This window comes from Tyto alba, unplaced genomic scaffold, assembly GCF_018691265.1.
Source record: "Tyto alba isolate M040663 unplaced genomic scaffold, T.alba_DEE_v4.0 Super-Scaffold_9, whole genome shotgun sequence".
Lineage (NCBI taxonomy): Eukaryota > Metazoa > Chordata > Aves > Strigiformes > Tytonidae > Tyto > Tyto alba.
In genome coordinates, this window is record NW_024881330.1 from 10755231 (window position 1) to 10899409 (window position 144179).

The following is a 144179-nucleotide window of genomic DNA, read 5'->3' on the forward strand; positions in this document are numbered from 1 at the left end:
CAGGGAGGCTGGTGGGCTGCTCAGTGGGAGCCACAGTGCTGCTGGCACCATGGTCCATTATATCTGTTGGCTGCTAAGGACTCTCTGGGGTTGCTGGCTCTGGCCTTCTGTTTGGGGGGTCTCCCAGCAGGGAATGTGGGGGCTCCCTGTGTTCCACCATGACCCCAACAGCCTCCCCAGCACCTTATGGGAAGGGAAGGGAGGCTGGGGTGCCCCCTGCCCCTACAGGGAGCTGTTGAGTGCTATGGTTGCAAATGCCTTTGGCTAGAAGCCTTGGTCAGCTCCCAGAGCTGTGACACCACTGGTGTTAGTGAGACTTGGTGGAGTAAGTCCCATAACCAGGATGCTGGGATGGAGGGACAGGCAGGGCAGGTGGAGGTGTCACACTCTCTATAAGGGAAGGTTTGATTGTATGGTCCTTACAGTTAGCAATGGTGTGTTTTAGAGCCTCCCGATAAGGGGTGGAAAACAAAGGAGACTTATTAGTGGATGTCTACTACCCGTTTCCCAGCCAGCACTGAGGAGTTATTCTGTAGGCAATTAGAAGGAGTCTCTGGATCAGTAACCCTTATCGTATGAGAGATTTCAACTTCCCAGACATCAACTGGGAATATCATACTGCTGTGACACGCAGGTTGGGGAAATACTTCAAGTCCATGGAAGATAACATCTTGTCACAAGTGCTCAGTGAGCCAACAAGGAAAGATGCTCTCCTAGACTTGCTATGTTTTTCATGGTTCTGCACAATATTCTTCTGTCTAAATTGGAGAGGTATGGATTTGATTGATGCGCTATTTGGTGGATAAGGAATTGCCTGGATGTTTGCATCCAGAGAGTAGTGGTTAATGACTCTATCCAGATGGAGATCAGTGATAAGTGGTGTCCCTCACAGGTCTGTACTGAGACCAGTACTGTTCCATATCTTCAGTGACAGGGGGATTGAGTGTACCCTCAGCAGATTTGCAGACAACACCAAGCAGAGTGGTGCAGTTGACACACCTGAGGGACAGGATGCCATTCAGAGGGACCTGGACAAGCTTGAGCAGTGGGCCCATATGAACTTCATGAGGTTCAACAAGGCCAAGTGCAAGGTCCTGCATCTGGGCCAGGACAACCCCCAGTATCGATACAGGCTGGGGGATGAAGGGATTGAGATCAGTGCTGTGGAGAGGGACTTGGGGGTAATGGTGGATGAAAAGCTGGACATGAGCTGGCAGTGTGCTCTCACAGACCTGAAAGCCAACCACATTCTGGGCTGCATCAAAAGAAGTGTGGCCAGCAGGTCGAGGGAGGGGATTCAGCCCCTTTGCTCCACTCTCATGAGACCCTACCTGGAGTTCTGTGTCAAGCTCTGGAGTCCTCAGTGCAGGAAAGACATGGACCAGTTGGAACTGGTCCAGAGGAGGCCATGAAAATGATCAGAGGGTTGGAGCACCTCCCCTGTGAGAACAGGCTGAGAGAGTTGGGGTTGTTCAGGCTGGAGAAGGGGCGCTCAGCTCAGGGGAGACCTTATAGCAGCCTTCCAGTAACTAAAGGCGGCTACAGGAAAGATGGGGAGGGACTTTCTACAAGGCTGTGTAGTGACAAGACAAGGGATAATGGTTTTAAACTAAAAGAGGGTAGATTTAGACTCGATATAGTGAAGAAATATTTTACGATGGGAGAGGTAGGACTGGAACAGCTTGTCCAGAGAGGTGGTACATCCCCCCCACTCCCTGGAAATGTTCAAGGTCAGGTTGGACAGGACTCTGAGCAACCTGATGTAGTTGAAGATGTCCCTGCTTGTTGCAGGGGGGTTGGTCTAGATGAGCTTTAAAGGTCCCTTCCAGCCCAAACCATGCTATGATTCTCAGCAATAAGTGATGTGTTGGGAAAACCTATTTTCAGGTGCTTCTCTCATCTGGTGATTTGTGTTGTCTTTTCATTAGGTATTCATGGTCTGAATTGCATGTTTTCATGTCGTTCTGTTAAGGATGAGTAGTTTGTTAGAATTAGAGGAACAACTTACTAACAGGTTAATTTTTGGACTTGAGTGTTTTAATCACACAGCTTTTAGCCTCCTTTAGTGTCAGTAAAGAGGGAAAGTTTCACAAACACATAGTTGAACCTGCTCATACAACAAAATTGAAATGAACTTTTTTCCTGTCTAAAACTTATGAACAGTTTGTCCTAATCTGAGGGTCATCAAAACGCAGTCAGTAACATGCTGTTGAGGAAAGCTAGAATTTAACTCACCCTCTGATAGTAATTATGCTTGTAATTTTCTTGTGACACTGCTGCTAGAGAAAGTAGCCTGGGAAACTGTAGGCCTATGTAGTGCTGGTAATTAGTGGATTATCCTAAAGATCCAACATTTTACTGATTTATATTTCATGTTGAACATGGGCCCTACTAAGAAGTTAAACAGCACACTTTTTCACGTTCAGATTTGTTTCAAACTGACGTTGCTCTTCAGAAATCTGTTCCAAATGTGACTTGTCTCTGCACTGTGGTCATTTATTTAAGACCTTGTTTTACTAGTCTGTTGTCTCAAAGATAACTTCAGATAAGTACTAGCCTCCCCATGTAGTTCTGACAAACTGTTTTGTTTAAAGATAATTGGGAGGCTTATCTTGGTTGTGGCTTCATATTCATGAAGAAACTCAAACCAAAACTCTAATCTGTATCTTAGTATAAAACTGACATAAATTGTGTATGTAACTGAAATGGTAATTTGGCAAGAGAAGTATTTCTTAATGACTTTTTTTACAACTTAAAAGAATTTTGCTTGCTGAGCAGCAGCTTTTTGTGTATGTGTGTACAGATGAGCAGGAAATGATTGCTGTTCCAACTGTACAGCAGATTATTGTGCTAGCTACTGTTAAAATAACTGGCATAGTGCTATAAATGATGTCTGGGGAAATGAAAAAAAATTTACATACTCTAGCAAATTCTTTTTGCTGTTAATTCTCTTGTACACAAAGTCTTTTTTTTTTTTTTTTTTTTTTTTTTATCTCAGTATTCATTAAGCAGCATTTGGTTAGATATTACTTTAGATGGCTACATTTAAAACTATCTCATGAGAGTGGACAGTGTTTTTCTTCCCATGATATAGCTGGAAGCTTTGTCAGGTAGAAGGACTAGGCTCAGCTGTATGAAAGATAGGGTGGAAAGTTTTGGGGGAAAAAAAAGAGGGGGGAGGGAAGATGAAAAAAACTTAACAAGCCAGAACTCACTGATAATAAATCTCTGATCTCTAAACTCAGAAAATAAGATTGTCTCAGTGCTTAAGCATAGTGTTCATGGTGGCAGAACTGACTTTTCCAGGGAACTTCTGAGTACTGTACAATTTCAGTGCCGTTGCAGCCTTTAAAGAATAAGGCAAATGGGAGAGAGATCTTTATTTATTCTTAGGAATTGGGAGGAATGGTGTTGAGTAAGCATGCAAAGTAAAACTGAAATCTCTTTGAGTACATAACAGTAATGTGTTGACTGACTTATGCATTTTGTGTTGAGGGCTGTGTGTGTATTCTTGGGGTTGGAGTTACTCTGGAGCATGGTTATTTGTATGAATGGTAAAGCCTTTTATTCTAAAGGAGGTTGATGAAAAAAAAAATCTCAGTTGACTCTATCCTCTCAAGAAAGTTGAGATTGTTTTTAATGGCTAGATTGAGGGAAGCTGTACACGTATACAGATATTAAATCCTGCAAGTGCTTGACAGGCAGAACTCCTCTGTTTTAACACAGAAGTTGATGAAAGTTGGACTCCACTAAACAGACAGGCTGCTACATAACCCATAACTACAGCTGCTTTATTGGAACCAGTTACAGTTCTCATTTATAGCATGGTTCTAACTGTTCCTGGTATGACAGCCTTCCCCCTTCACAATTTTTATGATGTTGTGTTTTTGTTTTTTTTTTTTAATTTCTTGCTCTTTCTTGCAGCTAACCTTTTTGTGTTGTACAGCAATAAAAGATATGTCTTCCTGTCTCCCCCTGGGAGATAATGGGGACAGGTGATAAAGTGGTTAATATTACATCCTACCACTACCTCTATCTAGTAGCTCCTTCTAAGCTTAAATAAATCTGTAGAAGCTCTTGTCAACATCAGTAATTCATTATGTTCAGTTTCAGGTTTTTAAGCCTGTGTATCTCAAAGCTTTTCTTCTGACAGTATCAGGCTTGTAAAGAAGTGGCAATAATTCTTAGTAATCCAACTTCAATAAACTGTTGTCCCTGACAAGTTACTTATGGGGGACCTGAGGGGGTTAAGTCTGTAACAGTCTTATGAAATTCCAGCATCCTTCCTGCATTTAGATAGTTTCTAAGGAAAAGAAGCTGGTAATTCAGGCCAACTGATCTTTCTTTTTCGGGGAGGATAAATGGGCATTTTCAGGTCTGATAACAGAACAGATCTTTAAGTTAGGAACCATTTACTGTCTTGCCGATACCTTTTAAAGGATTTTCTCTCATCAGATTTGTGAAGGCAAATGCTTTAAATAAAAGTTTGGAGATAAATATAATCCTGTGATCTTTGTCACAAGCAGTCTCCACTGCCAGTGTGAATTCAGAAGCAACATGAGATTGATTGCCTTGTTACTTGCCTTAGAATTCTGTACATTTGTGCCAGATTATTTAATATTAGTTTTGTATGTATTTTAGAATATAATGGGAGACTCCCTTCACCTTAAAGGAGGTATTTCATTCACCCTTTTTCTCTGCAGATACTTGTTCATATATGTACAACAAAATTGCTTTTACAGTTTTGTATGCTATCTCAACATTGAAAGCATCTAGGAATGGCAGTCCTTGATTTTTATATCCTTTCTGCCATGGAAAGTAACAAACTGCCAAGACTTCTCTGCCAATAAAGAATACTTTTCTGCATTTCTTTGTGAGTATAGCCATATAGAGACAAGTGTAAATTACAGACTGTTTTAAAATCAGAAGTACATTACTCGAGACTGACAGAGCAGATACTAGGTCTTGCTTAACTTCCCCTTTTAGTCAAGTAACAATGGTAGGCTGAAAGCCTAGCTGCACTTAACCTTAATACAGCTGTATACATTAATCTTTTAAATAGTCCTGAGTTAAGATATTATAAGAACAAGGCTGGAGGCTGCAGATACTTCTTCATTCTCCCTAGCACCTTAGGTAAGTTCAAAGTTGACCTCATATTTGGATAATTTGCCCGTGGACTGACTTCCATGTGCAGAGATTTCTCCCAGAATTGTGTTACTTTGGCCTGATCTCTTTTCCTCAAATAATTGTAGGACAGGTTTTTGTGTCTTCCCTAAGTTGAGCATCTGGAACTGTTTGCTGTTTGCCTTCAGAAATGGAGAAAAATATCTATGTATATGGACAGGTTTTGGTTTCTCTAACTTAACATAGTGTCTAATTTAGTCTCTGAGTTTCCATTTTGTAAATAGAGAAATGTAGACTTGGTTAGAAGTTTTGAAAGCAAAAACGATGTCTTAAAGGTCAGTCACTTCAGAAGTGCTCATATTTCCTTAAAAATCTAGTTAGGCATTTTTAAAGAGTGAGCAGGCCAGAAGTAAGTTTTTATTCTTTGATAAGGGGCTACAGGCTAAGGAAAAGGTTGAAAGCTATGAATTTGCATGCTGAGATTGAGTTTTGTAGTGACTTTGAACTGTGGTGCAATACTTCTAAGTGCTTTACTGATTTGAATATTTCTGATAACCATGCTTGCACATCAGAGAAGCCTGTTGAGGGTGAGTAAGCATGTAGCTTGATGGCAGCTGAGATTTGCTGTTTACAGATTCAAAATCATGAACAATGACACAAATAATATAACTTATTAAAAGCATTGTTAATTCTTAAGCTTTCAAAACATTTTATTGTTAAAAAAACTTTGGAGGAGCTCTGATTTTTTTTGGTGAAATGCAGTGATAAATTCAGATTAAAACACTAAGTTGTTTTCTTGTAGAACATGTTTCTCACTGTCAGCTCATGAAAGGTACTAATGTGGCTGAGTGAAATTTAGAGTAATTTCTGTTTAAAGAGAAAATTGTTTACAGTTCTTTGCTTCACTCCTTTTTTTTCATTGGAAATATCCAAAATGCATATCCCATATTTAAGCATTTTATTTACTTACTAGGACACACAACTGAACTTCAATATACATAAAATTGACAGCATGAAATATTTCAATTTAAACCAGGAATTTTAGAGCTGCTGCTCTTTTGTGTGTGTGAGCATCCTTGTGGAAGCCCAGGGTACTCTAGAATACAGTGACTATATTGAAAACCTTTTCGTCAACAAGCACTCAGACGAGTAGAATAGATCAGGTATATACATCAATGGGCTGGTCTCTCCTTTTTTTTTTTTTAATGTCCCTGTCTGGATTTAAGTACATTTCTCTCTTTTACCTTGTGTGTTTTTTGAACTTGTATGTCATTCTGCGTAAGCATGGCTTAAATCTATTTTGAGTTTGGGTGCTAGGCGATGATTCCTTTTGCCATTCACCTGCTCTTACCAGTGGCACAGACGTCTCTAAGTATTCTGCCTTTGGCCTTATGGAGTACGGGCTTATGACAAAAGGTAGAAAGAGCTACAGTTGGAAGGAGGTTAAGAGTCACTGCCTTTAGGTAGTAGCTTTTATTAACTAGTAGAAAAGTTATAGCTATGTTTTCTGAAATAAATTTTTTCAGTGGTTTGGCACTACCCCAGCATACCCTTTTGGAACAGTGATCCTTGACATAAGGGAATGCTGAGGCTCTTTCCTGTTAAGGCCGAGTGCTCAATGGCAGAAACTAAATATCTGTAAAATACTGTTTGGTAATTCCTCATGATAACCAAAAGTTTGTTATTGTGCATACAGGAGTTTATGGTAATGAAGAAATTGCTTCCTTGTAGTTTAATTTCCTACCACGCATTGCTTTTGTAGGGCTGTGTATGTGTGCAAAGGCAGTGAATGAGGCCCAGGAAACTGCCTTACAAATATGAGGGTTCTCACATCTAGCATGAATTAGTTCTCATCACTGTCCTTCATGTTTGCTACTGTTTTCCAGTATCAGTAATGTGATACCACCTAGGGAAAGTTCTGTATGCCTAAAGTTACAGGTTTTGAAGTCACTTCTTGTGGGAATGGTTTATTTTATTTGCAGGTTTCAGAGTTGTCAAAGTACATGCAACTGCTAATGCCCTCTGCTATCTATTAAGGTATGTGATGTGAAACCCAGAGTTAGAGAGATACCTACTTTTCTGAACTAGCCTTGTGTTGGGTTTGCATGGCAGGGGTTTGGTAGTGGTGGGGCTACAGGGGGGGCTTCTGTGAGAAGCTGCCAGAAGCTTTTCCCATGTCCGACAGAGCCAATACCAGCCGGCTCCAGGACAGACCTGCCGCTGGCCAAGGCCGAGCCCATCAGTGATAGTGGTAACGCCTCTGGGATAGTAACGTATTTACGAAGGAGGGGGGAAAAACTGCTGCAAAACAGCAGCCACTAAAGAGTAGTGGGAATATGTAAGAGAAACAACTCTTCACATGCCCAGGTCAGTGAAGGAGAGGGAGGAGGTGCTCCGTATGCCAGAGCAGAGATTCCCCTGTAGCCTGTGATGAAGCCCATGGAGAGGCAGGCTGTGCCCCTGCAGCACATGGAGGTTCATGATGGAGCAGATCTCCACCTGCAGCTTGTGGAGGACCCTGCACTGGAGCAGGTGGCTGCCCAAAGCAGGCTGTGACCCTGTGGAGAGCCTGCACTGGTAGGACCTGTGGAGAGAGAGTGGAGTCCATGCTAGAGCAGGTTTGCTGGCAGGACTTGTGACCCTGTGGGGGATCCAAACTGGAGCAGTCTGTTCCTGAAGGACTGTACCCCGTGGAAGGGACCCACGCTGGAGCAGGGGAAGAGTTTGAGGAGTCCTCCCTGTAAGGAGGAAGGAGCAGCAGAGAACATGTGATGAACTGACCACTACCCCCGTTCACTATCCGCCTGTGCTGCTGGAGGGGAGGAGGTGGAGAAATCAGGAATCAAGTTAAGCCCGGGAAGAAGAGAGGGGTGAAGGGAAGGTGTGTTAAGATTTGTTTTTTATTTCTCTTAATCATATTCTGATTGGTAATAAATTAAGCTGATTTCCCCAATCTAAGTCTGTTTTGACCGTTGTGATAATTGGTGAATGTCCTTATCTCATCCCATAAAGCTTTTAGTGTATTTTTTTCTCTCCTACTGTGTTGAGGAGGGGGATGATAGAGCAGCTTTAGTGGGTACCTGATGTCCAGCCAAGGTCAACCAACCACATATCCCTGCCTACTTTCTTGAGAAAACTCTTCTTCCATGTTCTCATGAACTGCTGAATAACTTCTCTGTTACTGTAGGAGTTCTCTGTTGTGTCATAAGCATGGTGTTCGTGATCTTGGAGAATACTCTGGCTGACCAACAAACCAAGAAGCTGGTTGTACTTTGCCAGGAGTGGTTTATTCTTCTGACTCTTGGTATAAGAGATAGGCTAGAATTGTTTGAGTCTAGCTCTGCATCATCAGGACCACAAATTTATCTTTGAATCTAAGGCTTCCCCATGGGAACAGTTTTTTTCTATAAATGTTATTTAAGTACACTTAGTAGAATGTAAATTGTACTCTTACATTCGTTTTTCATCTTAGAAAGTTGTCCTAATGTAAGTTCAGTGTTGTTTTTTCAACAAGTACATTGTAACTACAGGATGTCTTATGACACTCCTCTGTAATAATCCAACAATAACTAGATTTGCAGTTGGTTGACTTGGATGAAACTTTTTTTTTTCCTCAAGCATGTTGTGTTCAACGTGCATCTTTTCTTTTTGCTATGTTTATTTGTAATCTCTGTGAAAGGATTACTTGATCAGCAATTTGGAACACTTGCATAATTATTCTTTTTATTCAAAGTAATCTTAATAAAAGATTTTGTGGGCAGAACTATAATCCACATGTTGAGGTGAAGTTACTGTTTGTTATGTCTAAGATTAGACTGGACTGTGTCAAATGATTAGTTAAGTTCTTACTATCTGTAAGGCCTAAGAAGCTTAAGTTTTCAGCAGTAAAACAATCATTTCCATTATTTTTCAGGTTTACATGTGAGAGTTTAACATGAGTATCTTTGCCAGATAGGAATGCAGCATCTGATTTTTGGAGTCTGAACTGCTTGAGCAGTTTCTGTTCGTGATGTGAAGTAGTACAGAGATTTCAGAGGTACTATCTGTGTGTGCTTCACCCAGTGTGTCTGCTCTGATTGCCTTGAGGGTCACTAAATGGCCTCTTCTATACTTAGCCCCTTCACGATTCACCCAATTCTACCTTTACTGACTCTTGCGGAAGCAGAATTCAAAGACTACATACCTGGCTAAAGTCCTGCTATGTTTAGTGTTGTATGTTTTGGCTCATTACAGATAAGAAACTGGGGTACAGCAATGTTAATTACCTGAAAGCAAATAGGAAGTTAAAAACAGAGATCAAGTGCATGTTTCTCTAGTAACTGCAACATTAGACTGAGTTTCTGTGGTTGAATAACTCCCAATAAAACATGTTTATAGGATAGAAGCAAAGTTAATAATTCCCTGTGAAACTCATTTAGTTTCTCTGCAATGGTATATTGACTGAAAGTATATCCAAGGGAAAACTTTTCATTCTTTCAGATCTGGTAGATCTCAGTCATTGTTGTCGGGGTTTTTTTATACTGTTTTTGCTGATATTTGTATTTTTAAGCAAATAACTGAATTTCCACAAAAAATATGGGAGATGGAGGCCAAGAGGGCCAACATCCATTTCTAGATTTGGGTGATAAGACATTGAATAAGTTGTTATTAAATATTTAAAAGCCAGATTAACTTCTACTGAAACACCAAAAAGCTACTGGAAGCCTCTTGATCAGCCAAATGGGTTTTGCGTTGCCCCTTACGAAGTTGGCTTGCCTGGTTCAGCATGCTTTCTGTGATGCTCATGACAGTGCCATAAGGCAAAAGTAATTTTCTACTTTAGCCATAGTGACAAGCATATCTTTATTAATGAGATTTATTGTTATGTAAGTCTTCTCACTTCCTCTGTCTTGCTTTTGCTGTATTCCAGTATTCAGAGATTTGGCAAATGTCTTTGCTAGAAAGCTCCTGCTATAGAAGGTTCTGCTATAAGAACACCCATAAATCATCCAGTTCTTTGGCAGTGTCTTTGCCACATGAGATGTCCCTGATAAATTGCCTAAGTTAATGAATGGCAATGCAAATAATTCCATAGTAGGTAATGTTTGTTCTAGCCCATGCTAGTCATGACACGCCTTGAACTAAACCCTGTCTATCATGAAAGTTAACTAGCTTCACTTATTCTGAGGCTCTTTATAATAGAGATGATACAGAAGATTTCTGTAGTTGCACTGAGTGAATCTGAAGCCAAGAAGGCTTTAATCAATCCTGTTATAGTGGATGGTTTGACTTCTCTGAGTGCTCTTAAGTGTGTGTGTGTGTGTGTGTGTGTGTGTATGTGTAGCCTTTTCCTGTCAGCAGCCAGACACGTATGTGCTATGCAATTAATCTGTGCATCTGTACTAAATCCAACATGCCCTATAGGCACTGAATCATAGTCCTTTACAGCTCTGTAGGCACTGAATCATGGTCCTTGAGTAGATGAGTACGACAGCACCACATGATAGATCCAGTTTCTTCCTAGAAGGCATGCATCTACGGTGCATGTGCATGCACTTTTGTTTATACCTCTTGCCAAGCTGGAACTTGCTTCTGGGCTTCTGCTGCAGAATTCATCTAACACTTTAACAAATCCTGTGTTTTGGGAGAACTCATGAGACTGTCTTTCATTTTGTTCAACATAAACCTTGTATGTGGCACTGCCTGTGCTCTGGTTCCACAATGTGGTAAGGGCCCCATGGGTTTCTCATGAAGGAGCCACTTAAAGCACGCTCCACCTGTAGAGCAACTCTCTTGTCACATGGTTTGAAAGTACTTTGGAGATGGAGTCCTTGATTTAAGTTTGGAGATTGCAGAAGGCAGGCACCTTAGTTTCAAGTCTAGTTACACTTACTAGTACCATTTTTCCCTCTTATTCTGTTACTTCTGAAATTCATGGCCCCAGGACTGTGTCTCAGTGCCTGCAGGTATGTGCAGTGCTTTTGTCATGATACTTTTGTTGCATGTGCTTGCATCTGCTTGCAAACTTAATGGTAAGTGGATAAGGGAGGCTGCTATGTACATGTCTCTTGTTGGAGTATTACCCACATAGAGCAATTTTGTGTCTACCAGAATTATACTGGTCATGACTTCACAATATGAATTTTGTTACATTAATTTTATGTAATACAGTGGCTTTATTTCATGTGTGTATTTAGCTTCATTTCTTCATGAAAAACTGTATCTCAGAATCTGTTAGTCTTCAAGCAAGTCTTTGCAGCCTTATAGAAGCAAAAAAAAAGCTTTGCAGTGTGATCACTCTCTAAATAAAAGTAGGCTTCTTTTCTACTTGACTGCTATTCCAGGGTATAAAGTTTGATTTGAAAAAGATGAACTGACCTCCTTATTGCAGTCTCTATAACATGTATGTGATTATTTGAATGTTGGTGTTTGTTATTTCACTTCAGCAGAAAAATATAAGACTTGTTCTTAAATGCTTCCTTTGTTATTCCAAATACAGGGCAATATAGAAAAACTGTTGCATTCCTATTTTGACTGAGGTTGTAACATGCATGCTAAATGTAGGAAAAATGCCTCTGGAGATGATGGCATGTACAAGTACACTTTGAACAAAGATCTTGTGCTCTCTTAATACAGACCTAAATGGGAGGATGTGGGAGTGTAAGAATGGCTTAAAGATCATCAGATTTCCTGTGCAGAAATAGGAGTCCAGTTGCCTTTAATGTCTCTAGTGAGAAGAGGATGTAAAAGCTGAGATAGTGTGAGGACAACCTTCTGAGAATAAGACTTCCTACTCAAGGTCTCAAACATAAGCTCTGCAGTATCTTTTTTTTTTTTTTTTTTTAATTAAGTAAATATCAGATCCTAAAAAGACCATTCAGATGGTTTAAGATAAGAGCTTAAACTATTTACACATTAGATAAAGTTAGGTAATGTAAACATGGCAAAGAGCTGAAAGTAATGCTTGCCTCTCTGGACTAGATAACAAGCTTGTCTAAATCCAGATGATGAGGAAACAGGAAAGAAAGGATATCTTGACCAACTGTCCAGATACAGGACTTCATAGCATCTGTCCTTCCCCTTCAGGGTTTCTAAATGGCAGACTCTTTCGCATAATAACCTGCAATGGTAGCATAAGGGGAACCTAACTAATCTTTGAGGAGTCTTGAATTCAGCATCTACTTGTGAGCCAGGCTGGTGCCTTGCTCAGCTGAAGCTGGGACACTTTGAAAATAGGAGTTTAAGGGGTGGATTCAGGCACAGCAGAACCTGGTGAGAAGGAATTTTTATGGGATGGGAAGGTCCTTGAGTTTAGTCTTTGTTTACAGTAGTAAATGTTCTTTCAGTTGGGGGATATGCAACTTCTGTCATTTCATTACAAGCCTTAACTTATCAAATAGTTCATATAGGTTGCTCGTAGCTTTAACTGTTAAAGCAGGCTCTTTGATAGCATTGCTACTGGTTCTGGTCACACACAGACCTTTGGTTGTGTGTCTGCAGACAGCAGGAAAATAAGAGCTGTTCCGATGTCCATTCCATTAGTTAATTCATGGTTTCTACAATGTAATTCAATCCCTCGGTCAGGTGTTGCGTATCCAACTAAGACCTAGAGTCAAAAGATATGTGGCATCTGTACTTCAGAATGAAGAAATCTTCCAAGTTGTGCCTGTTTCTCTATATAGCTAAAAGCTTAAAAGTCAAAGTGTACATATCAGTAACTTGCTTCTGACATTTGATTGCTAGAACTATCAGAGTTTTTGCAAGGATTGTACATTTCTGACCAACTTTTTCTAAGTTAGGTCACCTAAACTTAATTGTCCTCCTCTTTTGTATTGTATCAAGAACATCCTCTCACCAGGAGTAGGAAAAGATTGCTTCTGTTTCAGTCTGCATGTAACTGTATGTGCCTGCCCTTTTTCACCCTGCTATTGAAAACTGTTCCATAACTAATTTGAAGAATATGACATTTGTGACCTGCCTCCTCATCTCTGAGTTGAGTCACCCTAAGGCCTTGAGTCGCTCTCTAAGGAGTTGCTATTGAGATAGTAAGAAGTTATTGGTTATACTTTTTCTAAGTCCTGCTTCAAATATATTCTGACTGCCCATAATTAAACAGTCTGCCTTAGAGTATTCAAATGATTGGTATCATTACAGTTCCACATTTATGTTTGAAACAGAGGAATATGCTTGTTGTATGGATAAATGGTATAGGTATTTAGCAGTTTCAGTTTTTTTGTTTTACACAAGAGCTACATTCTTCCTACTGCTGCATTTACAGTAAATGTAGGCATAGGTTTCTGAGCTCCAAGAAACTGGGTTAATGAGGGCTTGGAGGTAAGAAATGGTCTGATGATAGTCAGAACTTCTGCAGTGTGAGCAAACTCTCCTGGATCTGGAGCACACGCTATTCCCAATTGTAATTAATCAATTAAAAAAACCAAAAAACAACAACAACAACAACAAAAAACAAACAAACAAACAAAAAAACTAAAAGCCAAATTGATAAGGGTAGTCATCTTCTAAGATTCAGTCCTTTTGTAATACTTGTTTTTTAAAAGCCTGTGCTTTTAAAGGAAGTTACTCTAAACCAGGTAATACTACTGAGCTCAAAATATCAAGTCCACTGTTTGAAAGCAGAGATATGGAATTGACAGGAGAAAGTGTTCACTGTTGAAAATCCTTTCTATGACTTAGGGGTAATAACAGAGGAGAAGCTGGCCAGTGTTCTGTTTGGTAAATTACACCTCTGTTAGTGTTGTGTTGGACTGATAATACTTTAAACCTGTGCCGAGTGTTTGGTGTGAGGACAAGGGAAGGTTATGTGTGAGCCTTTTTCCATCTCTGTCTTTGCAACTCTTAACTGGACAATCTTAATTTACAAACAAAATTAACTTCTAGTACATGAATATGTGTTGATGTTTTCCAGCTCAAACCTGTAAGAAATATCATATTTAAGTCCTGTAACTGATGTTATTCTAGTGAATGAAGAAAAGTAGTAATTTGATGTTGAAAATGGTTGGGGTATCTCTTGGGTGCTGTGGTGTTACATGGAAAGCAGAGCTCGGCAGTCGTCTGGAAGCAAATAGTTTTAGCTTTGTAATGTGTTGCATCATTGTTGCTAACTGTATGATATACAGTTAAAGCTCAAACTACTGAGTTTTAGTATCATTATTTAGATCTTAAACACTCCATTTAATTGCGGTACTGAAAATTGAAGGAATGAGAACTTTTTCAGCTGTGTAGAAGTAAACTACTTGGTTTTTCTTTTAATACTTCTCTGACCATCAATTCCTCAAATCACAGGAGAATTTCCTCTTTCAACTGAAAATTAAAATTTTGGCAATATATGCTGCTAAGGGGAAAAAAAGTAGTCTGTATCATTTCAGTGAGGGATAAAATTCTCAAGTTTTGTTTGCCATGAAGCTATCTGAATTCTAGTATTTATAAGTTTTCCTATTTTTGTAGGACACTGGATGTCTTGTGTTCTGCCTCTGTTTTTTTCATAGCTGCCTTATTATGAAGAGTAGCCTGTCAGGAGCTCCGCAGGTGTTGACTGCTCAATTTGTGTGCTGTCTTATATGTGGCAGCAGAACTCTTTACAAGCTACCGTACATCTTCTGACAGTTATGTTTCTTGAAATGTATGATTTTTTTGTTTTACTTGTTTTGCATACTCTGCTTTTCAAATATGTCTTAACCTATTGATGGGCTGTTGTTGCTAGCAGTCTGATGTGATCAAGTGTGTTGGGGAGGATACATCACCTTAAATCTCCATTGCTTTGTCTTCTGTGTTTTCTGTGTGTTGGGCTAAGCAGAGTTAAGCACAGGCAAAGATAATCTAACAGTGTTATGTATAAAGGTTAGGTGGAGTTACTCCTAAAGGTACTTCATACAAAGTTTTTGAGTTGAAAATAACCTGCATATTAAGTTGTGAAATCTACATTTCTCTGGGCTTTTGAAGATGCTGTGTAAGTTACCAATCACAGAGGAAGTGAAATGGCATCTCACACCACCCCATATGGTCACCTCGGTAGTGTCCATCAGAGGCGAGTGTCTGAGTGGAGTAAGGCAGGGAGCTGGAGAGAGGATTATCAGGTTGGCAGTTGAGGGTTTGTGCAGTATTTTGGGAAATGATTTGACCTCTGTTTCTCTCTGCATCTCAGCCCTGAGTCATCCCTGTTACCTGCTGGTGGAGGCTTGGAGCCAGCTCTGACACAGGGCTTACCTGGACTATGAATGGCAGTCTTGCTTTAATGGTGTCAAAAGCTGGAAAATTATATACTGTAGCTTGAAACCCCTATCTAGAAACTGCTATATCTGGCAAAAACTAGGTGTTTTGCCACAGTATTTCAGCAAACTGTCTTTCATGAGTACACTGAATCTCTCAGTAAAACCTTTTAACGCCTTTGTTACTGGCTTTACCATTCCCTCCTGAGAAAGTAGCCATTAATAAATTTTTCAGAAGTGTTCTTCCTTGTAGCTCAAAGGAGTGCAAAGCTTGCAGGCTTGGGAAGCAGTGGCTGTGATTCCGCCTGTTGAAACACGTACACCAGAGAAAAACTAACACCAGGCAATTCACAGAAGTCTCTTTGCATCTTTATGGTTAATAGTTTTCTTGAGCATGAATTTTGTATGGAGAACAAGATGTAATCAGGTGCTGTACTTCAGAGTTTAATTCCACCTTCCCCTTAAGTGACAAAACTAATGAAGTAAGGGATGGTCGCTTAAATGAATAGGTGAAGTCTCCCTTATTTACCAGGAACAAGTAGGTTTATTGTCTGCTTCCTTCTTTTGAAGTCGTCATCCCATAAAGCTATGCCAACACAGTGTGTGGAGGGCAAGGAAGGGTATCTCCTGAGAATGAGCTTACTCTTTTGTTCTTCACCTGCTGTTCTCATTTGCCTGTCAAATAAACAGTGTTAATTTACTCCACAAAGGTCTATCGAACTAAAGAAAATTAATTTTTGAACAAATATTGGCTGAAAACTAAGAAGGCAGATAACCTAGTTTTTTTCAGCTCTGTTATTTATACCATAGGTTGCAGTTTGGGGATACATTACTTAAAAAGAAAAAAAAAAAACCTCTCTTGACAGTTCTATCAGCTGACCAGATTAATCTAGATCACGTATAAGGAATTATTGCCTTGAAAGCTGGGGAGTTCTTCTGAAGGCACCACAGGTCTGCAGCTTTCTGCACCCCTGTCCTTTTGACGTACAGTGCTCCCCAGTTGCTCCTGGCCAGCATGCCTGTGCAGCAGTCTCTTTCCTCTCCAGTTCCTCCTGTGGCTCCAGATTTTATTTTTCGCCTGGCACTGGCAGATTACATAGTTCCCCTGCCTGCAGATGTTTCCTTGATCCCTCCAGTCCACTGAACCTGCTGCTGTTCTGCCTGATTGACTTTTCCCATCCAGAATGGCAATGCAGCTGTAGCTGCTGGCGCTTGCTTCCCTTTCTCACCTGAATGCTGGGAAAGGGTTGTCTGGGAGGAACTACAGCACAGGAGATGGAGCAGCCAGGAGAGGGGGCAATGCAGAGCCGTGTGGGACTGGAGGAGCAGAAGGGTCTCCAGCAGGCTCAGATACTGCTTTCAGTAAACCAAAATCCTGCGTACTACTTTAGGTAGTTATGAGGAAATTTAAACATCAGAATTTGGCAACATGATGATATGTGCGTTTGTCCAGGGGAAGTGCAATTCAACTTTTCTGTTTAATGAAGTGATCAGTCATGCCTGGAAAAAAAAAAAAAAATTATCCATTCTCTGGTACTGAATAGGAAGCTTTTCATACTGTCGTGTACCAGGGGAGAAGGAAATATTTTTGTTGAGTGTGCTGAAGGAAATCGCACATGTTGCAATTGCATAAATGGTCACTCAGCCAGCAGAACTTTCAAATCCTGTTACCAGGCTGTAGACAGTGACAGTGCTGCTCTGCTCAGCAACTTACTAAGCAGTCTGTGAGTGTAAGACCTTATGGCTTCCATTCAGAGGTTTTCAACTGAATTGTGAACTTCGTACAGTTGCTTCACAAGAGGACCATGAATGAAAGGGACTGAAATAGGGTAGTGAAGCAATTGTTAAAACAAAGTCTCTGCTTTAACAAAGTGAATAAGATGTCTTGGATGTCTTTTAAATTTCCTGTTCTGCAAGAGACAGAAGCAGTGCTTCATACAACATTTGCAGGAACAAACCCAAACAACAGCAACAACAATAAAAAAAGGAACCAAAAAGCATCAAACCAACCAACCCCAAGCAAAACTATAAAACAAAACCACCACATTACTTCGCCAGGCACCTCTTTATCTTAGATGCTGCCTTGACACAAACTGGCAGAAGTTATAATTGGCTAACACTACTCTCTTCTTGTTCTTACTTTTGAACTGTCTGTTGCAACTATTTGTTTCAGTTTAGCTGTGAATAGGATCCCTTGATTTTATTTGGCAATTAAATTTTTCATAGTAACTCAAACTCCTTACCTTCTCCTTCTAGTTGTGCTGTTCAGGTCACCAGTTTTTCTTTTGCAGGGAGAGGAGAAGAGAATGGATGGTATCTTTTCATGTTAGTTTTCACTGTGACTAAAACCATTCCCCAGCCTCAATAATGCCTAGCTCTTCCCCTCCACTCCACCCTTCCCAAGCTGGGATAAATCATTAATACTGTGTCCTCTGTGATTAGAAATTTCACTGCAAAGCAGTATATTTTTTGTTAGGTGTTTGTTAATCAGGATTATCTGATGTAAGAGGAGCTGCTGATAGCTGATTATATACAAATTAATGCTGAATACTTCATGCCTCTTCAGCAGGATCTGCAATGACATGACAGGGATTTTATATTCCTAAAACAAATTTATGCTAAAAACAGATGCATTGCAGAATGTGCTTGACTTTGCTGTAGAAGCAGAAAGAGAATTGTAGCACAAAATGGAAAGATCACTCTTTAAAAAAAATCTTGAGATGCTACATATTGACAGGGTAGATTCTGGCACCAGGAACAATACCTGCTGTAGGTGCAACAGTGGTTTTACAGGAGACAGGTTAAGTGATGACACTCAAGTATTTAAATTAGCCAGAATCCCTGAAACAGATGCAGCCTACAAAACCCCAAATAAAAAAGGCTTACGGCCTTTTACCACAACAGAAAGATGGCAGTTTTGGCCAGTTCATCATCCAGTTACTAATAAAAGGTAGACTGCTAGATAAACCTATTCCAAATGAACTTAAACACCCTTCAAATGATTTTAATAGATCTCAGTGCCGCATTTCCATAGGAAATGCTGTTCTGTCTGACCATACAAATACACTAATTTTTTAAACCAGAAACTTAGTTTCGAAGCATAAAATTTGAGTAATCCTAGATTAAATTCAGAAAGGTAAGAACTGCCATTGGCTGAATTTGTCTCTAACTGATGAAAACTGTAGCAATGAAGCATTTTTCCCTGTGCACAATATATATGACACTAAATAAAACTTGAACCGAGACCTACTTTTTTCTGCTGCAACTATGTGTAACTTGGCTCAGTAGTGCAGAGATGTAATGCTCTATTTTTTTTCTGCTGTAACTGTGTGTAACTTAACTCAGTAATGCTGAGATGCAGTGGTCTATTTCTGATGTCCGTGACCATGGATAGCTTTATTGACTTACAGAAGAGTTTCTAAGGATGTGTCTCCATTTGCTTGTAATGTCACTTCCAGAAAATCACAAGTGTGTTTTGGAATCGGCATGTTTTATTTGCATTCTTAAAGAATTATGTAGGTTCCTTGGCACTGCAGGATTAACTTTGATTTATCCCTGGTGCTGGTTTGTGTAGTTGAAATACTGTGTGTTGTTTATGTTTAATGGGATTCTTCTATTTGTTCAGATTCTGAAGACGAGCTGCTGCATCGATAATCTGAGGGAGTTCTCTGTTAAGACTGCAAGAAGATACTACCAACTGGTAAACACTTCCCTTAGGTATCTTTGCTTGTAGAATGTTTCTTTGTTTTACATAATATTTTAGGCCAATGAGTACAAAGCATTTTGAAATACTGAAAGCAATAAGTAGTTTATTCAATTTTTTAATATATATATATATATATATATGTAATTAACCATAGTTTACCAGACAAAAGGCTTAGCAGCAGTGGATAACGTGGGTATTTAAATTGGAATACAAAGTGATTACATAACTCCTCTCTCAGTAGGAGAAAGGACTAACCTTTTTTCTGTAGTGGGATGTTAAACATTATCTGTCTGCCTTTTCCACTGAGACTAATATAACGTGTCTGTACCTCTTACCATATAAAGACTACTCGAAGTGTGATAGCGCAAACACTGAAACTTCAAATCTGATGCTTCAGAACCTGGAGAGAGAGAAAAAAGGAAACTAACAAAATCTGGTTTAGAAGATGAACATGGCTACACATGTTAATTTGAGCATCCAGGTGCTTTGGAAGATGCCATTAATGTACTTGTAATTATTCTATGGGTGTTTGAGGCATAATTTTAACTGAAAATACTATATGATAATAAAACTAAGGTTGTATCATAATTCACAGGCCTTTAAAGTCATCTGTAGGTTCAAAATGGTAAAAAGATTATCAGTGAAGAGCTATGAGCACTTACCAGCCCATAAGTTAAGACCTTGAGCTACACTATGACAAGGCAATCGCAAGGAAACATGAGAATTTAGGATATCTGAGTATGCCTTGACATAGCTAGATCATTGATAGTAGGTACCAGATTTACAGCTCACTTCTCAAATACTTAATGCTGTAAATGCAGTAGCAGTCTTCAGTATGGGGAAAGACATCCACAAAGTTGTAAACTACATATGCATTCTGGTTTCCTCTGTGGTTGTACCTTACTGTATGCTGTCTGTCTGTAAAGCCTGAATCTCCTACCCTTCTGTTTAATGCTGCGATTTGAGCTATAGGGTTAAGCAAACTCATGGCAGGAGAGTTCTTAGCCCAGAATGGGGTGATGCACTTGAGTCTAAAGATGAATGTAGAAGGAAGCAGCATACTAGCCAGAAAGGAAACATAAAGCTTTTATGACCCAGATATTTACAGATGCTTTATTAATCTTCACATGCCAGTAAATTTGCCTAAATTTTAGAAGCAATCAAGAATAATTTTATGAAATTGTGTTTTGTAACTCTTGCTAATAACCAGGTTTCACAGAGAATATAAAAATACTTTGTTCTGTTACTCTGCCTCTCTGCCAAACCTAGATTAATAATAGGCAAGTTTTGAAGGCTTATAGTGGTCAATAATGTGCATCTGTCAGAAATGACATAGTGAAAACAATGTTTGACTTTATGTAGTCTTTTTTCAATATAAAGATGACTTGTAAAGTACAACTATTTGTGAGCAATAATTTCAAGAACTTCGTTGCCAGGATCTGTAAAATAGCAGCTCCTGAAACTAAAACGTGTATGAGTGTCCTTCCCAAATACCCATTTTGAAAATGCATGTTCCTCAATTTACAGAAGAAAGACCCTGTGGCATGTAGTATGTCACAATTTGAGGTACCAAAGCACTGTATTACCAACACAAGTTTTCAACCACATTGTAATTATCTGATAGCAATTTTTAGGCTAATCCTTTGGATTATTCTGATCATATATGATGTGAATAAATAATGTATGTCTGTCAATAAATTTGAGTGCATAGCTTGCCCTATACAGAAAATTGATAATTCTCATTAGCCTAGCAGTGAGAGGTTCTCTGTTCATTTCCCTGCTTCAACTTCCCTTCCCATGTCATCAGCTGCACATCTCAGAGAATTTTAACAGGATGGCCATGCTGAGTGAAACTGAGTAATTGTAGAAGGTAGCTCTTTGTCTGCAACAATGGTAAAGTATGTCTTAATTCAGCATTTGCTTTAGGACCAAGAAGTGCTTTTTAGCTCAGGAGTAGTGCTGTACAAACTTGATTTCACTGTTTCCAGCATTAACGGTGGTCTGGGAAGACGTGAGCTGAGAGCCTGCTGAGCTCTACCACATTTAAAACTTGATCGAGGTCTCAGCTCAAGCCTCCAACTCTGGGAATATGCTGAAAAGAGAATGTGATACACGGGCACCACATCCCTTGGGGCACAGTATGTCTGGGTCTTACATGACTGGTGCCAAGACAAAAATATTAAGCCAGCTGGACCTTGGTGTGGCGCAGACTAGCCCAAATGGTTGTGTAAGGCATGCATGACTATTTTATCCAGGTAATATTTATTCTGGTTGTGATGTTTCATAATCTGTAATGTCTCATTATCATAGACACTGAAGGACATACAACTACTTAGCGTTTGACCTATTTTTCTTGTATTAGCTTTTCTTTTTCATTACATTAATTCACTTGTATAGGATTATTTTCCCAGAGTATCAGTCATTCAGAAAATATCTTGATCATTATCTCCTGCTTTTGCATATAAGCTCTTATAATTATTCATTCTTATTTTATAGCTTTATCTTTCATATGCAGCTTGAAGCTGTGTGCATGCTTGAGATTTAAAAATCTTTCCATGCAACTTAGAATTGTTCCCCTGTAATTATGATGGGGAGGTGTTTCGAGCAAACTGATTAACATGTTGTGGAATCCCTATTCCAGCACTGATATTGCAGTGTTTGTGGATTAACAGGTTTTGCATTTCATGCTAATTTTAATAAATATGAAAACACCTTCAGTATTATGTTTGCAAAGTGGAAGCAAATGCATACCTGTCATTTTCCTATTAATTCTGAGAACTCTTTGTTGTGGCTTGTATAACTCTTAAAGAGTAGCATTTGTCTGACTGACACATCTTTAAACGTTCTGCTTCCTTGTGGGGAGAATCTTTAAAATCTCTTCAGTAACAATTTCAGTTTTTTAGTGCAAATCCTGTAATGTGTGTTAAACTTAAAAACACCAGGAAAGTTCATTTCTAGTTGTCCCCATACCTGTGCGCATACAAAAGGTTAGAAGTGAAGGACCTCAGTCAGAAGAGATACTGTATTGAATAAGGCTATATTGCATGTGTTAGACTTCTGTATGGCTTTGACTGTCTGAGAAGTTTAAATAAAGTCTAAGGTGCTGTGAGAAATATAAAGCAAGGTTCTGTTTTGTTTTGCTCCGTGCTTAATGTTTCCTCTCTTATGAAAAAAATGCGCAGCTTTTAAAGTGTGCTTTCAGAAGGATTTTTTCATTTGGGGAAACCTATGTAACCAGTGTAGAAAGTGGTGAAGTTACAAATGCTTCTGAGCATCTTGAAAAGCTTCTCCACAGAACCTACCAGATACTAACAGTAGGTTCATGTGGGAACTGTCAGGGGTAAAAGAATATGTCACAATGAGGTTATATTCTGTAAATACAAGAGGAAAAATGAACATCTTTGACAACTGAAACCACTTTTACTTCCTATTTGTGCCACAAGTTAAAAACAATCTCCTTTGGCAGTGTTGCTCTAAATATATTGCTGTAGGTTTCCCTATAAATTCTATTTGCAATTCAGCAGAGCTGCTTGAATTGATCTGTTGTCCATGTGAAAGTGGGTTTGTTGAAACGGTTCTTGGTATATGAAGGTTAAATACTACTTATGGTTTTGACACTCACTATAAAATATTTTGGTAGGAATTCTGATCATGTTACTGATGTTCTTCCAGCGTGCATTTATTTTGTATTAATGCTGGTGTCTCAGGCAAGAAAGAGGAATAGCTGACAGTTTTTTAGGCCAAACTGATCTGTCTCCTATTTATTTGTTGTATTTTATCTTGAGGCTTATTTAATGTGGCTGGCTGTGATAGCACAGGAATAGATTGAGGGGCTAAAAGCTTTTCTGCAGTCCTGCGTTTTTTAAAGTCTAATAGTACATATTAGCAATGGATGTAAATAATCTGCCTGTGCTGACACAATGTAATATGGTATCTCTTTTCCCACAGTGGACATAAAATTACTTAAAACCTTGAATGAAGATGGTAGTAATCTGCATATGATCAGTGCCAGGTCTTTTTTACTTTAATCAAGCTGAATTCAGTGTAGAGGTCTCCCAAAACATTCTTCATCTACAAGCAGTAGTCCTACTGCAACAGTCAGTAGAGTAAGTTTAAAAAATGAGTTTTGAATTTGGTTTAATTGGCTCATTTAGTAAACTGCGTTCTGCTTGAGACATCAGCCATGCCGATTTGTTTATGAAGGTAAAGCTGCTATTTTTTTCCACCTGTAAATAATTGCTCAGGATAACATGAACTGTTTAATTATGTTTGTCCAGTGAGCCTTCAAATCAAAGACATTAATTTAATGGTTGTTTTGACTTTTTGAAAAGTCACTTTTAAACAGACCAGTAAAATATGTAAACTTTTCTCATCAGAAAGACATTTGACCTGAATAGCTGTGCATGTTGAAACAGGTGACTGGACTTTTAGGTTTTATGTGGTCTGTTCTATTAGGTTAATGTCAGATGTTTCTTCACTTCCTGACTTACAGAAGGACTCTTGAATGCTTGTTAAAGGACGTTTCTAGATTTTTGGCGGGGTTGGGAAGGGAGGTGTGTGTTTGACTTTTTTTTTTTTAAACTCTGTGGGGACTTGGACTATTAACATATTATCCTTCAGATCTGGGTAATATTCAGCTTACTGCTTGACTATATAACTGCAGTTTTATGATTTAGAATCACAAAATATCTCAGGTTGGGAAGGACCCATCAAGACCAATTCCCTGCTCCTCACGGGACTGCCTAACACTAAACCATATGACCAAGAGCATCGTCCAGACATTTCTTGAACTCTGACAGGCTTGGTGCTGTGACCAGTTCCCTGAGGAGCCTGTTCCAGTCACTGATCATCCTCTCGGTGAAGAACTTTTTCCTAATGTCCCATCTGAACTTCCCCTGATGTGGCTTGCCTCCTTTTAGCTCATCGTAGAACCAACTTTGGAAATTACTGAGCAGAAAGTGTGCAGCTGTTGAGACTCAATATTAAATGGCAGTGCAGGTATTAAGACCTTGTTGTATGGCTCTTGTTTTTTGGTGTTTTTTTCCTGACTGTTGGATAAAGCTGTTGAATATACACAATGATCCCTAGGAGCAGGACCCAGACATTGATTCCAATATTATGTTTCTTACATTTGCTATTCTGTTTTCCATAATTTTTGTGTATGCTTCCATCTTAAATGCTACCCAGTAAACGTTTGAGGTCACAGGTTAACATAACATGGTTAGATTCTTATTTCTGGACAGCTAGTGGTTGATAATTGTTTTGAGTATTCTCGTTTATCATTTTTTTCTGCCATCTAATTACCTGTGTTTTTCTTTGTATTCAAACAATCTCAAACTTCTCTTAGTCAAGTGTTACTGTTTAGCTGATCTGAAAAGCTTCAACTTTTTTTCTTCACATTCTCCTAACCCCCCTTCCTTTTTTAATTTTAGCTGAAACAGTTGTTACAAAGCTTTCCACACAAGTGTGCAGGTGGAGCTCAAGGCACTCCTGGGCAAGCTGGAGGCACTTTCAAGAGGCGGTTGCTATCTGACAGTTACCCTGGCTGGAGCAGAGCTCCCTTATCCTTCTCAGCAGAAATTACTGCTTGTTCCAAGGCTCCATCATGGAGTCACTCTTGCACAGTGTTGTCTCCTGGCTTGTGCATGAGTTAAGACTCTGGAGGACCTACCTCTGCTGAGACTTGCTTAGTGGGGCAGTATGAGGGACCTTGGGGGAGAAAGAGTTAAAGCAAACTGCTTGGGTATCCCCTGTACCCTCAAGTCTTAGAAGCATGTGGCAAAACTTAGTGCTGTTGATTTCCATAGGAAGGGCTTTTCAGGCTTTTTAAAAGCTAATCTGTGTTCTTTGAAATATGGAATAATAAAATCCATTGCCTCTGAGCAGCAGAGATGCCGTTTGTGACACTTCTGTAGCTGTAGTTTAATCAGCTTAGGTCTAAATTCATCTTACAGTTTTACCTATTAGGGAATTAACTACAGTTTCAGCTCAATTTCTGATACTGTTGAGGAACCAGTTTATGGTTAGAACTCACTAAGACCAGTAAAAAGATGTTTTAGGTGGTGTGTTACTTCTCTGGTTGGTTTCCTTTCATGACAGAAGTTCCTTTCTGTTCATATGACCCAGTATAGTCCTGAGGAAAGTTGTTTACCCTGAGCGTAGAAATCTAGATTATAAGAAATAAGGACTCCTCTGTTTAAGTGCTACTGAATAGGGCTATGGGTCTTGGGGTTGCTCAGAGCTGGTAATGCACTGCTAATAATGTTGAATGGGAAAGCCCTTTTGACCTTTTCTTGTCTTACTGTTTTTATTACGCAAGTGGATGAGTATTGCTGCAAACTTCCTGGGACAGGGTATGGTTTCATTTCTGTTATGGTGATATTGAGTCAGAACTCTGTCTTAAACTCTGCCATATTCCTAAGAAATTATATAATTTGTATTGCTTAGATTAAAAAAGCTGTTTAATCACTCAGTTGGTATTCAGGAACACTTCACAACTGGATGTTAACAGCATAACATCAAAGGAAGCATCAGCTGCAGAAAAATAGCAATGCTAGGTAGTCATAGGGAAGTTAAATATGCAACAGATAGGAAACGGCAATATCATTTAATGTTGTAAAGGTATGCAATATCTCTTCCTAGCTTAAGAATAATTTAGTACTTTTTTGAGGAGTTGAAAGCCTGAATGCTGGAGAGTTCTTCAAAATTCTGCTCATACAATATACCCAGTTCTAAATCACTTAAAGATTTAGATTTATGAAGGTTCAAAAGAAATACCAGAGATAATGTGCTGCCAGAAATAGCAAGTTCAGTTGTTTGAATAATTGACTATTAGACACAGGATTTAACTTCAAGAACTCTTGCAGGCTGCTTTTTTTTAAAAAATTATTTTATTTTATTGAAGTAAAACAGGAAGTTGTGTAGCCTGGACTAAAATATCACAGTTCTATCCCCCCACCCTACTGCCAAAAAAACAACAACCAGAAATTAAACAACCCAAAGTAGTCCCATTTCTGTTTTTCTAAAAGTCTTAATTTGTCTTCTGGTTACCCAACATTTAATATTCTCACTTTCTTTGAGAAGTGGAAATGTTTAAGCTAACTTTCTGATTTGGTTGAAAAAACCCAGCCCTGTACTTGCAGCCTTTTTGGTCTGTGTAAAGCTTTGACAAGATGAAAAAATTAGGATTATATCATAATTTAATTTTTTTGTTTCTACTAAACTAAGGTGATGGTGTGTTGTGGAAAACATATCTGTAGGGGGATGAAATATAAATTTTCATGCTGAGTGTTAGTCTTGTATATGTCTGTGTATCTTCTTATGCCATATAATCTTCTCAATTGTCTGTGGCTTTTCCCTTTTTTTTTTTTTTTAATTGATAAAATGGGTTTAAGTATATAATCTTGTCCCCTTTTTGTTAATCTAAGTGCAGTATCTAAACTTTCTTTAAATATCTTCTTCAAGGCAAACCTCATGGCTCTTTGCTACAATCCTTTTGAAGCCAAATCCTCAGACTAAGTTTTAGAGAATCTGAAACAGTGCTTTGTGGACCTCACTTGGAGTATATAGAGTAATTAGCTGTGCAGGAGCTCCTAACTTAGCACATGAAACTGAGTGTACCACTCAACATTTGCCAATGTAGCTGTAAAGAATGAGTTATATTGGCATAAATTCATTTTAATTCATGAATAAAGGACAGAAAGCATAACGAGCTGTTTGGCAGGTGTCTAACACAGGTCAAGAACTGCTAAGAAAGCTTTCTTGTCAGATCACCCTATTACTAAATTCTAAAGCTCAAGCACAGGTTTGAGTGTAACAAGTAATATGAGATACTACAAGGCAGCATTGAGAAATTATATATGATAGGGAATGTCTTAATATAACTCACAAACTTTAAAGATACAATTTAGCTTCAGAAGGATAAATAAAAAATAAATGGAGAAAAAAGATGTGGGTGGAAGCTTTCTGCAGCCAGAAATGAAAAAGGTAATTTTATAGGAGGTGACCAGTAGAGTTGCTTTCTTATAAAGAACTCAGGTCACTTTGCAGTAGTGATAGACTACCTTTGCATAAACTTTAGATTAAGTTTGATTGCCACACAGATAAAGCAGAATCTGCTTTCAGAACCACTGATGTCAACATCAGAGTTCACATCCATTTAGCACTGAACCATGGGCTCATCTGTAGATGCTCTGAAACTTCCTTTGAAACATGATCTTAGCTATGGTTTAATTTTTATAGCTTAGCCATGTGTTACTGTTACTAAAGTAAAAATCAAGTTTAACTGCTAAACATTTCTTAGCATTCTCTTTTTATTACTCACAAGATGTGGAATGTATTTGACTTGTGGTTCTGTTTTGGACAAGACTTGTTTTTTGTTTTAATGTGCGCTTCTAAGAGTAACCAATTTTTGGAGTATTTTCCTCAAACTTAATTTCTGGTCTGTAGCTGAAGCAACAGAGCAAGAGTGTCTAAGAATTGCCAGAGCAGTGTCGTCTTTGAGCTGGGTGCTGTTCTGTTCAGCAGTGTGCAAAGGGCAGTTGAGATTCATGGACTGAGAACATCTGTGCTGTAGTCCACCTCTGGCTCACACAGAGTTCCAGTTTAGTTTGTGATGCTTACCAAGGGGAACCCTAGTGCAAGCCTGAACTTCAAACAAGCAATTTCAACATTTGCTCTGTGAAAGTAACAGAGTGGATTTTTTTTTTTTGAAGACAGCTATTAATGCCTGGTGCCTAATACCTCACATGGAGTACACAAATCCTGTGTAAGCTTTCTTCAAGTGCTGTAAGCTTTATGAAGCAATTCTTTCCTAAGTTCCGTGACAGGCTGAGGTACCAGTTGAGTACACAGAAAGTAATTTAGGTTCTTATTGCAGCATTGTTGTCAATTCGTTCTTACTACTCAGTGTTTTCAGTTCTTAATAGGCAGGAAAACCTGAGTGTTGGAAGGCCTACAAAATCACCATTCTTGTAGCAAATCTTGACTGACAGTTGTTAACAAGTCTGTCCTTGTGTGTAGTGTCTTCTTGATTAGTTCAGTCAGAGTTGGGCAGAGGACACTGGTTTTATCTGGAAGTTAATGGTTAGCTTTTCTCTTCTGAAATCTGTTTTCATGTACAGCTGAGTTAAGCAGCATGGGTTTAATATGAGGTGGAAGCCCCAAACACAGGGCTTATTCACTGGTTAGCCAGTTACTACTTTTTTTTTTTTTTTCCTCAAGTTTTATTATCCACAATGATGCCAAGTTTACTTAGTGCATTTGTTATATTTGGGTACCATTTGACTTGTGTCAACTACAGGCTTTCCTCTGACAAACTGAATGATTAGTGGTTTTGTTTTCTTCTGAAAATGAATAGCTGCAGTTTATATGTTTTGCTGCCCCTCTCTAATGGCTGTAGACATTTTTCCACATTTGTTCTCCAACTGTTGTGACAATTCTTTGAATTCCTGTTGTAGTTGGCCTGAGATGTTAGCATATGCTTTGGCCTTTTTCTGCTGTGGTGAAGTTAGGCTGAAAGTCAAGGGAGGGTGTATGTGTAATAGAGATTCCTAGGATGGGATGCATTAATCTTTCTGCTGTTTGACTCCATAAAATTATATTAAAAAAACAAAACAAAACAAACAAACAAACAAAACAACTAAACCAAATCTGTGAGCTGTTAACCCATTGAATAAAAGGTAATTTTCCTGCCAAGAGCTCCTTCTCTCTGTAATATAGTGTTAAACACTTGGCTGCCTCCAAATCACAAGTAATTGAGAAAATGCTTGGTTCTATATTCAATTTTCACTACCTATTAGATTATGTAGTATAGATGTCTCATCTTGTGCCTGTTGGTATTCTTTCTATATTAATCTGCAGATCTAAACCTTGAGAATCAGTCAGAAGGAAGCTTGGATGTTTTACAGATCCTCTATACTGACTGGAAGAACCCAAGTAACACACTCTGAACCTGTCAGTAAACAATTGTTCATTTAGATACTCCTGTGTCTGAATTAAGGTGCATCTGGAAGTGCAAAAATTAATTGTGAAACTAACGGTGTGATGAATTCTTTACACATCTGGCCATTTTTAATGGTTGTTCAATGATTATTCCCCACTGACTGCTAGAGATCTGCAGATCAATTTCTTAACCATTTAGACAGAGCTGTATTGTATTGCATAGTTCTAACCTCTAAATTTAAAATATTACGTGATGTGAAGTCATACTGTGCAAAAATCAAGTATCTATCAGCTTGCCAGTATAAACCAAGTTGATAGCATCAAATGTGCTCAGTCTGATCTGTTTTGAATGAAGGCTTCCTCATGGATGCTAAAAGATGTGCTAACATCTCTTTGGCTGTTATTGATGACAGTCCAATTGACATATAAATCTCAGCTTTCCTGGTTTCTTCCCTTTTGCCTAATGGCTATACTAGGCCTCTTCTCTCCTCATGCCTTCAATTGTCATAGGAGTCCTGGAAGACTTTGTTAAATTAACTTTCACTCATTCACTGAAGCCTTCAAGACAAGCTCCCTGAGCATCAGCACACTTTTCTTTCAGGTGGTCAGTGCTTGTGATTTTTAAGTGCAGTATTCTGTCTAGAAAGATGTAAAGAGTAGAACAATTCTAGATATTTTTCTATAATGATTTTATCAGTTGGAAATTTAGACATTTCTGTTTAGTAATGAACTAATACTGTTAGGAAACATTTTTTATAAAGTCCCTAGCCTTGCTGCTGTAGTGGGTTTTTTCCCTCTCTTTGATACTGATTTTTATAGTCTGGTCATTCTAATGAATTTGGACTTTTTGTTTATATCTCAATGAATTAAGTTGGACTCTCACCCCAAATCATCTTAACCAGAGCTCTTGTCTGTCCCTCAAAAAAAAAAAAAAAAAAATCTGTCTTCACATAGAATTTTTTAATGTTCTTAAATGTTTCATCCTATTTGATTTTTTTCTTTCACTTTTTTCAGGAAATAAGATTTTTGAAGGAATGTTGGATCTAACTTTGGTTTCCATTTCTCTATTCACAGTATCAGTTGTGTTCATCCCTGACCTGCAGGGAACCAATGTTTTTCCAGTCAGTGTTTGATTTTTGTTGCTTTGTCTCAAAGCATGAATTGAGCAGTCTGCAATCATGAGAAGGGAAAAAAAAAACCAAAACCAACCACCCAAACAAAAAAAACACACAAAAAACACCCAACAAAACAAACAAACAAACAAAAAAAACACACACCAAAAAAAAAAACAAACCAAAAACAAAACCAAACCTCTTTAAAATATCCCTAGTGAGAGTGAGTGAGTTTTAAACAATTTTCAGCAGCTCTTACAAGATAGTGCTGTTAACCATTTTTTTTTCCTATGAAGTAGTTGTTGTTCTGAAGTACTAGCTGTTGCTTACTACTGAGAGAGTAAAGGGAAGTTGAAGCCAACTGGCAAAGGAAAAAGCAGATGCTACTCAAAGTTAAAGAAATCCTAGTCAAGGGGGAAGCCTCTTTGAGAGAGATGCATACACTGGAAGGAATGGAGAAATAAATTTCTACGGTGGTAACAGTGTCTGGCAGTTGTCTTTTTGCTTATGTTCAGTTCTGTGGGCTGTGAAGAGTCGTTCTCACTAGGGTCTCCACTCTGCTTGTTGCTAGTGGTGCTGTAGTTCTCCAAAGCCTGCCCTAGCTAATGTCACACTATTTCCTATGAAGTTTTATGAGATACTGTAGTACTCCATATCTTCTCCTTTAACTGTACTATTAATGTAATTATTTCCTTAGCCTTAAGATGGTGGTTAAGAATGTGTATAGCAGACAGAGGCTGTTGGAGAAAACTAGTGTTCTTTGTTAAGCAGATAGTTTTCAGTGATGACTTGAAAATGCCTTCTGGAGGCCAGCATGAAAGCCATGAATTTTTTCAAGAGCTAATTTGTGTGGTTGAATTAAGAATCTTGTGCTATGCTCTTTTTTTTAAAGCAAAGTGAAATGCAAGTGTAACAATTCGCTACTGGTATATTATGGGAGCTTTGACTCTTTAGTCATTACATTTATTACGGGATTTGTTTTTATGGATTATCTAACATCATTAGCCCTTTTCCCTAGAAACATGTTTGTTGCCAAATAATCGTTCCTTGTTTATTGATACATCTAGAGATAAAATGCAGTTCTACATTCTTTTTTGTAATATACTTTTAAAAAGTCACACTGTGGCATATAGATCCAGAACTATGTTTATGAAGTAGATCGGGAATAATACTCTGGAATAAGTGTGTGTTTGCTTTTACAAGGTCATGTAGCATTACAATTAAGACTTACAGTGCAAAAGAATGAATCTTCATTATCTCTTTTTCTTTTAAAACAGACTGGAGGCCAAGAACAGAGTGCAGCACTGGCTGTAGGTAAGAATTGAAACAATCTGCTTGAAAACTCTCCTGACATGTAAGAAGCAAAAATTAGAATATGTGAAGGGCAGAAAATGGGACTGTGCTGAATGTTAGCAATTTTCTCTTCAAGAACTAGTTTTCCCCCATTTGCTTCTACAACTTTTGAAATTTGTATTGCTCAAGGAAGTCCTGACCTATAACCTAATTTATACCCCTCTGGTTAAAGATGCTAAACCAGGTTACAAGTGTTTGGTTTCTTGCTAGCATGGTACCTCACCACACAGCTTGGTGATGATTTTGAAAACTTGACTGTAGTGATGTGAAGTCCCACTGTTTCAATAAAGCCATTTTTAGTGTGCACAGCGTGTAGTAGTTTGGCCACATTTGAGAACTTGTCCTGGAAGGTTTTACTTAAAATTCTTGGAAGATTTGAATGAAGAGCTAGCCAGTGCTCTTGAATCTGTTTGTCCGATTGGAGAGTTGGCATGTACTCATGTGAAGGTTTTAACTTTTTATAACCTGCTACTTGTCATCTAAGCCACTGCATGGAGTGTGTGTGTGTGTGTGTGTGTGTGTGTGTGTGTGTGTGTGATACTTCATGTTTATCGTGCTGTGCCAGCACAGCTAACTATCTTCTGCCAGAATGGGAAGGTAAAGCTACCAAACGTGCATTAGGATTTCTTTTTCTTCCATTTCTGATTAACCATCAAAAAGCTCTTTGAATTCTGGGGAGCTGATTAAATTGATCTGTCATCAGTTTTGTTGGCAACAGTAGAAAACATTTCCAGGTGCTGCAACCAAAACTATTAAAATACTTCATTCAGGAATTAAGAATATGTGGCATTATAAATGTGTTACTAAAGTAATTGTCCCTTTTTTAGAGCATGATTGATGTATTAAAAGACTTGTTCACAGGATCGGTGGTTGTGATGAGATTTCTATCACATTTTTGTCATTCTTAGAGCTTATGGCAATGCTGGGTCAGACCAACAGTCATCCTAGCCTACTGTCTTGCCCCTCTGGGGTTATGGGATGAGTCTAGGAACTGGGCAAGCATACAGTAATATTCTCCAAACCTGCAATAAACTAATGGAAAAACATCCAATGCCAGCAGTCATAGTACCCTTTGCATTTGTTAGCCTTTACTTCTGAAGTAGCGGATAAGTGTATTAGCAAAGTTGCAATGAGAACTAGTGCAAACTTTTATTCACAGCATAGTGTGCATTTGCAAAAGACACACTGTAAGAGCCACTAAACTGTGTCAGTTATGGGTCCATCTAGCTAAACAGTTTCCAGGAATCACCATCTTAGCTCTACATGCGTGTACTTGGTTTTGCTCATCCTTTCACTCCCTGCCACCTAATTCCTCTGCTGGAACAGTGCTGCTCAGGAAGGTGAGAGTCATCCAGAAAAGCTAGTGAAACTCAAGGGGCATTGCTGGGAATGGTACTGCCTGCAGGAGGAGGAAGGCTGTCCAGCAAACAGCTGCAGCACATGGCAGGAAACTTCTGTTTTCTTCGAAGAATCTGTGAATCAACAGTGTTTTGGGTATGGAAGGGAAAAGATTTGTAAACCAAGGTGGTGTTGTCTACTTCAGCAGCCCTGAAGTTCTGGTGTCTGCTTATGCTTTCAGCTTCTCCAGCTGTGTTGAGACAAGTAGCTGCTGAATGCTTAACAGTGTCTTAAACCAGCCGGAATCACCAGCGTGACGAGTTTGAAGGGACTGGCAGAAGCCCTAGCCAAGCAACACTTTCAGCAGGAGAGCACCAGTAAGATAACAATAGTAAAGGTCTGGAGACTACGGAAAACTTTGGCTAAACTTCAAAGAATAGAGCAAACTTAACTAGATGTCGCTTTCTGAATAAGGTTAAAACTTGTAAAAAGCTTAATATCCAATAAAACCTGAACTTTCAAACATGAGCAGATACTTAAGGAAGAGTGGGAACAGGTAGAACGTTTATCGGTGGTTCTTCTAGTTTGTAAGTATTTTCAGGTCGAGTATTCTTCTGAGCCGGATGTTATTATTAAATGTATTCTGTATTCTTTAACGGCTTCCTGTGCTGCATATGTACCTGTTTTCCCCAAGAACCGCTGCAAACTCCTTGTGAGATGGGATGAGGTGGACTTTTAGAGTTTACAGATGGACTGCTGCGGGAAATCATAACTGATATTCTGCATACTTGCTACGGATTGTAACGAATTGCAGGTTGTATAAGTCACTAGAGAATAGCAAATGTTCTTCTGTATTTCCAAGAGGTGGATGAAAATAAATTGTCTTTTGGTAGCTTACACATATGGGGATGCCTTCAATTTGATTTTAAGATTAGAAGAAAATTTGAGGTATGTTGGGAAGGATGGAAAATGAGATAAAAGATGATCAGATTTAGATCAGCTGGAGGAATCTGGACCAATGTGGTCAGGGTTTTTTTTGTTTGTTGTTTTTTTTACACTTTCCAACAAGAAAAACTGTCCAGATTCAGTAAAAGTAGTTGATACTATGCTTGATGAGGCTATCTGAAGAAGTAACTAAATAACAAAGATGTCTGTAAAACCTTGATCTTGCAAAGAATCTCCTGTGAAACTTTAAAGAAGCGAACATCCATGTAGACAGATTTTTATCCCTTCGACCCGCCCAGTGCCTGTTTTGTTACTGTTTCTGAAAATAGATGGTATGGGAAAGGATTATTATTCTTCTAGTCATTTTCTGTTGTACCATCAGTAACTTGATGTGTTTCATTAGCCTTCTCTATTCAGCAAACATACTTGTCTGACTGGTGTCTCAAAAAGGAAACTCCACAAAATAATCAGGAAGTTATCCTGAAATGCAGCAATCTGCCCTCCAGCTACATGATTTGGAAGGCCATAGGACTTCCCCTCCTCCTTGGTAGTTCAGAGCTGGTGTGTCACTGAACTGAATTCACAAGTGGACAGCCAGTGTCAGGTTCCTATACACAGGGTTTGCGGTTTAGTACTGTGACATTCAAAAAAAATCCCTTGAGATGGAATCTGTCAATGAATATTTATATCCATCAACTTGATAACTAGATAATTTGTCATAATATTGTTAGTGTAGGATTTGCAAACCACGACATTGAAGAGGTGTAACAACTAGGAGCCAAACTAAAATAAAACATTTAATTTGGCTATTAAAGAACAATACAGATGATTGTACTTGTCCTAGTACATTAGATGGCAGTATTACCAAGGCTCTTTGAACCTCAGTGCAACTTCATCCAGCTTGGCTACTGAAATGTATGGGAGTCTTATTCTTACAGATGGGAAATCAGCTATTTTGGAAGAAAACACATTTCCAAATAAAGCTATTCTTGAAGAATAGTGATTTTTTTCACAAGTGAAATACCAACTAAAAGCTGGCTGATCAATTCGTCTAGACACTATAGCGAAGTTAGGGATTGAAAAGATTTTTTTTTTTTTTTTTTTTTTTTGTCCTAGCGATTAGATAAAACTTGCAGGTCTTGGGATTTTTTTTCATTTATTTGGTTTTGTTTGTTTTTTTTTTTTTTAATTTACATTGAGATGAAAAGCTGGCAGGAGAATGACTTACACAAATTATTGGTACTATTGGGTTTGGGGTTTTTGTAGACAGTTGCTTGACAGCTGTTAAATTATAGGCTAAGCATCCATGAAGTATGAAACTTTTGTAGTAATGTGACCATTTTAATAGACATACTGTCTTTCATAGAGTAAGAAGTTTTTCTGTAAAATAATGAAAAAAGCAGTCTGTAAATCTACCACATTCCTTGTTAAATGCTTTTTTGCATCTTTACATACCTGATAAAAATAGAGTGTTCTCAGCTTACCTTGAAAAAAGACAGACTTCAGGATCAGCCACCGTTTCCATGATATTTGGGCTGGAAGAAGATTGCCAGCTCTCAGAGGTGTAAGGCTCTAAGATAGTACGGACGCATTTGTTCCAGGCCTCCCTTTCTCTGGAAGATCAAATTGTAAGGTAGTGACCTCTGTTGGAGGAGTTACATCACTGCAAAAGGCAAGATTTCAGACTCTGAGGGAGAAAGCAAATTGTAGATTGCATTTGAATGTAAATGTCCCTGAACAAAACAAAACAAAACAAATGTAATTTTTTACATTACATTTACGAGCATTATGCAGAATTAAGTTAGAAATTATGTTGAGTTTATATCATTTTGAAAGAGGAAAACATATCTAATTATTTTTTAGCCCTTGGAATAGTGCAGTTACTCATTGAAGGGCAAATGAGAACGGATTTTTGGAGCATAGCCTCTCCCCTTTTCAATACAAGTTCTGTTTTAAAAATAAGAAACCTTCCAGACAAATTGGGGTTTATTCCAGACTTCTGTGGGCAGGCTTAGTTATTTTATTGTAGTTCCTGTCAAATAAGTTATTCAATGTCAGCTGTGCTACTAAAATATTCCCAAATTAACAAGGCTTTAAGACTGCCTCATCTAAAGGATGATCTTTAGTGCCTTTCCCTTGATTTCCTCTTAAGTGGAAAAAAAGGACTGAATAAACACTGAGTTGACCGTACTTTACAATTCTGGTTTTGAAGAATGTGAGCCTTTTTTCACTAGACTATTTTCCCTGGCAGGCCTCCATTTTCCTGATATGACAAGTTTTTAATTCAGTTTTGTTCAGAAAGGAGACTTCATTGATGATGTGTGATCTGAAGAATAAAAAACAACCAAAAAACCTGCAGTTTCAACTAACACAGTTTATTATATCAAAGTCAGTTTAGGCAAAACAACTGAAATCAGAAACAGCTTTAAACAGCTTTTAAGTAGCCTGAATACTTACTTTCCTATACAAAAACATGTTCTATCTGGATGTATAAATTGTTTTTCTGCTAGTCAGCTAAAATACTGATGATTGAAGACCCAGGAATTCAGTGGTTTGGTTTTTTTTTTTCATATCTCCTCCTTCTTCTGGTTGATTTGCAATTAGTGATTTGTGGAAGCACCACTAGGTGTCAGGAATAGAAAGCAGCGCATAGATAGTTGCGTAAGCTTTGACCATGAAGTATGTCATAAAAGTGTATATAAAAATTCATGAAATCTTATGTTTGCTAGAACAGCTTGTCCAGCAATGAATGAAATTGCGTGTTTTATGCACAACTGGTGACTGGTGTGACACTTCGTATATGTGTTAGATTTATCATTTAGATGTCAGTATCTGAACTGATACCTATAATATTAATAATGTTACTGTATATATGATGAGTCCTGAAAATTCAGCTTATTCAAAAATCTAACTTGTTTTAAGCTAATAGCACCAAGCTGCTTCTTCCTGAATCTACAGATGGTAATTTCCATGTATTGGTCTCTTTTCCAGACTATGAGTGATAACTACTATTTTTTGACTATTACCTCAATAATTATTTCTTTGTCTGGTCAATGTATTTTATTACTTTGGGATTTTGTTTTGATGACAGATTTTATTTCTTTAAACGCCGCTAATACCAGTAGCAGGAATTAGATATGTTCAGAGGGCACCTATACTTCTCTAGCATTAATTCAGAAGAGAAATAAATGTGCATTAGACTAGGAAAAACATGTTTGGATCCAAGGAAAATATTACAGTGTCTGAGGAGAGTGATTCCCGCAATGGAGTTTACAAGCCTGTTTCCACCTCTGCAGTACTCTAGCTTTTAGGGTTGAGGGCAGATACATTCTCACTGCTTGTGAAGCTTAACTGCTTCATCGGGAGGAAAAAAAGACACTCGATCCAACAGGCTGTCTGCTTTGTGATGCCATGTGTTGCTAAGGGCTGCCTTGGATTCAGCTGATGGGGGCAGCCACCTATTTGCTCTCTGTTTTGTTTTGGGTTGGGTTTTTTTTTTGTTGTTCCCCCCCACCACCACCCCCCCATTCATGGCTAGATAGTATAGGCAGAAAATGTTCAGTAAGTCTAGAAACAGTTGCCAGGCTGATAGGATTATCATTCTAGAAAAACAGGGTAGAGGCACATTCAGCTAGGTTTTTGTTTATGTAGTAACACTGTAGTGTTATACTATAATGTTAGACTTCTAACACTAAACATGGTTTTCACTTCTTATTATACCAAAATATCTGAATCAGGGGTTTATGCCACATATATGTGACCAACTGAAAATTCAAAGCTCAATCCCTGGAAGAAAATGTTTGCTCTTTCGTTAGATGTGCTTTCCATATAGTGTTGTGCTTAACTTCTGCCTCCAGACTCCAGAGCATGGATATGAGGTTTTCATGGAGTACAGTTTTTATACTCTGGATGTTCCTGTTCAGTCATAAGCTTCATTAAATGTAGTCTTTGGAATAGTTCATACTCTTCCAAAAGGCAAGCTGATGTTTTCTTGAAACAGGCATTCTTCAGTGGTCACAAATGCATTTTTTTCATCTATTTATTTCACTGGATCTTTTAACTAGCTTGAAAGCATGCTGTTTTCCGATAGAAAAAAGCAAAATGAAAAATGCCATTTATGAATGTCTTTGTATTACTTTACCTTTAACAAGAGTAAGTTTTCCAGCTGCCTGCCATTTGCAAGCAAAATCCTTGTTAATGTACAGTTTTTCTTTCAGGTGTGATAGGGGGAAATTTCTTTAGTGCTCAGCTGAATTTAGTTGCATCATGTATTTCTATTAAATTTCCCCTCGGCTTAGCTTAGGAAAAAAAAAAAAAATGTCAGGGATATTTTCAGTATGAAGGGCATGCGTGCAAGACTTGTTTTGAAAATATGCCTTTGCTTTCCGCTTGTCTGATCATGACACTACACGCAACATCATACAACCCCATAAGGCTGTAATGGGCCAAATCATTGTAATCAAATGTGGCATTCCGTATGTCTTCCTCTGCAAGTAGGTCAAGTTTAAACCATGTTCTTGGCTCATGCTCTGATTTCCCATAACCTGCTCCATGTGGCTCGAGTATTGTGTTGGAATACAAAGCATGCTAGGAGGGATTCTGGGCAGCTTCACAGAAATAGTCAGGTTTTGGACAGACTAATGTTTTTTTTTCTGCTTTGATTTTATGATGTTGGAGTTGTGGCAAGAGAAAACTTCGTGATTTAAAGTATGTTTTTACTGAATCTTACACTATCACTTTACCTAATGAGTTACCTTTGGACACTGCACTATGAAATCTTAAAATCAGTAAGACCCCTGGGAGTAAAACCAGTTTGCAAGTTTTGAAGTGTACTGTATTCTGAATGAGAATACCAAATAAAATTGGACAGAGGCTGACAATCTGAAGCTCTGAAAGAACAAACATGCAGTGACCCAAACTGCCGTTAAGCTGGGGCATGTGAATAATTTGATGTTGGTAACTACAATATGCAAAATTCTTCTTGATGAGGATTACCAGTTTCAGTGTCAATTTTGTTCCAGTTGTGCTGGAACAGTTGTGGGTCAAAAGGTGTGTTAGGGCCCACAAAAGTCACCTCGAATCAGTGTTCTGACTCAGCTGTTTGGCTCTGGGACAAAGCCCAGCTGCAGAATATAAAACTCAGTAGTAGTGCTTGCTATTGGCTTTGGTCTTTATACAGGCTCAAATCTGCCTTGAATCAGGGCTGACTGATGCGGCAGTGTGCTCAAGAAGGATGCAGTTAGTGCTGGAAGATGTCCTTGACTAGGGAATGATAGCTCAAGGTCAGGGCTAGTTAACTGGAGCCACATCTGACTTTCTAACACAGTAATTCTACTTACTTCACCTGGAGTTGTGGACTTTAAAGGAAATTGGAAGAGTGCTTGGTAAAGCAGTCTTCATAGGACTACCAAAATCTTCTGTGCTGGTGATGCTTTTACAGGGCATCAAATAGGAGAAGAGGTTCCTGAAGAAAACTGTAACGGCTAGTTCTGTAGACTTTCTTTTACTACATGCAGATTGTCATAATCTTTAATATTGGAGCCAGTAGAACCTTTCATGTGTTTTGTGCTCAGCAGAAATGCAAGTGACAAGCCATCTTGAACAAAACAACAATCTCTAGTAAATCTGGATCTGTCAGGAGCCTAAGGCATCTCTGAGCTAGGTTGTTTTACTCTAGATTGATCTAGGTGTTGTGCTGACACAGCCTCTCAGAAAGGTCAGTTTTCATTTTCCCCTCTATAGGGTTTCACCTGAGTGCAACGGGTCAGCTCTTCTTGCTATTTAGCTATACCTTTTGAAGGAAAATAATGTACAGAAGTATAGTCATCTAACCTGAGCTATGGCATGTTTACCTGCAGCTTCTTCCATGCTTCTGGGAAGTTCTACACTGACACCACCATCTCATTTCTAGAAAGCCATTTCAGAACTCAAGAAGGTAGTGCTTAGACTTGCCAGAAGACTGAACTACTATCTGTTGGATCTTGCATTCATTACTTTGAATGCTAAGGAGCGATAAAGTTGTCCTCCCAAGAAGTGCTAGATCAATTATATCTTAACTTCTTTCTAAATTGAGTTCTCAAGCTCTCTTTCTAGCTTCTTAAAGTCTTTTTGGATTACAACTTGGAGGAATAGTCATTTTCACAGTTACTAAAACACAGCAAATCTTCTGGTATTAAGGAATACTTGAGATCCTCAAGTAATTGTTAAAATTCATCTTGATACAAGAGTCAAAACTATTTTGTCCAGCTTCTGCTAGATTTACATTCACCCCATAAAAACTGAATACATGGTGAATGTTTTACTGCTAAGAAAGCAAATGTGATTGCATATGTTATATGCAAAACTGTCATGTGACGAAAGTTTATCAAGATTTTTTCAATATGCTGAATGCACAAGGGAAGAGGTCTGTTACAAACTTTATTATGAGCAAGTGTTCATGCAGCTTTGTATTCACGTAAATTGAAATGTATTCCTAAATCGCATGTTGTCATCTTGTTGCTGTCCTAGTTGAATTAATCCATGCTCATCATCTTCGATTTCTCTCCTTTTCTCGGAGAGGCTGTTCACTGAACTGCTACCATTGGGTCAGTTGCATCTTCTGCTTGAATTTGTTTCATATCTACTGTCTCACTGTAGTGCCAAACGGTTTATTGTGCTTCTCTATTTGTTAAACTCACTCCCAGAAAAAAAAAAAAAAAAAAAAAAGAAAAACATATATTGGCAAACTTTTGGGAGGGATGAAGGTCTGAATGAAAATACTTATATTGTAAAACTGAGTCCCTGACTCCCTACTCATTTTAGGAAGTGGTAGGGATTCAGTTAAACAATCTTTTCTGCAGTGGCTGTATGCTCTTTTGTAAACTTGTCTTCAAAATACTTCAACCATATAAGCATGCCCCTACTCTGACATTCAGAAGTAATGTTATCCACTATTTAAACCATATGTGTGACCCTGTAAACTCGTAGGAGACTGGTTAATAGCAAAACAAAGGCAAAACCTACATAAAGGCGTTTACTTGATGTATTGAAAATATTTTGATGGAGGGAGGGGATGGTGCAGCTGAAGAGCGGAATCATGGCAGTAACTGTAGGTGGAGTTAGAGCTCTGTAGGCAGTTAACACAGTTCACTACTATGCATTTGCTTCTTGCTTGTTCACATTGGAATTGAAATATGTAATACGCTGTTCTGAGATTGAGGCTTGTTTTTTTTTTTTAAATCTGAATTTAGAGACTCAGTCACTATTAGGTGGCTTGTACTTTTGTCTTTTTATTGCCTCTGTTGAAAATACTTGTTTTAAGAATGCCTTTGTATTTCAGCTTTTGCCAGATTATGAATGTCCTCCTTGTTGGGGAGTAGACTAAGTGGCTTATTCAGTTGTGTGTTACAGAACATGCTTGTGAGATAGGGAAAAATAATTTCTCTGCTTTTTGATGTTGCATGTTTACACAGCGTTGGTGCATGTGTGACATTTGAAGAGTTCGCTAAGCTATGGAACAGAAAGCTCTGGAAAAGCTGCCTCTTTGAAGAAACACATTTTGATGGATTAGTTTTTAAGATAAGAGTCTAAATGGGACACTGTAATTTAAAATTTCCTTAAATAATGGACGTTTCTCACAGGCTCAGAAATCTGATCTGACTTTCCAGAGAACTAAGTTCAAATGCTTGGAAAGGAGGACTTGCATTTTCTTGATCTTCAATGAGAAAGTTGGATGTGCAAAGAAGCAAGTTTACACCTAGTGATGAAGTTCTGTGTGCAGAATCCACTGTGATCAGTTGCATTACACTTAGGTCACTTTTCTAAAAATCTAGATTTTTTAACTGTTTGGTCATTCTGCAGAAGTTGTTGGAACAAAGACTGAGTCATTTTCAGCAATCTGGGATTATTTCCTCTTTCCATCTCTAGCTTTTGTTGATTCTGTGATTTTGATTCTGTGATTCTGAGCTTTTGTTGATTACTGCTGAGTCTTGTGGATCTTGAAAAAAAAAAAATTGTCTGCTGTTCATAGTTTGTTTTTCCTTTACACACCAGTTGCATTTTTCATATGGATCTCAAGAAATCTGTCAGCACAGGTTCTGAAAATTTGTTTTTTTCCAGGCAGTTTGTTTTGACTTTACATTGCTTCAGTTTTCTTGATTCCTAATAAATTAGTGATTCTTATCATCATTCTACCTCCCTCCAAGTAAAGATCAGTCTTCAGTAAAAATAAAAATCAGAAAAAAAAAGAATAAGGGCATACACTGATAGATTGGCATAGTTACACTAATTGGAAACTTGATTTTTAGATCTTATGCTTGCATCCAAATTTCAGACTGTTACTCTTAAATAATATGAGATTTTTGGATAGTGTCTTAGGTTTGTCTTGCATTAGTATTCCAGTGAACTCCTAGTGTTTCAGGGCAATGGTTCTTAAGTATATTTTCAGCCTCTGTAAAGCGTGGGAGGGTGCTAGAAAAGGCTGCCTTGTTATGAAATGCACTTTTCATAGTCTTACTGAATATACTGATTTCTAAAACTTTATGGTAATATTTGAAACGGTTTCATTAATTTGTCTGACCTTGAGAAATCTAACGACTATTTAATTTTTTTTCTACTTTTCATTTCTTTTAGCTGGGATGTGACAGCAAGCATAAGAAGAACCGTTGAAAGTTGATTATCTCCTGTTTTTGGAAAAGTCTAACTTGCATTTAACTCATTACTTCACGTGATTTGATGGGGAAAAAATACTTATTGGCCACAGATGACTACTACTAAGAGGCTTTCTGAAATTTGTTTTGGATTATAACAAGATAGTAAAAAATGATGCTTATGGTGACACCAGTTCCATTTGAGGTTGCTTTTGTTGGCTGTGGGTTGCTGTAGTTATGCAAAACAATTGTTCAGTCATCATACGTAACATTCTTTAAATGTATTAAAGCTGAAAAAGAGCCAGTAACTCAGATCTTTGTTTTTGTCAAAGCTATAACTCTTCACTTTTTCAACAATCACTCCTCCCTGAGAAGAAGGGGAGTGGAAATGCTGTAAAGTGCATGTTTTCTACTTCCCACCAAAAGGTGATAAATCCAGTGTGCAAAACCCAGCGGGAGCCCTGCTTCAGTGAGCCCCAGGAGTGTACTTAAAATAGGAAATGGTTATTGGAACTAAATTATTTTGCCATTTTTATTTTTAGGTTTGCTGGCATGGGTAATCTCATTAAGGTGCTAACCAGGGACATAGACCACAATGCAGCACATTTTTTCTTGGATTTTGAAAGTAAGTCTCTCAGCCCTTCACAGCTGGTGCATTTAAAATGGTAACAGTAGGGTTGCTTATACCTGCTGCAGTGAAGGCTAGGGGACTCGGTTGCAAATCTGCAATTTGGAAGAGTTGCATGTGTTTTTTTCCATTCCTCTTTTTTTTTCATTTTTCTATTTTTTCTCCTTCTAGTATTAGCCAAGCCACCATCATGCTACTATGTAAATTTTCTTTCCTTGTGCTTAGTCATTTTGAGTCTCTGTGGTCAGTGATGTCCATCCATCTGCCTGCAAATCAAGTAATCATAAAGCAACAGATTCTGTCAGTATGCCATTGTAATCTGTGCTGAGCAGTTGTTCACTGTAATACGATTTTGTACAAGAGTGAGTACTAAACCATTCCTGATCTTGGTTTGGCCATTCATGGTGCAATTAATGTGCATTTTTTACATCCAAAAGTCTGAAGTGGAATTGTCTGAGCTTCACAGATGTTTTAGGCACCTTGTGTAAATGATCTGTGGCATACCTGTGTTTTCATTTTCTGCACACTGAAATGGTATATCTTGATGCATTTTTCTGTAATGGCTTTCCGACACAATTGTAAGGGCTGACAAAATTAGAGCTCTTTCCCTCTGTTGTCCCATCATGGAAAAATCTGTAGCATGGCTACCATGTCAGTGCTTGCAAATATGGTACTTGGCCTTCAACATGGTGCTCCTGCTCAGGACACTGGTGCTAGGGTGTACTGGGACAGAATTAGTCACTGGCAAGGCCTTCGGTTGGACTTTTGCCCCTTCCGCAGAGGGGTGGCTGTGAAGATGTTGGTGATGTAGTCACTTCTTACAGGAAAGCTGTATTGCATCTCTGGGATCACCAGCTGTGCGTCCTCGAGGTGGGGACCTCCCTCCACCCATCAGGGCTGCAGCCTGAAGGATGGGTTCATGCCCGATGGAACTCTCTGGTCTTCTTTCCCCCACCACTTCAATCAACTATATTTGAGCTGTTCCTTCTAATAAAAAGAAAATTTTTCTTTTCTCTCATTCTTGTCTTGGCAGGTACCTTAACATGGGGAACCTTCTAAAAGTTTTGACATGCACAGACCTTGAGCAGGGGCCAAATTTTTTCCTTGATTTTGAAAGTGAGAAGATGATTTTATATATCTATTACTCTTTGCCTGCAGTAGACTGCATTTGTCATGTACTAAATGTATATTTTCACTTTGCCATCCTTCTAACAGCTTTGCATGCCTGAGCTATGGATAATTGTTGAGCAAACTTTTGTAGAAAGCAATAATCTGTTTTAAAATAACCTCAATTTCTAAAATGTAAAATCAGGAGGACTTTCAAATTATATTCTACTGTTGGAATCTGATACGGTTCTTGTTTTAAACCAAAATTTTGTCTGCTTTTAATGAAAACTTAAAAAGGAATTTGAATTATTTGAAGACTTACTGGAATTGCAAGGATACATGCACCTTAAATGAAAAAAATTTTGTCTGCTTTTAATGAAAACTTAAAAAGGAATTTGAATTATTTGAAGACTTACTGGAATTGCAAGGATACATGCACCTTAAATGAAGGACTGAATATGAAACCTGATTCTCTTTTCTTCCAGTGTGCCACTGAATAATGCTGCATGTACAGATTGGCTCATAACAGCTATTCATAGCTCTCCAACATCATCATGTTAAAGGTGTGTATGTGAACCTTATTTGATTTGGCATTGAAATTTGACAGTTAACCTCCTCCCTCCTTAAAAGGGGGGCTCAGAGAGTGTAGAGACGTATAGCTTGTCTGATCAATGCCAAGTGTTCTGGAAGGTTCACATACTGTTAGTATTTCTGCTTTTAGTTTTTGTTGCATGCTATAATATAGCCTAAGAATGGCAGGTAAGTGTTGGCTGCTGCTATGCATGTTTAATTACTTTCTTTTGGGATATGCCTTTGCTTTACCCAGCTGTACCTCAGCAAGCATAAAATTAAAAAAAAAAAAAAAAATGTTCAAGTGCATTTTGACCATGTAATAAAATACAATGGAATAACGTAACAGAAAATTGATGAAGTATTGTGCTATGGATAACTTGAGATTCACTGTATTTTCTTTTCTTCCCTCAAATTATTTTTCAGTTGTGTGAAACAGTAGCAATTGGTTATATTAGTTCTGTATATGAAAGTGAATGCTTGGAGAAATGTTTTTGCTTTAATGACATTTAAAGTTTTAACTTCTTGAAATCCTTATCATGTACTGTTGATTTTATCAGTTGTCTCTTCTGAATATATTATTATTGAAAGATGTTAGCCAAAAAAATTATTCATAAAGGGAAGATAATCAAGGGCTGTGGTGAAAAATCAGAAAACAAAACTGTTGTTTTAAACCACTTCAAATCTTGCAAATTATCAGAATAGGTATAATTTACTAAAGTAGGGAGAACTGATACGGGAGAATATTGGAGTTGTGAACCTCCCACTTAATCTGTAAATACTGGCCATTTAATTGGACTAAATTAAATTCAAGTTAGCTGCATACAAGAGGCATGATTCTACAATCAATTGTAATAAAAAATGATATTTTACAAAAAAAATACTGATTCAGTAGCTATCAATTTTGCTTTAAAGTGCATGTTTTGAGCATGAACAAGATTTGGCATGAGAGTAAGCAGGTTGCTGACATGAAATGTTTACATACACAGTCAAATTAAGTGGCTTATATTATGGCTGAATTGTTAGACTGTTCTTTATTCATTTTGGACCCTGTCCTGCGTTTATTTCTGCTGCTATACTGTGTGTCCATGCTTCTTGCTACTCTGTTTCAGATAGCTTGCCTTGACAGGATCTTGGCTTTGACACAGTTAAGATCTTTCTTCAAGACTTGGCACTTAATCTTGTGATACTTACTGTTGTGTTTTTATGTGAAAGAGTGAGTAAGCTCTGTATTAAAAACAAATTTTCCAATTCTGTTACGCCTGGCCCAATAATATACAGTTTGAAGTCTTTTGTTCTTAAATCCATATATATTTTTAGAGTGAGCAGGCTAGTTAAATATTTTTTGCACAGTACCATAAAGAGCTAAAAATCTAATGTTCATAAAGCCTTACAGAGATATAAACTCCAAATTTAGAAAGGTTTTAGACTGGCTTCTAAGGTTTTGATGGTTTTTTTTTTTTTTTTTTCAGATATTTATCTTGGAGCTAGAATCCACTGTTTTTTGTGACTATCAGAATACATACAAAAAAATGTTCTGACCAGTGATATAATGGGCTGTTGGCTTTTCCTTAACACTGGTTAAGCTTATGTTTTCTGTGGTCATTCACCTTACCTACTTGAAACAAATGGTTGTCTTAAGTATTCTACTAAAGTCTCTGCAGTGCCACTTTAACATGAGCAGAGGAAAACACACAGCTTTGAAAGGAGAATATTGTTAATGTAAAATAGCCACCTACAATGTGGGAAACTTACAGCTCAACGTTTACTTTGGTGTCATTACTGTCACAGTGCAAATGCTTTCCAAATATACAGGTTTGAATAGTAGCTAAAATACAGAGTACTTTTGGTTGCAGATGGTGATCTCAAGCTAGCACTGAAAGTATTCTGCCTGGCCTCCAAAGGACTTGGCTAGGTTTCAGAGGAACCGCAAAGATATCATTCTCCATAGATGATGATGATAGAGATGAATAAATTATTTCATCTCCAGCAGTCTGGGATTTTTCTCTTCCTTGCTTGTGAGTTTTGTCCCAGCCAGTTTCAGATGACTTGATGTGTTCTTCCCTGGGAAAAATCTCAGTTTAAATAGTGTTTGCTGTGCAGTATAAACTTTTAACCCCAAATTTCTCTCCCTACTAGTTCTGTAGGCTAGCCAAATATTTTTTTTTTAAATAGTCCCTAAATGTGTGTGTTCCCTGCATGCAATATGTTGTCATACTTCCATAGCATTTAGTTCACGTAACAGCATTTGTATATTGTTTCAAGTCTACTCTTTTGTCTTTAATATGTTATCGTGTGAGCTTTATGAACTCTGAATGTATACTGCATCTAGTGCAGTAGGTTCTGATTAAATTTAAAATTAATTTAAAGATGAACTCCCCATTTACTTGAGGAACCTCAGCCTTCCTTTTCTTACTATTGGATTAAAAATGTAAAAGTTGCTTTGAATACCCAGGGTCAGCTCCTTTAGCAACAATATCAAACCACAGAATGTTTCAGTGAGCTGTGCTGTGCTTACTGCTACTTGTTCTTTCTATGGAAAATGTTGCTGGGTAAAGGCAAAGCCTTGTCATAAAGTTGTAGCAGGAACTTACATCCATGAAAAGGCAAGAGGGAAATTGTACGCCTCCTCCATCCTGCTGTTTTCTTAGTTGTCAAGACTAAGTTCAGAAGTACAGCTCCCTTCCCTGCTCTGTGTGCTCCACATTGAGGAAAACGAGTTCCACAATTAGCGATTCTCAAATGAAAGTCCCATACCTTCTGTCCTTAGGCACATACTGGTATGTGGGAGTGCTACCTCCATCTATTCAAGATTACAGCAGTGCTTAGGAAGAGGAACCTCTCCCTCTTTCTCCACCTCTGATGACCTTTTAGAATACACTGCCCTAACCAGCACTGAGAAGCAAATAAACCAATTGCTCTGAGCCAGCCAGCACCAGGACTTGAAAATTTTCTATATTGTGCCTTTAAATCTATCCTAGTATCATCCTAAATGTATTGTGAAGTGAATAGAAAATAATTTAGATTTATTTTTTAAATTTGAGTTCTTTTCTAGGTGTCTAAAAATTACTGATGGGAGAGGAATTTAGTTGAAATGTATCAGGTTTACAGGTTTCTTCTGTTGGAGAGGACTGGGTGCACCAAAATGAAATACATGCCTAAAGAAATAATCCAGTGCCTAATGGTTTTTAAAACTTACATATTTAGGAGTTTATTATAATAAAAAAATCAAGAAAAAAAAAAAGAAGACCCACCACCTCAACAAATTAAGTATAAACCATTGGGTTAGGTTTCCTGCAGCATTTTAGGGAAGTGAAATACAGTAGTTGGCTGATTACATCCTAAGTGAAACACTCTAACAGAGATGTTCAAGGTGTTGACTTGCATAGCCAGCTGTTCAGTGAAGACCACTTAATTTGTATCTGGAAGATGATTTTCATTTCTAAACTTCCAAGGTCATAGTACTACATCTGTTCTGGTTGTTGGTAGGTTTCGAAATGAGTTCTCATGGGCCCCTCTGCTGTGCCCACCCTCCACGTTGGAAAAGGAACTCTCCTTACTAGGGAGGGTAAAGAGAAAATGGCATAAAAAATTAAATAGGCGAGAGACATACTCAGTGTGAGATGATCCAAGTGGCAAGTCTTGATTGCATTATTTAACAACACAATCTGGAATGCTAGAGCTTCACGTTTTAGTCTGTATTTCACTATAGCATTTCATGTTTGTGCATGAACTGCTGCCAATCAACTGGTGCTTACCTGTCTGCTCTTTTCCCTCATTTTTTTGTCTTCATTTCTTACAGCAGTCTTCAGCAGCTTTCAAAATTATAAATGTGACCTCTGTGATGATCTGAAAAGCACTGGCCACTTTTACTCGATGCCTAATCAGTGTGGTGCTCTTATACTGTTTTTTTTTTTTTTTTTAAAGGGAGTGACCAGCTTTTTTTTTTACCCATGCTAATTCTTGATGGTTCTCAAAATATCACAGTTAAACTGTTGCAAGGTCTATATATAGGTATATTTGCTAATAATGCCCACTCTCTATGTATTAAACCATAAAAATAAGAAGTATTATGAAAAAATAAAGCAAAATCCAGACAGGCAATGCATGTGAAACTTATTTTCTCCTAATACAAACTTTGTTTTCTAATGTTTTTTTTTTTTTTCTAGCGTGTAACACTAGGATACTGGTTTGTGTTTTGTTTTGGTTTTTTTTTTTTCTTTTTTAATGTAAGTCTGTGCCTAACTTCCATCACTGTTAGTGAGAGTTATACATCTGGATCATGGAAAAACCACTTTTTAAAAGACACTTTCCATACTCTTTAAACTGCACAAAATCATGAGGATATATTGTTCATTGATAGCTTTTGTTTGTCCCTATTAAAAAAAAAATAAATGAAAAAATCTACTGTTAATACCCTGACTCTTGACATTGGAAATACTGGATTAAAATATCGTACTTGTAAGATATTTTGCTCATGTAGCAGAGAAGGTAGGGGTTTTTTAAGAGCTTCAGTAGCAGCTTCAGTAACTAAATAGATTTTAGGTTTGGGTTTTTTTAATATCAATCTAGAAGGCACTAACTTTATAGCTTCCATCAGAATTTTAAAAGAAAAATTGATCTCATATCATGTAAACAAGGTCTGAGATATTTGTACTAGGTGATTATTTTTAAAGGTTAAAGCCTTTTGTTCGTTCTTCTCAAAACATACTTCTTATGGAATCACATTTCTTCAAACTTATATGTGTAGCTTTTTGAAATTATGGTCAGATACTTTTGGAAAGTCTTCAGCTAATTGTAGAAAAAGTGGGAGACAACATATATCCTTAAAGAGTGGGAAGGGAAAAAAGCCCCACAAGTTTACAATAGATCTTTTTGTTCTGAGCTCTGATTTTGCAATTAGTGCAATAAAGAATATGTTTTGAGAATTAAATATAAGTAAAAGATACAGCTCCTTTCCCAACCAGTAAAAGGGGAGGCAAATGATACCATGTTTCTAGATAACAATAGATATTAACACCTCCTGCAATACCAGGAGTGAGTTTGTCTTTTGAGTTCATGCCTAAGTCTCTTCTATTGAGCTTGTGCTGCACCCCAAGGTAAGATTGATAGGATAGACATAAAGACAACTTGTCAGGATATGTTCTCCTAACTCAATTTTAAATAAGTCAGGAAAGAGAGATTCCAAGTGGATTTTTAGGATGCCAAGCAAAGCTAAAAGACTACTAAAATGAATACAATTGCTCTTTTGGAGTTCCTCATACGTTGTAGTGGCTCATCAGAGAATGACAATTCTTGGTGAGTTGCTGCATGAAGAATTTGTCCCGTAGGTGATGGTGTGCCTACTGAATTCCATATTGTTGTTAAATATACATATATATTTTTAATATGTTCTACTGTTTAGATGCCCAACCTACAGAATCTGAAAAGGAAATTTATAATCAGGTGAATGTAGTGTTAAAGGATGCAGAAGGGATACTGGAAGACTTGCAGTCATATAGAGGAGCTGGCCATGAAATAAGAGAGGTGAGCTTCAGCGTTAATATTGTGCACAACCTGTGGTTGTTCATTGTCTGATCCTAACCAAATACTGCTGGATTTTAACTTTGCTTCCAGGAGCTGTTGGCAGAGCATGTTGTCTATTAAAATTGCTGTCTTTAATTTCTGCTCTGGAATGTTCCTTTTTAACAGTGAAACAGATGTTGCTTGTTTCAATACTATTAATGCACATATATAATAGCAAATGATGCTTCTCAACTTTTTATGAAATTGTTGCTATCGATTTCTCTTTATATTCCCACATAAGATCTTCTTGAGTTGGTGGTGAATTTAGAAAGAGCGTGGCGTGACTACAATGCAATATTGAGTGGTGTCAACATGGTTTTTGTACGATAATTGGAGAAGTCTGATGTGTGATAATCCTAACACAAAAGGCATCTCATTTTTAATCCCTTTTAATTGGCTTTTATTTACAAAAATAGATGTTAGGAACAGAAGCAAAATTTCTGTACAGCATGTCATTCCATTTTTCCTTTACCTTTAAGGAAGGGTGGAATAAATACTCTTTCAGCCCCTTTCCCTTCATTAGATGCAGCAATGGGAGCTGCTTTGCTTCTAAAGTGAGGAGTTACTCACTGTAACATACTCTTAAGAAATACTGTTAGATAGGAGGAGTCTCTACTGGCTCCAGATGAATTTGAGGTACTCCATAGCTATTCAACTTTAGTTAAAGTACCATGGGTTTTTCTCTCTGTTGAATTCATAAGGTAGGTTTAAGAAGGGTAACTGTCACACAAAACCCTCAGGAGAGGAGGTAGCTTACTTGTTCTTCAAGGATGGAACATGTTCAAGGAGAGGCGGTAAGATCAGATAGGAATGTGTGTCTTGACAAGAAAGCCTGCAGCTCCCATGGAGAAAGAAGAGAGACACTCCTGAGAAGAGGTAGACATCGCAGAAAATAAATTTTCTTGGGAACAGAGGGATGTGCTGCAACTCACAGCCCAGGGTTGACTGAAACAGATTTTGGAATCAAGGACTTGACCATGAAGATGCAGCGGGAGGGTTTACGAGCATTTTTGTTTCTGTTTTCTTAGTAATTTTCAGTTGCTAAGTAGTTTTTTTCTTAAAAACCTGGAGAGGTTGACTCTAAGGCTTTATCTGTCTGGAAAGCTTACTGTAAAGACAGGGTCTATACATACATACCTCAGAGTTCTGGTATACACCATGTCTTGGTGGTGCTTTATGTTGTTGATTATGCTTAAATGTTCCTACTGTAATATTTAGCCTGAATTTCACAGCAAATTTGTTAGATTTTTTTTTTTTCCACAAATTCAGAAATTGATGATAGATACCAACATTAGGATGAGACTTTGATCACTAAACTTTTTTACTTGTAGGTACCCCAATGAAATAGTTTATTTTAATTAACTAGGTCTTGTTATGTAAATTTTCTTACTTAGGTAGCTTTATTTTTTAAAATTTCTTTACACTCTCCAAGTTGTTTTCCTATTCAGGATACTTATTTTCAACACAAGTATTTAGGGGTTTTTGCAGCAGACATGAGGCAGTACAGGCTTGTCTCTCAAGTGGAAACTTCTCAGTAGGTAGAATTTTTAATTACTGGTTCTTCAAAGTTACCCTGCACAGATTTTTTTTTTTTTTTTTTTTTTTTCAGCAGTATATCAGTTAATCTAAGCATACCTTTTTCCTCTTTTTTTTTTTCTAATTTAAGGCAATACAGCATCCCAATGATGAGAAACTGCAAGAGAAGGCATGGGGTGCAGTTGTTCCACTAGTAGGCAAACTAAAGAAATTCTATGAATTTTCTCAGAGACTAGGTAAGTGGCATGGTATTAACTTGGGGTTTTTTGTCTTTAATTAGTACATTTGGCATATTCAGATGTGATCACATATAAGTCAAACCCCTGTTAGCAGATAAAAGCTCATATTGTATAGATTCTTTTCGTATACAGTATTGGATCTTATTTATGTCTGTCTACTACCTTCTTGAATGTGTAAGTAAACTTGCTTCAGTGGTTATCTGAGAGAAGAGAGAGAATGGGAGCATACTTGTCATTCTCTTTCTCCACCCCTTTAGTAACTCTGAAAAGCACTGACCAGCTGATTATTTTCAAAATTATTAGACTAATTCATCATGAATGAAATCTGCTAATGTTTCTGATACTAAGAGTATGTAAAAGTGACTGTATTATTCTCCCACCAAACACCAGAAATAATTTGGTCTGTGGAAATACCTGCTATTGGTTCATGCAGGTGCAATACTTAAGATGGTGCTTCATGCCTCTTACAAAACTGGCTTGACTGATGTTGTGTCTAAGCTGATAAAACCGATTAGACATGATTTGTTTTTTCACAAACTATCTTTAGTTGCCTCAATTTTAGACAGAGTTATTAGCATAGCTCATGAAAAAATTAGCTCAAATAGAAGCTTTTTGCAGGCAAGTTCTGCTTTGTTAAAGAGATGAGGTATTTCTCTCAAGATGATCAGGAAGTTGGATCATAAACTTATCTTAAAAACAAATAAAACATAGCTTCTGCTGATAGGTATGCAACTCTTGAATTCTGTGTTATCTTAAAGGCTGCAGTCTGTTAACACAGGTTATTGAAATATGGTTTACACAAATGTTGCAGACAAAGTTTGAATAAAACTGTTCAAGAAGTTTTTTTGTGTCAGTGCTGATTAGACCTAGTCTTTACATCAGTTTGTAAGTAAGTACAGTAACAGTGGCACATGAGAGCAATTCATTAAGCCCCTTTAGCATTAATTACCATGTGTTTTGGCAGATGTGTATTTTAAGTCTAGCATACAGAATACCAGTCAATAGAGATACGAGAAGCAGGTGCAATTGTATATTGGAAAATATTCTCCTTTCATTTAAGAGGCAGGATTGCGAGGTCTGTTGGGAGCCCTGACAAGCACTCCATATTCACCAACGCAGCACCTGGAGCGAGAGCAGGCTCTTGCTAAGCAGTTTGCAGAAATTCTTCACTTTACACTCCGATTTGATGAGCTCAAGGTAAGAACTTGTTGTAATTTTTGTGAGCGCAAAGGCTAGCAAAAAGAAAGCAAGTCTATTTACTGAAGCAGTCTGGGGTTTCTATTCTACAACAGAGCACGCAGTAGATACTCAGATATCTACTATGCTCAGCTTGTTCGCGTGACCTAGGGTTAAACTGGAAAACAGATGAAATGTCACATTAGCTTTAGGTACTTGTCATATTTCAGTTCATATTAGTCATGTTTCTTCATCTGAGTTTGGCATATCTCTTGGAATAATACTACTGCTGCTTTTAGTAAGAGCGCACCCATAGTCCAGCTATATTCTTGCTGATGTGCAGAGATCTAAGCTGAAGTGATATTAATTTGCTGGTCTGGAGTCAAACTAGCAAAGCCATTTTTTTCCAACCTACTAATTTCAAACTCCTGCTTAGGAGACTACTCCTTGTTTTTGTTAGATATTGTCCAGGAAAATCTGAGAGTTTAATTAGAAAGCTTTATGTTCTACATACCAATTCCCAGCATGTCACAGACCTTTTTAGTTTAGAAGGCTAAATATTTTCTTGTTCTCGGTATTATATTTAATGAAAGTTTGTCCTTATATTTTTATTGAGTTTTTTACAACTCTTCTGCTTTTGTATCTATACAGATGACAAATCCTGCTATACAGAATGACTTCAGCTACTATAGAAGAACTCTGAGCCGTATGAGGATTAACAATGTCCCAGTAGGTAACCTTTGGATGAGATGAAATGTAATCTTATACTACCACCTATCTTTGTCACGTACAGAACAACTAAATTATCTTTTTCTTCTGTTTTATAGGCAGAGGGAGAAAATGAAGTAAATAATGAGTTGGCAAACAGAATGTCTTTATTTTACGCTGAAGCGACGCCAATGTTGAAAACCTTAAGTGATGCTACAACGAAGTTTGTGTCAGAGGTAAGAGTATACATTTATGGCTTGGATAAGCACTGCATGGCCAGAAATCATTTTAGAACACAAAACTCTTCTACCAGTCTTAATCTGTTATCTAGAAATCAAACATGATTTTTGGAGCCTCGAGAAACTTTAAGTATCCTTCCCAGGTGCAGTAGAGGTTAGAGGAAGTTCAGCTAGCCACCTTGTGGATGTGTTGCAAAAAGTTAATGGAGAGCATTACAACTTTGGTAGCGGGAGCTTTCCTCAGGGAGGGAGAGATACGTTGCCTGCATTTTGGTGGTGGTTTAGAGCAGAAGCTTCAGAAAATAAAAAGGGAAACAGCTCGATTGAATTTAATTGAAATGTAGCTTCCTTTTGTCCTTCCCAAGACGCTTGTTTCGCTGTGTGAAGTCAAGTATACTTAGATTATTGCAGAAGAGGGGAAGAACCTGAACTGGAAAAGTATTCCAATATTTTGACACATCCCTATTTATCCTTAACTACCTAAATAAATATTAGTGGTAAAATCCAGTCACTACAAGTATTGTGCTTGTCTTCTGATAACTTTGATGATTTTTGTGTTGCTTGCAGAGAATGCACACTATTTCTTCATACAAAATAATTGTACTTTACATGATTAATACAAAGATACATTTGTCTTTTAATATTTTTTTCCTGTGTTCTGCTTTACACTTGAAATGCCTTGAGAAAAATTATATTACATTTGAGATACTTGTCTGCAACAATTCTAAGTCTTGCAGTTGCAGCAGGTGCATGTATTTGCCTATAGAAATTCCTGCCTTTAAAGAGCAGGTTAGATGATTCCTTTAAAACATCCCAAAAGTCAACAGTATCAGTCATGTATTTCTTCAATTACAAACAAGCATGCAAAACCCATATGGTAGGCTTTGCTCTTTAAGTTGCAAATCTATATTGTAACTTTTTAAAACCAGTGTGAGACTACCTGACTTACCATAGTTGTGCTGATGTTTTAATTCCTCCATCTTGTCACGCCAATAGATCACTGATTTGGTTTAGGTTTTGTAGTATAATATTTCACAATAATTGAACTGGAAACTATTTATTTTCTGCAGAATAAAAATTTACCAATAGAGAATACTACAGATTGCTTAAGCACCATGGCTAGTGTGTGCAGAGTCATGCTGGAAACCCCGTGAGTATAAACAGTGCTTGTATTGTGTCTGAATCATCTCTGCATTTAAGACATAACTTGTGGTGTATAAGGTCAGAGAAATATAATTGAGGTAATTAGGAGCTACAGTGTTTTTTCATTTTACTTACTTAGTTGTTTACCTTGACATAAAACTAACTTGTCTCATTTGGCTAGCTATGCAAATCATGTGGTCTACTTCTCTGAACATATTAATAATTAAAAATAGAATGGCTGTGAAAGCTAGACAACCTCTTGGCACTCCTTACAAATGGTTTCCTCATGTATAATTCAGGAAAATATACTATTTGAGCATGATTGCCTAGGGCCTCCTGAAACAGGGGTTGAGCAATGTGTTGGATGGTACCTCCTTGCAAGTTGGCTTGGGTGGTGGCTGTAACAGAATTACAGCACCCCTGTCTGGGGAATTATGAGATGACTTTTAGGCATGAAGGCAATCTGTTGTGTCTACTGTAAATTTGAGAGGCACTGGGACTATGAACAAAAAGGTTTTCGTTTGTTTTGTATTTCTTCTGAGTTCTACTTTTCCATTGGTAAAATTAGACAGGCATGAGGAATGTCTTATTTAAATACGTTTCTGTCCAAATACCACAGTACATTTGTTTTGGACCACATTAAGAGCTCCAAACATTTATATTGTTACCCTTTTTAGGAATGGTTTGTCCCATTCATGTAGTTAAATGTTGTTCATTAAACTTACTTTTTTTTTTTTTGCCTTATCTTTTTCCTGAGTCAGAAGTTTAGGTTGCCATGTATATTAAAGTGTGGCAGGGGAAAAGGGTAGGAAGCATTGAAAGCAAAGTTAGTATGTATTCTTTTAATATCTTTTTTTTTTTTCCTGAAGAAAAAAATATACACATATCTGAAAAGGTGTAGCAGCAGGGTGCTATTTTAGGTTGGAGAATCATTGTTAATATCCAGGTAACTCTTTCTAAGCAGTGGTCTGGCTTGTAGGCAGGTTATTGAAAGGAAAAAGGAAAATTCTGAAAACTTTGTGGGGTTGATGGGTTTTGGAGTTTTTGTTTGTTTTCCCCTTTGAGGATTTATAGTAGGATTTTTCTCTTTACATACTAGTAATGCCCCAAATAAGATTACTCTTATCTTTTGTTTGGTAGATAATAATATGTGTTTTTTAAATTACAGTGAATATAGAAGCAGGTTTACAAATGAGGAAACAGTATCATTCTGTCTGAGGGTAATGGTGGGTGTCATCATACTCTATGACCACGTGCATCCGGTGGGCGCTTTTGCCAAAACTTCAAAAATTGATGTAAGTTTATTGCTACTAAATAATCTTTTGAGTATCTAAATTGTTTGTAGACTCCTTTTCTGTCCTCCAGATTCTAGTAGCAGGTGTACACTTCAGACTGATGTTAATGGGATAGCGATAGCTGTTAGCAAACCGTATGTGTAAGTAGTGAGAAATACAAACTAGGCCTTCAGACACATAAATGTTGTTGTTAGGTCATGAAAAATCTGTTTTGATGGAATTCAGGTAGTGTCTTGAAATAGCTGTAAACAGTGGTTGTGTTGAAAGACCCAGATCAGGGTGACTGGAAATAATGGCACCTAGCTTGTTCCTCGCTGTCTGATAAGAAGCTAGGTTCACCATCCACCAGTCTTCAAGTCTTGAACTTTCTGCTGTTGTTTGATAGTAAGTCTACAGAATACATGCTGTTACTGTATGCTGCTTTGTGGTTGTTCCAGATGGACTATTGTCCCATTGTATTATCTACAGAATTTGTCATTATTTCACTGGCTGTATGCAATCATTCTTAATGAGCTTATGATAAACAAAGATCTTTGTTTACAGTTCCTTTTTTTTAAGGTCAGTAAAGCAGAATTTGATATCAAAGTTCCATTGTCTAAAGATATGCAGATTTTTAAGTAGCTAAGGCATTGTGTCATAGAAAATTGTAATATTGAAAGCTTACTTGCTTTCTACTATCAAGAAAATGTCACTGCAATTTTTACTTTTTTTCCTCTCTGACAAACTATTCAGTAAAATACTTCTTTAAAGCAATTCTGTAAACTTAGAAGGTATTAACATGAAAAAAACTGTATATTTTTTTTAACTCCTAGATGAAAGGATGCATCAAAGTTCTTAAAGACCAGCCTCCTAACAGTGTAGAAGGCCTTCTAAATGCTCTCAGGTACTCTTATTATTTTATTTGAAATATTTTCATGTGGATTTTCATAAACTGTCCAGGACACATCCTTCAGCAGCAAAGTATTCAGTCAGTGTTACAGGTAAAAGGTGAATGTGGTTATTGCAGGCTCCTTTTCCAACGTGCCTTGAGACAGGTATGGCTGAGGTAGCTGCTGTGTTTTAAAAGCTAGGTCATAAACTTGCAGTTGTTCATTCTAAGATAACTTTTTGCGTACTTCAACTGCACACAGGTTAAGAGCAAGTCTGCAGAGGTAAGCGTGACAGAGTAGATGTTGTACCTGAAATTAAAACTGATGACAAAGTCATACTAAAAGCTACCTATAGGTTAACTGTGTTCACATCTACTGACTGAACCACCAAGGAAGCAAATGAGCAGCCGCAGCATGTGCACTGTGACTTGTGCTGGCTTACCAAAGAAATGGCTGGGTTAGTTTGCATTGGCCATATCCTCAGCTGTGTGTGGTTTGACCATGGCTTAATGATTTTATTTATTATTGGTAGAATATAGGTGTAGTTTCATGTGACTTATGTTTTGCAGATAGCTTCAGACATGTAAAGCAGTTTTTTGGTATGTAACTAGAAATCGTTCCTCTTTCACAAAGTATTTATAGGGAGGCATTTAAGGCAAGAGTCTCAATGTTTTTGCTATATAATAGACAAGACAAGAAGTTGCCACATTAATTGAAAAGGTAAAGAAAAATTAATAATTCTGTATAGAAACCTTAAAAAACGTTAATTAGGGTCATGAAGCTGTAACTGTAGTCAGTAATGTATTCTTCATTTGGGTGTCCAGCATCAGAGCAGTGGCAAGTAGTGCCAAAATGTGATAGGCAGATGAAGGCTTCACTCTTGTCCCTCTTGAAAAAGCATCATATTACTTGGGTAACAGTTAACTGTAAGTGGGTATTGTTATGCATGCATTCACTTTGAAATGTGGAAGCTTTAGTTAGTCTTGCCTGAAAGTATGCAGTTGTACTTTGCTTTTCTTATCTGTAGTGAAGTTCCTTTGATTTCATTTGCGCTTTTTTCTGTGTTAAGATGTGGTAAGAAGTGAAATAATCTGGTATTATAAGTGGTTTCACTTGCAAAGTTTATACATATTATTAGCTACAGGAAAAAAAAAAATCTGGACTCAATTTGAGTCTTCATGTGAGTATTTTGATGCCTAAATCATTTTGTTATTCATCTCTGAACCTCCTGTATGTGATCAGTCTTTGAGAAGGTGATCAGTAAAAGCACAAGCTTTCAAAGGGAAAATGCTATATTAGCATTTATTTTCTGACTAATTTATTGTGATTGCAGCTGCAAATGAACACCGATCTTTACTGGTACCCCATTTTCCCCATCATGGTTGACACTATTAAAATTCATGGAAAGTGGAGTTCAGGTTCTCACTGTTTTGTGTTATTTTATGGTTAGTGTGAATTCAGTCTGTGCTGTCATGCTGACCTTTCACCACACCAACCCATTTCATGCATGCATACTTTAACAGCCCTGGTTTCATACATTGAATTACTTGTTTGGGTAGGATCTTTAAATCTTTTTAAAGTCCAATTTGGAATTGTTGGGAAGAGACACGGAGGTGCGGTGCTCTGTGTGTGTGATGAAAGCAGCTTCTAGATGATGTCATGAGAAATTAAGACTAAATCTAAGTCTTTCATTCTGGAGGAGTGTTAGAAGTTGTTCTGTTTTCTCAAGGGATAGATAATGTGTCTTAAAGGCAAATGGAAAGTGGTATGGATTTTGGAGGGAGATCAGCGGTTCATAATTTGAAATTCATATAAGTATTATAATCTTGTTTAGCATTTTCACATGGGCAGAATACCAAGTACAATAACTTTTCAGGGTTTTAGAAAACCTTAGGCCTCTTGTTTGTGGAAAGTATAAATTTCCAAAAAGTACTGAAATCTATTTATATTAGTTTCTAAAACAAAAAGTCATTGTATATTCAAGTGAACAACTAAAATATCACTGCAGTTGTGGATAACAACAAAAATGCTAATTTAACATACTAAATTTAAATTACAGAATAAGTTTTTACTTGCTTTTAGATTACAGTTAGGGAAGGAAGATCAGGGAAGTAAATCATACAAGGAACTTAGTATTGAGGATATACAGTACTTCATTTTAAAATAAGAGATGATTAATTTTTTGTAGTGATTTAAACATGTGCTGATGTCCTAGAGAATTTTGAAGGGGAAAGGGGATGGAATAAATATATGTGTATACTCTATAGTTTTAGCAGCACAGTTATTTGATTAAACAGGAAATTAGGTTGAAAAGCAATGAAATCCATTCTCATTGAGGGATCTTAGAAAGGTTTGATCACTGGAAGTTTTGAAGAAAAGTTTCTGAAGCTGTTTTATTTGAAGATGTTTCCTATAGACAGAGACTTGGACTTCCTCTTACTGGTAATGGCCTATCACAAGTGGTAATGTGAGTTTACTATGAAATGGCCTATAAATGCAAAAGCCAGCTGAGGCTTATTTTTAACTCCCTTTGGTGCAAGGCTGTTGGGTTATAGTTCTGACTGATAACAACATTTTCTGATCAGAATGTCTGATTTGTGTATTTGGTAACTGTGGGCTGGGTGTTGATTAGTGGCTGAGGGTTTTACTCTGCTATGGTCAGGATGAACCATAAACGAAGAAATTACATATTTGTTAAGCCAAACTAAAATACACTCTTCTCAACTTGATTTCTATTTCTGTGTTTAGGTACACAACAAAGCATTTGAATGATGAGACTACCTCCAAGCAAATTAAATCCATGTTGCAATAACAATTACCTGGAATTCGCACCTGCTGTAGACAGACAGTATTCTGCAATGACTGAGATGCACAGATTTTTTTTTTTAGTGATTGCAACTACTATCTCGTTCATTCTTGCTTTTTATTTTCTCTCTTCCTGTTTACCCTTTTTTTTAATCACTTTCTTGTTCTTAAGTAAGCTCAGACTTCTTTTCTGTGCCAAATCAATGAAAATTATTAATTCTGGAAAGTATTTCTACTTTTCAGAATAGCCATCCTAAGTGGCAGCTAATTATGCGTTGCATTTGGATTTCTCTGTACTGGGGAAAGATTTGTGACTTGAACTAAATATTTTTAAACTTGTGGTTTTTTTCTTTTTTTGAAAAACTAATATTTAATATTGCTTCTTCTGCATGGCGAGACTGCCTACTTCTGCTATTTAAAAATCCCTTGATGACTTCATTTTCTATTGCAGCTTATTTTCATGTGCAACCATGAGGAAACTAAAAGCAGATTTGTTTAAATTAACTGTGTTTGTACAAAATGGTACCCAACACAAAGGTTTTTTTAAATGAGTAAAAACTGTTTTGTTTAAAAGTTACGTTTGCATTTTGACTCATTTTTGTAAGGATGTATGTTGTATGTTTAACCTTTAATAACTAACGTTAAACTGTGGTGTGTGCGTAGCAAAATTACGTATGCATGTTCATGTCAAATGATTGGCTGTGGATAAGATAATAAAATCAGCTTTCATTTTTCTAAGTGTGGTTTGATTTACCAGTATTTTGAGTGGGATGTCTTCGTGCTCTTTGGATTTTTACAAAAAAAATAAATTTATAAATTTTATATAGTGAAAACTCTGCTGTTTCATTACCAGTAACTAGCCTAATCCACTGATTTAAGCTTAGCGTGTTTCAGGCTTCTCGCTCTCCACTCTGTGCTGCTTCCCTGTCCCCAGAAATATTATCTGTACAGCGCCTGGGGAGGAGAAATTAATTCAATCCATGTAGATCCCAGTGGATGTTGCTGAAAAAAACAGCATCTTGGTTGCATCCATGTTGATGTCTCAGCAAAGTCATAAGAAATGACATTCCAAATTAGGCTGCCAGTTTGTTTTTTTCTGTACCAATGGTGGAGAGTAACTTCCCTCTCTATTTATACACCGGTGTATACTCATGTAGATCTAGATATTTTGAACTGTGTGTAAAATCTGAATAATCTTAGTGTAGTAAATAACGTTTTCTGTTTGGCTAGCATTTTACCAGAACAAGCATTAAGCTTTGATAGGTTAGTGAGGAAAGTGTTTTGGGGAGGGGAAGAAATGAAAGGGAAGACAAGAATTGAGAATTACTAGAAACACTTCTGGGAAATGGCATGTTTTGCAATGATGGGTAAACATTAGTGCACCTCATGCTGTTGTGATTATGCCTCAAATGATCTGTCAACATTCAGGAAAGGCGGTTTGAAATCTGCAGGCAAGCGTGAACACCCTCCTCTTCATTTACTGGACAAATAATATATTGTAACTTCACGTGGCATGCTACCTCCAAATATAACATGCCTGTGTGACCACGCTGGATTTCTTGTGGACACCCTTTCTTCACCATCAGAAAGATTGTCCTTGTTATCTTTTGTTTGTTTGCATTTTGGAAATAAGAGATCTGCAAAATTTTAAATCATGACCCTTGAGGAAGAGTTTGAAGGAGGTACAAGTGTGTATTCCTGGTACCTGTACATCCTTCTCTGCTAGGCAGGGTAATTAGTTTTTTTTCTTTCCTGCCAAAGATGCTTAGCCAAGGTCCCTGCTACAGAGAACGCAAACCATGTGCTAAGATGGCTACAAGAATAAAATGCTATAGTCCTTTTGGCATCACAGTTGAATCCAGCTGAGAAAGGACAAAACTTGATTTGTTTAGTTTTTTTAAAAAGAAAAAAATCTTTCCCAGAATTGTATGAATGTAACAAACTGTATACAACCAACCATTCTGCATGTGTCTGAAAGGGTAACTGTCCTCATGAGTTCATTACCCCTTGGAAAAAAAATAAATTCAGCTCAGCCTTCTTACTGTGAATACATTTATTGAATAATAATCACAGGAGGGGCAAACCGTACTCATCTGTGTTATTTTTTTGGAAGTAAAACTTTCTAGAGCCTATAGGAAACCTAATTTATAAAGAATAGATTTTAAGCCCACCTTGGGTATTTGATAGGTTTTATTTCCAATCTCAGAAGACACTTGAAGCAGTAAGTCCAGTCTGGTGCCATTATGGAAGAACAAGCCATATAGCAGATTTCTTCTTCTTTGTCTGCCTCGATGGCTACGGACTAAGACAACACAGAATTTCTTCAGTTGACTGTCTTGGACAGCTCTTCCTTTCTGCTGCCCTGCCAATGTCTTTGCTTTTAAACATCGTTGTTCTTGTGGTCTGAGTATAATTGGAGCTTTCCTTTTTTTCCTCCGGCATTTGTGTTCTGCAGTTCCTCTGTGTACGCAGCTGGGAGAGGAGATTAGAGCTGGCGTGCCTTGGAGTTGGCTGGCCCACAACTCTGCAAGCTTCCCTACTCATGAGCTTTCCAAGAGAAGAAGACAGGCCTTCCAGTGCATCAGGCATCAGCTGTTAGTGTGTTTGAACTGGAACCACTGTGTGTTTGCTGCTCAAGCTTTGGTGCTTGTTCCTTACAAAACCACTCTTTAATCTTCTCCCTCTCTCTGTTTCAACTCTTCTATTGGTGATAGTGAACAGATGAGTACCTGTCAGGCTCAGCACTAATTATTGGTCACTAAACAGTTTTTATGTAAGTTTGGGGGGAAAATTGTTCACTTTGGATGGCACCACCCTGACGTATGTGATAGCCCAGTGTCTTGGGGTACGGGCTGGGTGGCACTTGATGGTTTAAATAAGCACTCTGCTCAGATTAGCCATCCTCTGCTGTGAGCGGGTGTATCCAGCCTGGAGCTGTGCTGGGTGGAAGGCCACCCGCATCTCGTGATGCTGTGTCCCTGAGTGTTGATGCTATTGCTGCTTTCTCACAGGCCTCACATCCCGGGCATGCGTGGGTCTCTGGGAGCCTGCAGTGGCTTGTGTGGTGCATGTCACCATTCACAGACAGTGAGGTGGCTGCACAGCTTCCCTCCTGTTCACAGCAGTAATAGTGTGTGCCACCCCGCAAGCCCTGGCTTTTTTCCTGCAGTTCTTTAGTACCAGTCTGCTTATATGATACTGATTTGAGTTCTTAAAATTTCACATAAAAAGTACATAAGTTATGGAAATGTTTTTCTTAGAAAAGTATCCTTCCCTGTCCATATCTTCTGCTTATAAGCCACATTAGGATTTCACTTTGCCAGGAATGCTGCCTAATTCCTAGTAGTTTTATTAGGGCTGGAGCAGCTCTGGAGAGGGAGATCCTGAAATGGCTTGTTGCAGGTGGACTTGAAGCGTTCAGACATTGTGGTCTGGATGTGCTGTCCTCCCTCTGCTTTCTCCTGGCTCACAAGACTAATGCCAGTGTGTCTTCTGTAGCGGGGATGGGGTGACTCTTCAAGCTGTTGCTTCACGAGAAGGATGCTCATCATCCTTTTCTTTGGGTTTTCTAAACTTAGTGTTGTCTTTCTGTCCCTGAAAAGACTTACACCTGTGAAATAAATGTAGATAATTAACAAGGAGTAGTTTATGTAGTCTCTGTGAGTCTAGAGTATAAAAACTTACTGCGATGTTTACTGGGCACTGCAGACATGTTTACTAACAAGTTCTGCTTGAGTCAGGAGACATCCTTGAGGACACCCTTCCTGGCTGTGGTGATGGGGTTACTTGTTTCTCAAAATCTGGAGAAACACCTCTTTGTGAAGCAGCTTCTTCTATCAATATACCAAACTAGCTCTGAATTACCAGGCTGCTTGCTCTTGCTCGCGCTCTTGGTCTTATTACTGGCTAAAGTGAAGTTTTTTCACACCTTTTCCCAAGTCCGGTACAATGGGTGCTGGCTGACCAGTCGTAGCAGCATTCCCTCTGGGGGCAGTGGAACAAGGACTAAAGCCATCCCAGTATAAAGTTCATGCTATCAATTTGCATACTAGTTCTGTAAGGAATTGCTATCACATGGGATATTTAAAAACTGTATGATTGCATCCAACTCGGTGCCCTGGATCTGGGGCAGTGCTTTACTTCCCCCCTGCTTCAGTGTTAACGATCCTCTCGGGTTGGTCTCATCTTTCTGTGTTATTACCGTGATGATACAAGGGTGCCTGGACAAGCTTGTTGCCTCTGTTGAAGCTAGGGCACAGGAAGGGCTGTACCTGCTGAGCAAATCTAGCCTGGTATAATCTTACCCTGTTTCTTGAGTTTAAGCAATGCTTTGGTCCCTTTTTGTCGTAGCTGTAGTAGTGTGTAGCAGATGTTTGTGTAGTTGTATGGGGCAGAGGTGAAGTCATCTAGTTAATGCAGGGATGTTACAAGATGCGGGTAAGTGGTAGAATAAAGCTTTCCAAGTGCTGTAATTATTTCACCAGCAAACAACCGAGTGCATGGTAGCAAGTTCCGGGGACTTTGTGTGTTCTGAGCATGGTTACTGAGGTTGCCCTTGTGTGGGAATGTGCTTGGAGCTCTTGGGGCCACAGTGACTTGGAGCCTTTCCTTGGCTGCCCTGCTCTGTCAGGGCTGTGTTTCACTGTTACGGCTTCATGGGAGACCATTCATTTTCCTTTTGAAAAGCATTGAGGTAATACACATGAAAATGTGTTGATGCTGAATGTTACCTCCCATGTGCTGTCATGATTAGGAATGATTGAAGGCAGGTCCTAGGGTGGCTCCTGGGACCTCCTCAGTTTGTGCAACAGGAGTTGGAGAAATTCAGAAGGTGTATTTGTCTTCCCTGTAGCAGTCTGCTGTGAACTACACCAGTCTGCTCCCCCCTGCAGACTCCTGCCCTGGGGACCTATGTTCTCTGCTCACACTTAAACCTTATCCAGAAGCCAACGCGTTGATGCAGGGATCAAAGGTGTCCACTAAATGAGGTGAGGAGTTACACATATCTGGTGACCGTGATGATGGGAGTTGGACACTGGAAGGCTGTGCCCTTCTTTTCCCTGCCATGGGATTCCTCATTAGTGATGGCAAACCAATTTTGATCCCAAGGTCTCCAGAGGGGTGTCTCTGTGCATTCTCCCCTTCCTCGCCATCTAGGGCATGTTGCTGATGTCCTCATCTGCAGAAGCATGGAATGCTCCTGCACAGGTGACAGCTATGTGTCATTATAGGCTTTGTTTTTCGCTGGTAACCATGTGCACCACGAACAGACTGGTCTCTCTCTTTATGGGTGTTTAAGACAGCCCCAAGTCAGAGCTGGCCTGGCAAGAGCATATATCTGACCTGATCTGTGGCCCATCTTTTACTTGGATGAAGGTAAGGAAGAAACTGAGCTGCTTATTTTACCCTGGCTCCTCGTCTTCCCACATTGCGTGATTTCACAAGTGCCCACTGTGTCAAAGCGATGCTCGAACGTTGGCCAAATGACGGGCCAGTGTCCAGGCTTGGGAAAGGAGTATGTGCACACATCCAGCTCATCCCATGGGGCTGGAAACTCACCCGTCATGCGAAGGGGCACATGAAACATGTATCTGATTGCAGGGAGGAGGGAGACGTTGCAGTATAAAACCCGCGTCCCCATAACCAGCTGTGTGACCTCTGGTTGGCACTGGTGTAACTAAAAGCAGTGTGGGAGTGCGTTTGCTGAAAGATTTGAGCTTAAGTAATATGGAAGTCTTAACTGTGGTCTTTCCTAGCTTTTAAGCAATTGCCTTTATCATCTTTAGCATCCTCGGTGTTGTTTTTAAGGTGTTACACTCCACGTTCAGCACTGTGCATCATGGAAATGGCTTGCAGTGCCCGAGAGTGAAATGCCACTTTGAGACCCAGGCTAGAGGTGCTTTCTGTGTTTACCAGCTGATTGACTGCATTCTTGCTAGAAGAATGGTGATTTAATGCCCCGGGAAGGAAAGTTGGCTGATGTCATGAGTTTCCTAACACATCTCTTACGCTAACATAAACATCTCACAAGAGAAGTGGAAGGGGATGGCTCCCTGGAGACATTTAAGCTGGACTGAATAAAGGGCGAGAGGTGTCTGTTAGGAAATATTGCTGCACTGAGATGGACTGGACTGAACAACAGGTCTTTTTCATCTTAAACTGAAGTTTGCACTGGAAATCATGCTTCTGAAATGTTCCTGCATTGGCAGTTTGAGCTGTCAAAATTCAGAAGTTGGGAGGCACTGGAGCAAACCATTGTACACAAGAGCATCAGTAATAATTAAAAATATAACTTTGGCTGGAGTTGCAGGAAACGCTTTCTTTTCTATTGCATAAACCAAAAAATGCTCCTGGGAAAGTTGCTGCATGGCAGGAAGGAGAAATTGGCTGTCCTGAAGATGGCAGTGATGCTCTTCTCAAAAAAGTCATATTTACTGGCTGAATACCACTGTTCTTTTAGAGTGACTGTCCCACCCACAAACTCTCCCTTCTATAAATTACTGCAATATTACTTTTCCCTTCAAAGACTCAGTGATCCATTGCTCTCTTTATTTCTCCCCTCGTTTCGACACATTAACACAACTTGCTTCATGCTCTGGCTTTGCAAATGAGGAACAATTGATACCACGGTGTAATTGCGTGTCTGCTCTCAAGGAGGGAACTCGTTTAAAAAACGAATGGCCCCAGACCCCGAAGTTGTGCTTCTGCCAATCTGCAGGTCTCCGAAGAATTTTGAAATATGCTGTTAATCAAAAGCTTATTAAATGTTTTAATTAGCTTTTACAGGGCGGGTTTGGTTACGGGAGGCACTGTCTAGGTGTTTGTGGCATGGGAAGCTCTTCCTGGGGGAGCAGAGCAGTAGAGTTTCAATCAGCTGCTTTCCCAACGGACCTTCAGCCTCACAAGGCGCCATCGTCTTCAGTGTGTCCCCCTTCACCTCTAGCAGGATAGCTGTCTCTCGTCAGCAAGGCTCTGGGATGGCGCTGTTTGCAGGGCTGGCATCGGCTGCTTTCGTCCAGCTGAACGGCTGCCCCGCACTCGGCAAACTCACGGCCCCATCCCACGCTTTGCACTCAGATTTACTCTCTGGGTCTGAGCCCTGGTCTCAGCAGCCCTGAGCAGCTCCCCGGCACAGAGATGGCTCACCTGAGGCTCGGATCTGGAAACTCTTAAAAGACAGGTCCGATGGGAGACCAAGCCCACCCCATCTGCACTGGGGATAGATTTCTTCTGGAGTCTGGAGGAGCTGGAGGTCAGACCATGGGAAATTTCTGTGGTCTGAACCTAGATCAGCATTTACAGATATTGCTATGAATAATGCTCTGTGCATCTGTGTGTATATATCTCTTAAATAGCCTACTGTATCACTACTGTAAATACTATAAGTTTTCAATAGAACCTTTGTTGCAGGTACGGGAGGAGCTCATACTATGCACTGCAGTGATTTTTTTTCAGCCTGCTGCATCTTCCCCCCACCTCTGGGCTGGGACCTTGACTGTGTTCTTTCCCAAAGCTGCTCTGTTTTTTCTTGTTTTTTTTCCTTTTTTTTTTTTCTTTTTTTTTTTTTTTTTTTTTCAATAATGTCAATAACAACAGATGCAGCTCAAGACTACATCCAATGCAGAGAAATTTCTGGGGTCTGATTAGCCTGAGGCTAGGAATATCCCACACGATTTCTATTGGAAGAGTTTGGCTCTGAATCTTCACCACATTTTTGGGTCTGAGCAAGCGGCTGAGGGCTGTGCCGAGCTGCCCGGGGAGCCGCTCCGAGGGGCTGTGTAAGGGGATTGGAATTTGGTCAGTCTGTGCAGCTTCCTCTTCAGAAAGGGGTTGGAGATGGAGGAGGGCTGCCCGGAGCTGAGCACTGGGCTGGTTTGGGGGGCCATGCTGGAGGAGTGGCAGTGGGTAACAGGCACACTGACCATTGCTTCAGGTGCAGCCTGATGCTTTGATAAAACAAGCAAAGGGTGAGCTCTGGAGCCCGAACGATGGCTGTGTGACTGATTTGCTGATGAGATTTGGAGCACCCTTTAAAACCTGATTTTTGTGCAAGTATAATGTATGCTGACAAGCATGGGGTGGGCTGTAAATGAGGAAAGCAGACAAACTTGCATTGCAGAAGTTTCTGAGGTTGCTAATCAAATAGCATAAGGAGGCAGAATCTTCCTTTTCTTCTTCAGGAGTGATTCAGCCACTCAGCAGTCCTGTCGCCTCTTCTAACCAACAGCCTGTTAGTTATAAGGTGCCCATTCCTCAGCAGGCTAACAGCATATGTACTTGCTGAAACTCAGGTTTCAAACACGGGCTTTGGATTCAAGCTGGGAAGAAGGGCTGGTAACTCTTTAGTAGCATCATTGGAAGATCATCACCTCTCAGAGCAAATGCTGCATCGCATCCCATCGGTGTCTATTAGTACTGCTGACCATTAAGTGCCATCTTGCAGAGGAGGAGTGTTCCAGGAAAAGGCACCAAAATAATTTTAATTTTTCTTAGAGGGGTTCCCACACTGAACAGCAATAGCAAACAGAGTGCCTGGGATTGTTGTTGCTAAACTTGCCAAGTCCAGCAGGAATCGACCTCCTCCCACTTTTTTCTTTTGACATCCGCGTGCAGCTCATCGGGGGGGCTCAGTCCTAGTGCAGGCGCAGTGATGATTGCAAAGCGTGTTGCGTGGTCCGGGGCAAAGACAGACCATTGCCTCCAGCACGCCGGCTCCCAAGTGGATGTGCACAGCCCCAACTGGCTGACACCAGTGGGTTGGAGATCATGGTGCTTCATGGTGGCATTGTCAATGTCTGCTGGTGCTGCCACTGCATCCCCTCGTCTGTTGGCCATGGGACTGACTGGTCTGCTTTGGAGTGCTTGGGCTTTCCGTGCTTTGATCGACTTCATGGGCTTGGCAGGTCCCAGAGAAACCTGCCTGCTCCTGTTCTCCTCCAGTTCAGCCACGGCTCAGCAGGGCCCCCAAAGGAGCCCAAACCCACGCATTGACTGGATGTCCCAGCTGAGGCTCACCTGCTCCCCGTACCAGCGCTGGCTGACCTAGATGGCTGGGGTCCGTCTGTATCTCCTCCCTGCAGAAAGGACAGACTCACTCTCGGTGTGACCGTGGTTACAGGGTAAATGTGGCACAGCCTACAGCACGTAGGTGGCTCTCACAGTTACAAAACGCTGCTGTGTGTTTCTGGACCAGCACGTCTATTCTGGCTCCTGCCCTCTGCACCACTTCCCCGTGGCATTCCTCAACTTGTAACTTCTTGAGGAGAATGGTGGGCCTGAGCTCATAACATCCACAAAATCACTAGGTTTTGGGGATAGAAGTTTAGAGTTGACCATTAAATTCCTTTGGTGACCTGCTACAGCAATAAAAACACATTTGGGCAGGAGGTGAAACGTTCTTGTGTCGAGGTGGCGAATCTGAGGAGCACCACCAACCTTCCTAGCTGTAAGAAGTGTCTTTTGGCCCTCCTTTGTATAAGACTTACCCAAACCCAGCTGCTTTCACAACAAACCACTCCTTGGCAGACTGAGAGCAGAAGGGATGGTAACCCGGGTGCATACAGCTGCGTGTGTCATGAGACATTTTTATTAAAGGACCCAATCAAGGTTGGAGAGCTATTGCTTTGGCCATTACAAAATGGGTGGTGAAAAGAAGTCTCCCAAAAAAGAAAGAAACTATGAATGGATCCAAAACTATATGGAGGAAAGAAAAGTAAAGCAAGCTGCACATAATAATTAAAGTTTCGGTGAATTGAACAGATTATATTGTATATAAATAAGTATTGTCGTCTTATTTTCTTTATACTGTTTATCTGTAAAAGTGTTTTAGTGTGAATCTCCTGTGGTGGGAAGCTGTTTTCTCATTCTAGCTTTTTCATATGCTATAAAAGCACTTTAACAAACAGTTTGCAACATCTAATTTGTGTGTATATATGCATACATACATAATGTATATATATATATATATAAATAAAGCCCAGATGTTTGTAGTGGACAAACTATTAATTGCAGCTCCTGGAGGCGGGGAAGGTAGCTATGGTAATGATTTGTCTGTAACAAAATATCTGATTTTATATAATAATATATTTCTATAATTTGTGTAGAAAATCAAACATTCGTAACAAGCAGAGAAGTATAAGTTACAATTATTTTTCTAGTAATTTAGAAACTGCTAAACTCACTCCGACCTGCGAGCCTTCTAGCCCAGGATTTTGACAATGGCCAGAACGGGGCTGACTGAGGCTGTTCCAAGAAACCCTGCAACAAGCAGTTAGGTTATCCCTTATCTCAGAAAAGTTTCCATTCCTCCCTTTCCCTCTGTAATTAGAGGTTAGCTAATGCCTCAGATCATGAGAGTTTACATCTTTCCTGAGACTTCATTTCAAAAATAACTTTAAATATTTACTGCTGTAACTCTGGTCATGCTCGTTACTAATCAAAATGTCTAATCATGGTTGGAGTCTTGCCAAGGTTTTGTTATCTTTCAGCTTCATCCCATTTTCCTGCTGCATGATGATCTAAGGATGGGTGAGAACGGTGAGCTGTAGAATGACCAAATAAAGAAGAGCAAGATTTTCAGGAAATTACCAGAAAGCAATCAAAGCTTTCCTATACCTAGTTCTTCCGTTCCATGTAACTTACTGTATCAGGACCAAAAAAAAAAAAAGCACAACCACGGGCTTTGACACCACATTTTGGGATGGTTTTCCACGCTGGTACTGCTGTGCCGCTGGCTGCGCAGACCGGGCCCCTCCCGGCGGGAGCTGCGCCGTGCTGCTGGCTCGCAACCCTCGCCGGGCCAGGGTCCAAGACCTCGGCTGGACCAGCCCCCTCCCCGTCCTTCCCGTGCACTGAGGCGGGTCGCGAGGACAGAGCCGCAGGGAGCGGACAAGAGGACCGCTGGCGACCCAGGCACATCTGGGGATGTGGGATTGCGGAGAGCCTGGGCACAGCGCGCTGGGAAGGTTGTGCTGCCTGAGGCAGGTGAGTCACACCGGCGTGGAGGCAGACACAGCCTTGGCGTGGGACTTGGCCACGTTTGGGGGAGAGGTGGAGCAGAGTCGGACACGGCACGGAGGCCAGCTTCGTGGGGGTGCACGGCGGGCTGGAGCACCCCGGTGTGCCTGGGGATGTGGGAATTTTCTGTGCGCGTGCATCCAGCGGTTGCTTTTCCAGTAATTCAGTAGCCACATGTCATGCTTGTGCTGATACCTTGTACCAAAAAAGCCCGTGGCCATGCCTGTTTTGCCTGTGTTACGTAGGGCTGTGACCCTGCATAACAGGTATCTGAGAGCAGCCTCATTGAAGGGTCAAGGTATGAAGTGATTGTGGTTCACGTGACAAATGGAAATTAGATAGCAGCTCCTTAGAGCACAGAGCTTTTCCGAGACACCTCAGTCCCTCTGGGATTAGCCCTGTGGGGCCTGGCCTGGTGTCTCTGCCAGTCGTGCTGTGACTTGGACGAAAGCAAGGCACTGGGGAAATGAAACAAGGTTCTGCTGGGATGATAACCTCGTCACAGACACCCTGTTTGGAGTGAGTGATGGATGAGATCCTGCTGATAAACTATCTGCTGTGATATTATCAGGATGGATCTCAGTGTTAAAAGCTGGTTTGATGTAGTGGAGTTTGGTTTTCTTCTCAATCCTATCACAGTGATAAAACAGTGATGTTTAGCTGGGATAAATATGCTGCTGTATTGCACAGCCTTGCTTATTTTTTTTTCCTCATTTGTATTAATAGCAGGCATTATAATAAATATACTATTGTGTTCAGGAGGGAATTGTGAAATTGGCAGTTCAGGGACTCTCTTGCAAGAGGGAGGCAGCTTCTTCACAGGCTGAGTGAATATTTAATCTCAGATCCATCCTTTCCCATATCTCCCTCCACGGTTAAAGCTGCTGAATAGAAGGGAAAACAAACTTAATCTGACTTTGAAAGGTCAGTGAATATTCAGTAAATAATCTAGGTTCACTATGGAGGAGGCCTTGCATTTGATAGAAAAATTCATAGGAGCTTTCCAATATTGATAGTGGATCTTCAGAAAGCAAAGCATCTTTCTAAGAATCTAATAAAAATATGGGTGTGTTTATTTGCATTTAACTACAAATAAGGTACCTCAGGACCTTTGATTTAAAGATAAAGCCCTCATAGTGCTAGGAGCTGTAGAAAGAAATAAGAAATGGGACAGCTGCTGCTCTGATGGTCAGATCAACAGGATTGGTGGTTACACATTGGGATGCAGCATGGAGTAGAAGAGACAAATGAACTGGAAGAACTGGCTAGTCATGAAATTAAGTTTTTTCAGAAAAGACAGTATCTTAATTCACCTAGCTGCTCTTTTCTGGACATGACTTAGAGGTCCTTGGATGAAATAGGCTTTGTGTCATGATTTAAAGTAGGGCAATGTGATCATGTAGCAATTTTTGATGGGAAGTTTTCTAAAAAGTGGGAAAAATCTGTGTGACTCAGAATTCAAATCTCACAGATCCCGGAGGTAAGTAATGATCTCCTGGATGCCTTGTGACCTCCTGGGATGCCTCTTCAAGGAGGCAGAGGCAAACACCTCAGGTCAGTGCTGGAGGGGATGCTCAAGAGTGAAGCTGAGGCTATTCAGGGTGTTGTTTTTATCCCATCTTAACCTTTGCTTAAGATCACACTTTTTCTTCAGGCTTTGGTTATTGCTCTAGCAGACAATTTATCCAGATGAGCAAATAACACAGCACTCTTTTCCTTCAGCTACAGCTGATTCAGATCCTATTAGTGTCTCCAACTACTTGAAATTGCTCTTTGTCAGATTCATTGCCTGGTGCTTTCCTGCACACAAGCGTAGGGGCTGATGCAGTTGAAGTACAAGACTTTGGCCTCCATCCCTAGCGTTCCTGACAGAGAGGCTGAGGTAGCACATAAACCCGTCCTCATGCATTTAGATGTCTTCATCAGCAGAGAGCACCGTTTGGGAAAGAGACATTTAAAAATCTCTTTGTTGGGTTTATAGGTTCTTTAAAGCCACTTAGTCATTTGATAGCAGGTTAAAATTAGTCCATACAAGATTAGGCATCAACATAGCCTTTTCCCAAAGCTCCTTATTAGCATTGATTTTTCAGTCAGGAGAAGAGTTGAGTAGTGGAAAATTAAATTAATGATACTGCGGTCTGTATGGTTTGCCTGGAAATGCCTGACATCTTGTGCAGGGACCTTATAACATGGTTTTCCATGTTACAAAATCTGAGGATTCAGCAACAAGAACACAAAAAGGTCATTCCTGTTGTTACAGTATTATTTTGACTGGAATGAAAAACATTTTTTTTCCTCTTTCTTTCATTTCACTAATAGTTGGTGGTTGACATGACATGACTCCCATTACTCAGAACTTCATTTAGATAATTTCCTGGTCTTTGAATTCATGACCATACTTAGAAATAGTACATTGATTCTTTCAGAAAAATCCAGTAAGAATGATATATATTTTTAAAAAGCCATGTGTGAGGGAATGCTCTGCAAAATGGTGTGCTGAAGGGATGGGATGCATTCCTAGTCCTTGAGTGTCACTGTTTGGCTGTTGCAGACGAAAGGTCTGATGAAAGATCTGTTGAAATTAATGGGACGTTTTCCCCTGGCTTTGGTGGGCAGCAGAGAGGTGTGATGGGAGGAGGCAGCCTGGCCGAGGCAGGAGCACGCCCTCTGCTCCTCATGATCTTGGACAGGCAATGATCCATGTGTTGGCACCCTGCAGTATATGCTGGAAGGAATCAGTTGTTAAAGTGATGAAGATAAAAGGGTCTAGAGGCTAGTGAGATCCTCTAAGCACTTTAATTTCTGGCAAGTCCTTTTGTCTTGTGCTAGTCAGACCAACCTTGAACGATGCCACAGCAGGAATCTCATCTAAACTTTCTTGATAGAGAGTAAAAAGAGATGAGTGTGTCCAGCTTGATTCATCCTGTCCTAATATTAGATTGGCAAGGTTAACAACTTTCTGCAGGTATCCCTCTCTCTGTGTGACTACAGGGTGAAACTAGGCAGCCATATTTATTTCTTAGATCAGTCAAGTTGCGACAGATCAATCCTGGTTTTTATTGCTGTCTTTTTCTGAAGGGCCACACTTGAACCAGCACAGGTATATAGTCATGGCATAGACATCTGAGCTGCAAAGTGTCTGCAAGGCCAAGAGGGTCAGAAAACCCTGGCGCAAATATATCCTGACAATTTCCATATTCTTTTTCTCTCCTTCAGAAGCAGCAAGGACTGGATAGCCTGAAGTTAGTGTATCAGTGATGTTAGGTGGTTGGACCATAGAATTTTTTTTGAGAAAAATCTGCAGACCAGCTTGTTTTGTACCAGAGAAATGACCAGAACTGTACTGTTGTGCAAAACTGTAATTACAAACTTCTTAAATGAGAAACAATTAAAAAAATTATCAGCTTTGTCTGACAATTGACCAGTCACCAGCATTCTCCATAGACATTGTCAAATACACGTTGACAAGTGAAAAGCCCTTTTTTGTTTTGTTTTTCCTTGAAGTATTTCACAGACCCATTTCCAGTTCCCTGCAGCCTATCACTAGTAGGTCCGTACCTTTAGAGGCTACAAACCACTGGCTTAGCAGATATTTAGGATTTGGACCTATGCATCCCATGGGAGAAGGAACTTAAAGCCTATGGAGGAGCTGATGAGGTGAATTCTCTGAAGGAGCAGGCCTAAAGGTGACCGTGGAGGGGCTGCATTAAGGAGCCAACTCTGTTTAGTAACTGTCAGTGGGGTGATGGTGTGCTGAGCCCAGCGAGGTGGTGACCTCCCTGGAGAAGGGGGACAGCAGCTAAGGAGAATTAAAAAGAAGGAGGGACTGGAAATAATGACTGTATCTCTCCTTTTACTTATTTATTTTTGCCTCCAGGCTCTCCCTTAGAGGGATTATGCAAGTTACCAAGCCCAAATTTTGCCTTGAGGGAAAAAAGTGTTCCAAGTGTTTTTTCTTGGGACACTAACATGCCAGGCTGGGGTCCTTGAGGAAGATGTGACCCTCTGTGTCTGCAGCTTCTTAAGCTCTCCTCCTGCCTCTCCCCAAAACCATGTGTCTGAGCACTGCAGGAACATCATGTCATCGATGCTGTAGCAGCCAGTTACTTTATCCTATTTGATGCCATCATTTCATAAATCAGATCAGAAGATGACACTGGGTCATTCTGTCCTGACTGAAGTGATTAAGTAGATCTGTGCTATTAACCACAGTTATCTTCTGAAAATGTCAGACTGCCTGCCAAGATCTTGCCGTGAGTTAAATAAGCATCTGCTGGCTGAGGATTCAGCCGCTGGAGTGGAGGAGATCGTACGTAACTGAGAAATGAAAACCCACAGATCAAGCAGCCCCCTCGGACCACTGGATCCTGCATCTTCCTTCCCCTTGGTGTTGTGGTTCTGCACAGAAAACTCATGTGCCCAGCAGTTTTTTCCCAGCTTTGTGGGTTTTGTCCAGCTGAGATACCATATAAGTGACACCTGTCTCTTGGGGCGGGAAAGAAGCTCTGAGGAAATGAAATATTATTTTTAAAAGACAGGACTTTTTCTGTGTATTCACTGTATTGATTCAGTGGCTTCCCCAGACATCTGGCAAGTGTTGTGGCTGTGTTTGGGAAATTTTGGAGAAGGAGCCTTGGCACTGACATTAAATGCATTACAAGAAAACTACGAGGAAAGAAATTTCTGCTTAAAGGAGAACGTTTGCAGCATTGCAAAATGGCACAGGGAGCTTTTATTGCAGGCTGAGATGGGATTAACATCCCTGAAGCAGTGTTTTGAACTACCTCCTGGTTGTCTGGAGGTCGTTGAGGATCTGCCACCCCCCCGCCGTGGCTGTGCTGGCCGTTAGCATTCTTTATCCAGAAATGGATGCTGGCTCACACGTTGGCTCTTTAATAGTTCCCTTCAGGATCTGAGGACATAAAGCATTAGGAAACTTGCAGTGTTGTAATAAAAGACACTGGGGATGTTTGGTAAGACAAAGTATTAAAGGTTTCCTTCTGCATAAGTAGTCTCTATATGTATATATGTATGTGTGTACATGTATGTGTGTGTTTATGTGTGTATATATACACATACACACACACACACACACTTTTGCTTCAGGTTAAGTGCATAAACAGAAAGTCAGGGCTTACCACCCTTTCCTAGGTTAGAGAAAGACTACTGATGTTTCTAACACATGAAAACACAGTTGATGATTACTTTCTTGTATTGGTTTTTATTGTTTTCTCAGGATTGCTTTACAGTCATATGAGAATTCTGCAGAGGTATAAATGAAGAGCCTTTACAAAATAAATGCCTTTTACATTGACACTGGGAAGGCAAGACTCCCAGGTTTTTGTTTCTCTCGGACATCTAAATATTATCTTGCCTATTGCACTAAACCTCTCCGCACCTCCAGTTAACTTTGTCGTCACAACGGGAATTCCCCTGGTGCTGTGGGGCTGCAGGAAGCAGACCAGACTGGTGGGACAGGTGGAGAGGACTATTTGTGTTGCTTGTCTGGTGCCTGTGTCCTAACCGGTCGCTGTCCCAGGACATTTGCTATATTTACTGTCAGCATTTCTTCCAGGGGAAGGATTCATAACTGTGGGTATTTGGAAGAAGGTGTTCCCTCACCGGCGGTTAAAGAAACAGCATAAGGTCATTGTCACTCTATTCCTGAATGTGATTTAATGACTAGGTTCATCTCGGTTTGCTGGCTTCAACTTCTGGTTTATAAGGGTGTCTGCCTCAGCGAAGAACAAGCATCTTTGGGAGCATCACAGCAAGACCATCTCAGCTTTAGAAGAATGGCTGACCGTGGGACGTGGGAAAGATGGGGATGGTAGCTTCTCCAGTGAACACTGTGCTAAGGGGGGTCTCCCACATGAGTCCTAAGGGATTAACCTGTCTCTCAGGGTAAGGTATTGGTGAAGGTAGCAGTACAAAGCTGCTCAGGACACATTTCTTTCCCGATAATTCAGTGCTGTTCCGGGAGAACTTGTCCCCTGTGGGCTGGTGTCAGTGGTGTTTCCCCTCGGCATGCCGCAGCCATATGGACACAAGGACACACGCCGCTTTCACAGTCGGTGGTTTTGCTGCAGCTGACTTTTTTTCCCTTTAAAGTTTTGATTGCCTGAGATAATACTCAAGCTCAGAAGCAGCATGGCAGTGATGACCTCTGGCTTGTTGGCCGTAAGAATTTATTTGCTTGTTTATCACCCACCCTTGTAATACCTTAAGCACAAGGTCAGGACAAGAAAAGATTAAAAAGCCTATTTTATAGGCTTATGTAAATAGCAATGCCATCAACAGCGTTATCCCAGCTGGATGTTAGACCTCAAATTCTTCTGTGGAGTTTTAAAATAAATTCCCAAAATAGGACATAGTTCAAAATCAGTTAATTTTCAAATGCATTTTATTGTATTTTTGCATAACTTTGCCGATATTCACAGGGAGTGAAAACTGTTGTGTCACATCCTCACCTCAGCTGCTTCAAACTGGCACGATGGCACTGAACCCAAAGGGGGAATGATAATTTCCATCAATTGAGGCTTTTGGCATTGTGAAGTGGTGAGGAAGGAACACAAATGGTTTCCCCACATGCCCCATAGTGAGTGACCCACTGTTTCCAACTTCTGCATGACAGGTTTCTCGTTTTCTTTTGCTACTTGGCAGTTTCAGTCTAACCCCTTTTCCCCACTTTTTCTTCCAAAAGCAAAATGCAAGAAATGAGTCAGGTCTCCCTCACTCTGGATGCATCTCAAAATCCCTTGGAAATTATGTTAGTGCATTCTAGTAATAGTTGGCGTGGATTTTTTCCATCCATGGTGTAAGGCTACTAGTTACGGGCCTTTTCAGGGAGTTGCAGAGGGCTGTCAGTGGGAGTCAAGAATACTGAGTGTCTTAACATAATTCGTCACAGTCTGAGGTGACAGATGTTTTGTGAAATATTACAAAGAACCCCAACGTTCACTGGGAGACAGGGTCACCATTCTTGCATTAGGAGTCTTAACAAAGAAATGCATGTGTGTGTGTGTGTATATATATATATGTTTGTTTGTTTGTTTTTTAATTTGTTTTTCTTCTTTCTCTGGTTATCATGTACATACCATCTCCCTTAAAGTTCCTGGAAAACTTATTTCTTGACTATGGAATTACTTTTAAGCATGTATTTATTTCCTCAAAGACATACACCTACCGATTATTTTTTGCAGTTTTCTCCCCTCAGTTTCTTTACTTGCCACAAACAGACTCACTCACAACCTCACATACTAGTGATGTCCAGAGGTAAGTCTGAAGTTTGTGCAAATTTGCCAGGTTTTCACTGATTTCTCTGGGGAGAAGGAATGGAGGACATTATGCAAGAACTGTGAGTGTCCTCTAGCCTCCTGTATGATTAAAGGTGCTTTATGTGGGCTCAAGCATTGCAGTGATGGAGCACAGATGGGGCTTGGACATGTAGGTATGGAGCAAGGAGCAACAGGGGCTTGGATGCCAGGACCCTGTGCTTTACCTTCACGGCTGTATTGCACCTCATCTCGGTGACAAGTTCTCACCTCTTTCATACCAAAATATGTGCTGTTAAAGGGAAGAGCAAAGCAGTCTCAACTGCTTCTCACAAACCACCAGTGTCCCACATGTGGGACCTCCTGAGGTTGAGCAGATGATGGGCAAAAGAGATGCCCTCAGATGGGGTCAGGTAGAGGGTGACGCCAAGGGAAATCCACTTCAGCCCCTCTCACCTGGGTGATCTGAGCTATTTCTATTTCAGCTATTTTAGGGTTTTTAGGTTTTCTATTTCAGCTATTTTAGGGTTTTTAGGTTTGAGCTATTTTAGGAAACACAGTGAAATGTTGTGTGAAAGTTAGAAGCCATCCATCTCTGGTAAGGACAAGCTGCAGTGGTTGCATCTCCAAGCTCAGTTTGACTTGGGCACCCACCAGCTTTACATACATGCTCAGCTTGGTTTGCAGGAAGTAATAGGCTATTTTGCTGCATTCAAATCATGTGTACACCATATGCTGTGGAGGAAGAGAAGGCAAATCATACTGGGCTAAAGTATAGCCTTTTCACGTGCTTTCTTCCCTCCTCCTGTCCTTCTCCTCAAACCAGGAGTCTTTTTCACTCTCCTGCCCTTAACTTGAGCTCTGTAGGACACCAGCTAAGGGAACATACCGGCTTTGTATGGTGAATTAATGAGTTCAAATGGTCACCTTACACAACAGAGATGTGTGGGAAAGAAAAGCTGTGTCGATGTGAAACATGTGTGCGCCTGTCCAGAGGACGAGGCATCAAATTCATAAATCAGTGGCAAGGAGGTAAGGAGAGATGTGTGGGTTTGGTAACAACTATCGGATTTAAATGATGCATTTTACTCTTTTTCATCTTAGGTCTCCCAAGAAGATCATATTTTTGACTTATATGTTTTCTCTCTGGTGCTGACCAGAGTTTAAAGAATCCAGAAGGTCAGTGTGTTCACATTTCGTGTCATCTTGTGATTCTTGGTGATGCTCTGTGCACACAAGCACTGTCAGGATCTGAAGGGTATGTGTTTGGTGGGGAAAAGGAAAGCTGAAAAAATGTCTTAGAGCTGTGTCTCACCTACCCCTTTGGCTGGCCAGTTACTTGGAATGTATCAATGCTACAGTGATTAGGGCATGAAGAAATTCAAAAAACTAGTTATCTATTCTGGGAGCTTTTCCAGCAAAGACACAGGAGGACACAGAGAATATATTGTCCTGCTTATATCAGTTGCCCCTTTAAAAAAGACTAGGACTGAATTCACAGTAGCTCTAGACGTCAGGCAGGGACTTGTCCCATCCCAGTGAAATAGGCAGCCCACCAAGAAGCTGCCTGCATACCTAGAAGCAGGCAGCTCTTGGGGATGGGGCTAACACGGGTCTGAGATCCAAAAATTGCTTTGTGACCGAGCCTTTAGTTCCCAGGATTTCCTCTTCCCTGCTGTGATCCCACATTAGTTAACGCAGCTGTAGCAAGTGTGGAGTTGAGGAGAACCCCAAACCTGGGGTGCTGGCCTTGCCCATGGAACCAGGCTAAGGCAGGAAGAGCTGGTCTAGGTCAGAGAGAAAATAAATAGGAAGAAACCTGCCCATTTTTCCAGAAAATGGCAATTCTATCTGTTATTTTAGAAATGCCTCCCTTTTTACCCTTGCGCTATCTGCACTAGCAGTCTCCGGTTGTTGCCTTCTGGGCTGAGGGAGAGGAAGACTGTGCTGAAGAAAACTGCACCACATCTTCTCCCACACCACAAAGATCAAGCAGGTCCTGCTGAGACTCTGCAATTCCTGTTTACGCCATCCATGACGTTTCCAATCCCTTCAGCTGTCATGGTAGTTCCCACAGCTTTTCCTCGATAACTAACTCCAACTGACACAGCTGAGACATCAGCAAGATGAACCCTTGGAGCACAGCCAGCACTTGCTTTTATTTTGTGCTTGTGTTGCTGATGTCAAGCCTTTCAACAAGGGCTCAGGCCCCTGTTACAGCATAGGGCAGATGACTACAAGGAGGGGGTTCTTGCCTTGTGGGGGTGATAGGAGTCACAAGATCTCCAACAAGATGCCAGAATGCAAGCGTTTGTTGTGGTCCAAGCCACTGCTTATTTCCTCCAGTGACGCAAACTTGTGTCAGTCCTTTTTGGTGGTTGAGCACATGTGAAGGGAGATGCTGATGTCCCTGGTGTTTCTCCACTTGTACATGCGCACGTGTTTGCGCAAACCCAGAAATGACAGGCTTGATTCAAAGTCGACTGGGTGGGGTTGTTTGTCTGTGGGTTGACGGAGGTCTGAACCGGGTGCTGCCAGGATGGAAATCTCTGGGTGAAGATCTGGAAGGAGTGGAGTGTGTAGCACCTCATGTTGCTGAGACCAGCAGAGGCTGGATTTTAAGCTTTGCAAGCTGCATGCAAGAGCTTCCCATCAACAGCTAGACATTTGCCATAGACATCTGTAACAGATGTGGGAAAGAAACAGCATGCTCTTAACTAGGCTATGATAATAATAATAGCCTTGGAGATAAGTATCCTCCTGCCAGTGGTTTCCGATGCAATCATTTACAATCTGGTAAAAACAGACATCAGGCTTCATGACTGCATGACATTGAATTTCCCTCCTGCTCTGCAAGGAAAAAAGAAAACTCTTCATACTGAATGGTGCCTACAGCTTTAGGACCTGTAGGTTATCTGCTTGTTTGTCAAGAACAGTTATTTACTCCTCAATACTTCAGTAACCTCTTTCCTATTTCATAACAACACTTCTCTCTGATCTCTGGTTTTGCTGTACTTTATTGTATGTTTTTGAGGGGTGAAGCCAGGGCAGGACTATCTGTGAGAGCAGAGGCATAATGGTCATTGCTGTTGACTTGCAGCACCTTACTGAATATTAATATTTGAAAACGCACCTGCATTGCACTTGCAAAAGGATTTAGTATTTCCAGAATATTCTGTAGAACTTATTATTTTCCAGCTGATGCTGACCCATCCCTTCTTGTTCCTGACATTGTATGGCTCCTTGAAAACATCACCCTGTTTCTGTAACTAAAAGCAATTCCCACTGATTTGAATTCATTCCCAGTCCATGATGAAGATTTCTAGATGCTACAGCAATAATGTAAATTGGTTTTATTGTTTTTTTTTTTCTTTTTGTCGGATTCCCAGGGGGCATAAAAATTATATTCTCTGCTATTATAAATTAATTAAATTACAGATCAGACTTGAGTGTTACTACAGGTGAAGAAAGCTTTTCTCTGCCTTCTTAACTTCACCAATCTTATTATCTGTCATGACAAATTTCTTACAATTGACCTACCAGCTTTGCAGCAGCTAAGTATATGGCCAGCCATTCTTCTTAGTGAAAATCAGCCAATCCTTTTTTAACATGGAATTAATGAAGTGATGAAAATTTACATCAGCAAAGGATTTATCATAGTATTTTACACACAGCCTTATGACTGAATTAAGGACATTGAATGGTTCTATAAATACCAAGCATTGTTGATAATCCAAGATTTAAAGTCTCAATTCTGCCACTTTATAATTAAAATGGTAGTGGATAAGCATAAAGAGAGAGATATTTTTCCACTTTATTTCAAAATATGCTTATTTTGTTGCTCCAGTAAAGAGAAATTATTACTTGAGCAAAAATTATGGCAATGCTAATCGGTGATATAGTTTTTTTAGGCAGAAGTTTTTCACTGTATGCAACAAAAAGATATTCTGGTGTCCCTAAAACTTTCCTCCTTTCTATTTGCATCTGCTATACAGAGGAGTCAAGTGTTAAATGCTAATATGCAAACTGCCAAATGGGCCAATGAGTCCTCCTTTTGTCTTCTTCATGGACCCTGAAGTCTTTATTTCACTTTAATGAGTGGAAGCCAGAGTTAATTCATATGGCCTGACACCTTCCTGATCATCTGTAGCTTAAATGAGACATTGAAGAGTATGAATGTCCAGAATGAAAGTATCTGTGTGGTCACTGTGAACCTACTCAGGAAAGCTTGAAAGTTCCAGAAATAGCATTCAGAATATACATACTCAGCAATTATTCATTTTTTCAGTTGGATGGGTGGGTGTGGTGGGCTGTTTCTGTTGACCACTCTTCCCAATCATTTCCTAGTGTGTTTAAAAAAAAAAAAAAAAAGCACACGTGGGTTTGTACTCTTACCATTGGATGGAGACAGTGTCTGTGTAAAGTAGAAGAGAGTGAGAGCACACCAGCTGGCAGTGAGATAAAAACTGGGTGCTACCTGGTCTTTAATTAAGACAGATCAGGAGACAGTGAGTGTTTCTGCACTAATAAGCAAAGCCAAGTCCAGATGCCAGGGCTAAACTCTTTCTTCTTGTCTTCTGCCAAGCAAAGAGGGCTTATGCAAACAGACCTGAGATAATACTGTTCCCGGAACCATACCCAAATGTCACCTGGGAGGAAAATGGATGGCACAGGTCAAACCATGCCAGGGATCCCACCAGCACTTCCATGGTGAGGGCAGTCAAGGTTCAGTGCTCAAACCTCTTCCCGGACCAGGGTTCATTTGCCAGTATGGATGTAAGGTTGGTAACCATGGATATTGATTTTGGGCGTTGCAGTCATTCAGAACTGGTGCATATGTTCAACAGATTGCTTAAGAATATACCTAGATTTTACGACATGCATTTCAGTTTCACTGAGAAGTCTTCATCCAAGGTCCATATATGCACTGTTTCTTGGTTAAGGAGTGATGTTAATATGATGCCCAAGCATGAAATACCAAAAAAGATGAAACGTTTAATATGCATAAAAACTGAAAGTTTTGAGCTTTTTCTTCTTGTTTTGGGTTAGAGGTTTAAAAGAGAGAGGGACTGAGAACCTCTGGCTTGGTGTAAAGTCAGTGCATTCACCTTTGCATTAGACTCTTCATCTCTGAAACAGACACAAAAGCTGTCACTACTTCAACAGGTAACTGGAAGGGATATGGGAGCTGAACCTGCTTATTACAGGCCCCTTCCCAAACCCCCATCCTGGCTCCTGAATGTGTAGACTCACTCTCCGTTGGCAGGTCACTTCATCGTGATTTCATAGGAAAACAGGAGATGGGATAGCTTTTTCATGTGTCTTTTGTCTTCCCAACTACCTAGCAGCAATCAAAAGTAGGACCTACATGTCTACTCAAAAGGGCTGCTGTTCACTTCCCTTGGAGAAGCACTCCTAATGATGGGCTTTTGCTGTGTGTGTGTGCAAATATCCACTGAAAATGGTAGAAATGACAGATTTGAGACAGGAACAACTAGATCTCTAATAGAAGTGTGCATTGACTGCCAATTCAGCACAAATCCACATCCTTCTGGAGCGGAGCTCCTCTACTCTCTTAGCACCTAGATCTGACCTTGAGCTGAACTTAGCCTAACTGACCCGTGCTAAGAACTTCCTTTCTGGGCCCCTGGTACCAACACAAGATATTTCCATGGCACAGTGATAGCTACATGCAATTGCTTAATCTTTTCAAGCCAACAAGGTCATCCACCTTGTGTTATTAATGACTCTGACACTCTTAAAAACAAAGCAGTGTGCTGCAGACAAACTCTGAATGGAACAATCCATCACATCTACTGCTGGCCTCATGCAGACCGACTGTTCAGTGTAAACAGGGCTTGTATGAAGAGGAACTCAAGACTCTTTGTTAATAGTAATACTCTGAAATAGTGGATTAAGGCCTTGGAAGGAGTCTTACTGGGCACATTGTCAAGAGAACCCTGCAGTGGATTTATTGAACTCACTCATGTTGTCACAAAACAGTAACAATGTCGTTCTCTTGTGACTGGGGCACAAGGAATAAGGGTTAGCTCACGAAGAACCGTTTTGGGGTTTTGCAAGGGAGAGGTGTCAGCAAAGACTCAGTCCTTTGCAGGACATGAAGAGAGACCTGCAAATTGCATGATCCAGTGTTGCAGGGAAGTCCCAGTGTGTCCCAGAGAAGAGAGGCTGTGGCTGACGGAGCAATGAGTTTGCAGTAACAGGCTTTGGTGTGCTCTGAAGCTAGTAGAATTGCTGGGGAGCAAGCTATAGCGTTTTTGACTTGGCCTTGTGGCAAGCCTGTCTTGTGTCTCAAGATTGGTGGAGTGCTGGGCATTGCTGCAGTTCTGTGTTCATGCTTTGCTGTTTGTTTTGTCTCTCTGAGCTTGAGGGAGAACACACACATGGTTTTAAATTCTGGATCTAATACTGGTGTGCAGACACCTGACTGGTAAGGTGGTATACTCAGTCATTTGACATCAGTTGTATTACCAGGCTTTCTCCAGAGGAGATTTAGATCCTTGGATTCAGAGACTTGGGGATTCACAGACCAAATCTGAGATCGCAGGTCACCCTCCATGGTGAAGCAGCTACACTTGCATGGACTCTCTTTTGAAGACTGTCTTGTTCTCCCTAAATGCTTATTTTTAATTCTGTGCTGCCATGAAGTAGCTCAGAACTAAGTACCCTATTTTTTTTTCCTTTACCTTGTATTCTCCGGCTTCCTTGGCCATGCCTCAGCCTTGTTAGGCTCACACTGGTCCCCTCAGTCCACAGTGGTGGTGTGCTGTGGTGGTTTGTGTTGGTGGTGATCAGGCTCTGAGGTAGACATGGTGAAGGACACTGAAGTTATTTCACACAACCAGCACTCGGAGTATGGTGTGTCCTTTGAAACACACACACTTTGCAATGGCATCCACAGAAAACACCCACTTGTCCTCTCTCCATATCACTAAGAAACTCCTTCTTTGCAAAGGTGAGAAATTCCTGCTGGCACCTGAGAGACCAAAATGAACAAGATGGAGTTTGCTGGATCAGATGGGGATGAGTGCCTTCTTGACTGCCATCAAGAGATCCTGGGAGGGCCTAGCAAGAGGTTCTCCTCCTCTCTTGTTTCTCAGTGGAGAATAGACAAACATGAGTAAGTTCCTGGATTTGAAGCCCAGCTTAGGCCAAATCAGGACAAGGGATGAGCTCAGATCCAAATTGTTGACTCATGAGTTTGGCTGCCAGTGGTGGATATCTGCCAAGATCTGATGGTTGCATGAGCATTTTGCAATCTTGGCTGAAGACCTAGTGGAGATTGTTTGGTTTCATGCTGGTGAAACAGGCCCTGTTCTGAAGTGAGAACATAGAAAGCATTTTCTGGAAGTGTAGACACAGGTTGGGAGGCATAAGGCAAGAGAACATTTTCATTAGGCACCAATATGGACTAGTAACAAGTGGTGCAAATAGTCCAAGAAAAAGCTTAGGCTGGAAATGAAAATATTTGTTTCTATCAGAAAAAGCCGCTCTAGAAGAGATTCCTAGATTGGCAATAAGCTCATTGGCAGATTTAGCCAGAGGAGTCTGTGTTTACCCCACTATTACTGCCTTCTGCAGTTTCTTAAGTAAAAACCTTTGTAAAAGCAATATTCCAGTGTGGACAGCTGTGACAGCAGTGGGTGGGTACCATGACCCAGCAGATACGCATTCAAGTTGGGATAGAGTCTAGGCAATCAAGTAGGATCATGCAAATGTGAGGTATCCTCTAGAAAAGTCAGCAGCAGTAACATAAAAATGAGCTAGTGTTTTGTGAAAGGACAGTGTTTGCTGTCTCTGTCCATTTGCTCTGCTCTAGGGGAGAGGCCTTTGTACACACTCGGGTGTCCCCAAATGCACTGCTGAACTATATTATTTTTTTTACTTTTCTGTGTAGTCCAAAGCCGACACACTTCGATGAGTTTTGTCGCTCAGAGGTACCCTTTTTTTTCCCTCATCCTGGCTTCATTTTCCTTTGGATTGTTGGCCTTTGCCTTAACTTGGTACTATATGATGGTACAGAGCTCTCACCTTATTTCTATAAATGGGTCAGAAATAACCAAAAGCTGTTGGCACTTCTGTTGACATGGTAAAGTTCTGATGACTGTGGGGATTTGGGACAATGAGATTGGGACAGCTTGGGTTCATTTCATGCTGTAGCTTTCAGGGACATGTAAACTCCTCCCTCTCTAACATACACTCGGTGGTTTGGTTTTACATTTATTCAGCATCATTTTGTATTGGCTATGGTTACATGTACCTGGCAGATATAGTTTTCTCAGATGTCTGTATTGTTTAATCTGCTTGCTAAATGCATTTCTCTGGCATCTTTGCAGAGCTTTCATGACAAGGTCTCCAAAATTCTCACATGGTGCAATCCAAAGACTGTTTACAAGGTTGGGTTCTAAAGCACCTTTGAGTGGGCAAGGACTTTCATTTGAAGAGCTTTCCTGGCTCTATGACTAACTGTGCTTTTCTGTTTGTTTTGGTTTGGTTTTTTTTTTTTTTTTTCTCTTTTTGCCAAGTTGGTGCAGTCTTATGATATGATCAAGTGGTTGAAATGTGCCAGTCTTGAGCTGTGATTGAATGCTGTATGGTGTGCTGGGACTCTCAGGACATAGAGATATAGAGATATAGTTTCTTTTCATCCCAAATTAGTTTTGATGCCCAAATTAAATAGGCAACGTTCATCCAGAAAAAGAGAACAGAAGAGGAAAGGGGAAGGGGAAAGGAGAGGAGGGCAGGAAAAGAAAGAGGAAAGGACAAATGTTTAAAAAAGATGGGATGATTTTCACTGAAAACAGAAATTTGTCTGACTTATTTGCTGTCTGAGCATACCAGTAGCTTTGCTAACCTCATCCTGATACTATCATAGTGTACACTACTAAAGTGCACGCATTTGATTAAAAAAGGAATATCACTTGTTATGTAAAAAATAATTTTACTGTAAGGTTACTTTTCTAAGTTTGCAATTTATGCTTGTGCATATCAAGAAAGATGGCAGAGTGTATCTCCCAGTACATCAGCAGGAGGATCACCTCTGCATGGGTGCTGTTACTGCAGAGCTGAAGTCCAGCCTCTGTTTTAATCTTGGGGAAGTTCTCTAAAGAGACTCCTGCCCTTTTGTACCTGGGTAGGGTGATATTTACTGCCACACTGGAAGACATGGAGACCTACTGAGGAACTCCTTTCTATAGGAATTAATGTTTGTTGTTATTTTTATATTGTGGTGGTGCTGTGACAAGATGCTGCTGGGTACTGAGGGAAGGTAGGATGATATGGGAACACAGCCATTTGCAGAGTTAAGTAATTTGGAGCAATATGAGGTGTACCTGCTCTTGACCATGCAGGTTCCCACTGCCTTACTTTCTCCTTGTTCCTCAAACAACAGCAATCATTCTGCCTGCAAATGCATGGGATTAGAGGTAAGTATTTAACAGCATTAATTCATGGTCTTTGTAAGAGCTCCTTCCTTCTTTGCCCCATGTCGGAGTGGTTAAACCTTCTCTCTGCCAAAATATAATGAATCGCACTTCTGGCCCCGAACAGATTCCTTGTCCGGGAAGCTAGAGATGTGGGCGATTTATCTCCCAATGATTAAACCTGCAGACAAAAACGGGCAAATTGCCTGAACTAAATTACTGCCCATGCATTATTCAGCTGGCCATGGGGATCTCTGTGGGGGGGACAGGCGGAGGCCAGCAGTCTCCACGGTCTCCGTGGTTCTCGGAAGGGTTCCTGTGGGGTGAACGCCCCACGCTGGTCCCCATCCCGTCCCCCCCCCAGGGAGTGGTGGGGCTGTAGATGGCAGCAAAGGCTGTGGGATGGGAACGCGCAGTTGGAGCTGGTTTCATCAGCTTCCCGGGGAGGTGGCAAGTGTGCAGACAGTGGCCTGAGCTTTGCAAAGCGGTAGGAAGAGGAAAGGTGTCCACCCCGCTGCTGGGGATGAGAAGACATGGGAGAGGATCTGTCCTCCAGACAGGAGAGAGGTGACTGGGAAGAGTACTCTGCATTTGTGTGTGTTTAACCCTGTGTTTGACTGAAAAGCCCACTGTCCTGTCTGGATTATCCAAATCCCATCTGTGCATAGGCCCCTCCGTTGGCTCATGTACGAGGCTGGAGCTGGACGGAGCAGCCTGGAGGTCTCTGCCTCCTCCCCAGGCACACAGGAGCCTGTCTGCTGCTCAAGGACAAGGGGGGACAGTGGAGGAGGTGCAGCAAATCATCTCTCCTGCTGCTCTGTTTTGATGGTTGCTAAACTTTCCCCCCCCCCCCCCCCCCCCCAGGTTCGATTACAATGCTCAACAGGCTATGGAGATGTAAAGCTTTTGGTTTTAGATTCAAATTACGGGGTCTCGCCTGATCTGCATCTGCAGCACCTCAGCCTCTGTGGCTGTTTGACCCATCTCTCCTCAGTAGTACAAAGAGTCAACAGGTGGGACACGGTGCTTTGATGTGAACTCCCTGATATTTACTCCTAGAAATGATGGGGATTCTAACTGAGCTGAGGCTAATGATCAGTGTGTCATATCTGGTACATGAGGCTGCACAACATTTGGGGAGCATAGCTAATGCTGATCCTGGTTTAGGTGTGAGCTCTGCTGGCCCTCCTGACTGATGAGGCAGCTTTGGTGCATTAACCCCATACTACCCTCTTCTCTGCAGGGTAACCAAGTTGGCAGCCATCTTATCTTTTAAACTTAAAGGGCTGAGAGGTGCAGGTACAGGGGAATACATGCAGATAAATGCTGGAGAGCAGAGGGAATTTACACACTTGGCTTCTCCTTTCCTAACTGTTTTCTGAGCTCTTGGTTACAATACACTAGAAAACTGATCAGGAACTAGCAAATGTATTTGATAACATGAAAAACTGTAATTTCCTCTTGGACAATCCAATGAAAGTTTCACATTCAGTCTTTAGCAAAATCACTTTAAATCTTTTCCTTTAGGCTCTTTCTAGCTTTGTGTGATGTAACACTAGGGCAGGGGGTGTGCACAATTGCTAAGGAGAGAGTGCTGCGGTACTGAAATAACGTTACTTGGCAGGCTAAAAATCTGAGTGCAAGCCACCTTTAAACTGTGCCAACTGACTATTTTGAGTCTGGGAAATAGGCAATACCTCTAGGGTGCTAAAAGTTCAGGAATTCTCTTTATTTTGATTGCACATACATAATAGAGAAACCAGTGCCCTTTGCTCCAGCAAGACATAAGCAAGTGTTGAAAAGTAGCAGGTTGATGTCTCTGCACAGTGAAATGCATCTGCTACTTCCCAGTCTCAAAGTATGGGAAAGGGTTTTGGGCAGTGACCAGGACCAGGAAGAGTTTTTCATCCCAGTGTGGTGAGGAAAACTACCTGGCTATGAGTGTATTTTCGGTGATGGCACTGTAGGATGTAGGTGGGTGTCTCTGTGCCAGGGATGGATGGCAATCCCAAATGGCCATTCCAGTGCAATTTGTAGCCTCATCCCTTGCGAGTCAGACCTGCCTCATGCCAGAATGACTTCTTTCCCTTGGGCAAACCTTATGTGACATATCATGTCACTGAGGTTCTTTCAGTTACAAAACTCAGCCTAGCTGAAAATGGGCAAGAAGCACTTTGGAGTCTGTCATTACAGCTCTTCTATAACAGCTTGGGGACTTGCATGACAGGGTCTGGTGTTGGTCTCACATCAGTATCCGTCCACACTTACTGTAATTTGTTGAACTGAGAGTCATGTGAGGACTTGGTGAAACTGGATGGATGCAATTGGAATGTGAGAACAAAAAAGAAATGGTACTGCAACCATCATCTCTGATCCATGAATAATGGAGATTCCTAGTTTGCAGGATATGGGACAATTGTTTAATTATCTCAGTGTTTGGTGGGATTGTTCTTCCTTTTGTAATTTCTTTTAAAGCAGCATGTTTAAAAACAAGGCTGCAGGAGATAGAATGAGTCCATGGAGACCTCATGCCCCTTCATGGGGTATGGACCTCCACCAACAGTGATCCCCAGGAGCCATTCCCTGGGGAGATCACCCTTCCCATCTCCATGGCTCAAAGTTGCTGTGGGATTTGTGTGGCTCTACTCAAAGGGCCTTTGAAGGAGACAGCGAGTGCTAAGGGAAAGCTAACAAATGATCCCTCCTGCTCCTCTTTGCCCTCCCAGCAGCCTGGGGGCTGCGTGGTTTTAATTAATCAGTTGGATCATGCAATGATGCTGACACAAATGGCACCTGCTGTCATCCTCTCCCACGTAAGTGCCAGTGATAAATGGCATGGTCTGTGTTGGCCAGTGATTCCAGTTGGCTGAGCAGAGATGGATGTTTGTGTCCCTCTCTGTGACGGAGGAGTTAATCATAATGAAGAGTGAACATGTAGGGCAAGCAGCTCCAGCCTGCTCTTCCAAGGAGGGTGCTGTAGGCCAGCTTGCAGAGAGCCTTTGCCAGTGGTTTAGAAAGGCACAGAAGGGACCCTGGTCTTCCTTGTGTGCCAATAGTTGCATGTGACTTAGGCCAGTTACATTTTAGAGGATAGTTGTGTAGCTGTATATGGGAGGCTGGTAGCTGCTGCTTGTCTTTAGCCCTTCCTGGGTGCAATGTAGTATAAGTTCCTCTTCTGCAGGAGAAATGTCCTGGCTGGTGCCACCAGGAACACAGCTCTGCTCCAGCCTGTGGGAGGTGGAGACACTGCTTCTGTCATGCCTGTGTCTGCCAGGCAGGGCTTTAAGATGAGTCTAGGCTCCCTGGAAGAAATTTGCAGTAAGTATATCTTCAGATCCTGCTCACCCAGAGGGTTTGTCATGGTCCTTTTGGTACATCCAGAGGGAGGATTCTGGATTTTTCAAGGTCCCTGAATCCTCCATTGCTCCTCTCCCTGTCACTGTGAAATCCCAAAGCCCCATCCACCATGCATATACCTTCTAGGACAGGACGTACTAAGAACAGTAGTGTGACCCACCACAGAGCATGTTGTGAGGTGGTGCAGCAAGGACTGTCTCCGTGCCTGGTGTATAAGATAAAGGGACAATGCTTTTTTGACATAGCCAAAGGCTTTGTACTCCTCCCTGTGTCTAGCAAAGACACGCGGAAGGTCTGTGTTGAGCATCTGCATGGTTTTCAGTGCAATTCTTCCCCCAGCACCTGAGCTCAGTCACTGATCCCAGTGGCAGTGACTAGCGGGAAAAGGGCACTTATGTGTGTACCCAGTTCTCCTTTTGCAGAAGTGTTTCACAGGTATCAAAGGTACTTAGGTAATGGGGTGTCTGGTGGTGGAAATGACATGGGGGCTGGAGGAAGAGCATAGTGATGGCATCAAGACGGGGTCCAGTTTACCAAGGCTGAGCTCAGTAGGATTTGTCCTCTCTGTGGCATAAGGGACTGGATGGGGAATGCAAAATTTGGAGCACAAAGACTTACTCTCCGGTTCTAAGAGTGGCAACACAAAGGCTGCAAATCTCTTATGCCTGACTTACCAGATCGAAAGATCATGAACAGTTTACACTGAGGGATTCACTTCAGCCTTCTCCAGTGGCCAAAGAGATAGCTTTTAGTGTGTGCAGTGTTTTGTTGGCTATGATACATGACTAAAAAAATGATATTTGTATTGTCTTTTGTTTCTCCAGGATGATTTCAGCAATTCTTATTGAGGATCTCATTCCTGAAGTAATTCTGTAGTTATTACAAGTAATTTTTATAAATTATGTTATGTTTCTGCATAATCTCATCCAATTAATTTTACTGTATCAGCTATATATATATTTTTTTTTTTCATGGGGGAATTGGTGTAGAGTTCCTTGTTGTTTTACTAAAGGGAGACCCTGAAAAACCCTCCAAGCACCAACTTTTTTCAGTCTGTGTTGAACAGTGTGATTTAAGACTGAAAATACATGTTTCTGTCTGAAGTTTTTGACAGTGCAATTTGAATGTGAAGAAGTGTCCAGTCTTTTCTCCTCTGGCAGCTCATTGTACAGGTCTGTGTGTCAGTGCACCATATGGGGACATTACCCAGACTGGGGTCACCAGGGCGACCTTTACTCATCGCTCTGCCACTGAGCTGGACATGTGGGGAACTGGAGATGCTGTCTGCATGCCAAATGAGATCAGTGTTCCCGATCTTCCTTCATCTCTGCTTTGGGACCCATTGATCACTGTCAGTGAGTGTCTGCTGGGTCTCCCCCTGAAATAAAGCTTTTTTTTTGTTGCTGGCTGTCTGGATCCCATCAAGGGCTGAAAACTCCTTTTGACTTCAGTGATATTTAGATCTTTTTCCTTGAAAAAGAGAAAATAAAATACATGATTAACTGTGCTTCAAATCCCCTGAAGAATTAGAAATAATATCAGTAAAAAGGTGGAGTTGGCTCAAGAATGATTTGTACTACCCTAGGCACACAGAACAGGTTTTGATTTGCAATGCAGTTGCTGTTAGAAAGCAGAAGACCATGTGGTCTACAGGTGGCCTGTTAGTCCACATCCATGGACCAGCTTGGTTCTTCTGCCTTCTTCTCAGACTTCAGCTTTTGTCTGCTGTCCAAGATGGGACACAAGATCTTGAGCCATATTAAATGTTCCATATTTACCTATCCATGTGAAACAGAGAAAGACTTTTTTTTCTTCTTATTGCTCCAGGCTAGAAGCTGTTGAAACTCAAAGTGCTGGGTGTGGGCTGCCCACAGTTTTACTGTTAACCTTCTTTGTGCCAATGAAAGCTGAAGGAAATTTTGAGATATGTGGGGATGTACACTCTAGAGCTTTGTTACAATGACCCCAAATTGCTCAGGTTTCTGTTCTGTCTTGCAACACAGGACTACTGGTCCTCCTGGATCACTGCTCCTGGTTGATGCTGGTGTCCATGAGTGCAGAGATGACCCTTGCCATCTCAGATGACTCTTGAATAAGCTAACACAAGAGGTTAGAACTGGATGGATATCTTTAATTTCCAGCCTGCACCAACCCCTTCCAGGTGGTGATCAAATTTTCCCTTGGAAAGTAGAAATGGAAAATGGAATGAGATAGTGGAGTTTTCTCACTTTTCAGTGGTCACACATGTTTTCATCCTAGGGCACACCAGTCCTGTGGAGCTTCATTAACAGCACTGCTTGTGTTTTCAGCAGAGACCTTGATGTGAATTGACTGTGGAAACTGAACTCTTCCTTCAGCCATTGCAGTGTGTCAGGGAGAAGAAATTAAATGACCGCTGCTACAATTTTGATCCACCAGTTTTGTGGGTAATCAACACTCTTCATAAGTTACATGGGGGAAAAGTTAAAGGCACATTTGATCCTTAAATAGCTGAGCTTTCTTCATTTTCTAGAGAGACCTCAAAGCATTTAGGATTAATGTAGCACATGAGCATAATTAGACTTTCCGAGGGTATTCCCTGTATCTTCAGTTCCCACAAAGCACCCTCTGATCTTTTCCTTTTGGACCACTTCTGAAGTGTGAACCCACTGCAAATACCCTTTATAAATCAACCTGTATACCTACAGAGATATAATTTAATACTATGACACACTAACTGTTTTGTTCAGGAACTGCCACCAGTCTGCCTAATGAGCTGATGGAAAATTCTCCCCAGGAGAAGGAAAAAGTTTGGAGAACAGAAATAAATTGAGGATATTTTTCCCTTGGTCAATATAGGCATGGGTTACAGTGAGACAACAGGCACAATCAGGACCTCCTTTCAACAAGTGCTTCCTGACTGCTGAGGTGTCTCCTCTCCTTCAGGCTCCTTCTTGTTTCTTCCATGGATGTGATGAACTCTTTGGAGATTAGAAAAAAATCAAGAACTGTCACATTGCTGCCTTTGCTATTACCTCCTGAGCTGTGCGTGGCATGGGAGTGAAATGTGACTGTAGAAACATCACTGGTTTAAATTGGAAACACTTACAGAACCCTGGATTTCACCTCTTTGTGAAAATCTTTCTGGCTATTTCAAGTCCCAAGCAACAAACTATCTGTGTTTGTCTTCAAAGAGTCTCAGTTTTTATATTCCCCTATTTTATGTTCCCTATTTGGAACACTTAGACTTATTTCCCTGGAAGTGTTCAAGGTCAGGTTGGACAGGGCTTTGAGCAACCAAACCTAGTGGAAGATGTCCCTGTCCACTGGAGGTGGGTAGGACTAAATGACCTTTAAAGGTCCCTTCCAACCCAAACCATTCTGTGATTCTATGTTTTCAGTGGATCTAAGCATCCATGGGTTCTGTTACTGCTTAGCCGTGTACTTTTATTCAAATCTCCCTTTGCAACGCATCCTCCCCAACTTCAAATGTTGGTAGAACTGTGATTTGGCACAGCTTATACAAAATCTACTATAAATATGCATCCTCTCTCTTTATTTCTTCCCAGTATTTTTACTTTATTATATTTCCCAGATGCATACATTTTAAAATCCCTTGTCACGTTACTATCAGACACAGGGGGAAGCACAGACTGCATTAAATCAAATAGCGGCAATGAGCCCAAGAAATACTCAGTGATGCATGGATGTGCCAATTAAGAATGCATCCTACTTGCACAGTCTGGATGCTTTTCTCCTTCAGAGGGGTCTGATTGTTTGCTTGCAATTATTTGGTAAGTCTAATGAGGCTGAAAAGAAGTCAGATCACCTGTAAATGTCTTAGAAGTGGGGAAGCAGATGTGAATCTATGTCTGTAAAATTTAATGTTCCAAAGACTTTGAAGTAAAACAAAACAATGTCCCTGGAGTCCTGACTCTGCAGACTGAATATAAAAATAGTTCTCTCCTAGTCTGCATAATCTTTTGGACTCTGGAAAGATACTGCCTGCCAGTATCAAAAACTTGTGTTCAGTCTGTCACTTGTCAAACCCAATGCTGTCATTTCAGAATGAACTGTAATATGCTGATATTTCTGTTCATCATGCCCTGGCTGTAGACATCACCGCTGGAAAAAAACCCACAGGGGTAATGATATTTTATTTTGGCCACAGGTGGTTTCTTGCTGCCATTAGTGCAAAGCTTCCATTAATTTTCTTAGAAGAAGGACCAGGACTGTTTATCAATCACAGTAAAATATACTTTATGCAAGATCGAGGTTACAAAGATTGTGGCTTCCTATGGTCTGTCCTGGGAAGTGTTCCTATCCCAGAGACATAAGGGGACATATACAAATCTTAACCCTTCTTTGAATTAGGCCTTCTTTCACCTTGGGAAAGTTGTGATGAAATGAGCTGGACAATAAGCATAGTCAAGTTGATTTTGCCCCTTTAAAGATTAAAAAGGACTTGCCTTTTTGATATGCCTTTTTGTTATTACATTATTAGTAGTTATTTATAGCATTTCTATTCCTTTGTGAGTTTGTTTTAGCAATGGAATAAACATGTAGGTTATTGACTGTCCTTGCTCCAAAAATTTTAGCTCCTAAACAGCCAAGTGAACCAGAAGTATTAGCTAATTTAGTTTACAAAGAGAGATCTAAGCACAAGACTAGCAAGACCTCAGATTTGCTTATATATAACATGAAGCATAGGTATAGTCTCCAGGGCTAATCACCAGTGCCAGATTCAGGAGGTGCCAGGGATTTTTTTCTCCAAAGATTCCTAAAAACATTTTACTCTAACTTCCCATAAAATCAATACACTCCAGCTAGAGAACATTTGAAGATGTGGCTGGGGAACCAAATTTTTTAAAATACCTTTGAATTTTGGACTGAAGTAGCTTTCCTAATGTCATGTTGGGTATTTCTGGTTGGACTGGCATGGGAATCCAAATTCTTGCAGTCTCATTCCAGTACCTTACAACTTCTCATCCTCCCCTTACTTTACACAGATATGAAATAAGGACACTTGTAACTATTCAGTGTCCTTCTTGAAGCTTTGTAGAACTAGATTGAACAATGTTTGCATAGTGCCTGGAAGATTTCTAGTTCAAAAAGTATGGGGTTTTAGCTAACACCTTTTTTCTTTCTTCCGCTTTTTTTTTTTTTTTTTTTTAAGGGTTATAAATCTACTTGCCAATGTTAGTTACATCCTTCTGTGGCTTGGTCGTTGGTCACTTCCACATCAATGTGTTCATTATATAATATGCTGATGTGGAAATTGCCGGAAATTATTGCTTCCTATTACATAACTGTTGCTGCGTATCTGATGTGTTTTCTGATGCTCAGGGGAACAGAAAGAGCGGTGGCTCTAATTGCTGTTACACATTTTGCAGACCCCTGACTGTAGATTGTCATTAGATTTTTACAGTTGCACAACATGATTTCCTTCTGATGTCCCAGTTTTTTCTTGAAATATCTTTATGTTTACAGGTTTCTTTATTTTCCCTATAAAATCAAATCTGGTATTTGTGGTTTTGCATAGTTACGCTGGAAATTGTGGAGAGCCAGATCCCTGCATTGCACAGGGATCTCAGGCAATGGGATCAAGCAACTTAAATCAAGTGTACATAGGGTTCAAACATGCAGTGGAGAAATGTCAACTGAGCCCCCTGAAATGTAGGAGATGGGCTGCTGTAGCTCTCTACAACCCTCAGAGCATATGCTCTTGACCTGATGATGAGGTCAAGTCTCTTATCTTAAACTTTGATAAAGAACATTAAAGTTACATTATATTTCCACATATCTGGAGGTAAGCAATCATACGGACAGTCTCCACAATTCAGCTGATCACTGATAACTAATGAAGCTAGTGTTTCTCAGCTGTGTGCACCAAGCCCTTGGTGATATTAGTACCTGATAGGGCTACTGGTTTCGGTGAGGTGTTATAATGTCAGGGTTGTCACAGTAGTAGCCCATGTTCTCTCTTTTAATGTGATGCATAATGATTATGCAGCAGCATCAGACTAAAGTGTGCCAGTGGAAAGTATGATAGTTTCACATTTCAGCAAACTGAAATTAGAGTTGTGTGGATAGATTTGAGTCAACTTTGAAGTTGTCCATCTATGGTATAAGTAATGAACCCAACCACAGTCTATGCAATAAACTCTTGTGGCACAGCTCATAGTACATCACCCAACAAACATTTAATCAGTCAAACATGCCATATGACTGGTGTATATAATTTTGGGAAGACTGTCACAACTGATTTAAAGTTTTCTCAGGCAAATAATATACTGTATCTGATCAACTATAACGTGTAAATTTCCAGTTACAAGCAAGAAAAAATAATTTTGCTTATTAGGAACTCTTAACTGCTCTTGGGATATGTTGAGTATTAATGAATGAGCCCAGTGAAATTTCAAGACCCTTTATAAAATGTGCTTTAGAAACCATATAGAGAGAGCAAAGGCTGTCTGCCCTAAAAGAGTATATGTTATCTTCTGCTGTGGGTTTGTGGCCTATTGCCTTGCCCAGCCCTGATTGCTAACTGAAAAGTTGCAGCTGGGACTCTACTGCCCATGTATTTTGCAGCTTGTGAAGCAAACCCAACATATTTCATCTGAGACCTGCATGCATGCATACATGCACAGTACTTAGAGCTTTGTGATGCTTCATGTGGCTCTGCTGGATGGTATGAGCTGATGCAGCAGGTAGACAGAAAGTGGAGCACAAAATCTAAGATGGGCCAGGAGAATAGGTTTCAAGAACTCATTTAGCACACTGCTATCAAATTTTCTACTGAGAATTATACACTTGAGATCAGTATTAGAAAGTGATTAGCCTATCTGACTGCTTTTGGAAACATCACTGCTGGTATAAATAACGCAAATGACTTCTTTGTGTTTAATGTCAAACTCATGTAGACAGAAGAGTTACTTATATTTCTGTTTCTTCTAGTGAGACATAGCTTAAACTGAATCATAATGTAGAATTCGGTGCATCTTGAAAATAAGAATCCACTTTCCATAGAGATGAGAATCTGTCTCACACAGGAAGATCATGAGATCATGGGAGAAATCCAGGTTGGAAGGGACCTCAGGAAGCTTCTTGCCCAACCTCCTACCCAAGGAAGGGTCAGCTATGAGACTGGAGAATGCTGCTCAGAGCTTTATCCCATAGGGCTTTCAAATCCTCCAAGAATGGAGAGAGCACAACCTCTGAGCAGCCTGTTCCAAAACTTGGCTGTCCTCATTGTGATCTCTTATTAACTTTTGAAAAGTGTATTGTAAGGGTGTGATTCTTCTTGCTTTCCTCAGACCAGCCAGTCCAGTCACTGCACTGATGCTAGTCATCTGAGAAAGGTGGACAGACGCGTCAGATTTTAGGTGAGGCACAGAAGTGTTTGAAGTAACACAAGTAAGCAGCATTATCTGGTGAGCACCTAAAAGCTCAAAGTTGAAGGAAATTAGGGATCTTAGGAGCAGGAATTAAGACAGTATCTGAGAACATGATTAAGTGGGTTTTATTATAACTAAGTGGCAGCTTTTCTTAATATTTTTTTACAATTGTTCATAATTAAAAAAAAAAAAAGCTTTTTTTTTAAGTGCTCTGGAATGTATTTTTGTTTGTTAACCTTTCAATTTTACAGGTGTTAGAGGTCTGAGGAAGAGATTGAATTGTAGTCAGGGAGGGTTAATGTGATTAATGCTCTAGGTCAGCTGATTACTGTATCAGTAGTCATCTCCTAGTGACTGTGACAAAGGACCTGGGATCACATCAGTGCCTTACTAGTGATTTCTGCAATGTCTTTAGGCATGTTTTTTAATTTCTCTTCAGTTCCTCATGCAGAAAATTATGCTGCTTGCTTTCTCCACGTATTTGTCATGTCTATCTAGAAAGGCTTTTTGACAGGTAGTATCTCTTACAATGCTTGTGTGAGGAAATTAACATGAAGGACCTTGTTCTTGAAAACCTCTATGTCCTATTGTTGTATGAATAATAAATAGAACAAATTGGCTAATTAGTGCTTAGCTCATGCTGAAAGGATTGTTTTAAAACAAAGATTTTTTAAATGTTGAATTTTTTCCTCCTTTCACACCTGAACTCTGTGTGCTCCAGAGGTTCCCTTTACTCCTATCTGTTTTTTTTCCCCCTAAGAGTGTTATCAGAAGGGTCATTGTATAGGAAAACTTCCAATCACTTTCTCTCTCACAAATCTTTCTTCTTCAAGTGCCTTACTGAAAGTGAGGGAAACTGCATGGCTGATCTGTTTGGATTTATAGACGTGCTCCACTGAATTATGGTTCCTCTCAGCTGTTTTCCTGGGCTTTTCCTGGTATACTCTGATTGTATTTTATGTCAGAGCCAAGAAGCAGAATACTTTTGCTGACTTCTCAAAATGTTGCCAAAATCTCTCTGTAGGAGAAGGTCACAGGTGAGCTGAAAGAGATGGCATTTATCTGGGAAAGTGCCTACCAAGGCTGACCACGGGTCTCCAGGACTCAAGGACTTCATCCTCTGTGATGTAATTTGTGACCCACTTTGTGGGGGATGAAAGGAGGAGGACTCTCCACTTCTTGCATTTCTTCCTGGAATATTACAACATTGTTTCCCATACTGGCTCCCAATATTGCAGTGAAAGTAAAAACAGCAATCCAACTACAACACCTGTCATCAAAGAAGTCTGTAAGAGGATTATTATAGTAAACTAGCTTCCCCAAAATCCATGTGAGAGAAAGGAAGATCATCCTTTTAGGAGATTATAGTTAGGAAATCTTATAAAAGTATTAAAGATTCTTCTTCTTCAACATTTTTCCAAAATGTTCCCTGTATTTCCATCAGTGTATTGCTTGTGCAAGTCATCAGTTCTGCAAAACAGGGACAAAAGGTTATACATGTATCCCTGTATATACCTGTCTGTTGAAACCCTGAGGACCAGAGATGGTATTGCTAATTATTCAGGTGGAGTTACCTATAGAAATCTTGCCTTGAATAATATAATATTTTGTGTCTATTACTTCATAATTTAGGTTGTATTATTTCTTCTTGAAGTGATAATTAGTTAGATAAAGACTGGTTATTTACAATTCTGAATTAAAAATACTTCTAATGGTAGACTGCAGTTCATCTGTGAGTAATAGAACTCCATATAGGAATTATCAAGTCTGATGGCTACAGTTCTCAAGACTTCATTTAGAACTACTTTAAATTTATTCCCATATAAACCTCAGGATAGTGATAGGATAGTTTATGGGTCAGCACCTGATACTTGATTGAATATCGAGTAATATCTTATTCCAGGGGATGCACTATTTCCTTCAGTCAGGCGTGAATGATAGCTGCAATGTCATGTGAAGTCATGTCTTAACAGCTGCTTGTCATTGTGAATAAGATCCTTATAATCTTGATCTTGTTTTTCCTCTATTTATAAAATTCAGTTGAAAATGGAGATGCTTTGCTTTGGATTAACATAAAAGAGAGAGAGTTTGTATCTTGATCGTTTTCACTATTGTCTACTGCCTGATGGAGAGAGGGAAGCATTATGAACAGAAGAACTTTAGAAATCCAGTTTCTTATGCATTTGTCTATTGGAGGACATGAAAGGTACTATTTCTGTGGATTCTTGGTATCTAAAATAAGTTACTGCACCTTGACCTTGCTGTTATTAATAAGTCTTGCTCCCCTACTCAAATACTTATATCCTGAAAAAAACTGTAGGAATGAAGCATCTCTGAGGTTGTTAGTCATTTGCCACATTTGACTGATGTGGCTTGACATGTTCAGGCTATTGGTGAAGGACTGTCTGACAGAAAATAGTGTTATCATAAGCCTTATTTATTTAAGAAGCCAAGTTAGAAAGAAATATAAACTTGAGATTAGATTTTTTCAAACTAAGTGTCTTAGATCCTTTCAGCTGTAAGTTTGGTGCATGCGTGATATAACTTCTTCTATATGGTGCTCCTCATGTAAACCAAGAGGAATATTAATTGGTTTAAAAGAAACTCAAGCCTTTCTAAAATGTTCTACTAACAGAATACTTGGAAGCAGATATTGGATTAGTGACGCTGAACTGCAGACTGGAAAAAGCCCTTGAAATGGCTTATCTACTCCAACTTTTATGTTCCCTTCTGCTGAAGCCTCAGCAGCAATGTGAGCATGAATGGAGATGGTGTGCTCTGGTAAGAGACATTATGGCCACAGACACTGAGGCCACATTTAGCATCTCCCTCCCAATAAACGTACACAATTACCCTGTGAATAAAGTTCAGTTTAATTTATGTGGTCAATGTTACTACAGAGTTGAGTGTAGTTTTCCAAGCTGGATGTTGATGAGTCTTTTCTATGTCAACTGACCAAGTGCTGAAAGAGAGAAAAGAGTTTTCAAGGGAAAATATGCTCATGGGCAGTAATTGCCAGGATATTACAATGCACACGTTCTTTTTTAAAAAACAAAACAAAACAAAACAAAACAAAACAACAAATGCTTTTTCTTTGCTTTCATGCTTGACCTTTGAATGGTAGAGTTTTAGTTTCATATTATACCAACACTTCTCTAACAACGGAAGTATAGTCATTGTCAGGACTGAGATTTTGATCACTATCCAAACTGTTTAAGCATTTTGATTACCTGCAGTTACCAATTTGTTGAGAATGGAATGACTCAAACATGCAAAGTTTTGTGGCAATAAAATAAAAAATTAAGGCAGTTGAGAGGCTCCTGTAGAGTCTTTATGACTGTTCTTATTCTTATAGTGGCTGTCCTTTAAAGTTTAACAGTATTTTGTACAGCCTATAAAGTGTGAAATTTAAGTATTGAACACAAGCGCATTCCACTTAAACTGTAGGAGAATCACAACTTATTAAGGTCTGGAATCAAATGGAAAAATTAACTAGAAATACTCATAAATATATTAAACATGCACTGGGAGGTAGAGGAGATTTGTTTCACCTATTTTTTCTGTTTATAGAGAATTGTTCGTGTGAGTATATGTCAATATGTGCATATCTCTAACATATACACACATACTTCAACAGAGAAGCATGCTGTGCTGATGATTGCTAGCATTTTTCAGGGAAGGGCCACTGGATGAAGAGGCAGGAATGGAGCAGTGTTGAATGAGGTTATTTATTACTTGATGCAGAGATGTGGCTTACTGGAGGCCAGCAGGACCAGCTCAACTCTATATGCTTTGCTTCAGGAGAAGCAGGATCTTACTGATTACTGCAAGGCTGCCTAATCTGTTGTTTCTAGGAAGCTCATTTCTCTATCAGCCTCCATTGCAGTCCTGAATGTACTTTGCTTCTGTGTAAGACTGTCTCAAAGACTGAACAAGTGTTGAATACATTGTGTTTCAAAACATACCCTGTCATCACTAGGTCTGAAAAATCCTGCAGCTATGAACAGTGTCACTCTTGAGTCTTAGTCTGTGTCTCTGCCTGAACTGAGAGTGTTTCATGTCCAGATTCCTGCTCACAATCATTTGTTCAGGACCTGACACAGAGATTTTTATCTTAAATGCTGCAGTTGCTACATCGATTTGGTGCAACGGTTTCAGATGTCTGATTTTTATTTTTTTTTCCCAGTATTCCATCCGGTTGGAATTTGATTGCATTAGTTTAGCACTTTTCTTCTGGTAATTACACGGTATGATTTTGCAATTTGTTCAGTTTTGCTACTCTGTTGGAGACTGGCTAGGCATTTTCTGTTTTATAAACAGGGAACTTATGTTTAAAAAAGAAGTTAAAGTACATAATAACTACAGTATACAGCCCAAAAAAATAAATTCATCTTTTGGTAAATCTGTGTTTCCTTCAGCTTTGCCATAAGGAATCTCCCAATTTTGCTTGGCTGTGAACAACGTGGAATTTGTTAGTCTATATGTAAGTCCAGTGTAGTTGTGATCCACCATACCATATTCATAGCTACCAGCTGTTAAATGATATAACAAGATGTGCTCTTTGTCACTTCTAACAGAAAGAATTCTGGAGCATTTCTCCATCTTTCTCACAATATCACTAAAATTTTTTCCTATGGCTAGGATAATGTTTCTTCAGCCATGGAAATAATTAATGAAAATATGCCACTGAACAAGATGTGCTCTTTGTCACTTCTAACAGAAAGAATTCTGGAGCATTTCTCCATCTTTCTCACAATATCGCTAAAATTTTTTCCTATGGCTAGGATAATGTTTCTTCAGCCATGGAAATAATTAATGAAAATATGCCATTGAACAGTTTGATTTGAGAGTGTTGCAAGCCTGTGTGGGAACAGACCAAGGCAGCCTGTGACCGATATTCTGAATGCAAGTCTCATATCTTTATGACATTTTTCATGGAGGTATAATTTTGGTTTGAATTGTGGTGTGGTTTTTTTGTTTTTGTGTTTTTTTTTTTTTTGTTGTTGTTGTTTGTTTTTGTTTTTTTCTAAAAAGTGTATTATGGATGAGCTTGTAAATGAAAATTTTCCTTTAGAGGTTTCAACAAAGTATGCGTCAAGGGCAGGGTTTGTATGACAAGTGTTTTGCATCACACCAAAATGCTTGACTTCCTTTATTCTCATTAAAATATCCGAAGAATCAAGTGTCTTCAGCCAACCCATCATAATAGGTTTTGGGAAAATCATGAGCAAATAATGGCAAAGCACATGCAAGCATACATAGATATTCACACTGACAAATGCTTGAAGACACAAATAGAGGGACTGCACAGATATTTCCCGGGGACTAGTTATGGGGGAAAAAAGAATGCTGTGGTGAGAAAAGACTCGACATTGAGATTTTTCAGAGGAGTATTTGGAGAGCACAGCCTCATACAGATTTATGAGAGGAAACAAGGTAAACTAGATTTGGATTAAACGGAAGCAGTGTCCTTGATCCGAACTCATTCCCAATATGTTGTATTTTGAAATTGGGATATAGACATGTGGGTAGAAATAGTTGCTTTTAGAAATATGTGGTGGGGATGCAAGAAAATGTGAAGTTGGAAGGTGATTTTGAGAAGGAAAACTGCTGAAACTTTGCTGACCTCTGTCTTGTCTGTGGTATTAAGCTCAGCTGTCATGAAACCATGACTTTGTGTCACTCTGTTTGTGCTACTAGCCAGGACTATTTTGGGCACTTTTGTTCATGCTGGCCATGTGTGTTGTTCTGGTGCATCTGAGACATGGGATCCTGTGGGATCACCCCTGCCTCTCGGCTGGGTGGTTAGCTTTCCTTCCAGCCTGCCATCATACCCACGTGTGAAACTGTACCCTCATTCAGATCTCGGGGAGTCAAACAGGAGGCTATACTTTGACCTGGATCATTTGATTGGACCAGTTTAGGCAGCACTTACCCGAGCAGGTTGGTTGGTAGATCAGAGGAGTAATGACTTCAGATGGAGAGAAAGGTGACAGTGAGCTTCTTGGGGTAGGCTGGGAGAGTAACCTCCTCCCAGGGCTGACCTGCAGCAGAACAGGGTGCATTATTCTTATGTGCTGCTTGTCTACACTCTGCTAGACAGCTCACAAGCCTTGACCCTGTCTGTCTGTGCAGCCTTTGGATGTAAGCCTGGTCTTCAGCTCAGCCTCCCTGCCAGCGCTGTCTCCCTTCCCCCTCCTCTCTCCTGCCTTTTCTTTATTCCTTATACCCTGTGGCTTTGAGGCTCATTAGACACAAAATATCAGCTCGACTTGACACTCTGGGAACAGCGATTTACAGGTTTTTTTCAGTTGATTTTTCTGCTATTTTTTCCTGGATTTCCGATGAATTGGAGGGTTACAGACACTTTGGCCATCTAAGTGCTTAGTAATGACCTCAGACTGAGGAATACTTGAAACAAACTCCCTGAATTATGAAGCTTAGGCAATAAGCAGAGCAAGGGTCATCCAGACGCGGGAATATTTTCCCCCTACTGCCTCAGGGTTAAGAGTGGGTAATTGGTATTTCCAGTTTGGCTTCTTTCTCATTTTGTGTCATCCCATCATGGCATGCCATGATGCATTACATTAAATGGCATCAAATAGTCAGGGAGTGTGACACAATACATTATCTGACATGTCACCTCACACCCTGTCATAACACAGTGTACTCAAAGATCAGTGGGGACAAAAAATTCATTTGTCTGATTCCATTTTATCAGTCAACCCAAAGGGAGGCAAGCGTGTTAATTATTTGGCTGGTGGTTTGCATCCACTGTTGGTGGGAAGAGGATAGATATGATGGTATAAGGACGGTTTCTATGTTGAGAACAATTTTACACCTACTCTCCATGCATATAGGTGGCAGCGAGCAGGGTGTGATAGTGAAGGATCAGTCTCTAAAGCTTGATGTATAATGCAAAATTAACAAAAAGATAAAAAGATACCTGAAGAAATGCTGGTTACCAGCAGGCACTGGAATTTGAATTAAGTATCCTTTGTGCTCTGCAAGAAAGAGTGATTACACAAGCCAAAAATGCAAGGATTTCTAAAAAACTTGTTTGGAGACAATGGATCTTAATATGTAGATTTTCATATGTTTCAGATAATTCACTTCAGTGGGCATAAAGGCTCTGATAAATGAGCCTTCTGTGGATCTAGCTGGGATGTTTTAGGACATTTGTTCCTTGTTCTTAAGGTCAAAACTCTGAGCAGAAGGCAACAAGTGTTGGTCTCAGCTATGCCTATATATAATCTCAGCAATGCTGATTTGTCTCATGGCATGTGACTCTGGATATGTAGAAAAAGTGAGAATACCTGATTTGGACAGTTGAAAAGAAAAAAAAGCTCAATTGCCAACTGATTTGCTAAACTAGAAGTAAGTCTGGTCTCTCCCTGACTTCTCCATGTGCTTTTTGTGAGTAATTATATTTCTGTGACCAGACGTTTGGAGCCCCAAACTCAGATTTTTATGAATAAATAAACAGAGGTTGTTTGAATTCATCAAAGATGAATGTCATCGGCTTTGAAAGTGTTACTTTACAAACTAGAGCTGTCACATGACTTCATAGACATAGTGTGTGACCAAAAGAATCAGTCATGCATCTCAGTGACTGAATTTAAATTGAAATACAGGAATATGTGCTGCAACCAATGTGAACAATGCTTATGTCTAAGATTGCTTTTAAAGAGGAAGAGGCTGAATTGCGGAGTGCATCACAGGAATTTGTGCCTTAGCCTTGCTGAAGAAGGTGTTGCTGGTAACATGCACATATGAGCAAACCACTGGTGTTGTCTTAGCAGTGAAATGAAGCTGCTTTAGTTCATGGCTGAATTATATCCCCCATGTCACTCTTGCTCTGTAATGTTTTAGCATTAGTTTTAAGGCACTCCTTGAAATGGCTTGTACAGTATGATGTAAGTAGTAATGTCAGCACTGGAGTAACACAAAGCTGTATCCAATGCCAAGGTGTTTGCTTCTAGTCCACATTTCCCCACGCTTTTTGAACTAGTATGTAATTTGACTTGTGGATGAAAGTTCACATCAGTTCTTTGATGTAAACTGGGTTGTGCATCCCTAGTTAGCACAGATCTGCAGAGAAGATCACACGTTAAACATCTGCACTGGCAGCTCTGTTTCTTGTGGTAGGTAAACTGTGTTCGCCTCCTCTGGCTGAAGATATCTTTGTCAATGTCCCAGGTTTGTGGAGTGGGATGAGGGAGAGACCATAGCTTGCCTCTGGGAAACAGGATGGGACGACATTGCTGACTCCAGTGGTGAATCTGCAGTAGTGAAAAGGATTTTGCTTGCCACCTCCAGGGTAATATCCTCGAAGTGTTTCAGCTTTATGATTTAGATCCACATAGGTTGCATGGTGGAGAGATGGGTGAGGCTGCACAGTGGACAGTTTATGTCCATCCTGTAAAACCTGTGTTAAAATATATGGGTATGTTGAATTTCTGTCCAGTAGATGACAGTTCCAGCTTAGTCCTTTATTTTGGAGATGAATGTTGGAGCACTGGTAGCCATATGCAAAACTCTCAAAGACCAGGTCTGATCACATGAACTTCTGAGCAGAGACATTTTTGGGTGGAACTCATCATTGCTTGTAATTAGACCATGCTCTCATTCCAAAACTAGACAAAAGCAGTATCTCAAAATGTCCTTGGGATTAAGTAGTCTTGTTCCTGAGTTGCTAAAGCAAGCCATGAATGATGACAGATACACTGTATGGGGTGTTCTCAACTGTTTTCAGAAGAGACCTTTCCTTTTGGTGCTGCTTGCTTTAGTCCAGATGTGGCATATTATGAAAGGAAAAAAAAAAAAACCAAATTCGTAGGTTTTATGAACCATGACATTAATCCAGGAAGAAGAAAAGGGAAATTATTTATATCTTCCCAAAGAAGATCCTCTGCAAAGAAATGTTGAAAGTGGGAGTGAATTCTAGGAAATGGAAGTATTTTATACAGAACATAACTTATGATTGTCCTGTGGCTCAGACCACAATACAACAGGGCTATAATGTTTAATATAAACTTCTATAGGCATGGCAAATGAGAAAGCAGGAAGGAAGGCATGGGAACTTCACGATTCATAGACTTAGTGTCAGAGGAGAGGAAAGGGTTAAAAGTGAGTCGGAGGAAGAGTATAGAGAGAAAGATGTAGCTTTGAGGTGTGTAAGTTTTAATGACACTCCTGATGGTCACCTGTGCTATTTCAGCTTCTGGTGGGAGAATGTATCTCTGCAAAAGCAGGCAAAGGGCCAGGACTTTGATCAGGTTTTGTTTTGTGGAATTTGTACAGCTGGCAGATCCAGGTGCTACAAAGAAATAACTGCAGAGAATGCCAGGAAAGCAGAGATTTAGCCCACCTCATTTCAGTCATGCAAGTGAAGTGTCTTTTAGGAGCCTAGTAACTTTAGACCCCTTCAATAACCAATGAAGAAAGTGAAGGATACAGATCTTAGTGGTCTCACAGAGGATAAGCATCCTCCTTCATGTTCTTAGTTCATGTTTGCTCTGGTTCAAAGCCAAGTTAAGTCAATAAAGCGGATTTCAGTAGGCTTACTGTCGCATTCATCGAAAACTGTCCTCTGAAGTCAGAAAGTAAGGATGTAATTCAGTCCACCTACCATGGCCATCTGCACATTCAGTCCCCATATGGCATCAAAGGAACAAGACAGGCATCTCCCTGAGACACCTCTGTTGAGTCGGGTGAGTTACTCTAAGATGAATCCTTCTCTTTTGACTAGACAGAGCCCAGACAAATAGCTTAGAGTAGATAAACACTCAGAGACATAAAGGCTGTACTAGAAGTTACAGTACATTGGTCTGCTCAGGGTTAGTCCCTACCACGGGCAAAAAGCATGGTTTCTTAAAGAACTACTTAACAGAAGAGAGTTTGCTTTGCTGGCCTCTGTATGGCATGGTAGATGTGGAGGATGGCATGAGAAAACATGTTGTATTCATGGCAGAGAACTGTCCAGGCTCAGTTCAGGTGAATCTGTGGTCTACATGGCTGAGGATGATTTGAAAATTCGGGGGTTTGATTTTCAAAGACGCTTTCTCACAAGCGGCAGGGCTAGTTCCAGGAACAGTGCTGTGATGGCAGGGTGTGGAAAAGACAATGCTATTCCCCATGATCGCCTCATTGTTGTTTTGATTATGCAACATTCCCCTCTGCCCACAACGCTTGGGTCACTGTACCATAACTCGTGAACTGTTTTTCCCCTTGGCTTCATTTTATTTCTGTTACCCCTCAAGACAGTCAATATCTAATTGAATGTGGGTTTTGTTGTATGCTCAATGAATTCCATGTGTTTGTTTCTTAGAAGCAATTTGACAACAATGAAGGCAAGGAAAATTACAAAAATAATGTGTACTCCTTTTTAGGGAAAAGTAATTGAAATGATACGAGCCCAAATCTCGAGTGATGTTGAGTTGTGTGGTGCCTGACTTGGCTTGAACAGAAGATGCTAGAGGTTCAGGCAGGGTTTGTTCCAGACACATATGAAAATGTCCAGCAAAAGTTGCATCTATCACCTAGGACATTGTTGATTCTCTAAAGTACAGATACAGGTTTAACCTCTGTCTCTTACTAACTTGAGAAGACCAGGAAGGTGTAAGTGAAAGAATTTTGTTTACCTCACATGAATTAATGTATAACAACAAAAAACCAAAACACATAAAATACTCTGATCAAAAATGAACATTAAGTAACTCACAAAACCATGTAACTGCTTGAGCAGATTGAGAAAAGGATGTTGTGTTTATATCGGGCAACTTTCACAAAATACTGGTTTTCTATATTCTGGGATGTTATATTGGGTTGTTGCTGGTCTTGTTTAATCACTGACCAACTTGTAATACTAAAAAATAAAGACTCACACACACACAAAGAACAAACACACAAACAGACAAGACAGGACAAGTAATAACCTGAGAGTTGGTTGGGGACAGAAAATATTTTTCTCTGAAGAAGAATCAGTTTCTTGTATAAGGGATGAGAAACCATCATATTTACTGTTTCTCTCAATTTCTTAATTAATCATGACTGAACACAAGCATTTCATGCCTTTCCTCTCTCTCCGTTCTTTTCCTCTAATAGACATTTTTCCTAACGGCATCTGGCTCATTAAGCACTCAACAGCCTATTACACTACGTTAACCCAGTGCTATCTGACCGTGGACTTTGTGTAGATTTCTAGTTTATCGTATTTTTCTCCTGTATTTGCTCTGCTTGGTGCTTGTGCTCCATGCAGTAGCTGTGGTGATAGCCCATTCATTCACGCTGTGTTGAAGGGATGACTAAAAAATTCTTCTTTCTTTACCCCCTCCTCTTCTTGCAACCTAATGCCTCCTCTTACTCTTTGATTCTGGCTGCATTCTTATGGGATTAAGGGTTTTCTGTTTCCTAGAAGGAATAAAATATGGCTATCTGAGCCAGTCTCCGTAAACTCCTTAATGGGGGTTTTTATGGGATATATTTTCACCTCATTTAGTTTTTATTTCAGTATGGCTCTTTCATCAGTCTGAGCATCTGAAGGAAATGACAACTTTATGGGAAGGCAAGGAGGAATCTTTGGATTAAAAGAAGATATGAAAGCAGAACTCAAAGAATGGAAAGGTTTAGAAAGAACAAAAGCCTAATAGGTGTCTCACTGAAGTCAAAATAAATGTGCTTTTTGCATGGTGAGATTCCTGAGACACTCTACATTGTGTCCAAGAGGCTGTATGTGACGGTCTGTAAAAGTGGGCAGATTAGCTTTCTTCACAGATTTTAAAATCAGTAAAGGGGCTTTGTTCTCTCATACTTCATTCTTCTCTGTGAGTGCCCTGGTCATCCCCATATCAAGACGAATACTTCATTCAGCCAGGTCATGTCATCATGGAAGATACCTGGCCTTTCAGACTTTGTGAGATTTACAAATCTACCACTTATCTTTGTAAGTTTTTTCAGTGATTATCTGAACTCATTAATAAAAATGTATATTTTATCTCACCTGAATCTAATTTCAAACTCTAGCTGGTCAGACACCACATGTCTTTTGTCTGCTAAACTGAACAACTTTTTATTGTAAGAAATATTTTCCATTCCCCAAACACAGACTGTGATTTCATTGCCTCTCAACATTTTCTTAGAGAAGTTAAAGAGTCTGAGCTTCTTAAGTCTTTTGTTTTAAGGCAGATTTTCCAGACATAAAATCATTGCTGTAGTCTTCTTCTGATTCCTTTCCAGTGTTTCAGCTACCTCCTTGGACTGTACTTGTTATTTGAGTAATGAATAAACCAGCACTGTATGCAGAGGTAATAATAACATTTCGCGTTGTCACAACATGCTCTTTGTATAACCAAGTATTATATCTTCTGTTTTACAGGATAGTGAACAGGGGTTTTGGGAGTGCCTACTGAATGTGCTCTAAGAGTGACTTTGTCTTAGATGTAGGAATAGTGCATTTCACTTCAGAGTAACATTCAAAATAAGGCAGTTTACCAAAGTGAGCACAATTGACCCATTCCCATTATTGTTTACTGTTCTCCAAATGTTTCTGTCCTCTGAAAACTTCATCATCCTGGCTAAAGATGTTGAATAACATTGGACAAAAGGAGATCTCTGTAGGACCCACAGAAAATACCCCCCCTTTGATGATGATTCCCCATTAACAATTGCTTTTTAGGAGTATAACTCTGGAAGAGGCCTCCCGGGTCATTGAGTCTAATCCCCAGCTATTTCAAGTAACCACATTATACAGTCAGTATTAGAAATCTAGTTCAATTTTAATCCATTTAATATGTGCTGCATTGGTTTTTATGTAGTGTTGCCTTTGTAATCTGAATGTCATGTGATAGTAAGTCATTAAGTCATTATTTTATTTCTAGTAATGACAAAAAACAGCTGAAGCGATTTTTATATATTACATCTTCAGTCTAGAAACAATGAAGGAAGAAAAAAAGAGCCCGAGGTTTTTTCTTCTTTACTCATTTCAAATGGAATGGTTTTTAAAATTAAAATAACAAATAAGATGACACCAATAATACACTGAGACACACTGCTGAAAAAATAACACATGGGATGTTTTTAGTAGGATGGTTCAAAGTTCCAAATGGATTTTTTCCTAAGGATGTGATTCACAAGGACGGGAAGATAAAACCTAGATGGCAGAGATAATTGCCTTCCCCAATATTTCCTTCCTCCCCTCTCCCAGAGATTACTCCTTTCCTTTGCAGAGAAGCTGAATTGCATGTGAAGTAACTTTTTGGACTACAGCCATTTGCATCTGGTCTGTTAAAATCACCCGGGTTGTAGATGACAGTTTGCAAACTGCATCACATAGTTTGACTGTATCGACTGCAGTGCCACAGCCTCTAGGAAACGGGCAGAACGGGCAGTTGAGGAGGGTACCTCCTCTAACTGTCCATGTTTAACCTGCCAGTTGCCATGAATGAACAGCCCTAAGTCCAGGCTTTTGTTGGACAGATGATGCTGGAAAAGGCCAGGCAGTCTCTGAAGCAGTGTCCTGCAGAAGTCACAGTCTGTGGGGTTGAGTATCAGATGGCCAGTGTCACCTATCGCTGAGTTCAGTGACAGCTGATGGCACATTGCACCTTATGGTACTGACATTGTTCTTCCCTCGGTGTGCAAGTGTGTATCCCGCTGCCCTTCCATGATCAAACAAGATGCCTTTGTGTGTTTGGGGAGGAATGAATACAGTACTCAAGCCAGATGTCTGTGTGTTTTGAGGATTTTTCTATATAACTTCCTTTCCATTTGGTAATTTGGAAATACATGGAGTTTATTTGTTTATAGAGATATACTTTAATCTCTGGCTGTCAAATTGGATTTAGGTAACATGTTTATTCTTCTTAAATGTTTGAGGCTGAGCAGTTCTGAGATCATCTTTAGAGGTGGGGATGGGAGAAGGGTGGGAAAAATCTTTTAAATGTTTTCAACACAATATTTGTGTCAAATTTACCCCAGTTTTCAAACTGACAAAACACTGATGCTAAGGTTTGAATGATTTCCCACCATATCTGAAGCAAATGTAGTTCTGGCCTATTTCCATGTTGCTATGATCCAATTACTGCTTTTGGCTGTATTTCCCTCTGAGATTATGAGTTTCTGTTTTTCTGAGCAAAATTCGTAAGCAGAAGGCCTTTCACAATGTGCCAGCACACTGAACCTGAATTGAAACCCATCTTTCTGTGAACCCAACTGCATGACCCTTCCTGGGTCTCAGACACATACTCAATCTTGTTTATTTGCTGAACTATACTTCTAAAACCCTGCCCACAATATACAAGACCTCCCTGCCTTACTGTCATATCGCACATTCTTAAATGAGATGCTTTCATGTCAGTGACATGAATCCAAACAAAGAGCAAGAGTTTGGAAGCTGCAAAAGGAGAGTTATTTGCTCTGGCTCAGTAACCTTAGAAATATCAATCTTGCAGCTTCTATAAATGTGTTTCATCAGGGTCCTGTTCAGGTTGGGGGTCAGAGTGGAAAACACTTATATATGTGACTGAGCAGAGTTCGGTCACTCAGGTGAGCCATTCCCTGCACAGCTGAGCGCTGGTGGGATGAAGGCACTAGAGTGATGGCGTGGGAATGAAGGCAATGGAACATAATCATAATCTCACAGCATTTTTTCTTCTGTTTGATGGGGCTATTGCTGCTCCTGGGAGACAGCAAGTTTGTTACAGCCACTCCCACTCACCTGCAGTGAGTGTCTTAAGGCAGAATTCACACAAGATACTTAGGCAGAATTTCAGACCTGAAGAATTTTTGTGATCTGCAAAGACTGTGCTCAAGCAGTCAAAAAAAAAAAAAAAAATCAGCTGGTTTCTAGATCTGTATATTCAGCAGCTACATTTTACTGGAATTCTGTTGGATTGCAGAGCTCTCTCATTTTGTCAGTGTTCCAAATGTGAACGTCCCAGGCAATTTAATTTTATTTTAGACAGTTCTCATTGCTCTGTCCAAGGGGGCATGTAGCCTTTCCTGTTGGCTGGTTAGGAAGCTGTCTAGCTTTGGCTCTTTTAAGCACTCCAATGTGGCCAAATGCCTCATTTCTAAGCATTACAATATCCAAACTGAAGGCAGCTAAGGCATTTTATTGTCCATAACCTCTCTTGTGCTGTAGTTCCAAACTCAGCACTGGGAATGGTAGCCCATCCTCCCTTCTAAGGATGGTGTGAGGATAAATACATTAAACGAGGTGAAGAGCTCAATTATTATGGTAATAGGACTCCAATAAATACCTAAGATATATGTGTATATTTGGATTTTAGCAGAACTTAACTTACAACTGCAGCTTAAAAAAACTACCATAAACCCCCATATAAATTCCATCTGTGAATATTTGATCAGATGCTATGTGGGTGGAAAAGTATGTTTCATTGCTATTGTGATTGCTTTCTTTCTTTAGCTTTTCATGAGTAATAAACGTGAAGAATGTCCCAACGCTTTTATGCTCTCCCAGTCAGTAATATTTTCTCTGAACCCGTATGCGAATGTTTAATTCATTAAATGGTATCATGCAACTTTATGGTGAAATCATAAATCTGTTCTGTTACATTGCCTATTGGAAAATCTTCAACTCCAAGAAACCCCTAGCACTATAGCTTGCTTCCCTTGATTACATACGTCTTTTATTGGCTGCTTCCCACTTTCTCTTAGGTTGCTTTCTCCCTCTGCTTCCAAATTCTCCATTCCACTTTACAGTAGTGAATCTCACTGGTTTGAGGAGAGGACTTGTTTTCATGTGCATAGAGCTGGCAAAAAGGAAGATACACTATCTCCTGCATTTTACTTCATAGGGATTTTGTGTTCAGGACTGCTCAGATTTTCAGGATGAATGTTGGTGCAGGGGCACTGGACAATTCACCGTTGGCCTGAGACACCTGTGACAGTACCTGAGGTTAAAAAAAAAAAAAAGTGTTTTTTTTACTTTCTTGTTTTCTTAAGTTAGCCATTTCCAGTGTTAGCAAAACTGTGCAGGATGGTGTGACACATGCAATATTATACATTACTGCCCTTCTCAGCATCATGCTTTGCTTTTCAGTTGCTCATGGTCATGACTAATCTTCTAGTGCTCTTGGGAAACATCTCTGGAGACCTGGAGGTGGGTATCACTACTCGGAAGTGCTCCTAGGAAAACAGTTGGATAGCAAGAACACAGGCTGCTTAAATCTCTGCAGAAAAGTCCAGCATGCAGCCTGCACAGTCGATCTACCAGAGAGTGGGTTTGGCTATGTTTATAGACCAACTACCTGTCCAGATTGATGATAAACAAGATGCTTTTTCTAGACTTCTGTGGCCTTATTTTTGTCAGAATCTCAATGAAATTGAGTAAAAATTAGCATGCCTGTGAATGGCACCCCAAGGGACAGATGAAAATGCTCCCTGCCTGTGGCTCTTTGCAGCTGGCTTGTCTGCGAGACCATCAGTATGAGCAGCTGTGAGACAGACAGGGCAAGCTGCCCAATGCTCGGCTGTCCCAGACTCTCTTAAAAACTACCTCTGAATCCTCCTTCCTGAGCTGCACTGTGCTTTCTGTGGTCACAGATGAGGTTGTGGGACTAATTATTTCTGAAGATTTGATGGTGAATCTTCGCCGAGTTCTTAGTGGTCAGATATCTGCATCGTGAGAACTGCCCAGGCAACTGAAGATAGTTGGCAGCTCCTTGGAAGTGTCATCAGAAACAGTCAGGATTAATCCTTAACTCCAAAGCTGACTCAGGGACTCATAAGTTATAGGAAAATTAACCTTCTCTTGATATGTCTACTGCTCATCCTGTGGCTGGTACTGCCTTGGATCTCATCTGTCCCCATGCTCTGAATTCCAGAGTGGTCAGCAATAAGGTTTCAACCCAAGGAGATATGTTGCCACTGTTATGGCATCATTGAGTATAACGGTACAAGTCATGTCTGTGCCTAAAAGCAGCTTTTTGAGTGCCTAGGTACTACCAAGAGCCATCAGGTGCAATAGTGATTAGATGTCTAAATGTATAAAAAAAAAACCCAAACTGTTTTTTTCAACCCAAACATAACCTCATGCATAGTTTTATTAAAGCCAATGAGCTCCTTTTCTGTAAGGTGGACATGCACTTAAACATGCGCTCAAGTGCTCTGCATTTTTTTTTTTTTTTTTAAACCCTGATGTATTTTAAAAGAATCATCATATTTGCATCAAGGAGTGTCCTCTGTACAAATGGTGCAATTCCAGTATATTTTCAGGAAAGTGAACCAGACAATTATGTTGCATGACTGGTGCAGATGCCAGAATGAGGAGGTGTGGTAAAGGGGAATGCATGATTGATTTCTTTTCTATTCCAGAGCTGGATGAAATGCCTGACACAGCTGTTAGCTTACACTGCTTACAAGAACGAGGAATCAATCTCACCAGATGTTGTTCATTTCCTCTGTTGCTGTGTGGTCAGCTCTGTTGTACAGAGGATGCGGGGGGCGGAGGGGAGGGAGGGAAAAGAAAGGGTAGAAAATCTTAGTCTAAATTACACAAGGAGGGCCCAGTGTGGGAATTTAATGTAAGCAAGGAACACAAGAATGGGCCATGACTGGGAAAGTGGAAGCTGGAAAGACAGATCCCACTCATTTGCGAGTCTGATTCACTCACCAGGGCGAGGAGCAGACTCCTATCCCCTGTGAGTCGATATATGACTGTCTTATGAGTTCTCCTGAAAGCTAATGTTTTCTGCTAAAAAGATGCAGGAGGTACATGGGGAGGGTTCAGTAGCAAACAAGCCAATGATTCAAGGCCACATCTGCCAGCTGCGTTGTGCACTGTGTTGGATGACTCTGTGGAGCACTTCCTCACATGTGTAGAGTCTTTGATCAACTATAGGGGAAGGGATCACAGTAATAGCTTGATGTGCTGCTCCCATAAACAGACTACCTATGCAGTCCTGTGTATACCAGCACCATTTCAAACCATCTTCTTTCCCAAGGCTGGAGCAAGTCCCTGTGCTAGGAGATGCAGCTGAGGAGACCAGTCATGGACATGGGAGGCACTTGGTGCTGGGAAGCTACTAAGATGTTTTGCTATCTCTTCAAGTGTTTTCATTAGAGAACGTGTCTTCTGTAGATCCCTTAAAAGTTTCTTTGCTGTGTAACAACATTGACAAAGAGGCAGAGGAAAGGCCCTTTAGATGAGGAGGGCACTTTAACTAAGGGTAAATGCTTCAGGAAGAGAGATATGAAATGAGAAAAGTTTGCAGATGAGCTGTAGAGGTGCCACAGGCCAGGAGAGGGCATGGTGATATCTGTTTCCCATGGAGAAAACCTATTTTAATAAACCAGCTGAACCCTGACTTAATGGTTTTCATTTACTCTGGAATATCCACTTCAAAGTGAATTGATTTCTGCTGTATACTTTTTGACACATTTCACATTTTTTTTGCATATTTTCCATTTCTTTGCAGTATGGACCAGGAATGTTCTTGTCTCTGTGGCTCTATCAGCCTTAGCAGGTGTGAGAAGGGGAGACCTCATAGAGCTGCTGCCATGCGAGATTAGACCAAGCCACTGAGCTGTGTGAGGAAGGGCTAGTGTCATGCTTTGTGACCTTTCTGTCTAAAACACCGTGAAGTAAGCCCATCTCTGCCTGCCATATAACATTTAATACCTTATTGGTTAAAAATAACAAACCCAAAGACATAAAAATCAAACAAAAAAGGATTCCAAACCAGAAAAATGCACAAAGCTGTTTTGTTTTTGCCTGAAGTGTTCGGCCTACAATAGGGTAAAAACTCTGTGGGAGAAAATAAAAAAAAAGCTGTCACTGATGAAGTGACTCTGGAGAGACACAGTGACAGGATTGTGATGGACTGACATGTTCTTATCTTGAGATACAACTGCTGCCACTGAGAAAGGGACAGCCAGACTCTTGCTGCTGGACCTTAGGACAGATATATACCTGGTGAGGTGGGAAAAAGGATGGAAACAGGGCCATAATGCTCCCAATAACATTGTTGTGTTGCATGATGTGTGGCCACATCTGACCTGAAATAATGGAGCAAGATGGACCAACTCTGAGATGTCTTCTTGTGAGGTAGTTGCTTTGACAAGGGTGGGAGACTGGGTTATATGGAGCACTCATTTCACCTTTGTGCCAGTTTCTGTGGTTTTTGTTAACAAAAGGGATATAAATTAACTGGGAAACCATTGCACTGAAAATAATGCAAAGATTTTGTTCTTCAGTTGCAAGAATGCTAAAACTCCAAGTCAATCTGTTGACATCAATGAAGATAATCTAGATTTACACCAGTGTGAAATGTTGTCATTCAGATAGATTAGCTGAAGTAATTCCTTAAGGGTGAATAAAATGCTCTCATAGGGCATGTTAGAAGCTCTAATGAAAGGATTTATTGTATAGTTTCTGGGAATGTGAATGAGATATCCAGATACTCTATAATTACATTGATCAGATCCTTGCTATTGCTCAAGGCAACCTGGGAATTATTCCTTGAAGCACCATCAAACAATTTCCTGTTTTATTGCAATTATACCAAACTGAAACCTACTTTGCCACATTGCTTGAATAGACTGCTCTGAGTATCACCCAGCTTATCAATTACTTGCTGTAGTTTGCAAACTCATTTTATGCAGCCTATGAAATGTGCCAAGGGGACCTGATCCTTCGGTGCCAGAGCTGGCCATTTCTGGTTAAGTCCTCTGCTTTATGCAAAACTCCTTTCACCATTGCAGAAAGGCAGACAATGGATGTGCAGTTTGAAGTTACGGTTAAAATTACATGGAAAGAAAATGACAGGAGCAGCTGTCATATTTTTAACAAAATTTGGTCACTGCGGATATGAAACCTGAGAACTTGCATAAGAGACCCACTCCACTGAGCGTTGGTTTAGTCCACAGAGCAGCTGCATAAAGGGGGGCATTTCAATGCTTCTCTGGAGCTCCTTGCCCTGGGGAATTGTGGCTGCAGGTTCCCGAGGGCCCCCTGGTGTTTTGCGCAATCTATCTTTAGAGAACTGCAAGTTAATTTCTAAGAAGGGCACTGGCTTTGAGTGGGGACTACCTCTAAACTGACAAACCACTTCCTGCAGTCGTTAACTGAATTAAGATCTTGCTGTCCCCTTCATTCTCCTGAAAAGACCCCCTCCCACCCCTTCACACCCCCCCCCCCCCTCCACTCTTGGCTTCTCATCAAGAAATATTGGTAAAGACAAGAGGGCATGGAGGGTTGAAGCGGTACTAGTTCATAGGTCTCTTTCCTGCCTGTGTCTTCTACAAAGAGCTCTGATATCAGTCCTGTTGGGTTTCTGCAGGAGCTAAAGCCATGACATTTCCAGAGTGTTTTCCAGTCAAGGGAAAGAAGGTGTTTCATATATCTGTGCATTTGGTGCCTCCTTTGTATTTCTACCAGCACGGCCCTCCTCTGAAACTGATGCAAAAGAATGTTGTAATTCTTGGCCAAATTCTGGGAATTAATAGAGCACTTGCAACTCCTGGGATATTATTCACTGATGAAGATATCCCAGATCTAGTCTGTATAGTCTTCTATTATAGGATTTGGTAAAACCTTGCAATCATCAGTGTAGGCTTCAATGGTGTATGTTGGTAGCCATTGAGAAAAGTAACTGCATAACTACTCTGATCTGTCTGATTTTATACTTGTAGATGGTGGTGGTGGGTCTTTTTTTTGTTTGTTTTGTTCCCAGATTTGTAGTCTTCTAACATCTATTTTTCTCAGCCTTTGCATATATATGTGTCCCCAAAACCTCTTTCTACTGGGTGAGATTTGCACGTGCTTATTTAGTACACATTGCTCTCTCCTTAGGTTCCTGGTCCTCCCTCTCTGAAAGTGTCCAGTCAGGCTTATTCACTGTGTGACTTACAGATGCCGACTAGTAGTTTGCAAACTGGTAACAGAAATTAGAATGTTATCTAAATAACTTTTTTCAAGAACTTTTCAATTATGGGCAAGGCAATTTATTTGAAGAATGCTTTTTTTTAATTTTTAAGATTCTACCATCGTTGCAAAAGTCGATTGGTTCTATATACATGAAATGTGCAGGTAGTTTAAGACTCTAAAAGCAGCTTAACACATGCTCTTCTACTTAATTTTTATTAGATGAGCTCCATTAAAACATGACCATTGCTTCATAACTTTAATGGTCACGAAAAATATTCTTCCTGCAGGCATATCTATCTCAAAAAATAATATAAGGGCTTTGACTGTTTTCACATGCAAATATAAATAAAATTTTGTTTTGCAAACAAATATTTTATCTCAAAGCAACTGTTTTGCTTCTCTTTTGCCACAGACACGATGCCAACAGGAATTAAGGAAGAGATAAATGGGGAACATATGCTATATGTTAGTATCCAAAGACTATGAAATGCATGGAGGAGTGCATAGCATGAGTAGAAGAAGCCAAAATCAAGAATGCATGGAAATCTAGGAGAAACCATTTGAATTTCCCATTAAACTTCAAAGGCTACTTATAGATGTTTGCTTTTTATACCGAGGACAGTGACAGAGCTGAAGTGCTATGTGTAGACGACCTTCTAAAATTTGGTAACATCTGTCCCAAAAGGCAGACAGAAAAGGAACTGAAAACCTCTGCTACTACTGTCTGTTCATAATGTGCAAGAACAAATGACAAGGGACATTCTGTTGCCCCTCTCAATCTGGAACAAGGACCCACAATGGTGCATTTTAATGCTTGCAGAAGATGGACTGAAGAAAAGTATAATCGCTGTAATATCAAATGATTTGATTCAGTATTTCCTGAGTGTGCAAGGCACCTGAAGACAAGACAAGCCTTTAAGTTAGCTCAAAAGAGAGAAACGGTAAGCAATTTTTCAGCAGAACAGTTTTTTCATTGGGAAGTGACATTTCTTTAGAATAAAAACTTTCCCTGGGAACACACCAGTTGGAACGAAACTCGTCATTGTCAGTGCTGACAAAGCTGCAAACTCCAGAGGTTTATAAAATCTGAAACTGCATAGGAAATACATACAGGCACGTAGCTTGAATACAGTCTACAATATATACACCCCAGGAGGCTGGAGTGTATAGAGACAGGCATTTGCTCCCACCAAAAGCACTTGGAGTGTTTCCATCTTTCTTAATGGAAGCAAGATCAGGCCTTGAGTATGAAAATGTAAAGAGGCAGATAGTGGAAGCTCAAGGGAGTTTCTCATTTGTTTGGTCATGGTTGTATGTATGTTGGGTACTCACTTTAGCTGCGATATTGTTTGTTCAGTAGGAAGCCAGTGATGCCAAGGGTGCCATTTCTTACAGCCATGTAAATTGGGGTTGAATCCTTAAGTACACTGTAGCCTTCACTGGCCCATTGGTAAACCTGGGAGTGAGAGTCTTATTTGTTTCCATTGCTGCAAGCAGGATGTAGAAAGCTTTTTGAAATAAGTAGATAAAATAGGCTATGAACACATATAGGATTGTTTCACTTCATGGTTCACACTGTTGTTGGCTATTGAGCTGTTTCATCAGTTAGTGCCTTTCTCACACGTAAACTCAGGTGAGATCAAACGTTGTAGCTCACAGCCAGTCATGCACCCTAGGGTATTTGAACCTGCTGTCCTCACATCTCAGGAGAGCATTCTGCCAAGCATGTTTGAAGGGAATTTGCGGCAAGACCAGGCACAAGTTGCATTTTGAATCCCTCACTAGGAGTGGAAGCTTCACAGGTCCCTGAGAGGAGTCAGTGAGACTGTGAAGCCCAGTGGCTGTGGCTCAGAGTGGGGAGCCCTGGGCTGGGCAGTGGAGAGCTCCTGGTCCATCAGCAGTGTTTGGGTTTAATGCAGTGGCTGCCTGGAGTCAGAGATGGAAAGGAGCATTGTCAGAGACACTGAGAGAAATCAGGCCAAGAACATGTCTCTGTAAGGACTTTCTGAACCCTGCATCTATAGATTATACATGTATTGTCCAGTTTTGCATTTTAAATTCTAACTTGCAAATACTCAATTTGATAATGGTGATTTTCTAATGTTATAATTTTCACCTAAGCACTTAGTCTGTCATCTAATGGAAAGATGAGTGTATTAAACTGCTCTTACAATCTCTGACCTAGGACTACAAACCTCTGTCTCAACAGGCAGACTAAGGTTAGGTTAAATTCAGGGATGCTGGTTCCCAGGTCTGCGTACTAATGTATTTCTCACCCACCCACTTCCAGAGCCTGCCACTCTGAGTTTGATTTAGTGTAAAGGCCTTTGACTCCAATCCCTCAATAAAATATGCATGCAGAAGATAATCTACTAACACAGACTTCAAGGGAAAGCTCAGCTACCTATGATGGTCTTCCCTGGGCCTTTGCAGTGAGCAGCAGTGATTTTTGAGGAAGGTCCATACATCTCATTTACCCTTTTCAAGAAGACAGACATAATTTCCAGCCATCTCGGCCAGAGTTTGTCCCCTCTGCAGCAGACATTATAATTTTACTAAGTTATACCTCCATTTTGCTTGTTCAATCAGCCATCTTTGATGCTCTGTTTTTTTGGCTAGTCTCCCAACCTCTTTCTCTCCCTCTCTCTGTTCCCACTTCTTTTCTCTTCAGAAAGTTTGGCTTCTCAGAGTAAAGTAATAGAAATCAGGGCTTGAAGTGATTCTGTGGGAGCTGTCTAGCCCATCCCCCTTCCCCACAGAATTTCAGCTATACCTAAATTTGTATATGAAGAAGAGGAGGAAGGGGCAGAGAGGCTGTCAGGCTGCAAGCTACTTTTGGCTTGGCTCTGATTAGCACAAAGCACAGGTGCTAAGCACCTCTTCACTGTCAGATTTTCCATTCCTTGTGTGTCCTTAATACAGGCAGAAACTATTTTTGGTTACAACACAATCAGCTATCTTTATCAAGGGGTTTTCTACAGTGTCCATCTGTATAGCAGCCAGGTACTTCCCTGACAAATTCAGTCTTCATTGCTTGAATGAGAAAGCATTTCTCTGACAAATTATTTAAAAATAGTATGGGTAGATTTATTAACACCTTATAAAAACCTAGGCAGCTGCAGCTAAGTATAAAGTCAGGCGGCAAAACAATGGGGTAAAAGCTGGTAAATGTTTTACAAGTTTTGTAGACATAAAAGATCACTTCTTTCAAAACTGGCTTTTTAGAGAAATGGTGCCTTTGAAGAGTTTTGTTTGCAATTCACTTATACATCCCAGATACACAACGCACATAATAAGCATCTTAAATGTGAGAGTCTCACTTCAGCTTATTTGATTCCAGTCAGTAATTATGGATACTAAATTTCTGTAAGTAACATCTAAGCTAAGTTTACATTGTCTGCAGAAAGGTTGCACCATTTAAATCAATTTAGAAATCTGTTAAGTAAATCTGACGCAAGTTTAGTTATAGCAAATGCCTTAGCTAATAAATTTCTTGGGACTGAGTTGTATCTTTTCTGCATGCATGGATGAAACTCAAGTGCTCTCAAGGCCTCAGTGAATAAATAATAAATGATGCAAAATAGCTTTTTGATACATAATAATATCATAACTTTAAAATGTGTTTTCCCAGGACTAGAAATGAGTGTGGTGTGTCCCTCTGGGAAGTTATTAAATACAAAGGAAAAAGATCTATTTCTAGTGTTGGAAGCTGGTCAATGCATCCCTCACCACACCCTGGTTCCTGGCAATCATTTACACTCATCTCTTACGCCCTTTCAAAGCAGCTGTAAATTGTTAACTCAGTCTGTTACACCCACCTTTTCACAGGTAAAAATAAACTGAAAAGCAATGAAGACTCAGATCTGTGGTATATGCATGCACAGAAAAGCTTCTGCTTTAGCTTATCAGATACCTTTATTTATCTTCTCTCCTTCGTAACCTCCTGTTTAATACTCTTAACCCTCTCTCAGCTGATATTTGATCCTGTGTATCAGAGGTCTGTTCCTCCCTTGTTGTGTGTCCATACAGCTTTCTTGCTCAGATTAATCTCCATTCAGACTAAAAGAGTTTATCTGCTCACTAAACTGATATTTAGTGATCCCTTCTGATTACGTGGCTTGCCGTTGGTGCTCTTGGGATTTTAGGTGATCCAAAGCCATGCCAAAGCTGAAATCACTTACATGATGTGATCAAGTGGAATATAGTCAGTATTACAGGTGAATATAGTTTCTTAATCAGATTTTAATAATGTATAAGTAATTTTAAAATATCCCTTAAAATAACTTTATTATAACCCTATATAACCATTTAAAATTCCCAATTTTTCCCCTCTGTGATAAGTTGAAATGGAAGTTGGACTTAACCCTTGATTGATATTCCTGGCAGGAGCTGGAGAGGTTGAGCACTTTATACCTATTCTTCCATTTCCCTTCCATGTGTGGGGGAAATATCCTTCCTTTCAACAAACATGATGTCCCCTGCTCAGCCCCCCTGCAGTGGTTACTGAGTGAAGCTCAGAAGCCAGGAACAGAGGTCTTGCCTGCTCCTGTGCTGCTAGCTGTGTCTCAGGTCCTGGGACGCAGCTAGGACAAAGAAGCAGCTACTGGCCATGAGCACTGACAAATGAGACCTGTGACCTCAGGCACAGTAGTTCATAAATGTTCCTTGCAATATTTGTTAAAACCTTTGAAACAGTCCCTTTTGCAACTATTGAAAGAAACCTACCGTGGTGGCAAATTTAAGTACTCACAGCTTAGGAGATAAGATAAAGTTTTCTAGGCAGCCCCAACTTGATCTCTTTATACGAACAAGTCATCTTTAATGATGGGGCTCCCATGGATGCTGGTCACTTAACACTGGGTAGCTCAGCATGGTCAGTGTGAGGCTCATCTTACTTATCAGACCTACACAAACCATCCTCCAAGAACAACATCACTCATTTTCCAAGAGCTTTTCTATCATGGTAGCAGTCAAATGCTATGTCAACTCTAAAGAAAACATTTCCCTACTAATGCCAAAAGGTGAAGTTAAGCTATTATTTTCATTTTTTTGGCAGCAGAGAGATGTTCAATAACTACTAATTACAGGCCATGGTTTTTCAGAGCCCTTGGTGTGTTGTGTGTGCTCAGGGTATCACTCCATGCACCTCCAGTTACAGTTGAGACAGCAGCAGCTGCAAAACAATTTTTTCCTACGCACTGAATGGACATGGGAAAAGCAGTCTGAGTATGACATGATGTGTTTAAAAGTGGATCTATAAAATGTGAAAAAAGAGGCTGGGCATGTGACCTTTATTTCAGCATATATTTACCAACTTTGTAACCTGAGTATTCCTTCCTATCTTTAAGTGGGTTCATGGTGCATTTTTAGGTTATAATTTCAATATATTCAAAAATTCAGAAACATGACATGTAACATCACGTAGGAATCTTAACTTGGTATCAGCTGGACCAAGAACTTTAAATTCACTGTGTAAAGCCCTGCCAAGTGTGTAAATAGGGTAATCCACAGCAGCAGCAGGTCCCCATCTTCCCGACTGCCTCAAAGGAAATGGAACATGTGGCTTGTAAGTGTCCCAGATGTTTGTGGAAACCAGAGGGGTGAGGATATTTGAAAAAGGAGAAGCTTGGACCATGGAGGGGAAGTGGTTTTAGGATAGAACTAAGAAGAATTTGGGGCTAGATTGTAGGATTATGATGATACTTTAATGCAACAAGAGAACAGCAGAAAGGCATTTTAGGAAAGAGTTTGGTAGGAAGGACAGGGGATCTTTGTGCACTGTTCAAGCCACTGACATCAGCACTGACTCCCTTGACAGCTGCTTTCAACTCAGACATGCTGGGAGGAAGTATGTCATATTGTATCTCAAGCTTCCTAAAGAGCCAGTTACTCTAACAACTCATCCCCACTCAGAGGCAAAATAGATATTTCTAATGAGGCATCGCCAGGACTCAATCAGTCTCCAAGCTGACCACCTCTGTCCTGTGGATGTCTGAAGCATCTCATGAGTTTTAGCTCTGCTTTGCTCAGCCTTGTGCCTTCCATCGCTTTATCCCCTACTTCTGTTGATTTTGGTTTTGATGTCAGGCGTTCAGACTCATTATTTTTTCCTCTCTTTCTTTTGTTACTGAAGCTGTAGGTGTGTCTTCCATTAGTAATCACCTTGTGGGAGGGAAGCTACTTCACAAGAGACTACTGTCCTCTGATGTAATATACTAGTCCAATGTCATGTGGCCCCATGAAATTCATGTTCTCCATGATCACAGTAAATTTTCTAGTTCACTTTCTTGTGAAAATGCCCCAATGTTTAACATCAGTCGAGGCTGGCAGGTTATTTTAGGTGCTGAAGTGTTCTCTGCGGGTAGCAGCACTTTTCAGAAAGTACTGCTCTGAAATTTAGCAGCATCAAATAAAGCTCCAGATCTGAATCTTCATCTCTCTTAAGCACCCTTTTGACAGTATTTTCTTTATAACAGCAATAAAACGTAGCTGTTCTAGAGCTGAAATAATGCTATTTTAAAATCAAACTTATTTTGCAAAACAGTCATAGCACTTGTGGTCTGTGACCCATTATTACTGCAGATGGTATGCTGTTGCTCACAAAGAAAGATTTTACATGTGGAACTGCAAGTTTAATAGTTGTATTCTCTAATAATACTATAATGCTTTTTATGGATAAAAATATTAATAACTTATACAGTTTTTTTCCTCAGCATATACAAATGAATCTGTATCAGTCTTGGATCATAGATGTAAAGTTTTTAGAGTTATCATTATATCCTGCTTCAGTTTGAATATTTTAGTCTTTTTAAATGGCCTTTTCTTTATAGCATTACTCAGAGTTTATTAGTCTGTACTAATGGCAATTCTCTACATACTGGATATTTTGAGTTTTCTTTTCTAATTTCCACATTTTAATCTACTTCTCCCTTCTCCTTATCTCTCTTTGTTTTTTGCTTTCTCTGTTCCTGTTTCCCTGCAGTCTTCTGATCTGCGCTCTCCCAGTGGCTGTCGGCTATGTTTCAGGTATACCTTTTCTGAAAGTAATTGTAACCTCATCTTTTAAAGTTTTTGTTTTATCAAAACTTATATGCCCTCATGACAGGAGTGTTTGTTTTCTTTTGGTTTTCACAGATACGCTTATGATTCACTAAAGAGATTGGTTGAATGTTGTTCCCATTCCTGGACTCTTTCCTTCTCCTTTCCATTGAGAGCAACCCAGGGCATCAACGGATACAGAGGCTGTGGTGTTATTTAGAATGCAGCTGGAGCCTGGGAGTTTGCAACATGTGCTGAGACTGTGATGAGTTTGGCTAGGCCTCAGGAACGAATGGAAAAACCTCCCTAGAGAGCAGAGGGCACTGAGCAGTGTTTGCTGCCATGCAGCAAATGATCATGTGGGCTGGAAGTAAGGATGCCCTGGAAGAGCAGGGTCTGTGGCCAGGAGATGGTTGTGTGTAAACTTTTCTCCTTCCACCCTGGTTTACCAAGCTGGGCTGTCTTAATTTAAAAAGTGAAGTTTTTACTCAAAGCAAAGATATCTTTTGGGGTAGTACACTTCTGGGGAAGGGTCTGGGCAGGGCAGTTCCACCCCTCCAGCCAGGTGACTGTCCCATTACAGTTACATGCCACCTTTTCAGGAGTGATTTGTCCTCTGTACGAGCTGAGCATTGAAGGTGTTGCTTCTGTCTTCACACTCTGTATTCTAAATCAGGTATCACACTGATCTGTGCTCCCAAACTAAAATTAATAAGGGATCTGCTAGTGTGTAAAGTAAAAATCTGCTCCATTTAGGTATTGCTTAAATCTTTCCCATAATGAGTTATGCTTGCTTGTGTATAGGTAATATACTTTACACCCACTTCAGTAAATTCTGTCTTTCCAACAAGTTTTTGTAAAATTATTTCGCTTGTTACAAAAACCAGCAGTTTTTACAAAGTCTGGCTGTAAATGTGTTTAGTGTTTTCTTCCACTTTTTGTGCAGTTCTTCATGCTCTTTTTGTTCATATTTTGTGTGCAGTTTTCCCATTCCTTTCTGAGCTTTCCATTTTCTTCCAGTTGTTCTTTTGAATAACTCAGTCCTCTGAAGGAAATCTGGTTTTCTTCAGAGCTTTCAATCTGCAAATTATGTTCTCCACTTATGGTCTAATTGCCTTTTCCAAACTGAAGTCAGAATATTTTCTGTAATCTTGTTCTTGGTTTTGGCTCTCCATTACCACTTTTACCTCAAATTAAGGATTCCATAAACCCTCCAGACAACACAGTTGATTCTACAGTCATAACTGTTTCTCAAAACCTCAATAGTCTCTTTTTCCCGCTTTTTGAGTGCTCAGAGGATATCTTGTCAGATGCCATAAGGTCTCTCTCAAAAGTTTAATTTTATCTAGAATGAAGGTTTTTTTCAATGTCTTGATCATAAACTCATCACTCATTTGATCTTCAATTAAAGGCGTATTATCAATCAAGGTTTGTGATTCTCCGATGAAAAGGCTGCTTTTAGTCACCTTTTTCAGTATCTCTGCTTCTCTTCATGAAGGGACAATCTTCTAGCTTGATCCTATTACTTGCTGTGGATTGATGGGGTCAGAGTTGTTTTGGCCTTCTCAGTTATATGTTCTTTGCTTTTTTTTTTCCTTTCTCTTTCTAGGCACACTCATTCATAATTATCTCCATATTTCGTGCCACATAGCATTGCAAATTGAGCACACTTCCAGTTTGGTCCCAGAATTTTCTAAATAAAATGGCAAAAATCTTCTAGTATAAAATAAAGTTTTTCTTGTGTTAGGGTTTTTGGTTGTTTTTTTTTTTTTTTTTTTTTTTTTCTTTGTGTGTTTTTGTACTCAATATTTACAAGGTGTTATTCAACTTTTCTAGATTTTCACTGCTTTGTCTCTGCATATAAAAAAATAAGCCTAAATACTATAAGTTTCACAAAGGTTATGAGCACCTGAAATAGCTTTTAGAGTGGGCAATATAAAACAACTCAGATGCCCTTCCAGACCTCCGTAAAGGGTACCTCTCCCACAGAAAAAGGGCCTAGGAGAAATGTATGTTTTGCTTGTTGAAGTGTCAATAATGATCATATAGACCTGCAATACTTCATCACCTTCACAGCTTTTTACCTGTGAACTCTTGATCCTACATCCCTGCCTTTGACTGTTACATGCTCTGATTTTCTGTATCAGTGTTTGTACTGCAAGTCTGTAATCAAAGCTGTGCTGTGCTCTGTGTGCCTAGAAGTTGAGTGTAGGAATGGTGTTTAGTGTTACACCCTTGTCATGGCATCCCTGAGTTTATTCCCCTACCTTGTACTGAGCTGAACTGGGGAAATAAGGGGATGCTGTCCTAATGCCACCCCCTGGCTGGTCTGGCTGTGCTCCCTGGATGTTGAGGGGCCAGGTAAATCTGTTAGGTCAAAACTGACTGAAGGCCATTATATTCTTCACTTACAACATTTTAGTGTTTGTAGAGCTGGTCTTCTTTACTTTGCTCTGTGCAGGTGGAAGAGGGAAAGAAGGGAATGCTTTCAAGCAAATAGCTGTGCAGGGAGAACACATCCTCAGTGTGAAAGGTTGTGAGAGTTCAGACTCCTTTTGAGATCTAATGCATGCATAATGCATTTCCGATACTGTAAACAGGTAACAGGTCATGAGAAAAACTCACACATTTAGAGCTGGCTGAAAACCAAAGGTGCTGATTATATACAAGTGAAGTAAGCAAAGGTCACCATTTCATGCATTAGGATAAATCCAGAGCTGGTTCATGGTGGATCACTGGCCATTTCTAAATTTGTACCAACAGGGTGAAGAAGGTTATGATTCAATGGGAATTCACTCATTGAAGCTAATGAGCTCTTCATATTTCCACACCGATCACAGGATACCGGGAGATGAGGAGGTGAATCTAAGCCTAAGAAAGGTATGAAATGGAAATTAATTTGTCAAATATAACTAAAAGCCAGGATAGAAGCTCTTATTCAGAGTGAAGGTGACCTTAATTCACATTTGTTTGACTAACTCTGAGTGCACTTTCCACTGGCTCTCCTGTGGGTAAGGATGCCCAGGTTCAGCTGTTTCATAAGGAATAACATGTTGAGGATATGTGGGGTAACTTCAAATTTCCTTTTAAACAGCTGGAGTTGTACATTAATTACATCTATCCATAAACGTACTTTCTTCATCCTTCAGTAAGAACAAAGAACAGCTGTACTGTTGTTAGTTGTAATGTGAGTATGCACACATCTCTAGAGACTACGCCCTCCCAGGGCTATACACTCATCTCAGATCTGACTTTCTGAGACACTTTTCTGTTTTTTGTGTCCAAACTTTTCCAATTTGCTTTTAATAGACATATTTATCTTTACAGGACCAGCAGCAGCATAAGACTTTTGTGACACAGAGGAGTGGCCAGACCATTTCTACTCTGGTCAGTGTTGAGATTTGTAATTCAGTATAAGAAAGGGCAGTGTAAAGAAGAATAGTTTCTAGGTGAAAATGCCACTTTTATGTCCCACTAGACTCTGGCCACATGAAGTGAGTCCTGAGGTTATGCAACTCATCCCCTTGTCCTCAGCACTTTGCTCTGTGCTGTGACAGTGGCTCAATGAAGCATGCTCTTGTCTTAGGCAGACGCCCTCTGAAATTTATGTTAAATTTATTACTGTCTTCTGTTTTTTACCTTTTACCTGCTGGTCTTAACGTTTGCTTGCCATGACAGACCTCTCTAGCAGATGACTTTCTGTAACTTTGATGCAAGGCAATTACTACCTTGGTTGTCACAGAGAAGGTTATGGCTGGCTGGTAGTGAGGGGGAACAAGGCTGCTCTTCCTCTCCAGTGATGGTCCAGGAGGTTGGAGCACCCCAGTTTAGGTAGACACACTTGAATGGCATCTGTGTAGGGAAATGGAACTTCCATTCCTCAAGAATTGTTGATTTTTTTTTTAAATTTCAAATGTGACGACAAAATAGGAAAATAATTGCTATACAGATATGTGACTCTAAGTTAAATAAGACAAGCTGACTACTCTTAATGGGTTAAAAAGCCAGACCAAAAAGTGACAATAATTTTCCGTTTTCTGTTCTATTGTGATACGTGAGCAGTAGAAGTACAGTATATCATTCTGGAAAATTCTCTAGTGAAATTTCAAGGTTTTTCCACAATTAAATTTTTTAAACTTTGACTTTTAATAAGCTTTATTTTTTTTCCTGTAGGGAAATTGATTCAATTTTACATAATTTTACAAGAGAATTTGATTGATTTTGATATTTTTCCTTTCCTGAACTAAAGCTCCCAAGACCAGACTGTTCTGATGAACAATATTACAACCTTAGAAAAATGACACAGTGATATCTGCAAAATTTTGAGAAGACTTAGTGCAGAGAATGCTACTACTGAAACAGAGTGTCCCAGTCCTCGGGGTCAGAGAAATTTTTTACTGTTGTTGTTTGGAGTAGTGTACAGTCAATGAGACAGTAGGACTTTGGTCATACAGATTTTGGAAAAAATGTTGTGTGCTATTAAAACCTACCACCTTTATGTGTTTGTGCTCACAATACCACCAGGAGACATAAATCCAAAGTAAGTGAAGTAAGTTAAGACTCTGGTCTGTAGGGAACAGCGTAGGAGCTTCTGGAAGTGGGTGGGTGATTTAGCAGAAACATCCTTTCTGCACTGATATCAAAAATATAAAGCTGATGCAGTTCCCAGCTAACATACCAGAGATAAAAAAGAGCCCTGACTATTTGTGTTTGTAAAAGATGTCCTGACATTTTGCAAAAACCCCTGACACTTCAAATCTCTGCATCCTGGCTAAGTTGCAACCTGTATTCTCCTCCCATAGACATCCCTCTTCCCTCAAGAAGAGAAGGGTGCTCTGCTCCCTATCTGCAACTTTATCTTTTATTTTATCTCAGTAGGACCATGCACAGCAAAAGCAGCGTGAGGCACAAAGATCCTCCATTTTGATAATGGTGCTGTGAACGCATGTCACACATCTTAGAGTGTAGGTGCCATGGCTGTGTGTGTCAGGAGAAGTTGAATGCTATAGATTTACATTAGTAAAAACATTAGGGAGATCAGATTTTTCTCTCTGGTTTTAGTCTCCAAGTTCCAGGCAGGTTGTGTAATGCACTGTAGTTGCTAGTGGCCATCCTGCCCAGATTATTAGCAAATCTTAACACTTCTTTGGCCTCAAATTAAATATTTGATTTAATTTCAACCTGTTATATACAGGTTTTGATGCCTTTTGCTGTGCATCTTCATTCTTTTCTAAGTTAAAATGAATTGCACTAAATGGAAAATATGGTATTATTGCATGTGTGTGAGACATATGTGGGTATGTTCCCAGTGTTCACTGACTGTACAGTTTCTTGCTGTCTTTTCCTAAACTCTACACTGTACTTCTTGAAGGCATCACGTAGTCTTTTAACCAGCAAATAGTGGTATGATTTACATCATTATGTATATGTGATATGTTTGAAAAATCAAGTTTAGATGGAACTGTTGTAAGTAAGGAAGTACATATGCAAGAAGATGAGGTCATCTACACCTGGAATGTAAACCTATGTATGGGTGAAGTCCACATGAGAAGTGGAGGAGACTGAAGAACACAGTTGGCTCCAGTCCTTCCATCTGCTTTGAAGTGCGTTTAGGAACTGCAGGATCTGTGGACAGAACAGGTATGTTCATCAGGGACAAGAGTCACACAGTCTGTCGCTTTGTGGGGGATCTGAGCCTGGTGGTATGGAAAACAGGTTTTATTGTCTCCTGTGACACATATTTCATTTTTGATCTTGGGCAAGTTTTGATCTTGGGCACTAGAAATACAAAAACAGTTGGACCTCTTTTTGGAGGGGGGAGAGGAGAAAGGGAAATATAGAATATTCAACCAGCAAGATATAAAACAACAAGGAAATAAAATCATAATATACAAGTGGTGTTTAGTTTTATGAATTCACTATGAAATCATCAAAAGTTCATGCCAATCTTTCAATCTATTGTGTCTGTCTGATGAGTTTATTTTGGGTGATTAATGGAGGTAAATAAAGATAAACCACAAGAGCACATATGTTTTCTTGATTATGTCTTATAAAAGAATGCACTTGAACAAAACGATTTTCAGATATTCCCAACTGTAAAAACACCCAGTGCAAAACCAACCGAAATTGAAAGCAGATTTGACTGAATCCATTTTAGTTTTTCATTCTGCAACTGCTTTTGAGTCTTTTTTTTTCTGGTTCGTTTCAGTTCGCATTAATACAGTTTCTTTGCTTGGTTGGGTGAAAAGTACCCTAATTTTGCCTCTACTCACTGCAATCCCTCCAGTCATCAGCAGGGGCTCCTCTTGGACCGTGACTAACTTGGCACTCTGCTCTCCTCCCTTGCCAGTGACCAGCCCATAGTGTTTCGACACTGGTTGCCTGACGTGGTTCTTACAATACTGGATAAACACATTAGCGCAATTTTGTACTCACAAATTCTCTCTAGTTTTTCATCTCACAAGTCATCCGAAAAGGGGAATGGATGGATCACCATAGATGTGTTGTCAAAGGACATTTTCTGTATTCCAAAAGCCAGACAAGGAAAGAACAGTAGCACCACCACATTCAGGAGATTATGATCATTGATGGATTGGACAGACTCTGATATAGTTTTGTTATGCCTGCAAATAATGCATGATGAATTTCACACCTGGATAATAATAATAATAAAAAAAACCAAACCAAAACAAAACAAACAAACAAAAAAAAAAAAAACAAAAAACAAAAAAACAAACCCACACAGATACCTTCTCTGATGAAGTATTACATCTTCACAAATGTGGAGGTGAATTTAAGTGTATCTTGAATCTAATACTTTTGTTTGTCTGAAGTTTGTTCAGTTTAACTTTCACTGAGTTCAAGGATATTTGGACTCAGTGCTCCGGCTTCATGGTCTACTGGGAGACAAGGAGTTTGATCCAGATGATGGGGGGATGTAGCTGACTTTGGTGGACAAGGTGGCTCCTGTGATAGGGTGACCTGCATATCCAGGGTGGTCAAATGACTCAGATGCTTTCCTTCACATGCTGAAAAAAAAAAAAAAAAAAAAAAGGAACAGAAAGAAATAGCTCCATTCTAACAACAAGACTGACTAGCTGGTCACAAACCTGTGTTACTAATATATAGATGGCCTGAGGAAAACATGGTGCAAAGGTACAAGTGCAAGACCAGTTCCAATGAACCTGGACAGTTGGTAAATCATGTAATTAACTCAGGTGGGGTTTAGGAGAGAGCGAGCTATCAGAAGAGAACTGAAGAAGATGGAAAAGGTCTTTTACTAGTTTATGTTGAATAATTTGTTTCATTACTGAAAATTTGAGAGGATAAATTATTTACTCAGCTATTTTCCAGCAGACAAAAAAGCAAATCTAGTAATAAGAAACATTCCTGGAAGGCTATTATGATTTATCATGAAGAAAATAAGACACTGAGAACAGTGGCTGTAAACTGAGTTGTGGATGTGTTATACAATGGAAATTAATGAGATGCCTTTTCCATCTTGTTACAGAACTATGAAGAGCAGTAGCGATTGCTGGCTCAATCTTTCCTAGCCTTTAGTAACATAAAATTCTTAGGTTTTTTTGGGGGAAGAGGAGGGAATCAAGGCTGCCTAATCTGCCAAAGTGGACTTGGATACCCTTCATGGGTGAGTATCAGTGAAACCTTTGGATAAAATTCTGGCTTGCATGACAATTCTCTATGATTTGCTCTTACTTTTGGTAAGGGTGTGATTTCATTCCACGTCATATGTTGTGCAAGCTGACAACTATGTGCCAGACATTACCTAGGTCAAAAATAGTGGAGACTTTCATGGCACTGTATCTAAAAATAGGATTTTTGGTACATAAAATACCCTTAGCAACCCAGGCTTATGCAACTACTATCATGATGTGATAATGAAAGTGATAAATTGATTTCTGGCTTACTTAGCTTGAGTGTTGTATGGGCAAAAAGTGAAGAGACTTCTCTATGAGTCTGGGAGGTGAGTTTGAGGCTAGCTCCAGGCTTGTGCTAAAGCTCATTATTCTTGGTTTTCATGCGTGGTAAAGCTCACCACGCATCCATCTCTAAATAAGTGCCCACATATTGCAGTATCCAGACCTTGCTTTGCACACCCTCGTTTTTGTCTCCATAGACAGGGGCTTTGCCAGGAAGAGCATAGCACCAGCTAACATGTGGAGAGAGAGTGGGAATTAGAAGCACATCCAGAATAAACACCACTAAGTCAGACCTGGCTGACTGCTAGTGCCAGCCACATAACCTGAAGTGGCTGGTTCTCTTTTGTCACTGGCTGGGTAGGTTATTGCCGTAACAGAATCATTTATCCTGTCCTGGCTCCTGTAACATCTCTCATGCCACAGATCTTCTGTGGACTTGACTTCAAAACAGTTTGGAGGAGGTTCTGTCTGTTGCAGAGTTCATCTACAGTTTTGTTCGTGCTGAGACCTAGACACTACAACTATGTAGGTATCTGGTTAATAAAAGCAATCCCAAATGTTGTCATCGTTACAATGAACACAAAACTGTTGTATTCCTTATTCTTCATACTTGCAGTATGCTAGTATGATAAATATGAATTACCAGGTAAGGATATGTTTTGAGTATGGTTATTGAGGAATCAGCCATGCTATTTTCCTGGCAGGCAATAGGATCTGCATGACTAATTCCCTGAGTAATGAAAGGACAATGTTCTTTGTTAATAGTAGAGAGAAAGAAAACATTTGCATGGTGAATGAAGTGAATTTGTACGTGAATGTAATCGGCTTTGCTCAGTTTATTGCACTTAAATGATTTCTGTGTCTAGCATGCAGAGCAAAAAAACCATTTCACAGCTGCTCATGAAAAGTGGCCAATCGTTATTGCAACCCTTGGGACTGGCTGCGATAACATTAATCGTGATGAATCTGTGTGGCATCTATGGGACCATAATATGCAACAATATGAGAATATTATTGGGTTGTGTTTCAGAGTACTGCAGACTAGTATGTATTCTTCTCTTCACCTACAGAGAACTTTTTCCAGCCACTAAAAATATCTTATTCATCTTATTCACAGCAACATCTCAGCTGGCTATTTTCTACAGTGCAATGGCTGGCTGGATTTTTGTTTTTGTAAGGTCAGAACCATGAACTTACCTCTTCTGATATAAAATGATTTATCCATAAGCAAAATCCAAACTATCCAATCACTAAAGAAATTAGAGTCCTGAATTAATTTTTAAAATCCTACAAGTGAAGCTGTTCACTCTAAAAAAAAAAAAAAAAAAAAAGAAAGATCAAGGGAAAAACTTATCTCTTCCTGTGTGATTGATCTTTTTCTCTTGAGACTGCCCTCTGACCTACAATAAATCATTTTAGAGTGTGTCAGGAAAATCTTGTCTATAGCTTTAGAACTGGGAGGAGAAATGTTTTGTCTCTCAAAGCATTATCACACAAAACTTCCAAAAAATTACAACTTTTCTGTTATTTTTCCCACATCCAATGAGATGATGGAGGAAGGTTTTTTCCCCATGTTGATGTGTGTTGAGAGTGTCTAATGCTTATTGTCATCTAAAATTCACATAAAATTTTAATGCTGTAGGAGGTATATAAAAGGACACTTGAATTTCCTTATGGATGAAGAATGTAACAGGAAAGAAACACACTGGATAAACTATATCCCTACTTTATGGAGCTGATGCTTATTTGAAAATAAAGGTATTTTCAAAATAATTCCCTATTAAAAAAAAAAAGATATTGCTTAAGCCATTCCCACACTTGGTCTTAGGAGGCAGGTATGGGTATGAAGGCTGACTCTCCTCTGACCTGTTTTCAGGTAGTCAGATCCCTCATGGTCAGTTGTATGATAAGTTTCTTGTAGTTCTTCCACAGAGAAAACCACTGTGTCTGCAAAACCACCTGAGCTACATCACAGCCTTACTGTGAAAATGATGTGCAGTAACTCAACTGTGAGAGGTAGCAGCACCTTCTGAACCATTGGCCTCATAAAACCTGAATTTGGTGTCCTTTGATAGATGCATCCATTTGATAAACAATTTGGAGGTGGCTGATACCTCCTATAATGACAAAAAGCTGTAAAGGACTTTCTATAGGAAGCTGAATTAGTTCCCATTAAAATATTGTTGAAAGTTTTCATTACTATGTCATGTTATTAAACATATGTTAAGACATTTGGGATGGGATTCCTCTGGGTGAAAACAGACATCTACAGCACAGATATCTACATCTGGGCTAGTAACCACACACACTCAGTAGTCACTGGAGACCAGAGAACAGTTTGCTGCCTCCTGAAGAAAACATCTAAAACTGTCATCCTAAGAACATCATAAAAGTGCCTATTTCTTTTAATGGGCTTTTAATTTCTTTTTCTGGAGCTGTCAGAGCTTAGTTCAGGGATAGATGTTGATACTTCAGATGTGTAATATTAGGAGAAATGGATCCCTATGGATCCCAAGCAATTTTATAAGCATTTTAAAAGCAGAACTCCCAGTCTAAATAAACTAATAGATTCAATAGGTTTTAAAACTGTTTTGTTGTGGCTTACTTATACAAATATATGTGTTTGTTGTACGTTATATATTACATTAACTTGTTAAAGTGTTCTTCCATTTAAATTCAATTTTTTGTGGTTTTGCTATCCGCAACCCCCATCCCTCTCTTTGAAGAGGCCCCCACATCTTTACAGTAAACCAGCCCAGAAATGTCATTATGTAACTCTGATACTCTCCTAATCAGTTGAGCTCTGGCTGGGTGGGTAACCCCATAGTCGTCGAGAATCTCCAGCACCTAAGGCTTGTCCAGCTTCCCGTTCTCAGAACTACCGACCACAAGAAACTCCTGTGGTTACTAACAGAAGAAACAAGTTCCCTCCAATCTCCCAGTGCACCTTGTCAGTTGTGGTTTGTGAGAATTACACTGTGCTCTTATCCAAGGCAGTCAGGACCAGCTCAGGCTTTGTGCCCCTTCATGCTGCCAGTTTGGGGTCCTCAGCCTACGGCTTTGAACTTTCCAACACGGCGGCTCCGTTCTGTGGGAAACTGTTCAATTAGTCCCACAAAGAAAACCATTGCCTTGTGAAAACTACCTGCACTCAATCACAACCACTCTGTGGGAATGAAACAAGGTTTACCTTGAGATTTTTTAATTTATATTTCATTTATGTCTCTACTAACATGTAAGACGATAGTCTGTGGTGAAGATCTTGCTGCCTTCTTCCAATCTAACTCTCTGAATAAAACTAGGAAGTGTCTATTCACTTGTATCATTGCTCTGACATTACTTTTGCTGTGAGAAAGATAAGAAATGAGCCATTTAATGGCAGTGAGGTGGGAATTGGATGATGTGAGATGACATATTTCCTAATTAAACCACTAATGACAAGAAAAGATGCCACCAGGTTCTTCTATTATAACACACAGCTACAACAAGGAAACATTTGCAATATAGTTACTCTCTCACTCTTTCCATTTTCTTGATGCTTTTCTGTACATTTGTTTCTCAATACGACCTGAAAGATCAGTCCTGGCAAAACACCTTCCTTTTTAAAAAGTTACCCTGTGATCTGTCAGTGCATCTCTCACATTACTGCTTTGTCTTGTGACTGTTTGGCTGTGATCATGGTGGGATTACACCAGCCTTTAATGGGCATGTTTTCCCCAGTTGCTCCTGTCTATACTGCAATAGCACCACTCAGGTCCATCAAGGAAATAATTGCAATTTTCTCTTCCCTAATGAATTTCATAACGTAATCCATGGCAGGCCATGACTGAGAATGAAACTAAAACTTGATTTAATGGTCAGGCAAGAAATTTGACTAGGAGCTTTGTTTTGACTGGGTTCCAAGTGAGGAGAGGCATTGATGACAGGTCTGCATATACTCTGTGGATACTAGTGGCTCCAATGGCAATAAAAATGTTTACAGTTTTTTGGTTTTGTCTTGATTTCATTACCACTGTCATGTTGCTTCTTTCTGTGAAGTTTGGGTTGCCAGCTAATGATCTGGTTCCAGGGGTAGGAACAGACTTTGGCATCCTGCAGAGATTAATTAAAGAAAATATAATAAAATCATACTGGGAGTTACTGTGTGGAGGCTCAGCCTCCACCGGGTACTGTTTGAGATCAGGTAGGCAGCTGAAGGTGTCACCAGGCTCCCAGGGGTTCTCAGAAATACTCAGCTATTGAGTGTACTTGGCATGTTGAATAAGAGTTATTTAGGTGTAAAGCATCAGGGACAAATGGGTGAAGGGCCACCAAGCTTCACCCACACAAGGGCACACCTCCACATTATTTTTGTACTCTTCAACATGATCCAGCTTAGGTTTGATCTCTCAGGATGAGCACCAAACAGTCAAGTACTGACAAGCCTGACTCCTGCTCCCTTCCACTCTTCTAAGTCTGCTGGGTGACTTTAGCAGCAGCTGACCACTTCAACCAGGCTGGGGCAAAAGTCAGTTTGGATCTCCATGTCTTTTTTAGCTTTCTGACAGACCAGTCAAGGACTCCTGAGCCAAACATGTGTGGGAATCTGAAGACTTACAATGTTCAGTTCCAGAGGGTTTTAATGTAAGAAGCCATTTTGCTTAGTCAACATGTAGGCATGGGAGACATCTGAATGATGGCAGATCAGGAGGAGGCTACCCTAGCAATGAGTGGGAAAAGCAGCATGACTATTACTTCAACACATCAGCCCAAGTGCGTGCCACGTACCACGGTAAATGCTGTAGTTTCTCTAAGGTCCCTTGGTAAGCCTGGGCCTGGTGGTGAATCACCATGATTATTGTCTCTCTGCAAATACCAGTTTCCCAGGCAAGTGGAAGAGGGCGAGGATGACTGTCTGGGAACCCCTGCAGTCTGCAACTGAAAGAACAAAAGCCACTCATATTTATTGTGTTCAGTTGTGGCTGCAGACATTGTGCCAGCTTTCCCCTCTGTGAAGCCTAGTCCAGACGCTGTTGTTCCTTCTCCTGGGGCTGGTGGCTCAGGAGCTGGAATGATGGGAGCCTTCTGGAAAGGTAGTTAGGGTTTCTTCCTTGCTGCAGGCAAGGTGACTGCTGCTTTCACACTACTGAGGGTGGTTGTGAACTTTCCTGATGGACTTTTGCTGGTTTGTTGTGCTGATAAGCAGAATCCCACACTTCTGGAGTGCTTTGGAGGGCAGGGCAGGCTGTAATTCTTTAGGTGAAGTGCATGCAAAGCTTCATGGAGTCATTTATTACAACTGCTGTTCCACTGCCAAAATCCCTGCTATGGTCATTTGGCACCTGTCCATGGAGTTGTGTGCAACTGTGCCAATTGCCACCAACAGAGACTTGGCCATCTTTGCTGGAAAATCCCAGCCTTCCAGGATACGCTTATCTTGCTAGAGCTATTTTATTTTGTCTGCAGTAAAGCTGGACAAGTGATTTGGCATTGCTGGACCAGGCTGTTAAAAGCATTCATAAACATGAGGAGTTTTGTTACTGCAGACAACCCAGCTCCACAGCGTGCCAAGGACACCACATTCACTTCAGTGAAGGCAAGCAGTCAACATTGCTGACCCCTTTGGTTATTACACCCCAGAAAAAGGCCAATCTGCCCTGCCTCTTGACCTCATACCCTTTATTTTGAACATGTCTAACCTGACCCCTTGCATTTCCATACCCCATGGCTCTTCCATTTGGGATTATCTGCCATCCCCAGCACTGTGCTGACCTGCTTTCCTCCCCCTGTCTGGGATGTACTGACGTGGTGCCCCTGGTGAGGTGGCTTCCCCTTCTAGGTGGTGGCTCATTGCTCTGGTTACACCACATGTGCCACAGTGTACAGGCCTGCACATAGTAAAAAAAGCTATGAAGATGCTGGTGTGCATGCACTGTTTCTGGCTGGGTCCAAGGAAATCTCTTGGGTGGACTAAACTCAGAGCTGGTCCACAAGACAGTTTGGGAAGGTGGTGTTCCCACAGACAGGCACCCAACAGAAGGCAGAAAATCAAGCAGTTCTTTCTAAAATATGCAGATTCTGACATAATTTCTCCAGTGTCTGTACTAAAAAATGGCTATTAGTGCTAGGCAATGTTCAGGACCTTGCTGTTTTGGGTCAGTGATCAGGGAAGTGCATTGTGAGACTCACTTGGTATTCTCTTCCATTCAGGGGGAAGGAAGGAGGCTCTTTTGCACTGTGCAGAGCTCAGTGCTCTTGACCAGGCAAGGGTAATATTGCTGAATGAAGTGTGCACTGAATCTCCACATGTCTTTTTTAGGATGGCAAAACTGCTCCATACTAAGGATGTATGATGGGATACAGCAAATGTTAGCAGTAATTGTAAAGGTAAGCCTTGCAGGGTTATCACCTCTACACAAACATTCTCCTGTGAAGAAGGGAGCTGAATCGCTGAGATGAGTGATTCAAAATAATTGCAATAGTTATGGCTTGGTATTTTTTGGTTGCTCTTTGTGACAATGTGATTGCTTCAAGGTACATGCTGCTTTCCCTTCGAGGACTCCAGTCAAAACATGGCTTGTGGAAACCAGTTCCCTTTTACACTTTGACTGCCTGGTATTTACATTCTTTGCTTATTGTTTGTTCTCACTTTCCTCTTGCTTCCGTAGAAGCGCCTGCTGAGAGGCGTGCCATTTGTTAGGGACAGCCAGAAGATGTTGACTCTACTGCCTTTCCTGCAGAAGTTTTCTGTGCAGTGATGCTCACCGCATCTGTGTCCAATTTCCTGAATGGTGTGCAAGGTAAACATGCAATCAATTAGCTGTACTGAACAATTGATGTGATCCCATTTGCTAGGATTCATTGATTTTAAAAGCAGAAAGGACTGTTAGCATGTAAACTGACCCTGCATTTTCAAGGTTTTTTACACAATGTTTTAAAAATCCTTTCCCTCCTTTGCAATAGGACTAGCCACTACTATATACTATATATAAGGCTTTTGCCCACATCCCAGTTTCCAAAGGCAAGGCCCAGGAGGAGACATGAAGTTGGAAACTGGGTGAATCAAGTTGGTGTTTAGCTGCTATAGCACTTAAACACTGACTCCAGTAACTAGCTGGAATATTTGGAAATCCTGTTTAGATACCTTAAAAACTGGACAATTTGCACTGAAGTTTCCTGGCACTAAATCCTCTAGAGAAGCAGGCCAAAGACTTCCTATAGATCCTCAGTTTCAGATCTATATGCATTTTAGAAAGATTATCCAAACATTTTATTGTTAAGCATGTTTTTGCTAAGATAGAAAAAAATTCTTTCATACACAGCAATTTAACTAAAAACGGGCACTTAAATAGTAATCAGAAGATTCTACACTTCACAGAAGCAAGCGCCCCCCGCCCCCCATTAAATTCTCTCTAGGAAATGTATTAATTTACTAATTTAATTAAATGTCCACTCTCACAGTTTCTATCCAATCAAAACTCCTATTAGCTAGATTTGATCCAAGGGGCCGTGGGGTCTTCATGAGACTATTTTTAACATTTTTTTGATTTCTTACGTCTTCAAATCAGGCAGAAGTTGCTCAGGAAACAGAACAGGTGGGATAGCTTATTGTTTTGAGCAGTTTACAGAATAAGCCATAGCTGGGAGTACAGGATGGCCTCTGCGGCACTGCACCTGGTGTGTGAACCGACAGTGCCCAAAGGTGTGAGTGGATGTGATCTTCTGCCAGATCAGAGCTGCAGCATTTGCCTTTCACTTTGGTCTGGTGTTAAGGACCCTACATACCCTACAGCAGGGCAGACCACACTGCATAGTCCAAATTAATCTCAGGTTACTTTCAAGACAAGACTAAGGAGTACAGTTGCGGTGGACTGCTCTTAAGTGACTATCTTTCCTGGTTGACTGAGGACAAAACTTAGGGACAAAAGTTTCTTGACTTAGTCATCTTAACTGAGTTCCTACAGATGTGTGGGCCGATACCAGATCATCTAAGTGATTGGTTGTAACCATACAGCACTTACTAACATAGATAAAAGTAACCAGTGCTGTGTAGTTGGGAACCTTGATAGCGCCAGAGGGATAGGACTTCAAAAGTCTTTTAGAGAAGGAGTCTTGTAACTTACCCAAAGGCCTTAGTGAAGCAAAGGCTAGAAGAACTTTCTGCGCATGTGGTAAGTTAAGTAGGGCTTTCTCCCTGGCTATGTGAGTCAAGAACTATTGTCAGCCCTATTCACCCTGAGACCACCAGAAAATCTCTTGCTGATTTCTGTAGATATGAGATCAGACCCCAAACAGGCAGAGCTCAACAGGAGGAAAAAAACTGCAATAGTAATAGGCAGCTGGGTAAAAAAATCAACACAGCCTGGTCAGAAATGCCCCTCTTCAAACTATGCAGTGACCATCTCTTCAGTGCAGCCACAGTAGCACTTGGCTTTTCTTTCGTTGCACAGACAGACTTGCTGCTTGTACCTATGTATAGTTAGTTTTCTCTGTGTAGGTAAAGGTGTTGCTTCCATCATCAACTGAAAGTCAGTCTGAGCTGCTAGGGCCACAATAAAAAAAGTGCATGTGTGTGACTACAGCAGTTCAACCCCTAATCTGTTCCTCCTGTTAAAATACTGTTTATTGCTGCTTGTCAATAAAGAGTGACCAGTAACTGGAGATGCCAGCTCCATCTGGGTGCCAGATTACTGGGGGGAAAACTGTTTCCTTTGGATCTTACTGACACATTTCCTAAATTGAAGCAAGGATCGCCTTCTTTGAGATTGACTTCCAGTCATCATTAGAGGGAGCTGTTGCCCCAGTAAGCCCCAACCTCCCTTTGTGCTCTTCTCCAGAACTGCTCTGAACTGCGGTCCAGTGAGGAAATTCAATTGATTCATGAGCTGGCACCTTTCTGTACAGCACTGTCAATCATGCCAGCTCTTGACCATGCTTCATAAATAAATATCTTCATTTTAATTTGTTTGGCTTTCTGTACACAACAGAAGAAAGATGTCTGAGTTAAACTTTGGTGGCACTGTGATCTTCCACTGCTGGCTAGGGCAGCCAGAGAGGCCTTTTAGCCCTTCTGTTAACCCACATTAAAAAAGCAGGGGAGAGCTCTGACATAATTTTCTTCTGTCATTTCACCAGCCCTTTGTTTGAACCATCAGTCTTTTCCCTCATCCTGACCCTATTCTCATTTCCATTACAACTGGAGTAATTCAAACCAAGCTGGGGAAGTTACACGGGTGCAAACTCCTGTGAATGAGATCAGAGTTGGACTTTTTGTGAAAAGGGACAAAGGCCCGTGACCAAAATCTTAGCAAAGTCAGGCATCTGACTCAGTAGTTAACCTTTGCTTTTAACTTGTAACCATTTTTCTTGGAAACAAATGTCAGGATCGTGGCTTGGGGGTACCCTGTCTCTGCATTCTGTGCTTGTTTTCCTAATTGGGGATGGGCATGTTGTTAGGTTTTGTTTTCTGATGAGAAATGTGTAGAGATTAGATACACGGTGTCACTGGTGTTATTCCAGGCTGATAACATCACATGGCATATTTCATACTAAAAGAAGGTGTAGATTGAATTACTGCAGAGCCAGCATGGGTTGTGCACCGAGTGTGTAAGAGTGTATTTCAGCTGCATGAAGC

The 144179-nt window shown here is 40.1% G+C and overlaps 1 protein-coding gene across 5 annotated transcripts; it reads left to right on the forward strand.

The window, feature by feature from the left end:
• The first annotated feature begins 9141 nt into the window (after positions 1-9141).
• Positions 9142-60970, forward strand: CYRIB (CYFIP related Rac1 interactor B). 5 transcript variants are annotated; one of them, XM_033005726.2, is made up of 13 exons: positions 9142-9160; positions 18955-19029; positions 31367-31403; positions 44014-44096; positions 50062-50183; positions 51889-51994; positions 53058-53194; positions 53825-53902; positions 54001-54117; positions 55191-55270; positions 56432-56558; positions 57371-57441; positions 60176-60970. In XM_033005726.2, the coding sequence occupies exons 4-13, from the start codon at positions 44024-44026 to the stop codon at positions 60237-60239; spliced, it is 975 nt and encodes a 324-aa protein (XP_032861617.1). In that variant the 5' UTR covers positions 9142-9160; positions 18955-19029; positions 31367-31403; positions 44014-44023; the 3' UTR covers positions 60240-60970. The 5 variants fall into 5 exon arrangements, with proteins under 5 accessions (XP_032861617.1, XP_042641744.1, XP_042641746.1 ...); XM_042785810.1 differs by lacking the exon at positions 44014-44096 and adding an exon at positions 42895-42977 and having other exon boundaries at positions 9146-9160; positions 18955-19046; XM_042785812.1 differs by lacking the exon at positions 44014-44096 and adding an exon at positions 42895-42977 and having other exon boundaries at positions 9146-9160.
• Positions 60971-144179: the final 83209 nt, after the last annotated feature.

Coding starts and splice junctions, on each gene's coding strand:
- CYRIB (XM_033005726.2), top strand. CDS start 44,024: ATGGGGAACCTTCTAAAAGTTTTGACATGCACAGACCTTGAGCAGGGG. Junction 50,184..51,888: donor CTGGCCATGAAATAAGAGAG/GTGAGCTTCAGC, acceptor TTCTAATTTAAG/GCAATACAGCATCCCAATGA. Junction 54,118..55,190: donor CAACGAAGTTTGTGTCAGAG/GTAAGAGTATAC, acceptor TATTTTCTGCAG/AATAAAAATTTACCAATAGA.